This window comes from Polyodon spathula, chromosome 3 (genome assembly GCF_017654505.1).
Source record: "Polyodon spathula isolate WHYD16114869_AA chromosome 3, ASM1765450v1, whole genome shotgun sequence".
Lineage (NCBI taxonomy): Eukaryota > Metazoa > Chordata > Actinopteri > Acipenseriformes > Polyodontidae > Polyodon > Polyodon spathula.
The window spans coordinates 66,750,221-66,880,056 of NC_054536.1; the positions used below are offsets into that span (position 1 = coordinate 66,750,221).

General features: G+C 37.8%; 4 protein-coding genes, 1 long non-coding RNA gene and 1 other non-coding gene across 8 annotated transcripts; 4 read left to right on the forward strand and 2 right to left on the reverse strand.

The window, feature by feature from the left end:
- The first annotated feature begins 7,756 nt into the window (after positions 1-7,756).
- On the forward strand, positions 7,757-33,507 carry LOC121313333 (potassium voltage-gated channel subfamily G member 2-like). Its single transcript, XM_041245743.1, has 3 exons — positions 7,757-8,087; positions 10,900-11,751; positions 31,950-33,507. Exons 2-3 carry the CDS (start codon positions 10,990-10,992, stop codon positions 32,760-32,762), a joined length of 1,575 nt encoding a protein of 524 aa, XP_041101677.1. The 5' UTR covers positions 7,757-8,087; positions 10,900-10,989; the 3' UTR covers positions 32,763-33,507.
- Positions 29,552-29,678, reverse strand: LOC121313725. Its single transcript, XR_005950035.1, has one exon. It is a non-coding gene; the product is annotated as a U6atac minor spliceosomal RNA (small nuclear RNA).
- Positions 33,508-41,286: 7,779 nt separating the features above from the next.
- Positions 41,287-45,184, forward strand: LOC121313336. The gene is made up of 2 exons (XR_005949973.1): positions 41,287-41,417; positions 44,857-45,184. It is a non-coding gene; the product is annotated as an uncharacterized LOC121313336 (long non-coding RNA).
- Positions 45,185-45,633: 449 nt separating this feature from the next.
- On the reverse strand, positions 45,634-96,998 carry LOC121313334 (solute carrier family 66 member 2). 3 transcript variants are annotated; one of them, XM_041245744.1, is made up of 6 exons: positions 96,587-96,998; positions 95,813-96,356; positions 79,480-79,613; positions 76,046-76,096; positions 57,494-57,710; positions 45,634-46,856 (listed from the first exon to the last, which is right to left on the reverse strand). In XM_041245744.1, exons 2-6 carry the CDS (start codon positions 96,013-96,015, stop codon positions 46,649-46,651), a joined length of 813 nt encoding a protein of 270 aa, XP_041101678.1. In that variant the 5' UTR covers positions 96,016-96,356; positions 96,587-96,998; the 3' UTR covers positions 45,634-46,648. The 3 variants fall into 3 exon arrangements, with proteins under 3 accessions (XP_041101678.1, XP_041101679.1, XP_041101680.1); XM_041245745.1 differs by lacking the exon at positions 96,587-96,998 and adding an exon at positions 96,476-96,567; XM_041245746.1 differs by lacking the exon at positions 76,046-76,096 and having other exon boundaries at positions 96,587-96,996.
- Positions 96,999-104,616: 7,618 nt separating this feature from the next.
- LOC121309234 (putative ribosome-binding factor A, mitochondrial) lies at positions 104,617-108,202 on the forward strand. Its single transcript, XM_041242138.1, has 3 exons — positions 104,617-104,945; positions 106,620-106,762; positions 107,342-108,202. The coding sequence occupies exons 1-3, from the start codon at positions 104,718-104,720 to the stop codon at positions 107,478-107,480; spliced, it is 510 nt and encodes a 169-aa protein (XP_041098072.1). The 5' UTR covers positions 104,617-104,717; the 3' UTR covers positions 107,481-108,202.
- Positions 108,203-111,164: 2,962 nt separating this feature from the next.
- On the forward strand, positions 111,165-122,623 carry LOC121313337 (nuclear transport factor 2-like). Its single transcript, XM_041245747.1, has 5 exons — positions 111,165-111,288; positions 113,551-113,674; positions 114,597-114,668; positions 114,974-115,072; positions 122,234-122,623. Exons 2-5 carry the CDS (start codon positions 113,576-113,578, stop codon positions 122,345-122,347), a joined length of 384 nt encoding a protein of 127 aa, XP_041101681.1. The 5' UTR covers positions 111,165-111,288; positions 113,551-113,575; the 3' UTR covers positions 122,348-122,623.
- Positions 122,624-129,836: the final 7,213 nt, after the last annotated feature.

The window sequence follows — 129,836 nt, forward strand, 5'->3', positions numbered from 1 at the left end:
GCGGCAAGCCAGGAATGAGAACAAACATTTTATGGTTTTCATTTTAAGTGCCTAATATGGTGTACATGTTTCTAACAGCTTAATGCGGGATTTCACACAATTCATTGTCTTCGGACATTTACAGTAAATTGAATTTAAATTCACATTTCTTTTCTTGACCTTGGCTTAAACATCTCTTTATTCAGCATTATCTCTTGAAAGAACATGACCAGTTGAAAACCAGCAAACTATTGTTTCTTATCAGGATAGGCCAGTGCAGATAAGTTTTGTAATTTCCAACAGGGAATTTACATATTTATGCCATGTGTGGGTGTTCAAAGCTTGTTTATTTTTCATCTTTCAATGGACAGCTTAAAGCAATGACGTCTCAATAATGGCTGTGCCAAGCTTTGAATTCAGAACTCTCTACAGCAATCCTTAAAACTAAAATAAATTACTTCATTTTAATATATTATCATAAATAAATTGTTAATTACATGTGGGATAAAAAAAACTAATTGGCTCTTTGTTGATTGCTCAAAAATAATCTATTTGTAAGTTCCTCCTCTGTGTTGACGTCTTTCCTGACTCATTACCCACACAGAAACATCATGTTTTGTCTCTATCAACTCTGATTGGTGCAGTCTTCATTCGAAACCTAAGGGTACTTCATTTTGCTGATGTGTCTCAATACCTAGGAAGCACACAAAGTAGGGCTGCTGCCTGTCCTGATATTTCCTACATATGACCTGGGATTACCGAAGGCCTTCCAGCTGCACAAACAGTCCTGGGTTTTAAATCTAACAATTAAGCAAACAAAGACACAATATTGTATTGCTGCAATAAACACACAACATCAATTAATTGATAGCTAATAAAGTGTACCTCTCTGAGCATGTCCTTCTCGCTGATTGGTTAGTTCTGCATTACCCACTTCATCACCAAAATTTTAATTTAGCAGCAGGTATCACATAAAACCAAGAATCAATTTGAGGTAGACATAAAAAGGATTTAATATGCTCAATATTCAATAAAGGTACAAGTCTGAAGAGTAGTGGAAACAATTGATGTGATTAAATGAACAGATGGAAGTTACAAAGGGTTTAGTTGGTTTAAAATGTAATTCTAGAGTAAGTATGTGCATTGAACAAATCGCAAATCAATATTCATTTTAAATCGAGGCTTTTTCATACACATCAAGGCTGCATACTAAATGTGTATCTACTACTTTCCATAACTGCTTTTACCAATGTTTACAAAAAGCTAACAATGAAGTACATTTCATCTGACTACTATGCTTGTCTCAAATTATTTTTTATGAACTACTTGAGGCTTTTTACTATCTGGTAGTTGATTGTGTCGGATATATTGTGTTTTATGTCAGAGCTGCCAATAGGCCCTTGTCCTCAATAGTGTTGTCCTCAGTCTCGCTTACCAAGGAATTAAGTAGTTGATCCGCGGAGATCACTTTAACTCTTGTGCATCGAACTCGTGAATGCAAGTGTTGTGACCTCGCAAGGTTTGTTGGTTGTCTTCTCTTTCAGGGAACCGGGGATACACCCGTAACCTAATGTTCTCTTTCAATTTGAAGATGACCAGCAACCAATACTTTTGATTAAGTGTATCAAAGCCGCCGCGAGGGACCGTGAGCAGAGGCTCCCAGATGAGTGACTTCTTGCTACTGCCAAACTAATGTTTGTGATGCAAGCGTGCAACCTCAAGGATCCTTGTGCCTAATGAAGGGCCAAGACCTGGAGAGGGTTGCTCATGGATGTAACTGTGATCCCTTGAAAGGGAGGAGGACCCATGCAGAACTGTAGCGCATAACCTGTGTGTATGGTAGCAAGCACCCAAGAGTTTGAGGTGCAAGTGTACCAGTATTGTAGCTGGTGTTGTGAGAAGGGGTGGGTCTGAGGCTGCAAGCCTCCAGGGGCCCTGCTGGGGCTGCTGAGGCTGGGGTGGAGCCTGCTTTGGAGGCTGTCTAGGGCGGCGTTAGAACTGCCTACTGGAGCGCTGTTGCACTGGGGCCCCACGTCCGGCATTTCCCCGTCCTTGCAGGCGGTCCTGGTTATTAGCTGACACGGAAGCCTGAAGCATCACTGATGCTTCAGGTTGCCACACACCACAGTGGGGTCGGAACAATCCATGTCACAGTTTGTATCATGAGCGGATGCCAGTGTCTCATCCTCTCCTGCACCAGAGCACAGGAAAGGAAAATTGAGGCCACCTGTTGGGATGCCTCCCATTCTAGGTGGGATCATTGCAGGATCTGCTGGCCTGAATATATAGCCAGAGGAGATAGGCACCTCCAGCAAGGCAGATTTGTCCCTATCAGGGACCCTTGCCTGGGACAGCCAAAGCTGTCAGCGCACCACTATAAGGCCTGTCAGGCTTCAGCCCAAGACAAAACAGTGGTGCAGTTCAGGTGTTGCCTTCCACGGAACCTGGAGGAACTTGGAGGCTTGCTCCATGAGCCCCCGAACTGAGCTTGAGGGAGGGGTAATACCAGTCTCTGAGGTAAGCTGGGGCCCGTATCCTGGGTCAGTTCTTAGACCTCTGTCTCTTTCTGTGGGAAGGAGTCACCATCCCATCCTGTTGCATCCTGTTCCTCCTAACTCATCACCACGTCTTGCTCTGAGACGTCTGGGGTTGCTCATGGATGTAACCGTGATCCCTTGAAAGGGAGGAGGACCCATGCAGAACTGTAGCGCATAACCTGTGTGTATGGTAGCAAGCACCCAAGAGTTTGAGGTGCAAGTGTACCAGTATTGTAGCTGGTGGGTGACCACCAGTGAGGGCAGGGTCAGTCCCAGGCCAGGTGCCAGAGGTGGAGCTGGAGCATGCGAAAGAGTCTGCTGCCTGACCAGGTACTCCAAAACCTGAACCAACTGGTTCTTTAGTTTGGAGATATACTTTGCCTGCCTCTAATGTCTTGCCTGTTTATTGCAGAGGGCTCAACTGAGCTAGCTGAGGAAGCCAGACCAGTGAACTCCGCGATCCTCCTGTGCAGGGTCCGTGGCTGGGATGCTGCTCAGATTTTGCAAAACTTCTCGTCCCCTAAGGCAGAGGAGGCGTGCTGCATACCGAGACACCTTAAACAGAGGAGGTGTTTGTCCTGTGGGGGAAGCATCCCTCTGCAGGACGTGCAATGGTGGAATTTTGACATCTTGACATGCCGAGATGTCTAAACACTGGTGCACGGAGCATCTGAGCACTAAGGGCACCTCCACACCAATGCAATGAGGCCCTGAGGTACCAAAGGAACCAAAGCATGGAGCATCCAAGCACTGAGGGTGCCAAAGCACAGAGGCTCTGGGGCACCGAGGGCACCAATGAAGGGAGCGTCTAAGCACTGAGGGCATTGAATCACCTAGGCAGCGGGCTCTGGGGCACTGAAGCATGATGCTCTGAGGCTCCAAGGGCACCGAAGCAGTGAACGTCTGAGCACCCAGGTCGCCGAAGCACGAGGCACTGAGGCACAGAGCTTTTAAGCACCAAGGGCAATGAAGCACCAAGGATCTGGGGTACCGAGACACTGAGGGCGCCGAAACACCGAGGGCATCGAGCACCAAGGTCGCAAGCACCAAGGGTACTGGGCTGGGTGTCTAGTCTAGACCGCATGCAGTCACACAACAGGGGCCGAGCGTAGCTTACACAGGAGTGGAGCACAGCCTACAGATAGTAAGAAGTAAGAAAAAGAAAGAGAGAGACTTTCTTTTTTAATTAAAACCCAACACATCAAGGTGCGTGGGTCATTCTATACATCAAGTCTACTGGACAGTGGGGCTAGTAGAACCAGGCCCAGTGGAGGAAGCACACGTTTGTTTTTTTTTTAAACTGTGAGGCAGTGGAAGAAAACACACTCTCTCACATACACACACACACACACACACACACACACACAGCATAAGCTGAAGGGGTAGGGTTTATTTATTTGTTTATTTATTTATTTATTTATGGGCCGCGCACACCGAGTGGATGGGCCGAGTCAATCCAGCGGCATAAACTCAACAGCAGGCACAGAAGAGCCGGGTCCCGGTTGAGGAATCACACATCTCTCCTTTCTCGTTTTGTATTTTTAATTTTTTTTTTAGCTGCAAATAATAGAGGAAAAAGACAACACAAAACAGCAATGCTATAGGGTTAAGAAAACAGACTACAGTCACAAGGCGATGTAGGCTGTTGAAAAGAAAAAGATATATACGTTTCTAGTTCAGTCTTCAGAAGCCGAGTTTCTGATTCCAGGGAAGTGGCGAGCCGACTTCCAACATTAAAATTTCAGGGGTACTCCAAAAAACTCGTAGTGAAAGTTCTTTAACACAGAGTCAATCACAGCAACTGGAGAGGTTAGTATACCTACCTTACCTACCTGATTGTAAGAAGCAAAAGAGAAAGTGATCTCCACGGAGTGACTACTTATTCCCTCGGCAGGCGGGACCGAGGACGTCACTCCCAGGAGGGGACTATCGGCAGCTCTGACATAAAATGCTCTTTAAATACCTGACATGTGGCAGGCATATCTGAAAAGTATTGGTTGTTGGTAGTCGTCTTCGAACTGAAAGGGACCCTGCATTTAGAAAGCGATAAAATTGTGGATGAGCCAGCGAAAATCTTAATTTCACCACCAACAAAGAATGAAATAAAACAAGGCAACATATTAAATTGTTTCTGCAGGAGCCACTCTCCACAGCAAAGCAGAAACACTGACAGCTTAAAACGCAGTGGCTTTGATAAGCATACACATAGACAGAACTAACACCGTGAATGGGCATGTTTATAGCAAAGAATGAGGGCAGAGAAGCCGGCTTTGGTGTGATAGCGAATGTTTCTTCATTCGTTATCTTGTAACACTATAGAATTGTTGAAGCATGTTGAAACATTTGTTACCATTTCATGTAATTTGTGTCCAAAACAGTAAATAACTGCAGAACTTAGAAAATAGCTAGCTTTTAGGTAGGCTATAAAGCAAAACGCACTTTGTATACAGCTGTTTCATATTCTGTATCAATACATTCTTTATCAATGTAAATGTTATACATGGTCGTTTTCTTTTTGTTTGTTTACAAAACAAACATTTAATTTATTTTGAAGTAAATTAAAATATGTAACTTAAACTCACTACCCAACATTCAGATAACAAGCTTATTATTATTATTAATAGTAGTAGTGGTGGTAGTGGTATTGTTGTTGTAGTTGTTACAAACTTTAAGTAACCAGTAGACTATAAATATATAATGTGCTTCAATATCAATTTTCGCTCACTGAATAGTACCACAGTTGCATTAAAACATCTGTTCCCGTTTATTTAATATATAATTTTTCACAACAGTCTAGGGCTGACAAACTACTTTTACTATTTAAGACAAAATACCAAACAGCAGGCTTCATTCTTAAAACGTATTTAAATGTCTTTGGATGCACAGAATTAGAAGACAGTAGGACTCCCTTTGAAAACACTCGTATTCGCGTTCTATTCGGCAAAGTCGTTATAAATAATAAAAAATAGTCTGCACTGTAAAGTTTTATCATGTTACACTAATTAAAGCCAGCATAACAAATATCCAGAGGAACTCTGTATAACGTGCTGTCGCTTTGCACTTTCTGTAGACTCTTGTTTTCTTCGTTTTTGTTTGGCAAGTAATTATTGTATCCATTTTAAATATCGAAAACGTTTTCAACCAGCCTCTATTGCTATTACTAAAATGCCGCCGCGGTAAAATAAATAAATAAATAAATAAATAAAACAAAACCAGTCAAAGCATGAATATAGTGATTACTATTTATGTTTTCCGCAGCATATATATCTAAAAAATGCAGAAACATTGTGTTCCACTCAGAGGTGTAGACGGGACTTTGTTTCGGGGGTGCTTGGAGATTTAACGATATACTGTGACCCCCACGTAGTTTAATAATTCATTTCGGGGGTGACTGACCCCTCTAGCTACGCCACTGGCTTCACTGATAAGACAAGCTGAAAACAGCAAAGATCATGATCAGCACAGAACGCTCTCCGGGCACAATCGCCGGACGTCGTCTTCACGTCTTCAGTATATCAGCGTGGAAACCCACTCAGTCAAAATTGCGCCTGCGTACAGGTGGAAACTATGGACGTTAAATTCTGTGTGTGTGTGTGTGTATAGAGCCCCTATATGGTGCAGGTTTTTAAGGTGTCTTTACATCATCAAGGGCTAAATATTTGGAATACCAGAGTTAATAAGCCCATAATTGATGATAAGTGAGAGCTCGGTTGGAAGGAAAACGAGAAATCCCCAGTAGCTCCCAAGGACCAGGGTTGGAGACCCCTGCCCTAAACTCTTACAAGTACCCCCAGGGGTACGCATAACCCTGGTTGAAAAACATTGAGGTAGACATGGCTATCTTTTGTTGTTGTAAAAGCAGCCACTGAACTAGCATTTTGTAATTATGTATAACAAAATGCACCAATTAGCCCATTATGTCTTACGTTGATATATTTTTTGTTTGTTTTTTTGTACAGTAGTCGTGCATAAAAGCCTCCAGGGCCGTTGCCTCCCATTAACTGTACTCTTCCCCCTTAACAAGTCTGTCAGATCTGCTGTCCTACCCATCCTGACTGAAACTCACAGGTACAGGGTTATTTGTAGCAGGGAGCCCCTATTTATGAACTAATGCTTAATTTAAAGGCTGTCTTTGTATGCCTGTTTTATTAATGAAATACGTGTTCATATTTGTTCAACTTTTCTAATTGGTTGTTGGCAGACAGGTTTTCTTACATTAAACACTGCATAGCCTACTAGGCGATTGTGAATCTCTTTTTGACAACGCTGAAGCATTCCTCTCCCGTTTGGAATCAGTGAAAGCATAAAAGCATATTTTGCTGCCTGTTCGTAAAGTTGGATGGCCTACTTTCCTACCGTCAATAAAGCTTTAGTTAATTAATAGCTTTTTTTTTATTTAATTTTTTTTTTATTTTTTTTTTTAATGCATGAATGCTTAGGTGTCCCTAATTGTAAGAAGCAATTGAAAAACCCAATTTCTCTTACCAGCATGTTTATGACGACTGCATTCTTAACAGTCGTTGGTATTGTTTAGAGAAAGGTGTGAGAAGAAAACAGAAACTTAAAGACTTTATATTAAAAGGAGAACGGTAGGTTACTATTTGCATCACTGAAAAAAAAAGCGTGCACTAGTATTGCAGTTTACTGTCACCCATTGTCACTTTACGCATCAGAGAAATAAGTGGAAACGCAGGTGTTATTGAAATAATTGGCAAACTCACGTCATAAAGCATGTTTTGGATACTCTCATGCGCTGTCAGTTTGCCAGTGGGCGCGTTAAGTGAGCCGCTCGGTGAAAGAACCCACTTAACGGTGTGCTCCGTCTACTCCCCCCGAGCAGCTCAAAGCGCTGCAGAGTAGATATAATCGGTGATCTGCGTGAGCTGAACAGTCCTCTCTCTGAGCCGCTCAGTTACTTCACGTACCCAGTATTTTCCTTCGTGTCTCCATCTAAGCTTATGGTTTGCCTTGTATTGAGCCGCAACGCAAGCCTGGAAAACCGTGTCTCTGAAGTGCTGCAACTTCTAATCTAGAAGGGTTATGATTGTACACGCTGGGAGCTACTGCTGAAGCTGAGATTGAACACAACAACTTCAAGCGACTTGGCGAAGGTTCTGCTTTTAAAGGATAATATGCAGACTTGGCGTGCACCTCCTTCGCACAACTTAATCCGTTCGTAAAAAAAAAAAAAAAAAAAAAAAAAAAAGAAAAAAAAGACACACGCGCAAAAAAGCTTCTTTCTGAACCATGACAATCAAAACTGCTTTACCAGTTTATTTTTTCTTCCACTAGTGCATTAAAAGAAACAACTTTCAACCTGCAGACTACTTCTATGAAACTTTCGTTTAAAAGGCTGAAAAGGGACCTGACGTCACACGACAAAGCAACTTACACCTCCCCTAGAATAAATAAACAAACAAATAACTGCTTGGACATCTCCAAATGCCCACATTTTGCAGATATCCGGGATGGGTCGTTTCTTGATGAATGCATTGCCTTCTTGTATTAAAGAGGTCTTATTGAACAAGTAATGCGGGTTTATTCAGAATGAACGGCGGTATCTAAGGAAAGGTAAGAAGCATTACGAGTGACTCATTCCAATGATTTTGTAATAATACAAAATGCGTACATTTTACTGTGCATCATTGGGTACAGTGAATTTACATTTGAAAGTATAAAGTGTTTTATAAGATTTCCACTAACTTTATTGTTGTGTAAACCGAGGATGTTACAAAAAAAAAAGTCCTTATAACGTTAACATTCCGTTATACTTAAGATATAGGCAATATTCAGTATATTCATAACTGCTGGTGAACTAAAGCAAGTTCACCCTAGCTTTATAACAGAATTTTCCATTTCAGTTTTTTTTTTTTTTTTTTTTTTTTTTTTTTTTTTTTTGAAAAACAGTGGCAGAAAAGGACAGGAACAGCGAGATACTACAATGTGCACATGTTCTCAATTAGGCCTATGATAATGTTTCCTTAGTTACGTTGCGAGAGTCTCTCTTATAGAATACAGTAGTTCGGGTAAAACCAGCCTTGTTTTAGAACTGCGTCGACTTGTTCCAGATTGTGTCGACCAGTTTATGAATTACCATTTGGTTCAGGGGAGATTTTTTTGTTTGTTTGCTTGTAGAAAAATGTGTTTCAGTAATATGTTCTAGGTAAAGAAAGAAAGAAAGAAAGTCACATATTCCAAGGATTGATTTAAATCCAAAATAGGTTAATATGTGGAATACCCTCTTATATGTGCAATATGCGTTCAATGTTCAATAAATTGTTATTTTTTGCACATTTTTATAGGTACATCTATTGTGTTTGTGGGTTGTTGTGTAACAACCGTGAGATGTGCACTATTTAGATCTGAGTGAGGGCTTCGAGTGTATTCTACTCCTTAAGTAGAGGAGCTTTGTAATCCTAATAAGGGCAACGTGTGGCTTCAAAAGAATTGACCAGTGGAATAAGTGGTAAAGAGCCAATATATTTACTTATTTGTATCTGTAGTTCCCTCACCATACACAACATTTTCTATAGATTGTGATCGATTATAGTGTTTTTCCGTTTATTTAGAACTAAATGAGGGATACATTGCTTTCACCATATGTATATACAGTATGCCTTATATGTATAATTTACAGCAAATAGTTAAATAAATTGATACCTGGCTGTTCCAAGTAACAGTATTTCAGTTTTTAAAACTTTCGTTATTGTTATTTTTAACCCAGCACAAAGACATTTCTCCCAACTGTAACATTGCTTTGCACAGTAATAGTAAACATAAACAGTTATTCTTTAATTTGCGAATTTATAAAAAAAAAAAAAAAAACTGTATCTTAAATGCTGTCACAATATTTACTTCAGTTGCCTTGTCACTTTTTATATCATTTAAATTTAAGTTAGTGACATAAAATAACATTATGGTATAACAGTAGAGCATTATTTGCTTGGCATAACTGCTTAGTAACTAGGCACTACATAACTGTACTTATTTCAAATCCATTAAAGAAAATACCCTTATATAAAAGTTTACCTAACAGGTTATCCAAGTGAGGTATGGTAAAGCATATTAAAAACAATAAATCATAGTAAATTTAAATGTTTATAGGTGGGGTAGTTGTACATGAAATTCTACTGTTTTGACAGCCACACTTCTAATGTGTGAATGAGAAATATGTTGTTTTTTTAAAATTCCACACAGAGATTTCATGCATTCCTAAAACACATTCAGTTGCATTTTGTTTGGACTAATTGTCAAAACACCACTGATGTTTGGTTGATTTGCACATCAGTCGTAATACCACTTTGAAGATATACGAGAGCCATTTAGTGTATGGAGTACACTATAACCCTTGTATAAACCAGTCTAATGGTAAGCACTAACATACATATACCAACTGCAATTATATTTACAGGACTATTATCTAACTAATTCACTCTTATCAATACATTATCCTTGACAGCTGAATGGAATTAACAGAAGCATTTCGATGTATCTGGTAAAAAGTCTGACATATTGGCAGTATTGTGACACAAAATACTATTGCTTTACAATGAGTAAACATTACATTTTAAGATTTTTAATACAAATGCTCAACTCCTGCACTTTTTGTATCAGGTGTCTAGGTATATCAGAAAAATGCTAGAACGCAATATTTGAAGTGTTGTCTCAAGGCTAAACCAGCCATTTCAGCCAAGAGCATAGCCCTAGTCCAATTATAACAGCCTTACTCCCCCCACATACTGTATAATACAAGTCTGCTTCAGTTCTAAATAGGTCAGTGCTTTGAATGTTTTTCTGCACCGTGTCAAAAAATGTGTTTTTTTAGTTGATCGAGAATTTGAACAGCTTGGTACAGAACAATTTGAAAGAATACATGGCCACACTTAATTACATTTGCATGGAAACTACTGACACATGACCAATGACACTAGGAAGTATTTCATTTTAGTGAACATAGCTTGATGTAAGCTAATAGGGGGTGTGTATATATATATATATATCCTGAAATTTTCTGTGGGAATACAAATGCTTATTGATCTTATTTAGATGCAATGTACATTTAATACTCGCAAAAGGTACATAAGAACATAAGAACATAAGAATATAAGAAAGTTTACAAACGAGAGGAGGCCATTCAGCCCATCTTGCTCGTTTGGTTGTTAGTAGCTTATTGATCCCAGAATCTCATCAAGCAGCTTCTTGAAGGATCCCAGGGTGTCAGCTTCAACAACCCAGGGTGTCAGCTTCAACAACAAGGAGTTTATTTTAAAGTTGTATGTTTCCAAATGTTTAACTTTTTTTGGTTATACCCAATGACCTGCTTCTAATTTGTTGTGCAAAACATAATATCTTCCCCTTACATGCATTTTCTGTTATATTGCAGATAACAGAATTACTTTTGAATGGGTGACTTCTCTAAAGTCTTGGGCTAAACAATTTCCTGAAGATGTTCTGGTAAAAAACGGTTGCACAAATGTATCAGGAAATGGCACTGTTATCCGGCAGCATGGAGCGGCAGTTTTCAGCCTACTCGTTTAACCCCCTTGAGAACATGCATGAGATCCGCACAAAGAAAGGGGTCTTTTACAAAAAAGCCAAGCTTCTCAGTCAAGGGGAAGACCTCTACTGCATATCCCACTTGGAAGACAACAGAACAGGACATGTGATCATCAATGTGGGGGGAATCAAGTATAGGATTCCCTGGACCACATTGGAGGAGTTTCCTTTAACCAGGCTGGGGAAATTAAAAACCTGCAACAACTACGATGAGATAATGAACATCTGCGATGACTACGACATGAGCTGCAACGAGTTCTTCTTTGACCGTAATCCATGTGCCTTCAGGACCATCATGACCTTCTTAGCAGCCGGGAAGCTCAGGCTCCTTCGGGAGATGTGTGCCCTCTCCTTCCAAGAGGAGCTCCTCTACTGGGGCATTGAGGAGAAGAACCTGGAGTGGTGCTGCCTGCGGAAACTGCGCCAGAGAGAGGAGGAGTATGCTGAGGCCAAGAGGGAGGAGGAGGAGGTCTTTCCGGTCATTGAAGAACCACAGAGTGCCTTCCAGGAAGATGTCCAGATGGGCGGCTACATGAAGAAACTCAGGGACATGGTGGAGAACCCCCATTCAGGCCTCCCGGGGAAGATCTTTGCTTGTCTCTCTGTCACCTTTGTGACCATCACTGCTGTGACCCTGTGCATCAGCACAATGCCAGACCTCAGAGAAGAAGAAGAAAGGGTAGGCAATTATTATTAAGTATTATTTTTAGAATCACTTTCACACTCTTGTTTTACATGGATATCACCATGAGAGGTATTTAGTGAGGATCTGTACACATCTCTTTACATATTTGTCAATTTGTAAATTGTAGATCTGCTTATCTATTGTGATATGGTACATTCCTTAACACACTTTCTTGAGGGTTTTCTGGTGGCATTGTTTTTGGAAGTGCCTGACTTGTATGATGATTTTTTTCATTAACTCTAACCCTTTAATGTTTTGCAACCAGTATATATTTCCGCAAGTGCTTTATGAATTTGGCTCATGGTGTCTCAATATCTTAATGTGCAGGTTAATTATACAACAGGACCAGGATTTTGGTTGCCCAGAGATGGTTGACTTGTTGGCTTGGCAATAGAGAATTAAGCATAAAAGGCCAATTTAGGTCTTTACTGTACTGCAAAGACTGTTTTTGCTATTTCAATCATAAAACTATAATTTCAGAATTTCAAGGCAGAGTTCCTCTCTCTTCAACAGAAGATTGCAATCCATGTGTAATTAACTACTATATCATTTTCCTACTCTCCCATGCCTTCTTGATCCATCTAAACTGCTATTAGAACAGCTACCAACATATATGCTGTTTGCAGTTGGAAGTGATTGTATTGCCTTATTCGGGACTTGTGTTAATGTGGGTTGGCAATAATGCAATCTACAATGAATGATGATACCAGATAAAGGTTACAATAATTAAAAAAAATAATTATGTATAAGACAGATGTCGTTGATTAATCAGTCAAATTCATAAAATGCTATAAATGCATTTAGTAGGAACAAATAACAAGCAGGGTTACCAGGGCCATTATTACAGTACACGATAGACACGGTACAAACAGTATACATACATAACATAGATTTGGAAAAATATATAAGGTATTCCACATGCTGTAAAGCAGTCATTTTGAAATTCTTTACCATGATACTAACACTATATTTGCTTACCCTAATGAATTGAGGTCTTTCCACTTATCATTAAACTATGCATTTCCATTTCCTATCCATACTGCTCTGTACATACTGATGATACACTTCACAGTCATCAACCTTTTCTTTCATTTACTGCAGTGGCAAGGAATGTATGTTACTGACATACCTGTTAGTTGTGTCAAATTGTCAGTTCAGTGTAGTAATATACTGTATTGAGAACTAGGGGTGTGCAGATACTTGGGAATCTGATGAATTCCCTTTATTATGTTTTTTTTTTTTTTTTTTTTTTTTTTTTTTCTTGGCAGGGTTTAATTGAAACCAAAACAAGCCTTTTGAAAGGTGTTAATTAAAAAAAAAAACAGAACAGCTGCCTTTCTCTGGTTTGCCATTAATTACACAATTACCAATCAATGACTAGGACCTTCCTCACTGAGTAATTTAAAAGCTGTTTGGAAGCATTTTCCTTTCACCAATATGTTATGAAATTAGGAAATGCCACTCATTAGTTACGTACACTTGACCTTTCCTTATACCTTCCTTAAAAGTTTTATCACTCCAACTGAATTACCTAGCACTGTGTACTGGGAGATTTATTTGTTTGTTGAGCTTAAGCAGAGGTTAAAGACTTCAATCCCACAATTCACTGCAGAGATTACACGTCGGAAGCGAACAAAATCAGCATCAGGAATAGATTGGAAAAGTTATTATGACAAAAAAGCAAGGCAATTTATGTTCAACACGCAAGCTTTTGAGTATTCATTTGGTAAGCAGTCCAGCCAGGTGTATTGTAGGTGATTGAATACCAGTGCTGGCTTTCAATACATAGAAAAATAAATCTACATCTGGAACCAACTCCCCCGTAATGTTGTTGAATTATATATTTTGCCCCTCCACTTTTTTTCATTCATTATATATGTATTATACCTTGTTGTGTTTGGCATTGGTTTGTCTTTAAAATCTTTAAAATAAAATAATGGAAAGATATTCAGAGGATGGGCCACATTTATAAACAATTACAATAAATTCTCACTACACAAACATATTAGTTTGACCCAATGACTGCACCATGGCTAACTTTAGCTAACAGTAAGAAAAAAAAAACATTGTTAAGTGAATGTGAACTTGACAGGGGGTCAGGAGAGATGACTGCGCCAAATATTAATACTTAAATTTAGGCATACATGTGTCTATATTCCCCCTCAACTCAACACGACATGACCATCGTGACAGTAAAAATAGACACAATGAATTGTTCTTCCCTTTGTATAAGTTAGTGATCAGCAGAAGTGTCAGCCGCACGAAGAGCACAGCGTGTGATTTTCACTAACTCTACTGTGCAGAATAATTTTTTTTTTCTATGGGTAAATATCAGAACTTTCTTCCAATGCATCGGACTGTCCCGACCATATAGGGACTGTTGGCAGATATGTGTTATTGTTTGTGTTTGTTTAGCACTTCCCTTTAATAAGCTGCATTTTGTAATTATAGGTGCTGTACATCATTGTGTAGATATGCCACTGGAACTGGCTCTGCCATTTGGTGCTTCTTGTGTTTGTAATTAAGAAATGCTCAGTTAGTAAATATTCTATATTTTATGCTGAAACACCTGTCCAATTGTGTGGGTTTATTATTACAAAAAACGTAACTTGAAAAAGATTGAACAGTAAAAATGAGATTTACTAGAGCTTCTTAGCAAAAATAATGTCTGTCTCGCTACTAGAGCTTCTTAGCAAAAATAATGTCTGGACATTGTTGTTCCCCCCCCCCCCCCCCCCCCCCCCCCCCCCCCCCCCCCCCCCCCCCCCCCCCCCCCCCCCCCCCCCCCCTGTTTTTCTTACTTAAAAAAAAAAAAAAGTTGTATTAAGAACTTCATGTCTTCAATTTGTATTATAGGACCTTGTTCACTTTAACGTTTGTGTTATTTAATAACCAAAAGTACCCTTCTAAAAGTATACTGCATTATCCTGAAATAAAACCATATTCAATTATAGTAAAACCAAGTAAATCATTGTGAAAGCATGGTAGAACACAGGCATAGTAAATAGTATATCATTACGATAAAGAATCATTTAAAAAAAGAATATAGAAAAGCTAACGATAGTTAAACCTATAAAGTTAAATAAATGCATTATATAAGCTGTGATAATTTACCATATACACTTTTATAAGTACACATTTTATGACTGTCCTAATGTATTTAATAAACCAAAACAGCCTTTGTGAGCTTTGTGAATAAGGTTTGTATTCTGATAATGCAGACAAAAAAAAAACACTCAAGACACTAAGAGTCCATGCAGATTTGTCCATGAAACAGAGTCCCAGAGGACTGAAGCTGACAACCGCTGTCTTAATCAAATGATCCCAATTTAAACTGTTATCATTAATTTTGTTTTGAAAATAAATTGAATTTATAGCTGCTGCATTTGCTTTATGTGTCAACCTGTACAGAAAACTAACAAGCAGCTTTAAATAGCTACACAGATTGGTTTCTAATTTGAAATGCATGCAGTTTGGCTCCCAAAACAATATTAGATTCACCTGAGGTGTATTTGAGTCCTTGGTGTGCTGTTGGACAGTATTACTATAATCCTCAGATCTCTCTTTTTACATTGTAGCCATTTTATGTCTACATTGATTTATTAAAAATGATACACAAACTAGACAGAAACAATGCTGACTGTGAACTAATGTTTGAGCGGATAGAATAGAAGAAACAGGTCATTCCATATGAAATCAATTAAAAAAAAAAAACTAAAAAAAGTGTTTACATTGTGAATTGCAGGCCTGATTGAGGTGTTGGTGTCATTGTAAAGCTCTCAAATAGTACTATCTTTTCATTATATATTGATGTGAAATACAAGAGAAAAAAAGTTGTGTGAATATGTGACTTTTGACCTCACCCAGGTAACGTAACCTTGGATTTTTGACCATTTATGATAGATTGTAGTCTAGACCCTTATCTACATTTCCTGTAAGTTTCATTTTGTTGAATGCAGAGTGTCAGGTGAATCGTTGAAGCGATTATATACATTAAATGCACTGAAATGTGAGATAATAAAGAAAGTTCCTTATTATAAATACTTAGGCACATAGATTGATGAGCATCTTACATTTAATCATCATATTGTCAAACTGATTGCAAAGGTAAGATCTAAATTAGGCTTCCTTTTTAGAAATAGGAAGATCTTTTCTCAGTCTAGCAGTTCAAAATTGGTGACCACTACTATTCTCCCAGTCATTGATTATGGGGATTACATTTACCGGCTTACTTCTACTCAGTCTTTACACAAACTAGACATTTTACAACTCGTGCTGCAGATTTGTATTGGAATGCCCCACCTTGACTCACCATTGCGACATGCATGTAAAATTAAGCTGGCTTTCACTTACAGACCGAAGGCTTTATCATTGGTACTGTTTTGTGTTTAAGTTTCTTAAAGGATTGGTGCCTTGTTATTTAACTGCTCTGGTTAATAGGTATGATACCAACTATAATTTGCATTCCTGTCATTCTGCCAACCTGGTTGGCACATTTCTGGTAAAATGTCCTTTGCCTATCGGCTCCCAAAACCTTTTAACTTTTTTAACCATGATATAAGGAGTACATTTGGTAGTCTCCCTTTTAAATGCTTTAAAAGTGATCTCTGTAAATTGTTTAGGGGCTCTGGTAGATGTTTTGATCCTGATTAAGGATCCGCACATGTCAAGGTGAATGTCCTTTGCTTATGACTCCTAAAATGATTACGACAGTACCACACATTATATTGTGTTGTTTTATTGCATATGTTTGCTGACAGGACCCCTTGTAAATGAGATGGGTTAAATTCCTGTATAAAATAAATAAATAAATTCAACTAAAACATTTATTTGCAATCGAGTATACTCTCCTCTCCTATTAAACTGAAGCTGCAGTGAACTGGGGCAGCTGTAACAGGTATAAATATATTAATGAATTAACCAAGGTGCTCTATTTATGCAATTGGCTAAAACAAACAAATATAGGTGATTTAAATATAAATCAAAACTGAATTGTGCACGTTAATTTTTGTCCCCACCAGTGGTACTTCTGTCAGCGCATGTTTGTTATTTTAAGTGATGCTTCTCCAGGAGCTGTAATTACCACTGTTCAAATCCAATGAATCATTGAGCCTGGAAAAGAAAACGTATTATTAGAAGTGGTGGAAATGTCAATATTTCATTTTCAGGTCTCTGTCCTTATATTTGTGCGTGCAACACAATTTACCATTCACCTATGCTTAAGTTGCCCTTCTCCTTCATAGCCACTCTGTCAAGGCTTTTGATGCTTTGGCCACCTCCTTGTCTCTCAGGGTGTATGTCCTTCCTGTTGCAGTTGTTCACTCCACTGATGTCAGCACATCCCCCACATCTACAATAAATTGATCTGGACGGCGTGGGAAACAGAATGATCGTGCTGGTCATTCAGGTGCAGGAAGTAAATTTCAGCTTCCCGTTTCTTCTGATCAGCAGACACCACCAGTGACTGTCATACTGAACAGCAACATATCCATTCATTTGGTCAAATGATGGGACATCCTCTTCGACTGTGATTGATTTGTCTCTTTGATTTATTGACTGGGAGAACTTGCGTACAAGGACTTTTGCTTTGGAAACTGGTTGGAAGAAGTGGAGGTGCCGTGTGCCAGGCACAGTTCTTACCTTGAGGAATCGTTGCTCCAGAAAATCTTGCTCGGCTTGCCATTGTGCTATCGTGAAGTATTCTACTTCAAGAGCAGGAATGTTGTCTTTTGCAAACCTGTACAAGTCTAGATCTGGTATGGATGCTGCAAACTGGCTTTTGTTGCAATATCCTTCTCTTTAGTGGAGATTCTTGCATTGCCTCCAAGGCCTTGTTTATTTTTGAAATCTCATGTTTTTCAGCTTCAAAAATATTGTTGCTTGCAGGTTGTTTGTCTTGAACAGCATGAGGGCTGGATTCTCTGGAACCAGACTCCTTGGGGTCACTTTGTGTTGAAGATGATGTTTGGTTTTGGTCTGGAGGACAATGGGCTAGCAACTTCATACAAGGGCAACATTCCATCTGGCCATACACAAAGTTCAGCTTCTGGTGGTCCTTGATCTGATTCTCAACAATGCTTTGCAAATGGGTCACAGCATGCTTTGATGTCTTTAACGCCAAGAAAGTAATTGGAAGTACTTGCTATTTATGCAACAAATTGTCTGCAATATCAAATAAACTGTAAAACAGCAAGAATTTTAGCTCTACACATTTAATGTCAAGAATGTTAAACTGATAAGTATAATATATACATGTTTTTTGGAAGAGTGCCAGGTTTAAGGGCACACCTTAGTTGAGTTGTAGTTGGGTTTTCTTTCAGTATTGATTTGTATTTAATTCACCTGTGCTACACTTTAGTCACATCTATTAACAGGCCAAATTGGTTCATTAGTTAACATGACTCTGTTACAGCTGCACCAGTTCACTGCAGCTTCAATTTAACAGGTGAGATACTTGATTACAACTAAATATTTATGTTTAATTGCTTAGAAGATTCACTTGACACTGCATTCAAGTCTGTGCTGTGCCTCAACCAATGGCAGGCACAAAATGAAACTTGCAGGAAATGCAGATAAGGGTCTAGGCTACAATCTGTCAAACACTGACAAAACACCAAGGTTATGCGATTTGACCAGGGTGAGGTCAAAGGTCTCAGAATCACCCAGGTTTTTTATCTTACACTTCACAGAACTTTCCATAGAATGAGAAGATAGTGCTATTCGGGAGCTTTAAATGACAGCAAAACTACCTGTCTGTCAATTATGGAGGAAGTTATGACCATGGAAAGGTTGGGTGGTGGGTCCAAAATGGGTCAACTTTGATAAGCTGTACCTCATAAACAGGATGTCACTCATTTTTTATTCAATTTTTATCCACATGAAAGGAGGTCGAGGTTTTTGGAGATGGATTTCATATGGAATGACTTCAACATAATTCAAGCCCAATTTGTTTAGCAAATTTAAGATACATTTAATCTAACAGATTTGTAAGGCATTATTACATTGTATCATAAATATTATTATTATTATTATTATACATTTTATTAATAAATATTATTATTTATTTAATAGAACATTTAACATGACTTCTTGTAGTTCAATTTGTTTTTCTGCATCATTTACTGATCATTGACCAATTGTTTTTTTCAAGCACTACTCATGCAATAACTTAAAAGTAGTACAGTAATATTTAGATTTTTTTTTTTTACTGAACATTAGTTCAGTACCATTACTATTTCTCACCATGTTAATATAGTGGATTTTTAAATATATATATATTATTACTCTCATACATTTTTTTTCACTTTAAAAATTATCTGAGGGAATATCGGTCTGCTCCTATCCAAGCCTACAGTTCTTTCTTTGCTAGACAGCTTCAATTTCTGGTTGTAACGCCACTTAACAAATGATGAGCCATCCTGCATTCCTATATTCCAAGAACCTTTATCAGTGGATGAATCTGCAACTTTGACACATGTCCCTAAACTTTGAATTGAGGAATACATAAATACAACAGAATACAGACGCTCTACAGTAGTTTCACCTGATCTGTATTCTGCAGTTAACTTCATATTAATTACCATATTCTCATTTGTTTCTAGTTCATGCAATGAAATGCTTTAATTTGAAGCCATTAAAAAGAGATTTACAACAAGGATTTGAAGCATGCATCAGTTTTCCTCCCAAGAAAGCCTGCAGATTTACAGCACTTAAAAAAAAAAAAAAGATTTACAGCACTTTAAGTATATTAAATTCACTATGCTGTTGTCATATTGATTCTCAGTACTTTAAGGTTGCAAGTTAGATCATTGTCAGCAGATTAGATTACTGTAAGTTTCTGGATCGTGATACAAAACAATACAGCTTGATCACTTATAGTTTTATTGTGTGCAAGCATCACAAGACGTTACACAGCAAGCCAAGCTCTTCTAGTCCAACTTTAAAATCTTTAAAAGGTCCTGTGATCCTGACTCTGTCTAGGCAAAAAACATTATAACCCAGGTGCGCAGCAGGACTGTCTCCAGGAGGTGAGTGACTTGGAAGAATCCCTTGGTGCACATTCCCCTTTATAATTACAATTTCTCACACCTGCGATTCTATCCAAAGGTTTTTGTACCATCTGTAGGTGATACACATTAACCCCTTCCTCACAGAATATGAATACTGTTGTCCTTAGCCTAGTCAATCTGCTAACCTTTTTACAGTGTAGATCTGATCAGGCTCCATTATACAATATATGCAATGCAATCTCAAGTATCCAATAATTTTAAAACTACAACAGCTTGGTAGCTTTGATAAGGGCTATATAAAATTAAAGATTTTGAGCAGTTTATTGCTACTCCATGCTACTCCAGTTTTATAAGGGCTTCATTAAAAATTAAAGAGAAATTATATGGCTACTCAATAACTCCGACTACATGCTTTGACACAGGGTCCTTCTAGTTGTTGCACAACTGTATTCTTCAATTTTACGGTGATGTTCAATCAATGAACATTCCATTTTGCTTCAAGTTTGCAAACCATTTAATCTGACGGGACATAGTCCTAACGCTTGGATAATACTGCAAGAAATACTGTCCAGCCTTTTACAACATTGCAACAAGCAGAGTGGTTATATGTGACAGAATGGAGATACATTGTCAGGAGAGTCAGCATGAATCTACCCCTGACCAGTTCCCAGGCAGGGTTACAGGCTTCTCTCAGAGCCTTTGATTTAAAAGGATGTCATTTTAATGGTGGTGGAAAAATATGATGAGTTCCACCAAAAACAAAGGACATTGTTTAATATTTAATAAATAGTGTCTGTATAGAGAATTGACTCATTTCTATTAAAAAGCAAGTGCAGAGGTACCTCAAATATTACCTTTTTAAAATACCAATGCATAACAAGTGGTTGGACATTTACTCTTTAGGGTTCTTTCCTGTGTACTCAGTCTGTTATTTTAAAAGTACCATTCTGTGTCTGGGTCTGCTATTTTAAAGGGCGCAAACGAGCCTCTGTTACAATAAAGTTATTTAAAACTGGATAGGAACAGGTCGACATGTGGGACATGTTGCCCGTATCCTCCTTTGTAAAATCTTTTGAAAACTAATCATTTAATATATTTGCTATTTTTTTCTCTTCATCTATGATTTTGCCATTTGTAGCCTTTTTTCTCTGAATATATTTTTTTAATTGATCTATTAAACCATTTTGGCAATTTTGTTTTAGATTTAGATTTGTCTACTTTTGGGATGTAATTGTTTTGCGCCTCTAGTACTACATTTTAAAAAAAAAACAGCCATCCTTTTTCCGTGGATGTTTTCTCTATTTTACTCCAATCTACTTCTGTTAGTCTCTGTTTCATTCCTTCATAGTTTTCCTTCCTAAAATTGTAAACCTTTAGTCATTACTTTTGGGGTTTTAAAAAAACACTTAAAATGAGACTATGTTGTGGTCTGAGTTTTCCAATGGTTCTCTGACCACTGTTTTAGTTATTCTGTCTTCGTTATTTGAAAAGACTAAATTAAGGCATGCCTCCCCTCTAGCCGGTGCCTTGACAAATTGCATAAGGAAGCAGTTATTTGTCATTTCGACCATTTCAATTTCATCTGTTGTGCTCCCCACAAGGTTTTCCCATTGTATATGAGGGAAGTTGAAATCCCCCATTAATATAGCTTCTCCTTTGCTACACGCATTTCTAATGTCATTGGGCGGTCTATAGCATGCCCCTATTATTATGCCCTTTGAATATTTTTACATTATTCTGACCCATATTGATTCTGCATTGTTTTTTTCTTCCAGATTTAACACCTGGGCTTCAACACTATATTTGATGTATAACGCTACTCTGCCTATTTTGTCCTGCCTGTCTTTCCTATACAGTGTATACCCACTAATATTATATTCGTCTCCATCACTCTCGGATAACCAAGTTTCTGTAACACCTATCACATCATAGTTAATTGTTAGTGCAGTAGTTTCAAGTTCTAACATTTTGTTTCTGAGACTTCTAGCATTTAGATAAATACATTTAATGGCTGCCTAACCTGAGTTGTTGCACTTGTTTTTATGTGATCTCTCTTATGTGTTTTTGCTGATTTCTCCCACCTTCATTTCTAGTTTAAATGCTTCTGAACCTCCACGAAGGTCCTTTCTCCGAGTAGATTGGTTCCCTTTTTATTTAAGTGAAGCCTGTCCCGCCTATATAGATAGTACTTGTTGTAGAATGTGGTCCAATGTTCAAGATAGGTGAAGCCTTCCTGTGTGCACCATGTTTTTAGCCATGCGTTTTGATTAACTATTTCCAGCTGTCTTTATGCTCCTTTGCAAGGTGCCAGCAGTATTCCAGAAAATACCACAGTTTTGGTCTTGTCTTTTAATTTCCTTCTTAGCTCTCTGAATTTGTTTCGCAGGATTTTGGCCTATCTCTTCCAATATTCTTTGTACTGATGTGGACGACTACCACTGGGTCGTGTTCTGTTCGTTCTAGGAGCCTGTCCACGTTCTCAGTGATGTGTGTGACAAAGGCACCTGGAAGGCAGTACACTGTTGTAGTAAAGGGGTCCAGACAGCCAACTGAACTTGCTGTGTTTCTCAATATGGAGTCCCTAGCAATCATGACCTCCTTCTTTTTGCTCTCTAGCCACCACTGTTAATAGGGTCCTGGATGTTGTTCCTTTTGTTCTCTTGATGTCACTGGGCCGATTCCTACCAAGTTTGGAGTTTGTTGGTCAAGTGGCTTTCAAATAAACACAGTTTGCTGTTAAGGGCGCATTTCTGTAAAATTTGTGGCAGCCATTTTGATAGTAAAATTTTTCGCAGCAGCTTCTGCTTTGCAAACTTGAAGTGGGTTTGGTTGCTGATGACATATGTAAAGTTTCTGATCAATTGGGTCATCGGCTCCCAAGAAAAAGATTTTGAAAAGTTTTTCCAAGAAATGCTTCAGGCCGCCATCTTGGTTGAGGCAGAAGTGAATTTCTTTTGCATCTAAACTGTAATCAACATAGGATGATATCTACCAAGTTTCATGTTGATTGGTTACACGTGTGCAAACAGGAGCAGTTTGAAGTTGATGGAAGAAGAAGAAGAAGAAGAAGAAGAAGAAGAAGAAGAAGAAGAAGAAGAAGAAGAAGAAGAAGAAGAAGAAGAAGAAGAAGAAATCCTAACAATAACAAAACATCCTTAGACAAGTATCAGTTACAAAGAAATACTCCGAAGCGTTTAAAATTCTTGTTTACTGGTCAAATAACAACAATGTTTTAATCAGCCTGTTTTAATGAGTGTGTACTGATCTGTACTGTACAGTTGGGGGGTGGGACAAAGTCGGTGTTGCATTGTTTTGATTTAGGTTGCTAAAATCTAGTTTTCAGCAATTTTATTCCATAACCTAAATACGTAAATTTACTGCAATTTAAGTAGACCCCTAATCATTATTCATGAATATCTCAAAATGTCGCCAGAAAATACATTTTAAGATTACATATATAGCAAGCTTTGTTGGGGAGTATACCATACCAAATTGTCAGGACTTGCAGCCCAAAGACTTGTACATGTATGTGGTACTGATAGCTCTAATTTTGTATTTACTGCCATGGTGGGGGATGTATGTTAACATATATTGTAAATTACAGACAACAACTGGTCTGCCTCAATACATACAAAACAACATGTAATAAATGAGAAGCACAGCCAGATAGGCGAATAGCATCGCTTGGGTACTTCTATTACATTAACTATGTTTTATAGTCTCCCTAAAAGCTTTCAGAAAGTGTGAGTTTTGTGAGCTGTATGCACTGAAACATTGCACCTCATTCATCACCTCAAGAGTATGATAGTTTACACGGAAATTTATTTTCACTATCGGTAAGGCTCACATCACCAGCTTTGTAAATCATACTTAAAACATTCACACACCACAGACACCTCATAACATTCCCTTCAACAGCAAAACAAATTCATTATATTAAGAAACTGACTGAACCTGACACAAAGGAGGGGTAAAGCTGTTTAAATGGTGTCTGATACTGGGTGCACTGACCAATGTGTCCATCACATCAGAAAACTAGACTTGACAGATCAAGCCTGTAGTTATGTGCAACAAATTGTGACAAGCAGTAGGCGTGCTGAAGTGACCTCTGACAGAAACGTTAAGTACCGGATAAGACACACATGGTGTTAACGGCTACACACTGTTCTGTCATGGAAGTGTTGATTGGCAGACCATAATAAACAAAAAGTATGTTGGGTTGCTGTTATTTATCGGTCATTTCAACTCTGTCTCAAATATCTGTGTACACCCTACAGTATACTGTCCTGTAAGACAAAGTGTCTTATAAAAAATATAAGACTATATCTCCCAATACAGTTTTCAATGCATTAACCCAAAGCAGAAAACATTATCTTCAGGTTTAAAATAAAAAAAACTACTGCAGGTACCCATCGGCCCAATTCTAGAAACAGGACTGACTTGTAAGTGGTCAATTAGGTAATAATAGGTTATCCAGCTGTATAACGGCATTGTGCTAGCTAAGCTACCAGTAGCACTTTTCATACTAATATGGAAATAATCACTTGTAATTATATCTTCAAATATGTATGAGCCCATTTGCTATTTTAGGAAATTAATTATAGAAAGGGCTTGTAAATATTGCAGACTGCCAGAAGTAAATTAAAATATGAATTAATTAGTGACAGGAGGCAAAGCCTTGGCAAATGCAGGAAAGAATGGATTTTGTAAAACCTTTTGATAAGATGTTTAAATAAAGTTCAATATGAAAATGGTGCAAAATCATTCATTTAGTTTAGAAACTCAGATGACAGATGATATGCTTCCAACTATTTATTAATTTAGTACTATTTACTCAGTTAAAAAGCATCAAAGTCTTGCCTGGCTCCAAGGATCATCCTCTTTGCAGGCTAAGGCTTGACAGGGATGCTGGTGTCCCAACACCACTTCCCTCTACCCCCCACCTAACTCAGCCCAGTTCACATACCTGTTGCCAATTGCTACTTCTCTCTGCCTCCTTGGATAGAGCCTTTACTGTACGCCACAATTCCTGTCCACTGAGCCCAGTGTCTCTGAGAAGCTGGGTCCTGATGTACACAACGAATACCCAAAAAACCACCTCTATAGGATAAACCTGGACTCTCCATACCTGTGGTTCCACCTCAGTGGCTAACTCAGCATACTGCAGTTTCTTTCGTATGCCTGATCCACGGAATCATAACATGGCACCATTAGCACCACCAGGTGAACAAGGCATGCTGAGATTGAACACAGGACAAGGTCAGGTCAAAGGGTAGTCATAGTAATCTCAGGTTGGGAAATAAGATGCTGACCAACATCTGCCTGCATTCTCCAATCTCTAGCAGCCTCCAGTTGTCCCGGATGACTCTTAGTTCTAATAACCATTACTGTTGGTTACACTCCCGGGTGGAAGAATGTTGTTCTCTGTGTGCCAGCTATTGCTGATATTGGCATTGAGCTGTAGATACTTTTATGCCGTTCTTCCAGTGCTAATGCCAGGCATCGCAGTACCTGGCATGACGCCAAGTGAAGCTGCCCGGCTCAATCCTGTAAGACTGTGATTTAGGGTAGCCAGTGATGAACACAAAGGACATGCAGTGTTCTCTCCTACCCACACGTTCAGGTTCTGCAGTGATGGAAGAACATCATATGTGGCCCTGATTGGAAGCTGATCCTCCTCTTGTCCACTGTTCACAGGTCTCACCAACCAATCTTATGCTGTTCCATATTTGTTTAGTCTAGGATACCACCTTGACACACCTCATCCTCTCCTCCTGCTTTTGCACTTCAGTAACTACCAGCTTCCTCCTTTCAGCTGGAGCTGCTTTGTGCCATCTCAGGAGAGCCGAAATGAGACCAAGGCCTCCTCTTCTCTGTTGTACTTGCACCATGATATCATTGATGTGGAGGGCAGCCTTTGCATCTTCCACTACATCTTTTGCTGCCCACTTTCTCCAAGTGCTACCTCCCTTACACACTCGTCATGCTATTCCATCAGGGTCATTTCCAGTTTCCAACCTCAGCATGCTTGAATTCCTTAGTTAGAGCTGAAACTAGTAGCTGCAGTTTTCTGTTACCGTAGAGTGCTACCCTGCTAAGGCATCATGGAACTCCCACCCATTTCCTTATGTATGAACTAATCAAGGCTTCCAGTCTCTACTGTTGACAATGAAACCTCATACACGGTAAGCAGTCACATCAACTTTGGAAGAAGACCAAACTGAAAGCACCAGACTCAAGCTTGCCGGGTAGTGCACTATATCGATCAAACACAGTGCTTTGGCTTTCTCAACCCAACCACAGCCAATCCAAACCCAACCGAGACCGAGATCTTTTATTTCTTTCATACCCGACCCGACCTGACCCCACCCCAATATCGTCATAAATAATATCAAACATGCTACTGAAATAAAAAAAAGCATATTTGAGTCAAAACGCAAATTAAAAAGAAAACAAATATTCTCAATGAAGCATCCAGTTAGATGAACATTTTACTTGGTAGTCTCAGATACAGACATACAGCATCGTGCTTGGATAAACTTGGCTAAAAACAGCAAAGTTAACACTGAACATCAAATTATATGTCGATGACTTGACACTATATCACACCAGACTTTAAACTCAATGCCAGAGTTTTAACAACAGTTTCCACTGGAGGACGCCAAAACTGGTGAAAACAATGTCATTTATGTTTCTCAAACCACGGAATTACCATGCACAACTGACTTGGCCCTGCTGCAGGGTGAGTACACGCGTTTTCAGTGTGCCGCTGCAAAGATGAATTTCCCGTCTTTTTGCTGTCATATTTAAGTAAAAGTTTGCAAGATTTGCACTGTACATATCCACTTGAACTTTTACTATCGTGGAAAACAACAACTTTGAAATGTTTCCAAACAGAATATTTACCCTTTCCACTGCTAAACATTCTCCAGTAAACAGCTTTCTTTTTATATCAACATCCAACATACTTAATAATGCAGAATCACTTTTTAGCTGTATTTTTTACAGCATAAACACGAGAACGCTTTGCTCACGTGGGATCCATGTTAAGTCGTAACTAATTTGCAAGAGAAAGAAAAAAACACCTGCTGAAATGTAATAATGCATTTATTTATAAAACACTGAGCTGGCCCGACCCGATGGAGCCCAAGTGCTTGACATAAAATATACACCGGCCCGATATAGTCGAGTCCCGTCGGGTTTGGGTTGAGTAGCCAGGCATAAAACCATCAGAAAGTTCTTGTTATTGCATTGGTTGTATTTAATGGCTTCTACCACAGAAGAGTATTGCATGTTCATAAAACAATTCTGATTCAGGTGGTAGCATTCTTGTAATCCGTTGTAATATATTGCAAAATATAAGGTTGTGTACTGGGTAAAAGTTGGTATGCACTACAAGATGAGAGAGGGGCTAATTCCTAAAGCACAGTTGTTCTGTTTCAAGTCTTACAGAAACAGGATAGAGGGTATTACAATGCTAGGGGCTATATTCATAAAAGACGGCGGTAATTTCCGGCCATTAAGAAAAATTACCGGGCAGTATTTAACAAGTGATTTATAAAACTACTGCCTGGTTATTTTATCGGCCAGTAATGGGTTTAGATGTGATTTACTGTCACGGGTTGCTACTGAGAGATTGTATCTAACTTAAGCTGTCAATTGCATACACTGTCTGGGGTGCGTTCAATAGGCAGAGCACTCTCTCGTGGCGCCCCGTAACATGCGTTACCAGTTATTGAACGGGTCTGTGAGGAGCAAGCAGTTTCACAATAACAGGCAAGAAACTGCTTTGTATTAAAAGAGTTGCTTTAATCAAGCAATTTTTGTATAATTAAAAAAAAAATACTACTAATGTATTTTTGTAATAAAGTTACTGACACCTATTTTGGTTTAACATCTTGAGGCACAGGTCAGATTTGTCAAGTAATAAATAGTCTGTGTTTCATTTTCTATTTGTCACTTTAAAAAAAAAAAAATACTACAATCTGTTTTAAAAAGCTAAAATGACAACAAAAATATTAATTATCGCACGTGTGTTGGTCATACAGCTCCATATTTGATAAAATTAGGGATGCACTGAATCCAAGTTTTTGTGATTCGGCCGAATACCGAATCCATCTCAAAAGATTCGGCCGAATACCAAACCGAATACCGAATCAAAAAAAACTTCAAGAAAACTGAAGGAAACTGTTCAAAACAGACTGGCAGCTACTAAACAAGGGACGCGCACAAACTATAGTTTCGAGCCTTCTAGTTAATAGTATTTTTATTACTGAATGGAAATATATCCTTGAATCCGGTTTCAGTTTAAAACTTACACAATTTACCGCTTGCCCCCTCCTCCCACAAAAGAAACGACAAAATATATAACCATTTACCTTTACAAGAAAGGAGAGCTGCATCTTTGCCTAACCCTCTATTTTATTTAATGACATTTCAACCGGTGTCACCTGATCTGAAAGCTATGAGGAAAAAATTACCGTGAGTGACCTGGCTACGAAATAGTTTTAAAAAATATCTTTAATAAAACACAGCTGTTCCCAAATGGTTCAACTTGTATTGGCACATTACAATGACGTAATTTAATTTACTAAAGCATATTGTATACGGGGATGTTCGCATTCAGTGTCTGAATGACGTGTTTAGTGTGTGCGCCACCAGTAATTTAGGGTGTTGAGAGCTGCGACAGAGTTCATCAAAAGTGTTCTTATTATTAAATACAACAGATTTCAATACTGGATTTGTGTCTTTTAGTTAAAGAACTTCACATACTGGGGGGGGGGGGGTTAAAATTAAATTATTCAGCCGAATCTGAACCATGCTTAAAAAGTAGGTATTCGGGCCGAATCCGAAACCGAATCCTGGATTCTGTGCCCCCCTAGAAAATAATACATTTGCAGCCACCGCACTGATAATGCAGGTTAGCCGTTTCGAACCTCCAGCAAGTCAGCTGTGGCGTGCAGGTTGTTCAAGAGATAGTGCCTCGTAACGATGTAGAGCACTCTGCTTATTAACGCACCCCAGGTTACACTGCCCCATCAAGGCTACGGGACTGGAGACAGGTTGTCTGAAATATTAAGATGTTAAGTTAAAAGACATATTTATAGTGCTTGCTTTATTTTAAATGCATAAATCATTCCACTGAAATAACATTAGTGCATTCTCTGCGCACATTACATTAGCCTGTGTAAAAATATAAATCTGCAAATTAGGCATATACAGCTAAGGCAAAACGTTTTGCATCATTCTATAGGATTAACACATTTTGCTTTATAAAGTCAATGAAACCTGTTGAATAATGCTACGTTAATTGGACATTTAGAAATATATTGCAAAAGTCTACTATGCTGGCTTCCGGTAGACTTTTGCAATATCATTTTGTAATTTCTTTGGCTACATGATGTTAAATAAAAAATCCAATAGGTTTGTATGTTTTTTTATTATTATTATTTTGAATTATGTCTCAATCTTAAAATTCTAGTTGATGCAAAATTCTTGGCCATACGTACAACACAGTAATAAAATCCAGTAACCTAGCGCACTTTCTTTTTACTTTGGCCTATAGGCTACCGGTAACACAAAACAAATCATGCTAGCCTACTGAGTACACAAAACAGATCATGTTGCCGCATTAACACATTATGATACTATACAATACCTTACATATACTGAACACACTATAGAAATAAATTATTTTTAAATGCACATAGAAAACTGTAGAGCATACGGGTTGTTACAAGTAACCCTTAGCCAACCTATTATTATTAGTTGAAGTCCTATTTAGTACAAAACTTGGTTAGAGATGTTACAAAGTAAGTGGCAAAGCCTTAACCTTATCTGTGCTGAAGGCCACTAAGACCTCTTGCATCCTTGTCAAGGGGAGTGCTAACCTTCTCTCGTTTCATAGTAGTCATAGTAATAGTCGTCGTAGTAATAGTCGTCGTAGTAACAGTCGTCGTAGTAATAGTCGTCGTATTATTGTTGTTGTTGTTTTCTTTTGGCATGTGTCAAACTTTCTTTTCTTTGCAAAAGCAATTAAATACTTCAACTTCAGAATATTGTCATCCAGATCTTGCATTTCGAACCAGTGGAGTCCAGCAATATTTCTGAAAGCTTCTTGCCCTTTTCCAACCAATCGATCGCAGTTTGTTTAAACTCTGTAGAGTATGTTTATATGCCCTCTTTTAAGCGTGTTCTTAATTTTAGTGATTTAGTAGGCTACTTGTATCTGTTGTTGGGTTCATTTTCATCCAGTCGTTTGTTTTTCAATGGGTCTCTTTGGATAATGCAAATGCAGTAGATCAGCTGTTCAGAAATATATGGTTCTCTGGCTGAAAAAAGGTGGGAGAAGATAGCTGATTGGGTTAATGTGATTGTGGAACCTACGCTGACTCTCTGGGTGCATTCATAGTGCTGCAGGAAGAGGGCAGCTGCCCTACAATATCTGCCTGTAAGTCACGGCATTGACACGGAGAGGTGGGAAAGGTGATGGGCTTTCCCCCTCTCTGAGTGGCTGAGGGGCGGGCTTGGGGGGGTTGCTGCACCAATAAAATGACGCTCTGGGGTTCCCTCAGTCTGTACCCTCTCAGCCGAAACGAGCCAGCCAGCTGGTGGAAGCTGTGCTGCCGGACCAAGCATGGCCGGAGAAGAATTAGTTAAATAAATAAATAAATAATCAAAGAAAAAAGAAAGTAAAGATTATTTTTGCAGTGGGGAAACACTTGGGCAGACCCTGATTATTGTTTAGGATAGTGAGGGAACGCATGAGCATTGGACAGAGACCCTGGCTGTACGAGTAGCGGCGGTCGGGGTGAACGCTGTAGAGTGCAGCACCTTTGTTTTGTAGTTTTATTACTGCGTTTTATTTTCCTTTTTTCTTTCGACTTTTGTTCTTTGTGAAATCACCTGCATTGGACTGTGTACCTGGATTGATATAACCGTGGTCTTGTTTACCGTTGCCGGTACTCAAGCCACGAACAACAGCGCCCTCTGCGGGTTTAAATAAATCAGTGTGCCTGAGCGGCGTTACAAATAAAGTTCTGTCTCCGTATCAGTGAATTGCCCACCACCCTTCCACAGGTTGGTACTATAAAAAGATGGTAAGAGACAGCTGATAGGGTTAATGCAGTTGGTACTGTAATAAGGGAGTTCATATACTGCCAGAAGCACTGGCAAGATGAACGTCAGATTATAAACAGAAATGCAGGGTCTTCTCACTCTTCTGGATCATGTTCCAAGATATCTCACTCTTCTTGATGTATAGTCCATACAAGCACATCGAAGCCTGGCATTTTCTTAGGGCAACGAATAGACTACAAATATGACTCGTGTTTTCCAACCAGTTCAGTAAGTAGCCGTTCAGACGACTTAACAATGCAATTAAATGTTACAAATAATGTATGTTATTGACGTTTATGCATCACCCGATGAAATATCATATTAAACACTTTTAATGGCACGATAAAGGAGACGGTACGTTTTATGAATATGGGCCTTATTTCAGAAGCTACCGACCACCTTTAGATCATCAGAGCCTTGACCACCCTTCTCCCACTCATCGCCAGTCTTCATCATGGTAACCCCACCTCTATCCAGTGATGACACAACAGTATTAAATGTGACCTAGGTCCTAATCTTCCCACTCCCATCTTTCTAAAATGCTGATGATTCCTAAAGAACTGGAGTTTTCCCAATTTGGAGTAAAGGATGCATGTATTGTATGTTGGATGCACATATTGATTAATTAACTATATTGACTGGGTGGTTATTGTATTTCATATATTTGACATATGGTTTCAGAATGTTCTTGGTCTCCCGTGTGCATTGATTTGGTGGAATTTTGATTCAGAACAAGAACAAACAACAAAAAAAGATGTGAACCTAGCTTTATGATGAGGAAGACATTTGGCAGCTTGTGGGTGTAGTGCAAGATGAAGCTATGAAGAAAAACACACCAGTTATTAAAACCCTTGTTACAGTTTGAAATCATTCCTCATTCTCAATGACTGATGATCTTGCCTTTTTCATAGTTTATAAATAATTCATTTTGTTATTATAACAATGTTATTAAATTAGAATGAGTCACAAACACACATACCACACAAGAGCTCCTGTTGATATATTTGTTACTATAGATAGGGTGAATGCTAACGGTAATTTTTTTTTTTTGTTTGTTTGTTTTAGGGAGAATGCTCCCAGAAGTGTTACAACATCTTCATTCTGGAGACGGTTTGTGTGGCTTGGTTTTCTCTGGAGTTCATGCTGCGTTTTATCCAGTCACAGAGTAAATGCATTTTCCTGAGGACCCCTCTCAACATTATTGATGTCATGGCCATCCTCCCATACTACGTTACCCTGATTGTGGACTCCTTCTCTGTAGGGAAGAAGCCTGGTGGATCTGGGAACAGCTACCTGGAGAAGGTGGGCCTGGTCCTTCGCGTGCTACGGGCCCTCAGGATCCTCTATGTGATGAGACTAGCTCGTCACTCTCTGGGCCTCCAGACTCTAGGCCTCACAGTGCGCCGGTGCACCCGGGAATTTGGGCTTCTTGTCCTCTTCCTGTGTGTTGCCATGGCGCTCTTCTCTCCCTTGGTTTTCCTGGCTGAGAGTGAGATGGGGGCAAAGCAGGAATTCACTAGCATCCCCGGCAGCTACTGGTGGGCCGTCATCTCCATGACAACTGTTGGTTATGGTGACATGGTCCCCCGCAGCATCCCTGGGCAAGTGGTGGCACTTAGCAGCATCCTAAGCGGCATTCTGCTTATGGCCTTCCCTGTGACCTCTATCTTTCATACATTCTCCCGGTCCTACCTGGAGCTTAAAGAGCAGCAGCACAGAGCTGCCAGGCAGAAGCCTGAGGACCATTTCAAATCCCAGAACAGTGACGACTCCCAGGAAACAGACAGCTCCTTTCCAGTGGGGATTATAGAGTCTTCACTTCCCAGGAAATCCATGTCAGCAGCTGTGCATAAGGACAAGGCCCAACCAAAGACCTAACGAGACAAAGGTGGCAATCGTTTGAATTATATTCTTGAACAGTAAAATGTTCCTTAAGATATACCTTTCAGAACATAATGGAGCACTTTACTGGAGAATACTTTGCTTGGATATTTTTTTTTTTATAGCTGCAGTAAGGGAAGATGAAAAACAGAAAAGCATTTATCATGTGGTTAAAATCTGTTTTATACCCGTCTGCACAGTTTTATTTATATATCAATTTGGAAGATAAATATAATCTGCTATTTTGGACTTGATACATAATTTTACAGAGGAACACATTTATTCTATTGCATGCTAGGGGCATTTCCTAGCAATATCAAGTTTAATATCTCTGTTTACATAGGATTGGCTAAACAGCTTTGTAGAAAGCTAGTGTTGGGCAAACAAATCATACTTTTAAAGGATTCTTTCCCCCTTGTAGGTTAAATTCTCTATTGGAATTTCTACTGCAATCTACAGAGTTGTTGACTCTGTCACTTCTTTTGGTACTTGAGACTTGACTTGAACGAACTGACTTGAGACTTTATGAAAATGACTTGACAACAATAAAAATTCAAACGCTAACCGGTATTACGGCTCGTGTTTCACCCTCACTCTGCACGTCCTTTCGCTTCTCTCTCTCTCCCTCTGGTGCTGTGTGTGTTTGTGTCTGCCTGGTCCTGGTCAGCGCTGCCAGATTTATTTTTGCAACGCCCCGCCAAATATTGGAAGTAACCGATTTTTTTTTTTTTAACCTGTACTTACATTTATAATATATATATATATATATATATATATATATATATATATATATATATATATATATATATAATATATACAATGTTTTGCATACACAAGTGCAACATATTTATTTACATTTTTTTAAATAACAAAGGTAAGTAATGTTATAAACGATGTGTTTATTTATATATGGACGTTGCTTGTTTTTTTCTCAGAAGTTACAGTACAAGCATTGCTGTTTCTTATCTGATAAGATAAGACGCAGGATATCCATGATTTCTTTTTTTATTATTATTCAGAAGGTAGTGTAAAATGAAATTGTCATGAACTGTTGGCGTGTAGTCTATAAAAAATAAATATTATAATAAATTTGAATTATGTTTGTACTGATACAGGTCTAAATTTGTTAGTATGCATTGTGATGATTCAAGTCCTGCACTGATGACGACCTCCTAATCAAAAGTAATAGAAAAAATCGGTTTAACATGCACGGTAAAAATAGCCAAAAAATGAACAAACCACAAAAGACAATATTTACCCGCTAGATGGTTTCAAAACAAGCCACATTTGAAACTCTTGTCTTGACTTTGGACTTTGGACTTGACAAAAATGATTTGGTTTTATAATATTTCATACATTGAATATAGCAGTATCTGCATCCTTGGTTCACATTTTCAAAAGTCTCAAGCATCAATATTGAAGAGACAGAAAGTTGCTTCTTCTGCCAAGCTACTCTAGCAAGCTGACTCCTCTTGGCAAAGGTGTCACTGCTTTTATGTGCAGTGATTATCTGGGTATATTAAAAATGGTGAGTACATAATAGAAATGTCACTTTCTGTTAAAAATTGTGTGGAGCAGTCTAGGAATAATTGTGTGGAGGAATCTGAGAGTCACTACACGTGGCCTGGAGTCAAGGGAGGGGAGGTATATAACATTGTGCCTTGGGAGGCAGCCTTTCCCCATCATGTTTAATAATCAAAAGTGCGCTCTTTTAAATGTCTTTAGTGGCATTTTAGCCTTCTTTACTGCACCAAGATAACTTGCAAAGCAGTTCCACCATGGTCGTGACTCAATCAAAATGCTAAACTTGCTTCCTGGGGGGGAAGTCAAAAACCAACTTAGAATGTTATCAAGCAGAAGTCCCCTGTAGATGTTTCTGTTTGTGGGGGAATCTGTGACAACACTCTGTCCCTTTACCTTCTTGTTTGCTGTAGCTTGTGAACTTATATTGAGAGCCAAGAAATTAAAGATTATAAACATTTAAAGGGTGTTTAAAAAATGTGCTGTGGTAATGAAGGGATCTGTAATTTGTAAACAAAATCATGTATTGCTAAATGCCTGTATGTAATGTTTTTAGGTTCAGCTTATTTTTAATTTAAAAAAAAAAAAAATCAAATTTATTTCATCACAAATATGTTATGATTGTCAGCTGACCATACAATGTTTACACAGCACTGTATGTAGTCACACCCTGAGAGGTATTATTTCAAAAGCTTTAGCTGCCAGCAACTAAGAGTGACGTTTTTTTTTGTTGTAGATTTTTTTTTGTATTTTGTTGGAAAAGCCACACTACAGCATAATTGATTGTTAATTATATTGCTTTCAAGGGCATCAGAGCACTGAAACTTGGCTGGTAGATCTTATGCTAACACTGGTGCAACTTCCATTATGGCACATAGAGTGCTCATTGTCCATAACTTATACAAAGCTGCATTACCTAACATAAAAAGAAGCTGTTCGTTATGTCTGACACAGACAAAATTCTGACCTTGAATACCTTTTGTACACTGAGTCAATATTATGTCAATAAGAGCATTTACCTACTAGACATTTACCATTTTCTATGGTTGAAAAATTAACAGTTTAATTACCACATTGTTTAAGCCTCTGAACATAGCAATGATACTGATCACACACTTGGAGAAGTGTCTTTAGAGTTGGCACATAGCAGAGTTCTATGATTCTCTAATAATCACTGCCACCTATGGGGCTATATCAATGATGCAGATCATTTTCATATCCATTTTACTTCATGTTTATAAACCATTCCATTGGAAAGGCCATTCACCTTACATAATGCTCAAAGGGAATGTTTTTTTGTTCACAAAAACTCCCATTTCTAGTACTGTATATAATAAATTAATTACTTACTGAAAGACAGTCTGGGTCAAGAGTTGACAGTCTGGGTTGACATGTTCATGCCAAGGTAATACATTGAATTGGGTAAAAAGCACCTTTTACACTATACTTGTTTGTAAGCTGTCAATATTGGGCATTACAATGCATAGCAATAACCAGGGCATAAATATCCAGATGCAGTTTTAAAATGAAACTTGAATGATAAAATTGACACCACAGAGAAGTTAGAGTAAATAATGGGTTAAATATAAAAAAGGTCAACAAATTATCAATTACTGTAAATATTTTTATCACTTTTCCCTGAACTAATACTCTGACTAGACATAAAACAACTGAACATGCTCCTGTGCTACCAGTTCTAAAATACATTTTTAAAATCCAGTCATAGGAATAAAGCAAGTTCTTTATACAGCTTTATAGTTAAGTGCACAGCCTGAGGTAGTTGCTTGTCTATAACTGCCTTGAGAGGAACCAGTAAAGGCACTCCGTGTGGAGTGCATGATTTGCCCTATAATCTGGAGGTCGCTGGCTCGGGTCCAGGCTATTCCACAGCCAGGAGTTCCCAAGGGGCAGAGCACAATCAGCTGAGTGCTGCCCCGGGTGGTGAGGGCTTAGGTAGGCCAAGGTGCACCAGCGACCCATGTAGACTTGCTGGGCACCTGCGAGCTGCATGGTCCTCCGACGCTGTAGCTCTGAAGGTAGCAGCATGGCGGGCCTGAAGATTGAAAAGAAGCTGACAGCACATCTTTCAGAGGACATGTGTGCTCGACTTCGTCTCTCCTGACTCAGCGCAGGGGTTGCAGCGGTGAGCTGAACACGAGCTTACTTTATTGGATTTTAACAAGTAGTTTAAGGCTGTACAATTTGAGCAATACTTCTATAAAGCATCTTTAAATTGCCTGAAAGGGCTGTTTTCAGATATTCATCTCCAAGCTAATGTCACTATGAGACAGTGTTTTTCTTTTTAATGAGAGGGGATACAGTCTGGTACTAATAAAAAAAATAAAAATCTGTCCAATACTGTTTCATTAATATTTCCTGACAGAAAGATATGAACAGTCTTGTTAGAAAATGTTTAAGTAGGTATAATTGTTTTTTTTTTTTTTTTTTTGCATTTCTTTATATTGGAAGTTGCTTATTTTTATTTAAATCTTATGGAATTGTGTATACGTTCTTGTTTACCTAATAACTTGCTGTATGCCCTTTTAGAGCTCAAATAATGCCTCCAATCTAATCTCATGTTTTTTTTGTTTTGTTTGTTTTTTAATAGCATTTCATATTATCTGGTTTTCTGTACTTAATAAAAAAGGGCATGATAGGGCCTGAATAATATCCTGTGGTAAGTTTATTGTTTTCTAGCTCAATAAATACTTGTTCCTTTTTAGCCCTGTGGCGGAGTGTCCCGACCCTTTATGTTTATTAAGGTTTTATGTTGTTGTAGTGTGTTAATGTTGGTGTTTATGTATAAAATACACAGGCTATTAATATGGGTTACAAGCACAAGTGTTTAAAATGTATATTTGTATTTAGGCACAAGGACTGTACAGCACTTCACATGGAGGTAAAATATGTGAGCACGGGGAATTGCACTTTTATTAATTCACGTGCAGTTGTACCGAGACTCCAATTGAATGATTGATTAGCAATCGAGTCTCGGTACAGCTGCATAAAAGCACCATGTTTTCACTCACTCGGGGTTGTGTGTTCGTGAGTGGAGAATGGGAGAGAGAAAGAGATACTATATTAACAATTGTTATTTCGTGCTAGAAGCTCCAGCACAATACTTGTTGGGTTCGTCCATGTCCGTTTTGTTTGTCTCTTTGTTTGGCCAATGCGCCCTTTGTTTTGTGTGCTTTGGTTAAATCTTTTTGTTTGTGATTTATTATTGTTTACAATAAAACTGGACGCCGCAGCGTCACAGATTCACCGGCATTCATCAATGTTTGGATTCTGGTCTGACGTCACCCTTGTTTCTGGTCTGATGTCACCCCTGCAAAGCCATCCTGATCACAAGCACTTATTAGTTGAATCACAACTACAGGCTACCTGGTAAACACATAAGTGCTTTAAAGCTATCCGAAAAATGAACAAGATTTTTTTTTTTTTTGTTGTTCTGTGAGAAATATAATGTAGATTTATATAAACAGAGTGTACTGAGACGTCACGTAACCTTCCGTCTGAAGTGATTAAACTTGACACTTATTTGTTTTTCAAACACACAAACGCTGAAAAACTTGGGGAAAAGTTGTATGTCTCAATCTCCTGGACAGGAGTCGCAGAATGAAAAGAATAAGGTAAAAAAAACAGTCGCCCCTCAACGAACCTACGTGGGCCACCGAAGAAGCCACCATGACATTTGAGAACCAAATACAGCAAGAAGATGGTAGTAAAGATAATGGTAAACACTACACTGCTATTATAGACAGTGGTTCACATAACAGATATGCAGGTAACCATGTACACTATGGGCTTCCATATTGTTTTTAAGACGCTAATGCCGTGTCATCTGTACATTTTTAACAGGAAAGTATTTTTCTTGTAGGCAGCGAGTGCATATTATCTGCCTGTGACCCATACCTGCCTAACCTCCCAATTTTCTATTGAGTCTCAGGGTCTGGGATCTGTCAACAATCTTTGGATAACTGAGCTTATTATCGCTATAATAACTAAATGCCAGTCCCCATATTTCACTTAAGGCCGGAGGGTTCCAATTCAATAAAAAGTCCAACCTGCTAACGTTATCATTGGCTGCTTCAAAGTTTTACTAAAAAAATGGACAGCTATAAGTGTAATCAGTCCAGTTCATAACATCAATCTTTTTTTTTTTTTTTAATGGACACTTGAAATGACAGATGTTTGAGAGACCACAGATGTTTGAGGGTCATTACATTTAAACGTGAGTTTTAAAACATATATTTACTTAAGCATTTTACTTAAAATAATATTTTTCCTCTCTATAAATACCCTTGTGCCGTCAAGCTAACATGTTCAACAACATGAAAAAAGTGATGAGCAACTACTGGATAGACTACATTTCTGCACCTAATTTTACTATGATGTTCAGCTATTGTATATTTAAGATCTCATTTAGTTTCACCTATATAAGATTTACCGCAGGGATATTAAATCATATAAATTACACCTTGAGTTGTACAAGAAATTACTCCCTTAATGGAAATGACTTTCCAGTAAGTGGGTGCTTAAAAGAATGACATTTGCGGTGTTACTGCATTGTGCACAAGTGTCACATTTATAATTGCCATTGCGAATGGGAGCTAAAAGAGATTGAGCTAGCATGGAGGATGGAGGTAATTCACCTCTCACAAGAGTGTCCCTTAGGTTACAGCAAATGAACCTGAGACAGAAGGATCCCATTTCAAAATATACCAATATCTTTTTATAATTCCTTTTATTTTCACTGCACAAAAATGACAGAACTATATTTAGATGCATTCATTTTACAGCGCTGGAGTGAGTCTGTATCTGCTCTATTTTTTGAAGAGCAGCATGAAGACATTTATCTTAATATCCTCTCACTTCAGATCTAGCCCATATAGCCCAAAATCTGATTCTTGTTTGTAAATACATTTAATTCTACAAAACTGACTATAAGGTAAAGTATACTTTATTGGAAGTGGGTGGAAACTGTCTGCTGTTAGCAGGTTTTCTATATAAATTGGTATAAAGATGGACCTTTTTTTAACAATCCATAAATAAAGTCATATTGCATGGTAAATTGAAGATGTTCATTACAAGAATTCAAAGAATCATGAAATAAAGAAAGTTCGTGAGAATTTCCTCAAGATAAAAATATCGTCAAAATATATTTTCCAACGAACAATATTTGATAAGTGGACATTTACTGAAGCATTGAAAATAGTAATTTCCTCTAAATAGCCTACATATAAATTATCATAATTGTAGCACCCAGTATTTCATTTGAAGAAAGCAATCTGACTGAAATGTAAAACTCAGTTAATACACATGAAGCTTAAAGTAAATGATCACCATCTTGATTGCTAAGGAAACGTTCAATACCACCCTGATGAGAAATATTGGTATAGAGATTACAATGTAAAAAGTTACAAGAGTAATGTGTTGAAAGAGCACCTAGATGATTGATTGTATGAATCAAATCACCAGGATCTTTAACAGAAAATGTTAAAGATTTTTTTAATCAAGAAGTTGCGACCACTGTGTATCAAAGTTATGGTTTCGGTGCGGTCATAAATATAAACAGTTTGCACAGATACTTGCTTTCAAGATGGATTTTGTTATAAAACAACAAGAAAAAACATACAAAGAGATAACCAGAACATAAGTTCTTAAGACTCCCTCTTTATCAGCATTTGAAATAAAACGTTTTACTCTGTGTTTCATTACAAGTGAAGAGTTGCAGCTAACAATAATGATGCATAACATACAGTACTTGCATTTTGCACCAAAATTACAATAAAAATTATATAAACATTGTAGTCGCATTAAAAGTTGCAGCAACGCTAAAAAGTTGTGATTTGCGTTAAAAGTTGTGGTTTCCCCAACAAATTCTCGGCCCGCAATTTTCTTACAGCGTATATATATTACAGCCATATATATATATATATATATATATATATATATATATATATATATATATATATATATAGTGAAGGATTGGTTAGGAAAGGAGCAAAATGTGAAAGGTGAACGTAAACCAACTGGGTGGTAAACAAAGAAATTGAATAATATAATGTGCTTGAGATTAAAACTAAAAATGGGTTCATTGATAAACTGGTACATGGTAACTGTTAAATAGATTTAATTAAGCCTGGTTGGAATAAATACTTTTGTTTGGCAGAGACCATACCTGGGGGGCATTAGGACCCAGTAGTGGTTACTGGAGTTAGGACCAACTCCAGGTTAAATCAATTGACTAATTAGGGGATTAATTAAACCCTGTTCACATTTGCAGTTTAGGCCAGCCCAGGGCTGCCTTATCTCATGTGTGAACGCTGGAAAAATGAAAAGGCGGCCCTGGGTCGGGTGAAATTTAGACCAGCTTTTTGATGCGGCCTAAAGTACCAATGCCACCTCAGGGCCGGTCTATCTGACTGTGTGAACCCAATGCAGGCCCTGGACCGGCCTTAATGTGTCAGTGCGGTGACGTAGCTCAAACCACTCCCCTACTAGGTCAAGTGTAGCAGATTAAAACAATGTCGGTTTTAAGGGGTAGCAGCTGGGAACGATGCAGAAATGAACCCTTAGCAGTCCATTTATTCAGCACTTGTCAGGCGCGTCAGGTCCAATTTATTTTCACACTCGCTGTTTTAAATATTTGGGGTTTTTTTTCCCCCAAAGTAAAGCAGGTTTAAAATGTACTGAATCGCGAAAACAAAAGTCCTGCATCTCCAGCCAAGCCCCACCCCTTGTTCGCTGTATTTTTCACATACCTCTTTATAGACGTAGATACTCTCCCGATCACTCGTTTTTATCACCAAACTCCTCAATAATGCGATCCAAGTCATTATTTTATTACTATAACATCTCCAAAAAACTCTGCAAATGTCAGTGATATTCTTTGAGCGCTGGATGCAGAAGCAGCTACCTCCTTTATGTCCGTGTTATCTCTGGTGAAAACTTGCAAGTTTGTCTGAGAACTCTCGGAAATACTGAGCAACAGGCCAGAAATAAACCCACCACGGATCTTGGATTTTATGGGACCCATGGCGATCTCCAGCCCGGAAAATAGCAATGGGGAAAGCACTGAGTACATCGACGCTTTTGACGATGATGATGCTGGGTCAGTTATGAATGGTAAAAATTTCTTCATCGTACAGCTTTCATTAAAACGATAAAACTTGCGCTCTCTCACGCTCTGTGTGTGTGTGTGTGTATATATATATATATATATATATATATATATATATATATATATATATATACACATACACATACACACACATATTTCAGATTGTAGCTAAGATTGTAAATCTCAATATTGATAAATAATGCTTACAACGTTGAACATTGTCACAATTAATATAATAATCTGTATTGTGACTAATGTAATGAACACGTCCTTGTTTGCTGCATTTACGCATGATCTAACACGATCGCTTCTTTCTACAGTAACCGACTGCACTGTCAACACACGCCTTTATCGTATCTTATGCAATAAGTACACAGTACTTATGTTTAAAAGGATGTGGGTGATGGTAGGAGTTTGGTTGGAGAGCAAGAGATCGGATTGTTATTGTTGCGAGAACTGGGAAACAAACTATTGGAAAAGGTATTGGACTACGACTTGGATTGCGATTTGGTTTTGGTGACAAGGTACCAGGCCTAGCCTGACTTGTTATTAGTTAGGGAAATATTTGTTTAGATAGGGCCCAAGATTGGGTTAGGTTTTGTTTTTATTTTCTTTCTGTTGTAAGTAATAAACACAGTAAAAACCATTACATTTTCCTGTGTCCGATGTCCGTAAAGTAACCGTAGATTGGGGCACGTTTCAAGAAGGCATTTCCGTGTGACCAAGGGCAATCCGCATATAATATATATATATATATAATATATATATATATAATATATAATATATATATATAATATATATATATTTGAAACTGTAAACAACAATGACATTTGTAGGATAAAACTGTAACTGAGTCACCTGTAAATGATAATTTTTTTTTTGGAATCAGTATCATTGATAGTTGTTTTTTAATGCATGAATTGTGGAGCTGAAATAAATAGAAATAAGCTTTTTTTTTCCAGAATTGCAAGGGAAAACTTGTAACCATAGCACCCAAACGTTCTGTAACCTCATTTCCAGTAGCAGAAGGGTTCACGCTGACCTTTGGAACAACACAACCTATTTAGGTCCCCCCCCCCCCCTCGCAATGATTTAGCATTACAAGCATTACAGGTCTACCTGATTTTCAGGTTTCTTACACGTTTTACTGCAGAATCTATGGCAGTGTGTTTGAAATTGTGGATAAGAAACAGCAGTGGATTGTTTTCTTTGTGAACACCACCACCATTACTGACACAGGAATGTGACACTGCATTTTATTTATGGAACTCTTAACAGCATCCAATATTTGGTTTAAGCCACATAATGTAAATACTTCACTTTGGGAGACGTACCATAGATATTTCAAACACAAACATTAACATAATGAACACTCACCAGTCAAAAGTTGTAACATTCACTTTTATTAGAACTTCATTTACCTTCCCATAAATAGTTCTCTTTTTTATGCAGAGCTTAAATAACTTTGGCATAAAAGAAATCAAACAATGATATTTGCTATTGTATAAAAACTCTCCATTTGTTAATTTAGATTGCACCTTATTAGGGCTCTGTTTTAATTTGACAGAAAAGCAGAAGAAACATTTAACTGACTGGACCAATAAAATGCAAGAGTAACAACTAGAAGTGGATATCTTTCATGAATGTTCTTTGGAGTCAACTGGTTTATATGAGCAGTCTGTCAATATAAACATCAGGCCTGCTTTTATATGTATTCACCCAAGGTTTTGGATATTTCATCTATTTCATGACCTTTCTTTCAGCCCCTTATGTTGTGGCTTTTACACTGAAAGGCATGCTCTCTATACAACAGGTGAATTCACAAAAGGGAGATGGCTTTATCCCATGGTCATGTCTATTTACACTAGTGTGGAGTGTAAATTATTAGGAAATATATATTATTTACACTACTGTTTACACCACAGATGTTAACACACCCCTAATATTAAAAAAAAAAAAAAAAAAAAAAAAAAAAAACATTTTACTAACCTTGACAACCTTTCATTAAGTTATTACAGGGAAATCAAGAAACTCTAACCCTAACATAATCATTGTTGTGAATTATCACTGGCAAATTCTAATTAATGACATATTGATTTGCAGTGGTGTAACAAAAGTCACAAAATGTCATAACTTAACAGAAACCTTTCAAACAGACATTGCAACAGACTTTTAAGCTTGACCCTTCATTTGCTTAAATAGTACAGCAAAAAACAAAGCAATCCCCGCCCACATAAAATAAAGCCCATTAAAATAAAACATAATCATCATCATCATCATAATAATAATAATAAATAATAATAATAATAATAACCACCTGTAAAATAAACTAAGGTATCCAACAATTTCTTACAGCAACATATGTTCACGTAATTTGCTTGGTATTCTGCTAGACACTTTTTTTCACTTTGGTGGTCCAGGAGGACCTTTGTAAGTAGTGGAACCCAACAGATCCAGATCTGAGCATCTTGTACAATGGCAGCTAATCACCGTCGGCTTTGTATAACAAGACAGTCCATTGACAAATAACCAGTTCCTGTGAGAGGGGCCATGAATAAAACATTCAACTGTACAGGATGTGCCTTTTCCCTGTAAGGTCACTTAGGCAGGCAGGGAAGTAGAAAGACCTTATTAAACAACAGAACATGTTTTAAAAAACTGTTTCTTTCACATCTTTCTTAAGTACCTGGACTGGGGATCTTTAGTGCCAACACATTATTGTGAATCATAAAGGACCTGGGTACACTTTATACATAGAAACTAGTATGCTTGGGGAACAAAAGCTAGTTCATGTTTAAGTATCTACTGCAGTACACATAAGGGTGGACCAAAACTTATACACCAAAATGACTCATACAGCAATCATTATGCTATTTGAGGAACGTTCATTTATGGCTCCTAAACAATTCAAAATGTAAATTTCTGCCCATAGTGCCCCTGGCCTACACCCAATTTCAAGTGCGCTGCTGGCTGTTTCCATTTTGTGACCAGTCCATGAGGATTTCTCATAAATTCTGTTGTTGAAAAACATAAAATAATAAATCACTGTGGAGTTATGGATGCCCCAAATGGTAGTGATACTAAAAGAAACATAACATTATTTTACATTGTCTTTCTTTCTGAACTTAATACACTGAGAAAGACTACATACTAACAAACTAACAGAGAGCAAAGGGATCCGAGCTGTAGGTCTACCTCCCAACCAGAAGGGGCATTTGATAAGGTCAGGGTTGCGCTTTCCTTGAGATGGCAAAATCAAGGCTGGGGTGGAAGTCGGTCATCTCAAGGACGGGCCGTAGCTGCAATAACACTGAACAAGTCCACTGTAATCAGTTGAGTGCGCAGCACCACTAGTTTTTTTGTTTCAAGGGGGGCAGTTACATTGACATTGATCTGAAGCTGTGTGTTAATTCAATGGAGCACGGGTTGATTTGTGTATTGCAGAGGAATAGGAATGGGACGCTGCCACAATGGAGCCAGCAGAGGATCCACAGCACTTTCCCCTGCACAGCACAACAACACACCTCACTGCATCGTACAGGCAGACCCTGTGGAGTGAAACATGGACTGCAGCAGCACAGCTGTGATCGCGGAACAGGAGCAGAGCTGCACAGCACTGCCCAGCAGCAGGATTATTTATTATTGTTAATTTGGGACTCAGCCTTGCTTTGCTGCCGAGTTACTATTGCTGATAACTGGCAGCGTTTGTTATTAGTTAACAAACTTTTTGTTGCTCTGATTTAAATAAACAACCAGGTTACTTACAAAACCACTACTGTTTGAAATGCATTTGGTTATTTTGCACCACAACGCCATCCTTGTCACACAGAGGCAATGTATAGGTTACCTGTTGAAACACAGATGTGTACCGTCTTATCCTATATATTTCCTCATCAATGGACCCTATTTAAACAGATTTTAAATCATCAATGCAAACACACTTCATTGTGTTATGACTAAAAATGCACAAATCAGCCAAAGATGGTTCCAGATATCACCTCTGCGAAGTTACTGTACCGCATCCCTCCAAGCTGTCTTTATGGTACATAATCAGAGTAAAAAAATTACAATCAGAAATAAGCAGAAACTTTTAGGGACCTTAAACATTGATGATTTCTACAGTTACCTAGTTGTCTTCAAAAATATCAGATGTACTTCCCATGGTGTTCACTATATGGCATCAAACATAAATCACGAAATTGTATATCTATATATCAAGACATAAATTAAATCAATAATGAAAAGAAAATGCCAATCACATTAAATGTTTGTAAGTGTCAGAAGAGTAAACTTTGTACCAAGACCACCAGTGAAAGATGCAGATATAAATGATACAACAGCCTGACACGGTCTGGGACCTTTAAACCAAACACAGCGATGACCTTTGCACAATAAGAAGGTAAATAAATACTTCATGAAAATAGTATGATGTAACATGACATGTGGCGTACTGAAACGAGAAGGCAAACCAGCGTACATAAATATAATCTTGAGGATATTACATTTACATACACACCAATTACAATTACCGTATTGCTTTCAATTTAAGACGCAATTTGTAAACAATTTATTTCTTCTCAAAACTGGCCTGCATCTTAAATCTGAGTAGAATGACTTGACTGCCCGAGTAAAGACGAACAAAAATGTTACTGCCTTATCTGGAATCATCCATGACGTACACAGGCAGACATTTTCAAAAGAAGCAGGAGTCGTCATCACTGCTATCCTGTTTCTTTTAAACTAAGTTGTGAATTTTGCAGGAACACATGGGAATAGAGAGGCAGGAAGAAAGTATGACGTTAATGAATCTTGTGCCAGGAAATGGAGACAATTTAAAAGCTTTCAGACGGCAGAAAAGTCCATAAGCCCTTTCAAAATTGTCAATATCAGTTCTGTTGTACATTCGTAAAAGATTCGCAAAAAAAAAAATATTGTAATTAATAACATAATCTGTTTAAAATGGAACCATCCTTTTCATCAAAAAGGCAAAGGCAATCTTCATCGTCTTGAGCCAGTTGCAGGGGAAAAAAAAGTGTCTTTAATATATTTATATATAAAAATATAAATTACAGCTGCAGAAACATTTGTCCATTATTGTAGTAACACAAATCCATAAATGCAAGCAACCCAGGTTTGGTTTTCAAACTGGTGGAATCAGTTACTGGCCATGTGTATAAAGCCCCAGGTAGCTGCAGGAGTGTGTGGGTAGACACATTTGATGTTTACAACTTTGTGCTCAGAGTGCCTTGGCACTGGTGGTGTGGACAGTGTGGGAAACTGGCTTCTGGGGATAGCGGCTGTAGTAGTAGACCTGGAAAAGAATGGCAACGTCCACAAAGACCTGGAGCAGTCCACAGATGGAGAACTGGACCGGGGCCTGGTTCAACACGAAGTAGACTGTCTTAAAGGTGTCCCCGCTGGTCCACATGCACACCATCTTGATGCTGCCAATGAAAAAGCAAAGAACAGATTAACACCACTGTCACGGATATGTACACATAAGCATGTGTATGGGTAAATGGGAGGAAATGTTATGGGGTAAACTAGACAAGAAACCTTATGGAGAAGAATCTCTTTTCCAGTTTCATAAAGTAGCAAATAATATTATTAAAACAGATCTTTACTCAAAACCTACTGATATGCATCAGTACCTCATCTGCACATCCTATCCATACAAAAAGAACCATTCCTAAAAGCCTGGGTATAAGGACAAGAAAAAAATGTGTTCTGATGAAAATGACTGAAAGACAGAGAAAATAATTAAATAAATCTTAATAAAAGAGGACATGAAGAACAAATTATTAGAGAAAGAATTTTAAAGTAGACAAACTCAATAGAAATTAACTACTTGAGAAAAATTGAGAAAATAAGGTTAAGAGAGTACAATTAACAAACAGTTTAAAAAGACAGTTTGGGAGCAATTATATGTATTTCATAATTCAGAAGACATGAAAAAAATATTTCCAAAAGCATCAGTAGTGGCTTTTAAAAGGGATGCACATTGAATTGACATTTTGGTCACTGTACCATTTTGTAATGAGAACGGTGGAGACAAAATGCTGGCCAAAGATTGTTGAAGACTTGGATAACCACATACGGACAAACAGTTTTAATTTAAATTTCAAAGTAAAAAAATACAGTACCTTTTAACTGGGTTAAAACTGTTCACATACATTATAGTACAACCCCTTTTTTTGCACTGGGAGATAAACAGACTTAAGGCTGCCAGAGTGGTGAGATTCAATTCAAATCTCTTCTAAAAGAACTTCACATATAATTATTTAATTAGGTGAACAATGGGAAAATAAATAGCCAATACTTGAAACAAAAACCAAAATCAACCACATGAAAAACATAAAAAAGGAAGACAATTAAATTATGACTGCTTATATTACAAACAGAAAATGTTTTGAGGTGATCTCACTGTATTGGCTTTTAACCAACCACCACCTGATTTAACACATTTAAACGCCATGTATCTAGTCTAGATTACAATACTGCAGATTATTATAACTAATCTGAAGATTTACGTACTGTAACCTATTTCCAAACAAGCTGGAGCTGGACAGGGTACACATAGTTACATATAGTTTACGGCATCATAATAACAAAGGATGGCAGACAGTGCAAGCAATGGCTGGCTATTCTCCAAGGAATTTGCAAGGCCATTTCTCAAAAACAGACACTTGGCTCAGATCTTAACATCTTCTTGATCTACAAAAAGCCATAAAAGGCACTGTGGGAAGCTTACTGAGATATGTCAGGAGTGAGAAAGCTCTTCTGTCAAAGACGATTGCCCTCATGGTGGATAAAACATGGTGCTGCAAAATATTTTTTAAATAAGGAGGCATCTGTCTTGCAAAAACTTTATACTAAAGTAAAAGTTTAATCAAATAGAAAATGTGCTTTCTAACACAACGACTAAGGCAGCCCATGCAGAATAAAATAAAATGAATTATAATGAACAATAAAAACATGATTACAAAAAAATTTATCTAGCCTTTAAAATTGGCTTTCAATGCTTTCAAGGTCAATTTACAGGAAACCTTGAGATTTCATGAAAGCAACATTGTTAACCACCTTGTATTGAAAGTAATTGCGAGGCTATTTGGCACATCAGCACAACCTGGACGAAATTCAATAGGTTTATTGTATGCTACATAAAGCTATTCTGGAGTATTACATACACATGGAAAGACAGGCAGACCCCATATACCACAGATACTGAAAATAACCTGCGCTAAAGAGTTCTCACCAAGTTTTGTCAAAACTAGGTAAGGGATTACTTAGATACAAGAAGTGTAAAAGACAGGACAGACTTACAGCCAGCAAACCTCCTTTTAACCACTAAGTTTTGAGACTTTAGTTAACGTTTACTAAAGACTGCCCTTATTAAGTTTCATCACAAGTGAATACGCAGTTCCCTAGCTATATCTACAAAAATGTGATGAACCATAAGACATACCAAAAGACACTATAGGGCCGAGTTTCAGGCTCTGTGATTTTGGTTTATGTTTTAAATAATGGCAGGAACATGCGTGTATATGGAAATCTGTGTCTTAACTTGTTTTAAACATTGTACACAAGTTAGAACTAAGAGGATAAACGGTTCTCTAGATTCCTATACCCGGGTGTACTCATGCTAGGATAGCTAGGATATATTCCGATATATATATATATATTCTTATACTCTATATATATATATATATAGCTCATGATATATATATATATATATATATATATACTAAGATATTGCAACATTTTTTAAAAGCTAGGATGAGAAAAGAAAAACATCAGCTGCTGAAGCAAACAAAACAGAAACCCAAGAACTTATACAGGGTACTGGTTACTATGGCTACCTCAGAGAAGCCTGTTCTCTGTGTTTTTATCTAGCAAGGCTTTGATGGATTGTCAACATGGCATGCCTTTCTTTACTGGCACAGACAGTAAACAAAGCGGGTGTCTTAAGACATTCTCAGAAGATAAAAATAATAGTTGCCAGTAAGAATCATCATTAAACCAAAAAGAAGGGTATTACATGCCAGAGTTTTAAATGTCACAAAGCTTATGAACAAAAACATATCAGCAAGAACAATTCATTTACTCAAGCTATTCATCATTATAATTCCTGTTCAGACTACATTCTTCCAAGGCAATTTCCTAATTGTTGACGGTTCACATTAATGCATGTTAAGACTGTTAGAATGCTCTATTCATATCTCCAAACAGATTTTTTATAATAGTCTGTTCACCGCTTCACTACCTGGTACCACTAATACAGGTAATTTTCCTATTTACTTATTACATAAAGATGTTGTTTTTGCAGGCTTTTAAAAGAAGGTAAAGCGAGGCACTTACAATAGTTGTCGGTTTTCTAATACGTCCTAGTTACTTTCAGGTTGTGGGTCAATTATGCAGAAAAGCAGCTGACCACCAACTGCTTACATCCCTCCCATGACACCAATTACTTGACACGTAAAAGGGGGATTGGCTACCCTTGTAAAAGACATTCCATTAGCTTAAGTATCAGACAGTGAGCTTCCTTTGGTTCACCAGCATAAAGCAAACAGTTTTTAATACTAGATTTGCACCCCCTTGAACCAGGGGCCAGGGGGTATGACTCAAAATTAGATGGGTTGACTAGGTTGAAATACAAGTCAAAAATAGAAATGGTATAAGACTAACGAAAGGTAGCTACAATATGTAAATGTCAACTAGGCCAATTTGTTGTCTTTCAAGGGGTAATACCCACTGCTTTGAAACACAGGAAGACACCTTTGTGTCACCTTTATTTTTTGGCATGCACATAAGCCCATGACAAATACTGTCCAGTTGTTAGTCCAAAGTGTTTGAGGTGTTAAACTTGTATAAATAGATAATAAAAAGAAGTGCTGGTTTTCTAATTCGGTTTTTACAGACTATAAGACACCAAGCGTGACTGTCTGACAATCACAAGTACGAGGTTGAACTTTGGATAAGACTTAACTTGCTTATCCAGCATACTCATCAAGTTTGTCTGTTATAAATTTCATTTTCTTCAAAAAAAGAGAATTTCATAAATATTACTTGTGGTTTACATTCGCAATGAAGAGCTCACAGGCACAGTTTTGAAAGAAGTAGGTGGAACAGAAAACATTTTAAAATAAAATAATGGTATCTGGTACCACCATGTGAGACCTACATAGCGAACTGTAGTACACATCAGGTAAGATTTATGGAACATTTCCATTAGCAATAACCTTTACTGTCAGTGCTCTTTTTTCTGGACAGAAGAAACATTTAAATTAATTGCTCCCCAACTCCATAGTATATCAGGGTTAACAGCTACAGATGAAACCATTTATACAGAGCAATCACTATTACATCTCAAAGCTTAATCTTCAGACACACATCAAAATAACTAACAGAAGCCTACTAAACAATACACTTGCTAGTACAGTTTCAACCTTTAATTCACACAACCATATGTAAATAAACATATTTTCAAACAGCTGCACATTAGCGTCATGCGGTATGATAAAGTAGAAGAATCTGGAGCCAAAACAAACAGTTTTAATGGAGAAAGAGATTGATGAAACCACAGAGGAAAACAGCTAGCAACTGATCAATGTATGTAACATATTTCAACAAAATAGTGCTAAAACTGTAGGTAAGTGAATCTCTGTACTCAGGGTACCTCAATGTTATAGAACAGAAGGTGGCTATAAGTCAAGTTGGACCAAACAATATGCTGTGATTCAAATTCCAGATAAATGTAATTTTGGAAAAGTTAAGCAGTATTTGTACTAGCCTCCCACATTTACTACCAACAGCATACACACCAAAACATTTTGAATGTTTACTAAAGTGTACTAAAGCCTGGGCCTTGCTAGGACAACAAGAAACTTTGATGGTATTGTGTATACTCTCGGTAACACATGCAGGGGACCCAAAAAATAATTACAGCAGAATGATATAATTCCAAAGCGCTGGTGGTTAAATACCCAGCTGCCAATAATCAAACCAATGGGACAGTTATAATCCTGGCATTCAAAAATATCAGGGCTAAGCCAGGAATATACCGAGCGGCCAAATCTTGGAGATGCACAAGCATAGTCCAACATTTTAAAAGCAACTCAGAAAGAATTTGAAAGTATTGAGAACTTTACAGGCCTTGTTACTCAATATTTTGCATTCTTGTCAGTGCTATTTTCATGTTCATGTACACGCTGTTTGGAGAGATCTGACAGCTTGACAAATTGAACTTTAGTCTTATCCCAACCGTTTAAGCCATCTGGGAAGACTCTGATAACATTAACTTCCACTAATGAAACTAAGCTGCAATATTATTTCATGAATGAAAAACTGAATGCAAGAAAACATTTTGGGGTAGATGTAAGTATAGGCTCAGTGAAAGTAATTGCAGATACAAAATTAAAATTGCATATGCACTTAATCACTTAATTAGTGAGACAGTTAACTGGACACTGGCTATGGAGTGATTTCAGCTGTTGAATTGCAAGCTTGAATAAAAGCAATAAAGAAAATCACAGAAAAAAACAATATGCCATGTCTGTCAAGACATGCGCCTTTGTGAAATCAGCAGGCTGGACTAGGGCAGCGTACTGTGGTTCACCATTTTGGGTGCTCACAGCCAGCAATTTCAAACCTGGCGAGAAAGTGTAACCAGACACACTCTGTCAAGAACAGGCCACGAAATGGGAGACCAAGAGTCACAACACCTGCCAAAGATCGACAGATCATTTTGCGGCACCTCACAACTACAGTGACAATCAGTATAATAAAGTCACTGACCTGCTGACTAGAAACCGAGTGTCAGGTTTCGAACAAGCTAGTGTAATCATCTTTATTCCATAGTATTTGATTCACTAATTCAAAGAAAAGTACAGTCATATAAATCATTTAAACTGAATGTCCAGGAATAATAATAATAATAATAATAATAATAATAATAATAATAATAATAATATACCTTATTCAGTATTCTCAAAAGGTTTGTCAAAAATAAGTTTTACTTGAGTGTTTTTGGAGGAATTAAAACATTGAAATATCGTCTAACTTTGAACAAAAAACGATACTAATAAAAATACAAACCATAACCTATAATGCTTGTGCATAGGATTAAATAGATTGTCGACAAAAGGTGAGCGAGGTCGTTGCCAACATTGTAAACCTTTTTGGCGTCTTGGAAGACTTTTTGTACGCTGATAACATAATAATAGGTCCGTCGACTAGCGTTTAATAATGGGTTTTTAAAAATTCTTGAATTACTTATATGTATATATATATATATATATATATATATATATATATATATATCTATAAATCCTTTAAACTGCACACTGTGATTGACCTGAAGAAGTACAGAGGCTGATCTTTTCTTTCTTTCCAAAATGAATTAATGAAGGCGTTTTTCATTTCCACTGTAATTTGTTTCTTTGCTTTCACCATATTTTCATAAATATTGCCATTTGCTCCTTTTTGGCAGAGCAAAGAGAATTTTAAAAGGGGGGTGCCCTTCATTATCACTGCAATGAATACATGAATAGCTGATTATGTGCTATGGAGCAAAACCAGACACTAGCACAGAAAGAATGGAGCAGGGCAACATAGCTGAAAGTTGGGCTGCAAAATATTGGTATAATCAATAAGACTATTCATATTTTTACAAATATTTATGCAATTATGAGGAATCTCCATATGCAAGTGCACTGGTTTTTACTAACCATGTCTGATAATGGTGAACTTTCCCATTCCGTAATGTTTTCATTATTATGTCACTGTGTGAAATCATAACCTGAACCCCTCAAACATGATTTACATAGCTTGCTTTCTGCAGGAAGACGAAATTTTTTTACAAAAAAATTCTTATATCATAAAATAAGTTTTAAAAAAATGTATTTCTAAAAACATAACTAAAAACGCATGGGTGCAGTTCCTTCTAATTATACGATGCTAGAACAGCTGTCAAAAAATGTCTAAATCCTTCAGAAGCCTATAGAACTAAAAGTCCTAAAAAATTTTAAAAAACAAACAGGTCTTTCTGTCACAAGATACTGGTCTAAATACCTCACCACCACCCCTTTACAATGGCAAGTCAGGCACTCATTATCCCAGAACAGGTGCTATGCATGTAGATGTAATAGCACTTGTCAGGACTCATGGAGCCATCATGCCCCAGCCAACCTGGTCCTTTAGGAATTACTTAGCTCTTGACTGACACAGCTCAGGACCTCTCCATGGAACCACTGTCACTGGCTTCTAGGCCTGTTAAATTGTTTGCTGGTTCTGTATTACAGCCTGCCAACTCCAGGGGGAAACTAAAACAGACTTTTTCAATTAATTCCCCTTCAAACATGATTTGAACCGAAAGAATAACATTCAACTCACTAGGGGTTTTCTGTTCATGTTGGAAGCACAATGGAGAGACAGGACCGAAGGAAGGGTGTTAAATGCTCTATGATCCTTCTTTTAATGTCACCTTTTCCAACCCAATTATTTAATTACATCCCCATTACTAAAATGCTGATCATTACAACCCTGATACATAGCAAATCTAATTAATTGTGTATTTTAATTAAAGCAAGCTGTTTCTATGGTTGATTGTTCTTTGCATTAACTAAAGAGTAGCAATGACATGTGGCACAACCACAGAAAATGGTTCATATTCTATTTATAGGGATAACCTTGTCCTTTGATGTGGGTGGCTCCACAGTAAGTGTTACAACAGCCCCCCCGGTGACCAATCAAGATACCCTTAGGATATGGAGGCCAATGGGTGATCCCTGGCCAAGGTTGACTCACCCTGGATGCAAATCTAAATTGAGCGCTCCAGGTGGAAGAAATCTGACTCGGTTAGCAAAGAAAGAAACAGGACCAGAGTCTGACCTCCACAAGCAGGCTAAGCCTGTCCAAACTCAGTATGTAGCTCGTCCCCAAAGATGGAGACACTGATGTGCCTCTTGTGCCACTGAACGGCATGGGAAAGAACAAATGATAGCCTGGCTATCAAACTAAAATGGTCAAATGTTAGGCAGCATGACTTTGTGGAGAAACAGAGCAGAAATACAAAATTGTTATCAAAACCATCCAAAGTGATGTTGTTTCGTAAAAAAGTGGACCGCTAACAATTATACACTTATCTACCTACAGTGCAAATACAGAACAAAAAATAGGTCCTAATTGGACAACGAATTCTCTCTCTCTCTCTCTCTCTCATATATATATATATATATATATATATATATATATATATATATATATATATATATATATATATACACACACACACACACACACAAATGTAAGTGTGACCAGAAACATATAGTTTTTGCTTGGATCTCCACGTTTTAACAACATTATTATTACCTTGTTGTTCTTCATTTTGCAGATTAAGTTTCACACTATACATTTACAAGTTCAAACGTGTTGTTCCTTTTTTCACATTTCACATTCTATTTCAATGTGTTTGGAATCACTCAAAGCCCTTCTGGATTCTGTGGTTCCCACAGTGAGTTTGATATCTGTTTTCCAAAAATACATGGCATTTTGCTTGTTTAAGTGCCAGAACTGAACAGCTTTCTCAATGTGACTTTCTACCTGTAACGCCACACTACACACATTATATATGCCAAAAAAAATTTTTTTTGGACGTACACTAAAGGTTTTTCATTTTTGTATCCTCCTTTCAAACACATACAGTACATCTATATATCATATAGTGCTATCTGTGTGTGTGTGTGTATATATACATATATACACACACACACATATACAAAAACACACACACACAGATAGACAGATAGATAGACAGATAGATAGGAGGTCGGCATGGGTACCTGAAGACCTGGGTTGACTTTTAAATTGCTCGACCTGGGTCTCTTTTACTACCCTGGTATCGATTATTAATTTGAGAATTTATAGAAAATGTAGAAAACATGACAATGCAGTTGTAAGCGCTGGTCACTGGCTGGCGTAATAAAGACAATGTTAAAACAAGCTTTGCATTAGCGGCGAATGCACCTCAGTAATAATAACTGCGGCGGCTATTCTTCTTAGGAACTAAATCGGAAACAAAATCACATAATATCCTGTTGGGTTTAAATCAGTGATAACTGTGATTCATTAATAAATTCCTGTGTGGCTTCCAGAATGATTCATCTACAGTTATTGTGCAAATATAGTTTCTTACCGAAAAGATGAAATAAGAGCCTTTATTTCGAAGTAAATAAACAAATAACTAAAGTACTGTGAGCGATGTACCCCAGAAAAAAAACAAAACCGTAAACATTTTTTTTTTATTTTAATGAAGTTATTAAGAAAAAGCATACGCACTTAAAAATGCATAAGGTGCAAAGTACAAAATTAAATCAGTATGAGAAAAACCTTACTCACACTTACGAAACATGTACCTATTTTGTTTCGGGTTAAATAATAGGGATCCTGGGTGGCGCATCGCATGCAGTGCAGGATGCGCCCTATATCGCATGGAGTGCAGGAATGCACCCTATAGCCTGGAGATTGCCAGTTCAAGTCCAGGCTATTCCACTGCCAACCGTGGACGGAAGTTCCCAGGGACGACGCACAATTGGCTGAGCGCCGCCCGAGTGGGGAGGGCTTAGGTCGCCCAGGGTGTCCTCGGCTCACAGCAGTGAGCCAGGTTGAAAAAAATAATCGGGCTTTCCAAATTGGGGAGAAAATGAGTCAAAAATAAATTGCCAATTCCAGATTTATAAAAATAAATAAATAGAATTCCACACAATGCTTTGCGTGGATGCCAAGTTAATGTAAGACTGAAATATTTATGTTTATTTATCAGTTCAGATTTGGAGGACTGCACTTTTAAGTTTCTTTTTGGGCTATTGTGTTTGCCATAGAGTGACCGGTGGACAATAAAGATGTCAAATCAAATGCGACAAAAACAGATACATCGGAAAAGCGAGAGAAAGAGAAGCAGAACTAATGTACTTTTGTTCTGTGTAAACTACAGATCAGATTGAGAAAATAAATTAAAATCTCCATTATTGTAACCCTTGCATCGGCCTGAATCAATACAAGCACAACATTACATTAGCAACAACAACAACAATGGAATATGGCCAATAGATGTCACAAAGAATCCTGCAGCATGAAGTACGCAGCAGTGGGTACCTGGTTCCTGATTTTCTACCCGTGCCGACCTCTAATATATCTCGATATATCTATCTACATACACACATACACTGTGCAAGGAGCAGGCTATTAAAATGACATGACTTACTCTTAAAATCTACTGTGGTAGTTAAAAATGATCATAGCCTGAATTAACAGCCATGGTTATAACTCATTTTACTTTGAAAACATATCACAACGAGTATTGCAATGAAAATGTATTAATTTCAGGTGGTTATAATTACACGCACAGCTCTGTGCAGAATTTAATTTGTCAATCCTTAAGTGGCACATGCACAGCAGACAATACGTAACTTGTTTTAATTAGCGCTATTTATACTGTTGTGGAAATTAATTTCAGTTACAGAACAGTTTCAGTTACTGATAAAAGTGCTAAACGAACACTACAATTAGAACTGCCAACTTGATATGCAAGACCTGTGTCTGTTTTGTCTCTGCTGTTTCAAAGTTTTACTTTGCAGCAAATAAACTCGACAAGTAACGCTAAAACAGAATGGTCAATCAGGGTCCACGGAGGCTCACCAAGTCAAAGCTCAAGCCAGGAAGCCGATATGGACTGAGGACCCGCAGGGAGCTCTGCATTGGCCTTCGCGCTCATGCAGGGTAATGGAGGAATATCAGGGACCTCTACTTGGTCAGGCACCAGATGAGTCCAGGTGGAGACTTCTCAGACTAGATATACCGGGGAGGCTAGAGTTCCGCAGTTTGCAACATCCCTTGCTTGGACGAGATGGGTAAAGAGAGGACTGGCACAACAGAAGAATGGAAGTTGTCTACTGATCTTATAAGGCAGTATTCAATTTAGGCATCTTTTAGAATACATCACATCTGACTTGTGAATTATGTTTCTATTAATAACTGTTCTGCAGCAGACTAGCAATATTGTTCTACAGATGCTGTGGTCCCTTACCTCATGCCCTCAGTGGACTTGTTTTGGTAGTTGCGGTAGAGTTGTGGCATGCCCAGCATGGCTTCGGTGAACACAGCAAGGAAGCCCAGTGTTTCCACAAAGATACCGGAGTCCAGGAAGAGGTAGGTAATGTAAGCTGCTAAAGCAGTGAATGATAGGACACACTGCAGATAATCCATAAACCTGCTCCACAGCCAGAAGTATTTCAATTCAAAATCTGAAACCAAAGACAAATAATGGTGTTGGTCAGTTAGTCCACTACATGTCATAGTGGGTGAGACAGAGTGATTGAATAAGTTTGCTGTAATGTCTTTTTGTAATGGGGGAATAATAAACAGTACTACAGTATGGACAGCCACTGTTAAAATTATTGAAAAACAAACTGCCAACTAGAGAGGAACTAGGAACTGAATGAAATAAATATGGCACCACTATAACAATATAAAACTGTGTCTATGGCAGCACCACAAACATTGACATACTCACAACCTAAATATGTTTAAATGATTCTGTTTTAATAGTTTTCTATTGAACAACACAAGGGATTAAACATCTGTGGCCTCAGATTCACTTCCATCTATCCTGCCTAATGGAGCTTTTGGAATTCTGGTTGGCAGAAGAAAGTTAGTGTTCATAAATTATAAACCAGCACACAATGCCTATTATATTTTTACAGTGCTATATAATAGCTGCCTTTGGAACACTGCATTAGTCCCTTGCGTGAGTGTTATTAGTATGAGAGGATTATGGATGGCAAGTCTCAAAAGGGAAAGTATATGGTGCCCCACTGGCAAACAAAGGTCAAAGTCATTCCTTGTACAAAGATAGCTGTGCTGAATTTGAGAACCAGTTCTTGGTGCGAATTAAATCAGACAGAAAAATATAAGAAACTTGACATCTGCTGGAGCAGAAATCCTATATTTAGCTGTCCAAGACCAAAGGGGTTTTATACCTGTGTTTGTGATGTCAGTGCACAACAGTCACTTTGCAGTTCATTTCACACAGAGCTCCCTTTTTATTGCACTGCAGCTAGGCACGTCTTTAAAATCATGCAAATGTAAAAAACAACAAGAAAATTAGAAAGTTTTGCCTCTTGATAATCCAAAAATATGAAACTCTTTGATTATCCCAAATAAATAAACGTCTTGAAACATTTGCGGACCAAAATGTGTGTATGCAAAGAAGTTCTGAGTGTTTTAAACACCAGAAAGTTTGTTGAATAGTCACACACAACTTCACTGAAAGGAATTGAAAGGCACATTTTAGAAACATAAAATACATCCCCTGCCGTTAAAAATATTTGTTCTTTGTATCATGAAAAAAGTAAGTCTGTGGTGGGCATCTGCAGCAAAGAAACCCCACACAGAGTTTCACAAGAATGTGAATGATACCGCCTTCAATAGTCACAGTATGTTGAATAACATCAATAATTGTCCATGCAAAGTTCTAAATTAATATGCATAAGTGTGTCACGTCTTACTGTATAATTTGTTCAAAGAAATACATGTACCCATGGAATGTTTGAATATGCAATAATAATTTCTTCAGTTTCATTTTGTCTTTCTTTATTCGTCTTCTTTACTAGATCATAACCTAAAGCAAGTTTAAAAAAATAAAGCTTATTTGAATTGGCCTTTATTTAAATGTCTGCAGAGGGAAAAAAATCAAGCCTTTTAATGTAGTACATCTGCCTTGTTCAGATAACAGTTTGCCTAAGGGCCGAAGTTACAGTGAATGGCAAAGTATTTCTCCCTTCTGCCATAATCTTCAAGTATCAGAAACACAGATGGCCATTGCAGTAAAAAAAAAAAAAAAAAACAGAAGGAAACCTAGCTGTGTTGAGGCTCTATCATCCCTTTGTTGTTAGGGCCTTTTTAGCAAACACAGTGCATCTGGCACATTTCAGTCAAACTTTAAAACAGTAACAAATACAATACAACCAAAAACATGTGCAAGCATTAAAAAAATGGTTTAATCAAAATAAACACATTCTTATGATTATCCTAATACCAATGCCTAAAATATTTGAATCGGAAATCCATCAAACGATATACTGCACATGCACTAGCCTAAAAAGAACAGAATAGAAAAGTCTTATTTACACATACCAATGTTTTTGACAGTTACCAGACATTTAAAAATCCTTTATTTATGAGCAATTTATATATCTGTAGTTTTCAATTACGCCAAGAACTACTGCATAAAAATATTTGAATTTTAAATTATAAATCGAATGTTAAATAAGAAAATATTTCAACAACGTTTGAAAAGAAATTGTTATAAAAATTATTTTCTTTCATTGTCTGCTTAATTAAAAATTATAAGGCTGCTAAGTGAAAGGAATTAATTTTATTTATTTAATTTTTCATATATACACAGTTATGGAGAATAAATAGGTATCACTTTATGAATGGACACGGGTCTTTAGTGACCAGTCACTGTGACCGTCAGCAGTGCCATGCTCACTGACAAATATATAAAAAGAAGTTAATAAGTAAACACAGTGATGTCTGCTACATTGTTTACTAAAAATACAGCCCTGCTGGACTGCAGGTGACAACAATACTTTACTTCCTGGGCCAAATATTTTTTACGTCATTACAGCGTTTCTCATAGCTGACACGAAAGAAAACAACGGCTCAAAGAAAAATAAAATAAAATAAATAAATAAAAACAAACCTAAACAAAACGGTCCAACTAAACTAAAATCCAAAGTGTGGAATCTTTTTTTTTTTTTTTTCCCCCTAAATGAAAAGGGAAATGAGTTTGATGAGTCAAATGCGCGATTTGCAAAAACATTCCGTACAGAAGTTAAGTATATTACTAGAAATATAACCAACCTTTCCGTGCACTTGAAGACGTCAAAATATAAATGTAGACTGCACTGCACGACAACCTCTAGCTACATCAAATTCTTTTACTGTCTTTTTCCAACAAAAACTTGGGTCAAATTTCTGCAGGGCTAAAAGCAATTACATTATCCATTGCCAAGATAATTTGCAAAGACCTCAGGCCCTACAGTGTTGTCAAAATGGTGGCTTTAGTTTAGACTGACTTGCTAGAAACTTTGGAGCCGAGATATATCATACCCAGTCGTCAGTACTTCATGACAAATGTATCCCAGAGTCAAACAGGATGTCCTAGAATCGGTAGCAAAGGCAGAGGGGATAACAACAGACGGCTGGACATCTTGTTCAACGGAAGGAAGGGTACGTTACAATTACCTCTCATCACTGAGAACTCCAGACTGGGAACTGGACAATCACGTTCTATAGACAAGAACACTACAGGTAGCCCATACGTTAAAAACATTGGCGCTGTTCTGAGAAAAGCCTGCACTGAATGAAAAACTTTCATATTAAAAAAAACACTGTGCTGATAACCGACAATGCAAGTAACATGAGTAAAGCCGGAGAAAAGGCCAGCATTACTGCTCACGTTAAGTGCTTTGCGCACTCTATTAACTGCTTCCCAAAAAGGGACTGACAATTGTGACAGCTGCACGGCTCTTCGGTAGGATGAGGATTGTGTCCTTTTTTTAAAAAAAAAAAATCGTAGTCCTACCACTTCTAGCACTGCGTGAAAAGCAGAAATTGTTGTGCATTCCAGAACATAAACTGAAACAAGATGTAACTACGAGATGGAATAGCTCATACGACTTGCTCGAGATAATTTCTTCAGCAACAAACTGCCGTCTACATGACTCTTATGTCGAAAGAGCTTCAGAAAGGGGCAAGTGAAGTGAGCACTGAATGAGTCCGACAACCAGCGCTGAAGAAATAGTCAAGGTAATGGGTCCCATAAAAAGAGCAACATCTGACATCAAAAACGCAACGTCTGACAACCTGATGAAGCAGTACACTGACGTACGAGACGTAGTCAACATTGTATTACATCCATGATTCTAAGCCTTGCCTTTCCTGTGAGGTGAAGAAAAATTCATTTAGAAAAATGTCCATTGACACAGTAAACTTCTGGGAAAACAAGGCAAGCTACAATATTGAATTTACTTATTCAATATTTAAATGCTGTAGATAATGGGGAAAAAATATATACTATAAAAGATAGCTATTTCAAATTAAGCTTATCACTATTAATATCATATCTGTACGTAAAAAAACGTTAAAAGTATAATGTTACCAATACAGTAGTTTTTCTGTTTGTTTTTCTCGTGAACTATTGTGGAGCTACCTTTAGTGAATAAAAGTTTGAGCACCCTTCTATATATTACCTTTTTTTCACCTTCATATGTTGTTCCTTGTTTGTTTAAACTGTTGCCTTTTTATTCAATAAATCAGGAAAAGTCGTTGTCGAGCTGTGCTCCAGGATTTAAAGTAGGCTTCAGTTTTTTCCATTTTTATTCTGAAATTTCTTAGCACATCCCCTAGTTTAATTTTCTATCAAATTAATTCAGTCGTTATATAGAGGTGTATGTGTATGTGTTTGTTTGTATGTATATGTGTGTGTGGCTGCTTGTTCAGGGGTAGAGGGCTGGCAAGTGTATGCTTGCCTTGGACCCAGTGATTATTCCGGACCTGTCTGTAATGGAACCAACAAACAACTAATGCCTGTATTAGCACTATGTCTGTCTGATAATTGTAATGATCAAGCAGGCATATTGTAAAAACGAAGGGCTCTTATCATGGCTACACTGCAAAAGAGGCTGTTTGCTATTGCAACATATGAGAATATTGTTATGCTAGTGAGAGGTAAGAAAGAAAAAAAAAGCATTAGGTAATTATTTCCCCTTAAGTCACAGATGAAATTAATTTGGTCACCTCAGTGTGCCTTACTCATAACAGGCCCAAGGCCAAAGAATCACACTGAAGATTTGGTGACATGCTGGGGAAATAGTGCTGGGTAAAATAATTGTCTCTACCTGGAGATGATGAAAAAAATGGATCACATAAGCTCACTCGACTCACCTTTTCTCTAAATGTATCACCCATGTATTTTTGGAGGCAGTTTGGATCAAGTGATTGGGAGAGCCTTGGTTCAAATTACATATAGGCTTATCTGTAAAACTGCAGGCACTTTCCAGAATACATATTGTATTTGTTATAATACCTTGAGGCTGGATGTTTAAACACATTCCAGGTGCAATCTTCCATTTCAGTAATACTGTACAAAAAAAAGTTAATAGACGACAAGGGCTTTAACAAACATGTAATTTAAAATTAAAAACAGGTACTGCTAAAACTGTCACTGGTTTGTAAAATAAAAATTATCCAAGCTGTAGCACCGGTTAAACAACAGAATTCCTGAAAATAATAGATCTCTTACCATTAACTTGCACGCTGATTTCCAAAAGTGCTTCCAAAAGTAACACAAAAATAACATTTTTTTCAGCCAGCAAGCAATGGTTTGTACAGCTTGATATTTCTTTATATATATGCTGTTGAAGTATGTCGCAATTGGAAACCAACGCTTCATAAAGAAGTGACATCTTCACCATCTGCTGTAATGCTGTAGTCAGCCAGTATTATTTAACCTTTCTGTTGTTTTCACCGTATTCCCGGTTAATTTTTCCAATATTTAGTTACACTTCAGACTTCTGAAATGTAACTGGTGCCACAGTATTTATATTGGGACTGCCGTACTCAAAATGCAAATCCCTCTTATGCTGTCTAATGACTAAAACTGGCGCAGGCTGTACCTTGGTATGTCGCCTGTACAGGGAGCCAAAGTTTAGCATAATGTCAAAAGAAATCTTTTAAATTGAATGTACCCATATTACTTTGAATTAACGCCCCAGAGTTTATTTAAAATTGCCAAAAACATCTGCAGCTCTTATTCAAGGGTGGCGGTAATTAGAAGTACTACGGTTTTCGAAAGGAGCAATTTTTCTATTGCAGTATTTGAGGAAGGCGTTGTGACAGGGAGCCCTGTCGCTGGTTTGAGGAGTATGGGCATGCCTTTGGGAAAGCAGCTGCGATGCGCAGCAGGAGATGCGTTGCCAGGTGACTATTTGAGCAGTGGGCTTGCCCTGCGCTAGGGTAGTAGGTTCCTGGAACGGTACGTTTCGTGTAGTAGGACTAGTGCTCGCCATTTTGTGTGACAAACCTTTATTTTTTAGCTTTGTTTTGTTTTGTTTATTAACTATGACACTAGGGCTACCATTACTTGTACCCTAGTGTCAGCACTGTGTTGTGTTTAATTCTGCACGCCTGGGCGGCGTGTCAACACCAATGCTCTGTGTCTGTCTCCGTATTATCCAGTGACTACCCACACATTTAACATCACCCTGTTACAGGTGTATATTGAAGTTTATTTCTGCAGATACAACTTGATGAGGATGACAAAGGATTCCTACAACTTTAAACTGAAAGCCGTTGAGCTTGCGGATCAGATCAGTGTTTGACTAGGTGAGGACACATACCAGTGTAGCGTGGAGAGGGAAATAATAACAAGAGAGAAAGTCAATTCAACAGATAAGTTTATTTTCCCTTTCTTTTGTTACAGCAGTTTCTAAGAGTTGCAAGGCTGAACTCTAATATACGGTGCATTTCTTCCTCACAGTCTCCTGGTCCCAGACAGGGCCTCGTGATCAGTTGATCCTGTGACTATCCCCTAACAGCAACACTACAGCGAGAGCTACACTAGCTTATGCTTGACATTCCAAAACGCCACACCCCCAACTCTCTGAACTTCCTGTCTGGATCAGGATTCTGCAGCGCCTCATTATCCAAAATACCGTGCATACAACCAAAACCGAAATTTAGTAGTTGCCAATTTTTTTTTATATTTTCGAATATTTTACTTTAAAATGTAATGAATAAACCAAGAATTACAAGAAGTGTAACAAATCAAAACTGCACTAACACCGTAGTTCAGGGAGAAGGAACAGAGAGATCAGAATGGCGAGTTTTGAATTTATTTGAGTACTTTTGCTTTTTTTTCACTACTTTAATTAATCACCCGTCCTGTTCAGATTAATTTAATATCTCATGTACACTTCGGTTTCCCAAAAGTTCAATATTTATATAAATCTCAGTAATGTTTATTGCGATAAATTCCAATATGTCTGCCGTTTTTCTTTTTAAATTCTAGGTGTATGGATATCTGCTAGTGATTTGCTGATTTTTGAAAAAAGTGTGGACCCAGGGTGATATGCTGTAATATCAACACCCCCATGTGACCTGTTTTGACCAATCAGGACAGAGTATTTAAAATACCCATTTTATAAATTATATGTACTGCAGACTCAGCCATAGTAGAAAATTCAATGCTCCTCAGGAAGACTATTGTTACCACCAGGATAGCCCCCTATCAGTAACAACAATTTTCTACTATAGCTCTCCTCTCCGGTCCATATCTACTATAAATATATAAAAAGACACTTCTCTTAGGATTACATTTCGACATGCATTAGTGCTTCATCTGGTAAGAACAGCTTGAAAAGTCTGTCTCAGCATGCAGTTTAAGTTTGTCATACCATACGTCATAAAGGGGTGACATCATCACCATCTAATGTAGCAAAAGTGATTGGCACCTGTTGTAGATATCTTAAGCCCACCTTCTGCGATACAAACAAGGTTCCTTATTGGTTCAGACACTTCATGTTGGCAGGCTTTTCTGGTTGAGATTATGGGCCCTTGCCTTGAGAAAGGCATATTTTAATTAGCCAGTTTTATTTCAAAAAAGATAATGGGAGCAGTAACACAAAAGATTATCTAAACTAAATCAAACATATTGTTCTACTGTTATAATGACATTGAAGACAAAAGCTCTACCTCAGAATAGCTGGATTCATGATAAATACTGAAAAACTGACATTTGTGAAATGCTTAGTTGTCAGCTTGCAAAACATAACAGGGCAGGCTATATCTGTGCTGTGTAACCTGACAACTAAGCATCACCCAGGCCAACACCTTTGACATAGCCTGTCAATCTGCCTGTCAAATGTACAACCTGACATTTCTAAATAAGCTCTGAGCAAGCTCTAAAACAAATCAATGTTCACATCAATCAGCGTGTATAGGAACACAATGAAAAGCAATCAGTTCAAATCACAGATTACACAACAATAAAACCAAACGCACTTGAAGCAGTGGGCAGGTCTAAAGGTTTGTTGGTTTTCAACTTCCATTAAATGTGTTACTAAGAGCATATCATTAAGCAATAGCCATACTGTTCCAATCTGTGCACTTCAAGTTACAAACAAGACACAAATTACAAAATCATTCTCAAGACATTTTTTGCTGTGAACACACACACAGAAATACATTCTCAATCTTTTATGAAACCCCAATAAAACTTTGAGGACTGTTTCAAGGAATGTTTTGTGGGCTGTGTTTTATTTATTTATTTATTTTAAACACAGTTTAACCTAAGTGAATGTTTATAAACATTTTTTAAAACAGTCCTTAAAAGTTCTTAAAGTTTTGCAAATAGGACCCACAATCTCAACATACTTTTTCTCCACATATGGATGACTTTTTATGTTACATAACCATATTCCATCATCTTTTTTTAAAAAATGAATATCATTCTCCACAGGTATTTGTTCACTATCCAACCAATCATCCCAAGTTTTAGAGCGCTTTAAGTCCAGTCTCTCAAACACTGAATATTAGCTTTTGGACCACAAGGTCACAGATTAAATGTTAGGGATAACCTTGACCTGAACAGTACACAGCTTCACAATATGATTGACTGCAACACTAGGCAATCTGCATTCCTGCTCTAAAAGGTTGAGACAAACCTCTAGCACAACTGACAGCTAGACTAAACAGTCCCAAAATTAAATTAAAACAGAACACAGCTTTGGGTAGCTTTAAAGCAATAGTGACTGTTTTGAAGTGGTTCTTTTGAAAAACAAAACAATTTAAACTGATGTATTTTGATTATGTCCTTGTGGGTGTTGAGCTGCATAAACATATTAAAAAATAAATAAATAAATAAATCATCCACAAAAAACAGCCTTGAAACACGTGTACAAAACCTATAAGCTTGTGTATGTGGCAAGAACTGTATTTATAACAGGGATTTCCATCAAAAACCTCAATTCACCTCCCAAAGCAGAAGCCCTGTCCCCAAGAAATAGCTCAGTCTTAGGACCCAATTCAGCTCCCATGGCTATTTCATAAGCACCAACCCACAACATTATTTGCCTCATGGCCCAGCAACACTGTAACACTTAGATTGCCATTCCTTACCTAGAAGCGTCACGTGCATGCCCAGAGCTCAGTGTAGGTCCTGGTTTAAACATTTTAACTGAGCACAACTGATTGCAAACATGCAGAAGAGAGTGGGAAGGCAGGCTGCAAAAATAATCAGCTACTGACACCTGGAGAACAACAAGCTGTACTACATGCAGAAATGCATGAAACCAGCCAATTTAAAGTAGTACATGCTGGCATTTTTCTTATTATAAACACAGGGAAATCAATTTCTTCTAGTCAGTTATATAAAATGATAGGAAGAAGTGTATCCATGTTATACCTATTCTTTAAACAGAGAGGCAATATGTATTAAGGCTGATCAGGTCTGACTCACTGAATCATGTGATTGAGTTCACCTTCTCACCAACAGTGATGGGAGCGAGGTAGTTAACCTGCGCGGGAGCGAGGTAACAAATATCGACCGTGATACAATGCCTTCCAACGTTTGACAATTATTTTCTAAAATAGAAAATAGCAAGAAAGTAAAGAGTTGCCTATGCGACAAGTGTCTGGGATACACCGGCATCACAACTAATATGCGTGACTATTTAATAAGATGGGACCCTACAACACTCCAAACAAAATCTGACAGTGATAAAAAAAAATAAACACGTACTACGAGTTGCTGCTTTCATATAAAAAAAAAGAGAAAAAAAATGATCCTAACAGTGACGGAGCAAAGCAGATCATAAGTATGATTGTGGATGTAGCGACGCAAGATGTACTGCGAGGCTTGCATATATCGTTGAGGGAGCTGCGTTTCAAAAACTGGTTAAAAATCTTGCACCAGGCTACTAAATGCCTTTGTAAATTAGTTATAGTGTTCTCTGGATTGGTTGTTAAACCGACTGGATTTAAAACAACTTTTTTGTTTTGTTTTGTTTCTTAAAATCAGCAGGTTTTGCTTTAACCCTCAACTTGCCCAGATCAACACGGATAAAAGGTAAGAAAATTATTAAATCTTTCTTTTGTTGCTATCCTTTACTAGCAATGTTGCACATTAGTTCACAGCTCCACATGCATTACTGCTGTATTTTTTTTTTTACCCTTACATAACGTTGATGAATCAGTGCATTGGCTTTTCTGAAAAATGATGTATTGATGGTGAAAAATTAGGCATTGCCCCAGCCTTAACATGTATGAAGCCTTAACCGTTTGTTGGTGTAATTGCTTTATTAAAGAATGTATTTTCTGTCCAGCATTAACCACTTCAAAAGTTTTCAAGAACAACATCTGGTTTAATTTTAATTTTAACCTTTAAAATGATAGGTCTGTTGGTACTGTATTACTCAAAACTCGGGAACAAATAATGGTGAACAAGGATAACAGGGTGTCTATAATTTGTTTTTATATTACAATATAATACCTTGTTTTTAGTGAGGCCTTGAGGGTGACAGGAAACAAAATAATAACAATGTATGAAAATGGAAATCAAGGTAAACGAAACTGAAATGTGTCTAAATATATATATATATATATATATATATATATATATATATATATATATATATATATATATATATATATATATATATATACACACACACAACCTCAGCTCAGAGGAAATGTTTAAACGCAGCAAAGCCTTATCTGTCATCTATATTTATAAATGTATATTTAAAGTAGGTTCAATGGACAACGTAAGGAAGGCTTAGGCTACTTCTATTCTAATCAAAACTAAAAAAAAATATTAAATGCTAAAATAAACAATACATTCAATATAAGTCTTTGTCAATGTCTTCATAAAGCAGATTAATCAGATGTTTGACTTATATGTGGTTAAAAGTTACACATGTCTGGTATTTACAATTACATTTTAATTGGCACAGGGCCTATATTGTGGCTCTTATTTAGGCTTTTTTCTGCCAAATGTGAGCAACAGACATGGTTATATGAATGCAAATTCAAAGCACCAGCTCCAGTTGTGATAAGGGTTAGGGTTAGGGTTAAGGTTAGGGCTCAATGTTCTTTCAATATGAAAAAAACATTAATTATAATTAATAACATAAAAAAGCTTGTTTTTTCTGGGTATTCTATACTTCTGACTTAAATAGTTGAAGACCATGACTTAAACAAGCCTTAGTTAAATCTGGTTAAATTCTACTGTATTTTAGTTAGTCAAGTCTCAAGACTAACATGCTTTATGAATATGAGCCAAATTAATTATAGGTTTGAAGCACAGCTAAACAATTTACACAAGCCTACAACCAGCTGTATGAAAGCAGCTCACAGATGGCTCAATTGTTCTGGAATGCCCTGCAGTGATGCCTCACACACTGTGATTGGCATAATCAGTAAACTCTTTCCTTTAAATAATTTATCTTAATTACAGTAATATTATGGCACTTTTAGTAGGTCATAATAATAAAATGAGTGTGTTTTTTACAAGTTCTTGGGGAGAAAGCTTTGCCAGGTGCCAGATTCCTACAGCTTTGGGGATCAACAAACTATTCTGCTAGTCTGATAACACCAACTAGTTGTGAAACATGAGGGAGTCAGGCTAAGATCCTTGCCAACTGCTTAGAGAATGCAACTGAACAACTTTTGGGCACCCTCTTGTGGCCATTTAAAGTAAAATAAAATCAAAATCAAAAGTACTGTATCAACTTTTCTTTTTTATTATTCTATTCTATTCTATTAAAACTAGCTCAACAATAATAAACATTATGCTAATTTTCACTTCTTAACTAATGCTTTGTATAAATACACAATATTGAAACCAACAATGCAGCAATGACTACAAGTGCATATTACCCACTGTACCATCAATCAGAATGCAATGGCAGAAGCTGCAGTAGTAATAAAAACAAATGCATATACAGGGCAAATTAGAAATATATTCAATCAATACAATATCGGTTGTATGTCAAGAGAAAAAGTTTAGAATTGTTAGGGTAAAAAGTCATCTAAATAAAACTTATTTATTTAAAATTAAGGGGTATCCTGGAAAAACCTGAAGTCCACAATTTAAATTTTCTTTAGATAACCTATCCTTGCTTATCATTAAAAATAAATAAACAAATAAACATTTTGAAAACTGAAGTGTTCATGGCTTATCAAGTTTTTTCACCACATTGTTATTCTTATTATTATTTGTTTTATGATAGTATGAAGCAAAACAAGAGTTATCAAGTTTTCCTGTTTATGTGTCGTGTTCATTTGTTCACAGGGAAATGCAAACATGCCCAAACTGGGAAGCAAAACCAACTGTCAACCCAGCCCACAGATGAGTTATTGCAACTGAATTCAAAGTGTGATTATCTATGACATGACAACAGTAGTTCACATAAAGTTACAAACTACACATTGTAGACGAAAGTCACATATTTTCTGTAGACATCATGCAAGTTGGATTTCTGGCCATTCCACAAGTTTAAAATCTGTATATTTTCTAACCGGAGACATCAAGGTGAATATGTTTAAAAAAGCCCTTTTACTACGAACTGTGATTCCCATTGGACAGCATCTCTAACCCTTCACTCTTCCTAATCCAGTCAATAATACCACACACAAGAAAACAACACTTCAGCCAGAAAGACAAACAGCACAAGATCATTTGCATTTTAAACAGCTGGAAGATGTTTTTCATCAATAAAATTCATTAATCAATCAAGTCAAATATCACAGCTATATATCATTTTTTGGTATGATTGCTATTTAACCTCTGATATTTCCCTGTAGTACAAAACATTCATAGTCTTCATGTTCAGACAACATTTTTTTTTTTTTCTGCAGTGAGAGATTTAAAACCTGCCTCTGGTCCACTGTAGTGGACACTCATGAGGTAACTTCCATCATCAACACAAAAATCTGGAGAGATTGAGTTCTGCCAGCCCACAACTGAGGTTTGGGGGAGTCGCAATTGAAATTGACTTGATATCGAAATGCTTTGAAGTCATTGCCAGTGCCAATAGCTATGTTTCCATGAAACTTTTTTTTAAACCTAAAAAAACAAGGCATTCAGGGACGTCACAGACAGGAGAATCACCACCAATCAGGGGCTCAGCTTGATTGCAACATTGTTGGCACAAACCAAGGGACAAGATTCTGCAACTATCAGGGGATCAAGAGCAAGAAGCAATGTCTGCTTGGGACGCAGGGATATGTAGCGGGCTGCTGCTGCTGGAGTAAGAAGAATAGAGAGACAGAGAAGAGTAGAAGACAAAGCCAATGACAGCCAAAGAGAAGCAGGACTATTTAAGAACCAAAGACTGCACTTAGTGGCTGAGCACACAACCAAAACAGTTTTTTTTGGTCTTTCTTTTCTTATTTATTATTTGCTCAGCAGCACTTACCTGCCCAGTGTACAGTCTCTGTTTAATAAACCATGTGCCTCCTTCAATTTCCCACAAGCACTACAATACGTTCGATAGGGGTGGCTAAAAATGTATCCAGTACATTAAATGATGTGCACAAATGCAATGGAAATACTTTCCAAGCAAATTTTATAGCACATACTTTCTTCATATGGTTGTATTTACTTGGTCAATGCAGCACATCTCTACCCAGACGGGGCACTTCATTAAAACGTATCATATGTCAAACAGCTATGGCCAAAATTTTTGCATCACCTAGAATTAAGATTGATAAAGAATTAAAAAAAGAAGCTACATTAACATCATTTTATTTCACATCATTTAACCAGATAAACTACAAAATGATATCAGAGATCTACCGGATAATAGCAGTACAGTATTACAAAATGTCACATTTTTCAATTTGTCTTTTTTTAAGTACATAGAAAACTACAAAGCGGTATGTATTTCAATATGTTAACGTAAGCTTATTCAGCAGGTTTCACTGGACTTTATGATGCAACATTGGTTAATTCTGCAGGGTGCTAGAAAACCTCTGGCCACAGATGTAATTGGCCCCCATAATTATTAAAAAAAATAAAATTCTTGAATCACTTATGGTTTTTTGGGGTTTTTTTGCAATATGAGGAGCGCTAGACAGAGCAGTTACATTAATTCAACTTAAATAACACACATATCATATGCAGGGATCGGCACAGACAGCTTACATAATACTGACCTCACTAGGACATGATCATAGATCACGTCCATTATTACTACTGTACTTGCATTTAATTATAATATAAAATAAACATACCTGATAATGCTGTGATAGCATTACTGACGCATTGTCTGATTTAAAACACACCATTTTCTGTACTGAATCATTATTTTGTTCATTTTCCAAACAACTGAATATGGATCCACTAAGATTTTCTGCATTACAGCATCCAGATAGTTCTGTTAGTTTAGCTAACCTGCTTCAACATTTACAAAATGATGGTAAACGACTCGTGTCACTTTGGTCAGTGCTTTCATCACACATTCTGTATACAAATGGTAGATCTACCGCAGATTTCAGGGTTTCACTGAGAAGGTAGTTGGGGGGGGGGGGGGGGGGGGGGTCACCACTCCCCCACTTCTCTTGGGCAGGAAGAGCACCGCTTCTATACTTCACATGTAGAATATTGAACTGTTAAGCTCCTGTTAATATAGGGAACCTGTATTAACACAGTGCTGAGGTGTCAGCATTTTACAATTAGATGTAATAATTGGCACAGTTCTTATTTTTTGACCCATACATAAGAAATAAAATGAGCTAAACATTTATTTAAAAGACTAAACTCAATTGCAACGCAAATAAAGGGTACCTGTGGCCTTACACAATCTTTTTTTGCAAACGGATGCACTTCTTTTCAAAAGCTCTGTCTCATTCGCTCTTAAGCGGCTGCAATAGGACAGTGAGACTAGCTGATTCTGGACCAAACCATTCAATATACGAGAAAGGGGAGTGAGGGAGTGTTATGCATAAGATTAATGATAATGCCGTTTTAATCACGTGTGTATTAGTGTATGAAACTGGTTGTGAAAATATGTACAGTAATTGTGTATTTATTTATCTTTTATGTAAAACAGCTGTAAGTCTAGTTGCTTTACAATAATATTTTAATATCTGATTGTCTGAAAAATCCTTTGTGTGGAAAGGGAGTTGGGTGAGTAAACAGAGTGTCTGATGTCAAAATATTTAAAACTTTATAGTGAAGACTAATGCCCAGCCTACAGTTTGTTATTTTGGTTACACCTTTAGTTTTCGGCCCTTGAACTGGTTATTTTGTTCCTGTGTTGTTGTGTTTGTGACTTGTTTTGTTAAACCTTTTTATTTAGCTCTATGAGCAGTGTTTTTGTTTGTACAACCTTTTTATTTTGTGTTTATTAAAAGTTGGCAACAGCGCTTAAACTGCAATTTTCTTGCCTCGCAGTCTCCTTCCCTGCCGATACCACCTGGGCCCGCAATTATACCCTGTCACAGAGGGGCACAGTACAGCTTAAATAAATATGAAAAGTTGTACAATGGTAATTCTTTTTAATACCCTGCTAAAGCAAGTGGCACTGGGGTTTCCATTTCAACCATAGGTCAAGTACTGCATGGTGAAGGTCTCAATGGTCGAAGGCCAAGGAAAAAGCCACTCTTAAGAAAACGTCACAAGGACACTTAAAGTTTGCAAAACAACATCTGAATGATGGATATGAGTTCTGGTCAAAGGTTTTGTGGAGTGATGAAAAAAAAAAAAAAAAAAAAAAAAAAAAAAAAATCGAGGTATCTGGTCACACTAATAGTCGTTGCGTTTGGAGAAAGTCTGGTGAGACGTACAAAGAAAAGAACATCACACCTACTGTCAAGCATGGAGGTGGTAATATCCTTCTATGGGGATGTTTTTCCTCTAATGGCACAGGAAATTTAGTTGCAATACATGGTAAAATAGCATACCAAAAGATATTGGCCAATCAACTGAAACCCTAATCTACAAAACTTGGTTTAAAAGCGCAACTGGACATTCCAACATGACAACGAACCAAAGCACACATCAAAATCTACTTCAGAATGGTTGAACAATCAAATCAAGCTTCTGGAATGGCCTATCAAAGTCCTGATCTAAATCCAATAGAGAATCTTTGGTATGACTTGAAGACTGTGCACAACAGAAGTCCTCAGAATTTGAATGAACTGAACAATTTTGTATTGAAGAATGGTCCAAAATCACTAAAGAATCATTCCAAAAGCTCATTGACTAGGTTATTATTGCTAAAGGTGCCTTAACTAGCTATGAAATGAAAAACTTCTGCTACAAAAGATTTGTCCTATAATTTGTTTTCGAAAAATTTCTAGAAATTATAAATTTCCATTGGGGTATGTAAACTTCTGACTACAGCTGTAAACATTAGTGCTGGGACGATCACAAGATTTTCATGTTCAGATATTTTCTCAATATAAATATTTGTTCATTTTCAAAAAGTAATAAAAGCCATTATATTGCTCATAATGCATGCAGAGACAGCATAGCAGCTGGGGTAGGTGGGCATGGTCCCTGTGTGCGTGCCTTTATTTTACAGCAAGATGTTACAATTAATGTTGTGCATTTGAGGAGGTTTTTGGAATCAGGTATCTGTCATTGGAATTTCAAAAAACATGTCCGTGTGTCAGTGTGTGTGTGTGTGTGTAGAACTACGTATGTAATTCTACGTAGGCATAAAAAACATTAGAAAGACCACAATCACAGAGCAAAAAAATAGAGATCACAATGCGTGCGCACACAATCTGGTTTGTTTACTTTTTGCTGTCTAAAAATTTTAAATAGAGGCTCAAGAGCTGCTGTGTTCATCCTGTGTTTTTTTTTTTAATTTAGAGTGACCAATTATTATTTATTTATTTTACCGCAATTCGGAATGTCCAATTATGTTTTTTCTCCTCACCGCAGCCGAGCCTCCACAAAGCACAAGCGTTCTGAGGGCATGTTTGTGCAAAATTTTCGCAAGTGTGCTAGATATAAACACAGCTAGTAATGGAATTATGGCACACAACGTACAGGTGCATCCATATAATGTTGTGACACTACAGATTTTACTTTCCTTAAACACCTTGAATGGGCTTAATTTAAAAAATAAAATAAAAAATTGTAAAAATAAAAATTTCTGTTTTATCATATCATTTTATAATGGCTCATAAGAGTATGCTTAATATGGTTTTGTTATGAGACCTAAACTCTTCATAGTAGAATAAAAACAATTAAAAAAATACATTTTTAAAAGATGAATCTTACCCGTAGTATATGTAGCACAATTGAAAATGGGACCAGTGATAATGCTGCTAGTTCTTACACGAACCACTCACTCTTACCACTCCATTAATGAACACCTATATAGAGAACAGTTTACTGCAGCATTCTACAATTCTTGGTTGCGCAGTTCAAACAAGCAAATACAAAACTCTAAATGCTAAACAGAATCATTTGTTAGTTTTTAGATTAGGAATATGAAAAAAAAAAAAAAAAATCTTTGAAATAATTTACAAAGATTTTTTTTCACCAAATCAAGAAGTGGTGCACACAGACAAAAATAAAATTAATAATTCAAGCTACAGCAAACCCAATGAAATGTAAAATAATCCCATGGCCACACACAGACATGCTTTTAATGTCAAAGGGAATAATTACAGGTCTGATAGTTTAACAAAAAAAAAAAAAAAAAAAAAGTTGAATCACTGGATGCAAGTTTTCTCTTACTCGGATGCTTTGCACTGCTAATACATTTGCACGATAATGCATTTAATGTTCTTACTTTAGCGATTACGAGGATCTCCTGGTTATAAGTAAGTGGCCACAAGTAAATGCCTTCATTGAGGGCAGCAGGTGGACATGTTAATTTACAGGAGGCGTGGGTGAAAGCCGGACCAAAACAAAACTAAAACAATGTGAAACTCCTTCAAATATAAATCAAACTCTCTAGAGTGTGTTTGTGAGAGCATATGATTTTACAAACTGCCAATAGTGACTTATTTTCAAAGAAAATTGACACAATAAACCACTTGAAGAATCACAATACATATTTTTCTAACATAAAGGTGTAGGCTACCTGAAACATAGGCCACAATGTGGTTTACAAATAAACTGAAACCCTTTTTTTAGCTTGTATGCAAAGAACAAAAAACACAAACTAATAAAATGAAAATAATATCTACTTGCTTGTCTGACCTTAAAATGATAAAATAAATAGCTATAGCAAAGTGCTGTTTAAAAAAAAAAAGAAAAAAAAAGAAAATATATGGAAACAAATTATTCTACGAGCGTGAAATACCAGTGCTTGTATTTCTATAAAACTGGATGCGTTCGTGCAGAGCTCTGCTCTGGACACAGACCGAGTTGATTTTAATGTTGAAAACGGCAAGTAAGAGACTAAACATTACATCAGAGAAAAGGTGAAACAAAGATAAGCAAAACAAAAAAAAATTTTAATGTTAAATGGGAGGAGCAAATGAAGAATGACAGACGAAGGGGTTCATGTGTGTGATGGGGAGGGGGTTTCAAAACAGTACATACCCAGAAAGAACTTCTTAGGAACTTTGACTTCTTCATCCTTACTGTCTGTTGCTACAGACAAAATGCAAAAAAAGAAGGGAGAAGAAAAAAAATACTTGGTTTTCTTTGTGAACCAAAAAAATTATTTAACCCCATGCCAAAACAAATTGAGACACCCACCACACTTGGAAGAATCCTGAAAAGAAGAGCAAAAAATCCCCCAAAAAACCACACAGGTCAATGGGTGAATATAGTGTGGTGACCTTCTAGGCACTTCCAGGGCTGTTTTACATTACAATACAGAAGAGCCAATAGAGTAGAGTACAGGGCAGTGAATACAGTAGTCTCTGCACATAGGAACACCCTTGTGCTGAAACAAATTTTTCACATTGAAAATGCTCCAGCAAAAAGGAACAGAAACATTGCTTAAAAGAACACCTTCTTGGCATCAACCAAAGTCATCATTATCAAACTTAAATTAAAATGGTTTATTCAGTCTTTTCAAAAGTGACTTTTTATCGCAAGAATGTCTTGATTGGTTTATTCCATCTTTCCAGAACCGCCATCATATCATTGCCACAGGTGCACAGCTGTTTCTCTTGCTGCAAAAAGTTGAAAATTGTTTGAGCTCTTGAAAAGAACCTGTTAAATAATGTTGTGCATGTCTTGAATATTGCTCCTGTGCAGGTATTCATAATTAATCTAGAGCTGCTGCTGCATTTAACATGTGTAGGGGTGCTGTGTTAACTTATTTTGACAGTGAGTTTATTATTGTTAGTTTGTCTGTTACTTTATTATTATAGTTTATTAACATACACTTGCCTATTGCTTTTCTCTTATTCAGTTAATTTCACATGTTGATGCACGTGTGTCATGTAATACATATTTATTTATTTATTTATTTATTTATTGATTGATTGATTCATGTTGTGTCTGGTAGTCAACTCAGTGTTGGAGGACATTTTGATTGCTTCCTGAGGGGTGTTCTCTTAGCCAAAGACTACTTTAATTAAGTTTGAAAATGATCCATGGTTTTATGTGTAGTATTGAATTATGCACATATCTCAAGCATATATAACTTGGTCCCAATGAATTATTCAAGCCATGGGCCTTGTAGAGTTAACAATGTTCCACAATTCTCCAACTGAGCTATAAACTTAAGCAAGCCCAAGAGCTCAACTCAACTGTCATTTTCTGGTGTTTGTGCTGAAAACTGTGCCATTTTTCTGTTTTAGTAGCATTAGTAATTCCAACCAGTTTAAGCAGAAATGTACCATACAGTGAAGAGTTACAGGTACATGGTCATTGTATACAACATACTGATATATTTTACACACCTGTACTTTCATCCAGTTACAGTTGATTCTATTTATCATAGATGCCATCCTTGATTCACTAAGGCTTCGGTAAAACACATTGGGGCCTAACCACTTACAGACATAAACAGACAAAGAGATCTACATGCACTGCAAGAGGTTTAATTTTACTATAGAACATAGGTTAGATTAATTGAACAAACCCCATTATGTTGAAATAAGTACTGTGCAAGTATAATGCAGACGTGTTGGTACGCTGTAGCTACATAAGTTGGTACATAAAGTACTTAGACTGTACTTAACATGTACAGAAGTTGGGTGTTACACTTCAAGTGGAAAATTGAGGCAACCCCCTGAGGAAGCACTGTCCATATCTCTTGAACTGCTGGGGCTCAAGACTTGGTCCTTTGTTTGTGTTTGTTCTTTTCATGTAGAAGAGTAGAATCAAAGTAACGGGTATATGAAGGATACAGATCACTTCCACTCCACTTCCACTGTCTTAAGGTGAGCAGCTCCAATTTGTAGCAAGCTTCTGTGTAAATACATCTCAATCACATTGCTATTAACCCATTTCTAATGACTGAGATGATGCTTAGATGTCACAGTTGGCCACAACAGTAAACAGCGGAAAATGTTTATAAATTAAAAAAAAAAAAAAAAAGAAGCAGCCGAGGGCTGTTTGCTAACACTTCCTGGTTATTGTTTTTATTTTTACCAAAGTTTTAAACATCACCACACAACCTTTTTCCTACAACACAAACTGAATTGGAGGCAAAAATGCAATCACAAAACACAAGTTAAAGTTGTCAATACAGACTGCAGAGTTTTTACATCCCTGCAGATTAATGAAAGTTAACACATGCAAGTGAAGAACATCAAGACATTCATAAAATAGTGTAAATCACTGTTAAATGTAAAGTAGAGAATAAACAACCCAGTTCTTAGGAAGGTATGTTTCCTTCAAAATAACAATACTGCGCTTCAGAGAAATCATGTGCAATCATTGGTACTATTAGGAACACTAAAAGAAATATAATAAATTAAATGAGAAACGTTTCAACTAGAAGTCTCTCTCAGTGTCTTGGTAGCATTGAATACAAGTACCATGACCTACAGTGCCATAACATTAGGGGTTTTCAGACTTCAAACCAAGTTTCTATCAGTAATTCAGTAGAAGTTTAAATGAAATATTACCATTTTACATTACTTAGTGGACATTGTGCTATAGTTTATGGATAGCATGAAGATGGTTTTATATAGAGAAATCAGTCAACCTACAGCAGTGGCAAGTGCTAGAACAAACAGGGCATGCAAGATACCTTCCCTCCCTCCTAAAACTATTACAGTGATATGAGATTTGCACTTTTTAAAATGTTCCTCCTCTGTAAATACTCAGGATATACCTTACCAATTAAAAACTGCATTTGAACCAAACACGCCAAACATTTTTACCTTTTTTGTGCCAGAAACTGTGGCATTAACAACCTTTAGTTTTCATACTGCATGTTTGATAGAAACAAGCTGATTTGCATGTATTGTAGCTTAACACATGTATTTCTAATGGTTTACTGGGATATAACAAAAAGTACAAACTTTTAGGAGCAAAGGCATGGTTTTAAAACTAGAAAGAAGCAACTAGTGGGCATTACAATAGCAGCTGTTCTTGTTAGCTTTATACTTCAATTAATATTTTACTCATCTGAAAAGTATTTGTTTTGAAATGATTCTGTTCTAGTTTCTGTTGAGCTACTGCAAGTTCAGTTATTAGTGCAGTAGACCTGTTTAACAGGGCAATTCATTGTTAATTTAGTCTGCAGGGGCAGCTTGCTTGGCACTGCCTGTGGAATTGACTAGTCTCTAAGTTCTGAACATGATTGTGTACACTGCGACATTAAAAAATGCAAAGACAAATGTAATTTTGACCTGGCATGACTGCATTTGCATCACTGTTTACTACACGTGGTCTTGAAACTGTATTTAGGCTGTGTGCACAACAAGCTATCACAACTGCTACAGTATATCGGCAAGGCAAGATGTGTTTAAAAAAAAAAAAAAAAAAAAACACATTATCAGTTTACCTTGATAATCTTTTCCAGTAGAATAACAGTTATGATGTTAATAAAAGTAGCTGTCACTGACCTGCAAAGGCTCTGCGCTTCATATTGAGTTCATTGGCCACCCTGATGTCTGTACAGAGGCGTAGCATGATTAGCATAGTCATAATCATGATTATGCTTTGCCATAAGAGTGCCGTCTCGAAATGTCGCCCAAACCTGAATGAAAGACAAAAATACATCAAATAATAATGATTCATATTTATGTATTTATTTATTTAATTTAAAATTGTATTCACTGGAAAAAGCCATGAGTTGCAAACAGCTCGTTCACAGAGGTACCACAGGAAGGAGGCAGGTGCAAGGTACAACTACATAGAAGCATACAGTAAACACAGCTTTACAATCCATGTCTTACTGTATTCACTTCACATCACAAGTGATCAAACAAGTGTCTAAAATGTGATACTGTGCATCTGGGGTCTGTGGGTAGTTTATTCCAGTAGGGGGCAGCAAAAGCTGATCTTCCAATAGCACTTCACTAATGGTATTTTAAAATATTTCTTCAGGAATAAAACACAATTAAACTATTGGAACAGATACTTAGATAAACAGGCAGTTTATTGCTCCCTCTAAAGGATGTGGTTCCAGTAGAAGTTCGTTCTATGACAACACATTTAACCTGGTGTACAGAGTGTAATGGTGGTTTAATGGCCCACATTGAAGAATAAAGCTATAAAAACCTGTTAAAAATATCTATTTTCTTAAACATCACTTTACTTGCGGTCATGTAGGCCTATATCATAAACGAAATCATACAATAATCCAAGTTTTGCTCTAATTTTACAACATTCAGCTTTAATGTGTTTTTCAAATTTAAGAGATGTATCAACATGAACACTATCAACTCTCTCCAAGGGTATACTACTGCAAGTGACAACATTAAAGTGTGAACTGATATTTTGCACCTTTTTCTCTGAATCAAAAAACAAGGTATTCGTCTTTTTTTCATTGAAAATCAAACCACTTTTATCAAACTAATCCTGAAGTTGAATAAAATCACTCTGTAGGGTTGTAACTAAATTACCAGTGTTATCAGATATATAATAAAGCAGTGTCGTCTGCACACATAGCTACAGCTTTTTTTTTTTTTTTTTTTTTTTTTTTTTGCAAACACTAGGTATTTCACTAATAAAAATAGATAATAAAGGAGGTCCAGGAATTGACCCTCATGGGACACCTAGAGATATTGGCAAAATTTACAATGGTTTGCGAGCGTTCTGATACATTTAGTGAAATCAGTATAAACACCCGCCCCTATAATATTCTTTGTCTGTTGTCAATTACATAGCATGTCAGTCTCAGTTGTTGTCTAATGGGTAATCTAAAGCCAGACTGACTATTAGTTAATAAGTCATTTGTAATCAAATAATTTGATTCAGAATTTTTTTATTTTTTTTTCAATGATCTCTGACAAACCTGGCAAGACATATATTGTCCTGTAACTGCCAAAAGTAGAAACATCGGCACTCTAAGAGAGGAGTCATCAGGTTTGTTTCCACTGGTGAGGCATTACACCAGACTTCAGAGTCACTGGCCTTATCAAGGGGTAGGCAGCCAATTTAAAAGGTTTTGGATCAATCCCATCTGCAGTATCTTTTTTTGTTAACATCTAATATCAATAAGTGCTTATTTATGTAGGAGGTATTCCCATTAATTTAATTACAATGAAACAATTGTACAAGTGTTACACCATTTTAAGAGTTGCTTGCTACAAGTACAAGAGGCCACAAGAAGTACAGGAACAGTCACAAACCTTCTTGAAGAAGTGAAGGCAAAGTTTCCAACCACAAAAATTATTATGACACATGACTATCTCATAATGCTGATACTGGTGACACTGATGCTACAGCTGCAACTGGTAAGACTAGTGCTGCCGCTGCTGGGACTAGTAAGACTGATGAAGTCACTGCTGATGATGACACTGCTGCTGGGACTGGTAAGACGGGTGAGGACACTGGTAAGACTGGTGAGGACACTGCTGCTAGGACTGGTAAGACTGGTGAGGACACTGCTGCTGGAACTTGTAAGACTGATGAGGACACTGCTGCTGGGACTGGTAAGACTGATGAGGTCACTGCTGATGGGACTGGTAAGACTGATGAGGTCACTGCTGATGGGACTGGTAAGACTGGTGAGGACACTGCTGATGGGACTGGCAAGACTGGTGAGGACACTGCTGCTGGGACTGGTAAGACTGGTGAGGACACTGCTTCTAGGACTGGTAAGACTGGCGAGGACACTGCTTCTAGGACTGGTAAGACTGATGAGGACACTGCTGCTGTTACTGGTAAGACTGGTGATGACACTGCTGCTGGGGCTGGCAAGACGGGTGAGGACACTGCTTCTAGGACTGGTAAGACTGATGAGGACACTGCTGCTGGGACTGGTAAGACGGGTGAGGACACTGGTAAGACTGGTGATGACACTGCTGCTGGGACTGGTAAGACTGATGAGGACACTGCTGCTGTTACTGGTAAGACTGGTGAGGACACTGCTGCTGGGACTGGTAAGACTGATGAGGACACTGCTGCTGTTACTGGTAAGACTGGTGAGGACACTGCTGCTGGGACTGGTAAGACGGGTGAGGACACTGCTTCTAGGACTGGTAAGACTGATGAGGACACTGCTGCTGGGACTGGTAAGACGGGTGAGGACACTGGTAAGACTGGTGATGACACTGCTGCTGGGACTGGTAAGACTGGTGAGGACACTGCTAATGGGACTGGTAAGACTGATGAGGACACTGCTGATGGGACTGGCAAGACTGATGAGGACACTGCTGATGGGACTGGTAAGACTAGTGAAGACACTGCTGCTGGGACTAGTAAGACTGATGAAGTCACTGCTGATGACACTGCTGGGACTGGAAAGACTGATGATGACACTGCTGCTGGGACTGTAAGACTGGTGAGGACACTGCTGATGGGACTGATAAGACTGGTGCTGACACTGCTGCTGACATTGGTGAGGACACTGCTGCTGGGACTGGTGAGGACACTGCTGCTGGGACTGGTAAGACGGGTGAGGACACTGGTAAGACTGGTGATGACACTGCTGCTGGGACTGGTAAGACTGGAGAGGACATTGCTAATGGGACTGGTAAGACTGATGAGGACACTGCTGATGGGACTGGCAAGACTGATGAAGACACTGCTGCCGGGACTCGTAAGACTAGTGCTGCCGCTGCTGGGACTGGAAAGACTGATGATGACACTGCTGCTGGGACTGTAAGACTGGTGAGGACACTGCTGCTGGGACTGGTAAGACTGGTGAGGACACTGCTGATGGGACTGATAAGACTGGTGCTGACACTGCTGCTGACATTGGTGAGGACACTGCTGCTGGGACTGGTAAGACTGGTGAGGACACTGCTGCTGGGACTGGTAAGACTGGTGAGGACACTGCTGCTGGGACTGTAAGACTGGTGAGGACACTGCTGATGGGACTGATAAGACTGGTGAGGACACTGCTGCTGACATTGGTGAGGACACTGCTGCTGGGACTGGTGAGGACACTGCTGCTGGGACTGGTAAGACTGGTGAGGACACTGCTGATGGGACTGATAAGACTGGTGCTGACACTGCTGATGGGACTGGTAAGATTGCTGATACTAGTGCTTAGACTGATCGGACTGCTGAGACTGTATGATGCCACAAGTTTTACTTCAAGGCTTTACTTTAAATAGAGTTTGCCAATCCTCCTATGACCTGATCTATCGAAATGCTGTAACTCTTCCTCTTGGGACACCTCCTTGTCCCTGTGGACATAGCGGGGCAAGGCCATTCAGTCTATTTTAACATATACTGCTGCGACACCATATCGAAAGGATGCACTGTTAAACTCTTTCTACGTCATGAACAGGGATCATAGGAATCCGTTTGCTGTGGAATAACCTGGAAAAACATGAATTTTCAAAGCTGTCTGAGATTTTTTTGTTTTTACACTTGCGGCGGGGCAAAAAAAACATGCAAGGCTTTTTTTTGTTTGTTTGACAAACCAAACAATACACCTATCATATATAATCATCAACACAGGCAATGTTGCTTTAAATTTACATAAATATACTTGTTCAATAAAACAGTTTCTGGTGTACAGAGATTAAGGTTGAAAGAGGCGCACTGTCAGTGTCACATTCACGCTGAAAGGTAGCTGCTGTTTACTTCAGTAACCAGCGCGTTGTTACGATTGAACAAGCTGTTTAAAAGAAGCTGAAAATGATAAAAAAAAATTTAAAAAATTAAATCACCCTTAAACATCGGGTTAATGTGTTTGGCAATAGCCATTCAGGTGACAAAGACTAACTACACTTTTGTTTCTCAATTGTCTGTATACAATTTTATTAGCATGATCTCCAGTGCAGATAACTTTAGGCCTTGTGTACAAGGAAATGCCCAAGACATTTTCAAGGTCAATGTATACTAAACAATAGGGAGGCAGTACAGTGACACACAATCAGCCCTAAAGTTATAGCAACTGTGTGACAGATATTTTTTGCATACCTTTAAAGAGTATTTTTTATTGGCACAGGATTTGACATATACCAACAGTATGCAGGCTTCAGCTTTTAAAAAAGGGAACCAGGGAGACCAGTAGAGAGGAAATCAACACAATATAAAAGACTGCCGTGCTGGTCCAAATACAAGATATACGAATAAGGTTATTTTGGGGATACCTTTTTAACAGAATCAGCACATAAAATATACATCTCAATCACACATACTGGCCTGTGAGACTACAAAAGTCTCTTCTTCAGTTGAGAAGCGGAAATTCGAGAAAGAAAATTCTTTACACAGAAAATAAAAAATCAACGCCTATAACACAATATTTAACCATTCTTTTAAAAATAAACAACAACACAGGTTATACTTCAAACAAGCGCTTAGGTTTAAAAAAGGGTAAGCCTTTATGACTTATTCTCCAGTATACAAAAATAGTCAATATATTAAAGATCAAAGGATATACTTACTTCCTTATAGAAGTAAGAGGGGCAGTCAATAACACTGATATATAGTGTACTGTAAACAGAGGCTTTTGGGTTGGGTGGGACATTTGGGTTGCTTTAACTTGTCAAACAAGTTAATCTATTGCTAGAACCCTTTATGTAAAAACTTTTTTTTTGTCCTATTTAAAAAGGGGATTACTACAAAGCGGTACATAAATATCTATAGTCTGCCCTAAATTACATTCCATATAAATTTATGCTCACACGGCGTGAAAAATGTAGATTCTGGAAAATTAGTCTCCAGAAGAAAAAAAAAAAAAATCACGCTGCTCCAATTAAGTTTCTTTATTGACCCTCTGAGAGAATTAGGAAACCCAAGCTATACTGCTCGTGTGATTAAGCATACTGACACAATCTCTACAGCTGTGCAAAACTAACCAATACTGAGACGAAGGCCATTCTTCTGCACTTTTAACACTACTCTTATTTATATATGAAAGTTAGAAATTAAAAATACAGAGCTGCCAGGCAGATAACAGAAATTGTATTCCATTGGTGCACAGTAATTAAAATCAGAGTTTATTCAGTTAAATATAAAAAAGTTCACAACTATACATTCAGACTTGCCTATACTGAAAGTCATTTAGTTAGTCAACAAGTATTTTAGGTGATAAACTATAGTCCTGGATATTGTTAAGGTCTGAATACAGAATTTTGCTCATGTAGAGGTTAAACACACAATACTATACCGATGTTTCAACTGACTTTACAGTGCTGTTAATATTAGAAATATTACTGCATCAAACAAGGGGTTGCTCTGCAAAAGACAACACGTTCTTAGTGGAGGACAGGTTTTAGTGCGTTGAAATAGTTGCAAGAATGAATGAATGAATAAATAAATAAATAAATAAATATTTCCCATCAATTCATGAAGTTCTCACCTAAAGACCACTGTGGTCAAAAGGAATTAGTAAACATGGATTGTGCCATATTTTAGAATGACATCACAACCCATTGTCTGACATCCAGTGTGATGTGTACCCTTCCGTGGCATCCAACGTGTACGGTGTAGCATACAGTATTGAGTGCCTTCTGAGGTTAACTAGCTGCTATAGAAGATATAGACGCAGTACCTCTCTAGAGCATTACATATGCATTCACTACAGTATCATGAAGACACCAGTGACAGAAGCAGTGGCATTCGCCATTTATTAAATAATAATGCACTTTTAAAGAAACACAAACAAACAGCACGATGGCCAAAATAAACAAACACAGAACACAAGCTATACACAAGTAGTAGGCTGGTATAAACCAGAATACATAGCAATTGTAATTTAGATTTAAGACTCATGTCTCTCTTGTTCTGCCTGTACACACTCTCTCCTCTGGCAAATTCGTATAGTTACAAGCCCGGCGATTAACTAGCTATCAATTATCTTATTAATCATTTGGCCATAGTTTGAACAAATTTAATAAATCTGTGTGACTGTCAGCTAATTCAACAATCAATAGATGATCAGTCACGCATTCTCACAAGAGTACTCAAATACAAAATACAAACAATAACAATAATGGCGGACAGCTTTTCATCTGCCCTGCATTTTAAACAATAGCAATAAGGGCATTTCGCATGGTCACATACAACACAATAAACACACAGTAATAATACACAATATTATTATTATTTATTGTTAATAATAAGTAACAACAACTCACATTATATATAAGAACATAAGAACATAAGAAAGTTTACAAACGAGAGGAGGCCATTCGGCCCATCTTGCTCGTTTGGTTGTTAGTAGCTTATTGATCCCAAAATCTCATCAAGCAGCTTCTTGAAGGATCCCAGGGTGTCAGCTTCAACAACATTACTGGGGAGTTGATTCCAGACCCTCACAATTCTCTGTGTAAAAAAGTGCCTCCTATTTTCTGTTCTGAATGCCCCTTTTTCTAAACTCCATTTGTGACCCCTGGTCCTTGTTTCTTTTTTCAGGCTGAAAAAGTCCCTTGCGTCCACACTGTCAATACCTTTTAGAATTTTGAATGCTTGAATTAGGTCGCCACGTAGTCTTCTTTGTTCAAGACTGAACAGATTCAATTCTTTTAGCCTGTCTGCATATGACATGCCTTTTAAGCCCGGAATAATTCTGGTCGCTCTTCTTTGCACTCTTTCTAGAGCAGCAATATCTTTTTTATAGCGAGGTGACCAGAACTGCACACAATATTCAAGATGAGGTCTTACAAGTGCATTGTACAGTTTTAACATTACTTCCCTTGATTTAAATTCAACACTTTTCACAATGTATCCGAGTATCTTGTTAGCCTTTTTTATAGCTTCCCCACATTGCCTAGATGAAGACATTTCTGAGTCAACAAAAACTCCTAGGTCTTTTTCATAGATTCCTTCTCCAATTTCAATATCTCCCATATGATATTTATAATGTACATTTTTATTTCCTGCGTGCAGTACCTTACACTTTTCTCTATTAAATGTCATTTGCCATGTGTCTGCCCAGTTCTGAATCTTGTCTAGATCATTTTGAATGACCTTTGCTGCTGCAACAGTGTTTGCCACTCCTCCTACTTTTGTGTCGTCTGCAAATTTAACAAGTTTGCTTACTATACCAGAATCTAAATCATTAATGTAGATTAGGAATAGCAGAGGACCTAATACTGATCCCTGTGGTACACCGCTGGTTACCACACTCCATTCTGAGGTTTTTCCTCTAATCAGTACTTTCTGTTTTCTACATGTTAACCACTCCCTAATCCATGTACATGTGTTTCCTTGAATCCCAACTGCGTTCAGTTTGAGAATTAATCTTTTGTGCGGGACTTTGTCAAAAGCTTTCTGGAAATCTAAATAAACCATGTCATATGCTTTGCAATTATCCATTATCGATGTTGCATCCTCAAAAAAATCAAGCAAGTTAGTTAGACACGATCTCCCTTTCCTAAAACCATGTTGACTGTCTCCCAGGACTCTGTTACCATATAGGTAATTTTCCATTTTGGATCTTATTATAGTTTCCATAAGTTTGCATATAATAGAAGTCAGGCTTACTGGTCTGTAGTTACCTGGTTCAGTTTTGTTTCCCTTTTTGTGGATCGGTATTACGTTTGCAATTTTCCAGTCTGTCGGTACCACCCCTGTGTCAAGAGACTGCTGCATGATCTTGGTTAGCGGTTTGTAAATTACTTCTTTCATTTCTTTGAGTACTACTGGGAGGATCTCATCCGGCCCAGGGGATTTGTTTATTTTAAGAGCTCCTAGTCCCTTTAACACTTCTGCCTCAGTTATGCTAAAGTTATTTAAAACTGGATAGGAACTGGATGACATGTGGGGCATGTTGTCAGTATCTTCCTTTGTAAAAACTTGTGAAAAGTAATCATTTAACATATTTGCTATTTTTTTTTCTTCCTCTACGATTTTGCCATTTGTATCTCTTAAACATTTAATCTCCTCTTTGAATGTTCTCTTGCTGTTGTAATATTGGAAAAACATTTTGGAATTGGTTTTAGCTCCCTTAGCAATGTTCATTTCTATTTCTCTCTTGGCCTTTCTATATATATACCCACACACACACACAGGGGCAGGGTTCCTTGTCATACATGATATAGACGTTGTTGATGACGACCACTCTCTATATGGTCGAGGCTGTCATGGTGTTACAACACAGATCCGTGCAAAATCAGTCAAATGCCACGGAGCCAAATACAGTCCATCCCTTATTTTAACCATGGTGGGTCTCCGCAATGGGGACAGCGGGCACAAAGTACTGAACATACTAGCCATCTCGTCTATTTTGTCTACCTTGTCTGGAATGGCTGCAATGACTTTATGCCACTCTACCTACAAGATATTATGTCAACCTGCCATAAAAACTACCACTACCCCTTTAAAAATGTGAATCAATTCAAGACAACCCTCCAGCTATAACTTTAGGGAGGCAGTGTATTTAAAAACCTCACGCTCGCTTTGCCTGCCCATTTACAACTTTTTATGATCCAAAATTTAAGATGCAGATAAAATCTCTCACCCTCAATTTGAAGAAAAAATAAAACATCAAATAAAGATGCATTTAAAAAGATACAACTTGAATTACGCATATAAGAAAACAATGCATTACAGTTATGTGCTGCTTGTCATTTCCAGTCATAATTACTCACCCCTGTTTTTCACCCTTTTTGTGTGAAGTGTGGCAAAGACATGGAACTCCAGGTTTGTCTGCGGCTGGAGCAAGGCAACAACAGTCAGGGGTTTGAAAATTCATCAAGGGAAAATGAAACACTTGAAGGAGAAGGGACAAGGGCCTCGCATTGATCAGTACTTCTTACGAAGTCAGTCGACTGAAATCCAGCGACAGGAAGCAAACCAGAGTTTGCAGGATATCAGCACCCCTGTCATAGATGTGAGGAGGACCTGCGTGGATACATGATGAACCTAATGATCCTTGCGAACACGGTCAGACGAACCAGTGTAAATGTTAAATGGTCAAGAGACTGTGAGAAAACTGCGGGGGACACAGTAAACACGGATCTGTGTTGTACTTTGGAAAGGTTAAATGGAACAGTTGAAAAGAAGCTGGATAAACTTGGGGACATCATCTATGCATATGGAAGTGAGAGGTTTGGAAGAGAAAAAAGGAAGGAAAAAGTACAAACTATTCCTGGAAAGTCTAGATGGCAGCAGGAGATTAAACGCTTAGTTAGAGAAAGGAGGCAGTTGAGGAAGCAATGGAGAAAAGCAGAACAAAGTCAGAAGGAGGGACTCAATCTGTTACAAAGGGTCATAAAAAAAGATAAGCTTGCAACATTGCACAGAGCTGAGCGGCTACGGAAACGCTACAAAAAGAAAGAGCGTGCGAGAACCAAATTTTATAAAGATCTATTCAAATTTGTAAAAAAGATATTCACCAGTGAGAAAAATGGCACACTAAAATCATCTAAGTTTGAGCTGGAGAGATATTTGGAGGAAACACATACAGATTCAAAAAGGTAGGCACCTATGTCAATTCCTTCAGATATCCCAACTATCAACCCACCCGAATACCAAATGGAGGACTGTGCACCTAAGTGGAAAGAAGTAGAGCAAGCTGTGAAAAAAGCAACGTCATAATCATCTCCAGGGCCTAACGGAGTTCCATATAGAGTGTACAAGAGTGCTTCTGGAGTTCTACGAATCCTGTGGAAATTGATGAACGTGGCATGGGAAAAACAGGTTGCACCAAGAGCATGGCGCCGAGCAGGTGGAGTCTTTATACCAAAAGAAAAGGATTCTACAAGCATCGGTCAGTTTCGTCCTATTTCCCTATTAAACGTAGAAGGCAAGATTTTCTTCAGCATTATTGCTCAGAGATTGTCAACCTACCTATTATAGAACGGCTTCACTGATACTTCAGTATAAAAAGCAGGCATTCCAGGTTTCCCAGGATGCTTAGAATACATCAGCGTAATCTGGCAACAAATTCAATCAGCAAAAAAGGAGAGGAAGGAGCTCCAAGTGACATTCCTAGATTTGGCTAATGCATATGGTTCAGTGCCACATGAACTTCTTTAGGCAGCATTTGATTTTTTCAGCATACCGATGACAATAACAAATTTCGTGAAAGCCTACTTTGGAGATTTACAATTTAGTTTTTCAACTTTAGAATTCAGCACTACATGGCAATGCCTAGAAGTTGGAATAATGGCAGGATGTACCATTTCTCCCCTGGCTTTTACTATGGTAATGGAAGTAATTATTAGGGCATCAAAATGGGTAGTGGGAGGAGAGCGCCTGGCTTCTAGAATGCGACTACCACCAATTCGAGCATAAATGGATGACATGACAACAATGACTACAACAGTGGCCTGCACTAATCAGTTATTGGGCAAATTAACCAATAACACTGAATGGGCACAAATGCAATTCAAGCCCATTAAATCAAGGAGCATCTCTATAATTAAAGGTAAAGTAGTAGACAAAAGGTTCTACACTAATGGTGAGGCAATACCAACAGTGTCCGAGAAGCCAGTGAAAAGTCTAGGGAGATGGTACGATGGGGATCTAAAGGACACAGTTCGTGTGGGAGAAGTTAGACTACAATCAGTGGAAGGGTTGAAGAGCACAGACAGCAGCACTTTACCAGGCAAACTGAAACTCTGGTGCTTTCAGTTTGATCTACTGCCAAAACTGCTGTGGCCACTGACTGTGTACGAGGTTTCCTTGACAACAGTTGAGAAGTGGAAGCTTTAAGCAGTTCAAATGTCAGGAAATGGTTGGGAGTTCCATGCTGCCTCAGTAGAGTGGGAATTTATGGTAAAGGAATACTGCAGCTACCAATCTCTGCTCTAACCGAGGAGTTTAAGTGAACCAAAGTCCGACTGGAAATGACATTAGTAGACTCACACGACAAATGCGTAAGGGAGGCAGCAACTGTGCTGAAAACTGGAAGAAAATGGACGGCAATGAAAGCTGTGGAAGATGCTAAGGCTGCCCTTCGAATCAGAGAAATTATGGGGCAAGTTCAGTATGGAAAAGGAGGTTTTGGTCTCAGTTCAGCTCCTCCTACATGGCACAAGACAACTCCAGCTCAATGGAGGAAGCTGGTAGTCAATGAGGTGCAAAAGCAGGAGGAGAGGATCAGGTGTGTAAAGGCCATTTCCCAGGCCAAGCAGGGAGAACGGATGAGATGGGAGAGTGTGGAACAACGCAGGATCGGCTGGCAAGAACAATGGATAATGGAACAGAGCAGGATCAGTTTCCTCATCAGATCAACATATGATGTTCTCCCATCACCACAGAACCTAAACCTCTGGGTGGTGAGGATACCTCATGTCCTTTGTGTTCATCATCTGCAACATTAAGAAACATTTTGACACGATGTAAGGTGGGACTTAGCCAAGAACGGTTTACTTGGTGCCATGACCAGGTGCTGCGATGTTTGGCCTTAGCATTGGAAGACAAGTGTAACGTGACCAAAAAGTTGCCACCAGTTCCATCAAAGCATTACACACAAAAGACAATATTTCTCTGTCCAGGAGAGCAAGCACCAAGAAAAGGTGTTAAAACCCAGCCTCGCTCTGGACAACTGGAAGCTGCTTCAGACTGGAAGATGCTGGCAGATGTTGGTCAACGGCTTATTTTTTCAACTGAGATTGCCACCACTAACCTTCGACCAGACATTGTCTTGTGGTCTGGATCAGCACATCTTGTTCATCTGGTAGAGTTAACAGTGCCATGGGAAGATGCTTTGGATGAGGCGTATGAGAGGAAGAAACTTCGGTATGCTGAACTAGCTGCTGAAGCGGAACAGCGAGGATGGAGAGTCCGAGTTTACCCAGTGGAGGTGGGTTGTCGAGGATTTGTGGCACACTATACAACCCGGTTTCTCAGAGACATCGGGTTCAGTGGCCAAGAGTTGCGTCGCACTGTGAAGAACTTATCTGAAGCAGCTGAAAGGAGCAGCAACTGGCTGTGGTTGAGACGGAAAGATTCTGGATGGGGATCTCAAGCACAATAGAAAGAAATCAACGCTAATGTACAGGTAAGTAAGCTGAGCTGAGTTGAGTGGGGGATGGAGGGGGGTGATGCTGGGACGCCAGAATCACTGTTGAGCCCTCTTGAGGTGTTGTGGGCTAGTCAACGAAACACCGAGGATGGAAGGTGCCCACTTGAAGACCCCAGAGACGTACCCTATTTAGCTCAATCCAGACAGTTGTCATGCTGATGCGCTGGGGAGACTGCACTGGGTTGATCCCCGGAGCCAGCATCGCAGCTGTTGTGTGTGTTGATGCACTGGGGAGGCAAAATGAGCTGATCCCTGGAGCCAGTATTACACTTCAGCAATCAATACCTGACAGAAGGATATCTACGTCATCAAATGGAAAACAACGCAAATGGATGGAGAGGCAGATGGATCACATTAGTTTACTGCAAAGCTACGTCTCAGTTGGTGCTTATCTTGGCAAGAGCCGAGTTCAAATCAGCATGAAGTTCAACATCTACTCTCATGTAATGGAAATCAATAATCTTGCTTAGTACGTTGAAAAATATGGGGGTCTGATCAGCATTTCTGATCTGTCGAAGCTGGTGCTGTTTGTTATAATTAAATCAACACTAAATATTAAAGTTTATGTTCAAATTCCTCAGGAAGCTAATGATGCTTCTTTGAAAATGTAGATAATTCGAGATCGGGCAGTGACGTTTTTGTTCATCTTTCCTCGGCAGTCAGTCACGTTCCTGTTTGCGTACTCGGGCAGTCACGTCCAGGTTTTGGGTCTGGTTGTAACTTACCCTCTAATTTTAGCACTGAGAGAGTAAAATGTATTTTCAGTGGGTAAAATGTCATAATACCTTGAAGTCATGAATAATCCCGATAAATAATGTACAATCTTTAATGGTAATGGGGTATGCATTAAAAAAAGAGGCTTCCATTTTAACTGCAATGCTACTTTGAACTACTGTACAACCACGCATGTGTTCTACAAGGTTGTTTGTCGGCTCAGTGCATTTTCTTTTTTAAGAGGTATCTGACTCCGCAAATGAATTATGTTATTTACATTTTAACATGAAATTCTTAAACAATGAACATGTTAAAACTTCAATATAAGCCATACAGATACATAAAATAAGGAAATGCATTAGTAAGTTATAAAGCAGTTTGTTTAATATTATAGGCACCTTTTTTTCAGCAGTTGCCTCCAAAGATGGTTCAAGTTGGATTTGTAGCTCGACTGGGGTGTTGACGCTTCAACCTGTGTATACGTTTACAAAAAACCACCCACTTTTTCCTGAAAACCCAAAGTAAGTTGTGATGTCACAATCACATCTGATGTTCCCCATTGTAACTACACTATTTGCAATCATAACTTTTTTTTAAATTGTGTTTTATGTGCTTAATTACTTGAGAACAAATTCTCATTTGCATAGCGCCTTGTTACCAAAGTGTGCCGTTAAGAAAGTGCATCAGGGTTGCCAGAAATTATAATATGTTTGAGCCCAAAGTCATACACCAACCATAATGGAATGTATGACATATTCACAGATATTGATGCATGTTGCTGTTACAATGTTTAGCAACAGTGACATAAACACGAATGGTTGTGTATCATATAGCTTAGAATTTTGCTTAAAAATATTGTTTAGACTTTCAAACAATTCAAAACATATCCAAATATAATACCTGCATAATAAAAATATAAGCCCAATTGGGCATGAACCCGCCCAATCTGGCAACCTGTGTAGCTTCAAATTTTTCTTATTCTTATTATGATTGGCTGCAAAGACAACAGGGCTAGACAGAGATTGGATAATGTTCATTGAGTTGTTTTTTCTTGTGCATATTTTCCTACTAACTGATGACATTGTATTCTGGGAGATGTAGTTGTTAGTGGAAGTTTTTGGGGGAGGCAGACAAGCTGTGCAGCAAAATTTTTATGTATTAAATTTAAACTGAGTGTATATTTCCGACTTAATGCATAAAAACGGCAGGTACGAAGCTTATCAAGACTGCTGGTCACATCTTTTGTTTTAATACACATCACTATACTCTAATTTAGACTCTGGGCATTTTTTTTAAGAAATGTTTGGTTTAAAAAGTGTGTCTTAAATATGTGAAGGAATACGGTACATCAGAAGGAAAGGGATCGTGCGAGGCTATAAAAAAAAGAAGGTATGTCAGGAGAGGTATGGGAGTCTAAGGTGGCTGTGCCTGGTCATTTTGGAAATTAGATAGACGGGTATCTGCAAGGGTGGGATTTAAAACCTGCTTCCTGACCTTGATCTGCAGCTGATAGAAATGAACAAGTGATTTCAAATAGCTTTCAAATCAGTCCCAATATGGCAAATGCAAAAGTGGAATTCCTGGAAAAGTCTGAGCTATACATCTAAAAAACATTTATACCAAGGCATACATACAGTAGTGACAGTCCTGTATTTTTTATTACATCTTTGCTTGGTTGTTTGCTTAATTTCCCAGATGTTGAGTTAAATGTGTTTTTTTAGATTTATAAAAACTTCAAAACTAACAGAGAAGAGTAACTTGTAATTTTTGGATTTTCAGTCAAACCTGTTCCACAGTCTACTGACACAGGGCATGTTAAATGCAGGTACCACCAATTCTGTAGCATTCCAATAGCCTTGGCGTTTTAATTATTGATAGGTGCCTTTTATCCATATTTCCAAAGAGGTACTTAATCCTAACCACCATGCGTACTGGTACAAAGACAATCAATCCTATGAGAAGCGTAGTCCACTTGCTCAACATACACCAGTGGTTGAAACATTTACTGCTGCATCAGACACAATAGAATGGTTTACAGAGTATTACAGAATACCCCTTATAAACGTTTACCACAGTATTTCTGCACAGTGATTTTGCAATGTTCCCCTGGTTATACTATGCAATTACTATAGTCTACCATTTTGCCATGTTTTTGATATGCTTTACAATACCTCTCTGGTCTTTACAGTGCTAACCTACACTGTATGCTTTGCCAAGTTTTCATATTGTTTTATTGCACTTTGCTGTGCTTTTACTATAATAAACTTTTGGAAGGGTCCCTGCAGTTTTTACAAGAAACACACTGCTTTACCTTTGTCGGTTTTGAAGCAACATATTTTTATTCACAAATGTATTTTTATTCACAAATCAGCTGGGCATATATATATATATATATATTATATATTTCTCTGCTTTTACTCAGTACATAAACCTATAGTAACAGAACTATGCAAACACTGTATACGTATTAACTGTATATAAAGTAAGGTGGGGGGGTAGTCAAATATTACTTATTTTTTGTTAGAAAAAACAAGCTGAAATATGACCCTATTGGGTTAATCAGCGGATAATTAAAACCGCCACTTACCCTGACCTTAACTGAAAGCCCATGTTTACCCTGACCTTAACTGAAATTACCCTGACCTTAACTGAAACTGGAATTTACCCTGACCTTAACTGAAACCCTGTTACCCTGACCTTAACTGCAAACCCTGTTACCCTGACCTTAACTGAAACAATGTTACCCTGACCTTTGAAACCCTGGGACCCTGACTTTGGGACAAACCCTGTTACCCTGACCTTACACTGAAACGCTGGAATTGACTTTGGGACTTACCCTGACCTTAACTGAAAGCCCATGTGGTCACAATACCAACAATGAACCCTAAGGTGATGGGGCACATTCCATCTTCCAGCTTCAGGTCCTACTAGCTACCTACAATAGTTACTATATACAGAGAAACCTGAGTTAACTGGTCCCCAAAGGTGATATACGTGGCTGCTGAAGGTAGATGGCTGCTTAGCTAAGGTGTGTCTGAGTTTTCTGGGTTTACTGGCTGGTAACAGAAGGTGGAAATTTCAAAACTACATGAAGCCTTAAACTTATTTGCTGCAACAAAATAATGGTAATAGTATCAACTCACCAAAACAATATCCTTAAAATGTTTGCCACCAGCAAGACGAGACACACGTAACTTGAGAATCCCTCAGCGTTCTGCGTTCTTCTGATGTCCCTGTACTGAGGAATGTATGGCACTACACCTCCAAACATCATGGCACCCGCAGCAACCCACAAAACCAGCTGATTCAATACAAAAATGATCTGATCCATGTCTTCATCCTCCATTTTGAATGTCAAAATTTAAAAATAAAACTTACTGGCAAGTTAATTAAAAAAATAACAAATAAATAACAATACAAAAAATGTTTGGCTTTAGTTGGTCATTGTGTTACTGATGCACCTTAGCTCCTTGGTAGTATATTTTACGAGTTGATATGAATGAACGGAGAAGGATGAATGTATGAATAAATGAATGAATGAATGAATGCGTCCCCTTCCTGGTTGTGATTTCAGATTTGTAAGCTCCAGCCTCTCTGCACGGCACTGTGTATTAACGTTGCTGGAGTGACGTGATGTCACAAATAACCACACCACATCACATCACTGCCACGCAAGCACAAGTGGATCTGAAAAAAGAAAGAAAAAAAAAAAAAACAGACGATGAGAAAACGTGACAAATAAAATAGTATAAATGAATATGCAAAAGTTAGCGTTAGACAGAGGGCTCTCAAAACGGACAACGTACAATTTAGCGAGTTCCATACAGTGTGTTGCCCAAGATATATATATAATTCTGGTGGGTTGTGTAGACATTGCGGTATAATAAATACAGCAAGTTAAATCATCCATCACATACCACGGACGCAGAAGCAGACTGACGAGTCTTCCGGGAGCAAACAAAGCTGGTGTGTATGTTTTTTTTCTAGTGCATACATGAGTTAGTAGACGAGCCCTTTACTGTATTTAAGTTTCGGAGCATCAAGCGTGCCTCTGTATTTGTGAACAGCTAGTTACAGCTAAATGCCCACTGGAGTGTCAGAACAGCATCCATTTCCTGCTACGGCGGCATCATGATACAACAATTCCGACGGGGTGTTTCCTTTTCGCTACGTCACATTCAGGATTTCGACATCTGGTGTGATTCCTCAGGGTCCTAAAGCTTAGTCAACCGAGTAGTTTGTTTTTAACATAGGTACCTTATTATCGAGAATAGATGCACAAAGACTGCTTGTGCAAAAACGCCTTTTGCCTTAAATAAATAAATAAATAAATAACATTGGAAATTATGATTACGTATAAAGACAACGACTTGTCATTTTATACACTGCAATACATCTTATATTTTATGTTCAGCTGACCGAAATCATCCAAAGTATTTTTTTTTTTTTTAAATAGCTTTTTTTTTTTTTTTTTGCTGTACCTAAATCTTTGGTCTACTTTTTATATCAGGTTCAGCCCTATCAACTGTTCCTCAGTTTAACTGAAGGCTTCTGTTTAACTGAGCTGTTTGTTCACTATTCGTGAATCATAGGGATAGTTCAGCATGACCATAAATTTAGTTGTTTGAAAATTCGATCAATGGGTGATGGCTTCCAGGTACAGTTTGTAGAAGGCCATACGTGTATATAACGCATGGCATGTTTTCATTTTCATCCTTTGATTAGTCATCAGGAAGAGGTCTTATTCAGAGCTGTAGGGTTATCCTTGATGCGAGGCGGAGCGGCAGGCATCCTTGGGCGATGCTGTGCGGCAGGCATCCTTGGGCGAAGCGGTGCGGCAGGCATCCTTGGGCGGAGCAGAGTGGCAGGCATCCTTGGAGATGCGGAGCGGCTGGCAACCCCGGGCGATGCGGAACGGCAGGCATCCTTGGGCGATGCCTAGCGGTAGGCATCATTGGGCGAAGCAAGGCAGGCATCCTTGGGCGAAGACGTGAAGGGAGTCTGGAAAAGCTGGAGTGGGTTTTGGCCCTCTTCTCGGCCACTGCGGCCGGGTGGCAATTCCCCGTGCTCGCATATTATTACATTTTACCTGCACGTGAAGTGCTGTGCAATCCTCGTGCCTAAATACAAATATACATTTTAAACAACTTGTGTTCCGCAGACCCATTTATATCCTGTGTACCAATGACTATACACCAACATTAACACACAACACGCAACATTTAACATTGAAATACACACAGGGGCGGGCAACATTGCCACAGCTTCCCAGCTGTATTGGACCTATATCAGTGATTTACCCCACAAGTTCTACTGTCTTCTGCGGTGTGGTCATTTGTGTTGAAATGTCTGGCAGCAGGAGATGTCAAGCATATGATCGACTGGATATTGATCATCCATAGGGCTCTGGTGTTTGATTGATCATCCGTAGGGCTCAGGTGTTTGCAGTTTCAGCTGGCCTATTATATATTATTTACTAACAGTTAACAGAAAATAAATAATAAATAACATGTTTATTAGCTGTTTGTTAACAGTTAATAAACAAATAAAGTGTGATATATAATATATATATATATATATATATATATATATATATATATATATATATATATATATATATATATATATATAACCAGTGTTGTGTTGTTAGTTATTATTATTATTATTTATTATTTATTATTATTATTATTATTATTATTATTATTATTATTTTAAATGATGATGCGCTTATATCCGAGCTTTGGTTTAATTATTTGTTTTCTACTTCAACCCTTCCACTCCAATACACACTGTCAGTTTTTTTAGAAGGCCATTGGGACCAAATATTGTGCACTAAAAACAAAAACAACCACCTACAAAGGTTACTTTACTGTACTTGTATAAGAGGGTTGGGTGAATGCATGCATGTGACAAAAATACAATGATTCTTGGTTGTAAATCTCCCTCCCGACCTGTGAGGGCACTAAGCAGTGAGAACAGAGTTCCTTGGACGGGCTACTCTGACAGTTCTTTCCCAGGGTTCAAGGGAAGTCGGCCAGCCTGGAAGAGGGCGAGACTCTGTTGCAATAACGCATTGACCAGGAAGGGAAAAGACGTGGCAGCCGCAGATTGGAGAGGCGGTTGTACTCGTTTACCAATGGGTCATGTATGACAGCATAAAAGGGGACAGAGAATTGTAATCTGCTCCATCGCATTTAGTTTTGTATTTAAACTGAGAAGGACCGTGAGAGACCCGTTAAACAGAGAAAACAATATCATGAGTGTTTTTTGTTTGTTTGTCTGTGTGTAATTGTCTTGTCTGTAACTCTACACTACACAGCCAACACTAAAGCCGGAACAGCACCACTACTATCACAAATATAACCTGTATCACCCACCATGAGCAGTACTGCACTCACCCAGGACTGGTGAGCGTGTATGTATAACTGGGGCGGATACGTGTGGATTATTGTTATTGTTTGGGTCTGCAAACCTGTTATTGGTTATTATTATTGTTATTGGTCACCAGACCTGGCTACAAAAATAAACACCACTTTTCCAAACTGGATTAAACCTCTCTGTCTGTTTCATTACCACACTGCATCACCCCTGCACCTGCATCCACTCAGCCACTTTGTCACAATGCACTATAATGTATATTTGAGTTTTGTGTCACTCTTTAATACAATCAGTGTTTCACTACACACACTTAAGTTCTACGTTATTTTTTTAAGTAAAAAATCAATTTATATTTTCTACAGCAACAAAACATACATCGAACAAAATAAGTTGACATCAAATTTGAGGATTCTGGAGTAATAATTATCATTACAGGAAGAAGAAGAAGAAGAAGAAGTCATTTGTTTTTTTTATCAATTATCATATACAACACTTATTCTTCATTGTGTCATGAGAGGTTAGAATGAGGTGATCCTTACAGTAGAAAATTCAGAAGCTCTACCCTATTACTACTAAACGTCTAATTCAGACACTAGGGCCACAGAATACAAAACACATTGAAAAAAGACAATATACAGGGTTTTGTAAAGTGATAAGCAAGCTAAAACGGGTTTGGTGAACTACTCACAGCCTCTGTTAATCTGAAAAGTACTCAAATGCCCTTTAACCTTTGTATTGCAGTGATCTGTGCATTTGTGTTTATGTATCGTTTTGTGTTTGCATATTGTGTGTTTATTCCCTTCCCACTGTATTCCGCCATTGCCTGTTTACCTTTTGTGTGTGTTTTCCCGTACCATGTAACCCTCTGTTAGTTTGTCTGCCCTGGGATGTTCCCATTGGTTGTTACCTGTGCACCCTCATTGGTTATTGTTTGTTTTTCTGTGCCTATTGGTCCTGGTGTCAGTTAATGGGACGTGTCCTAAGCCTGGGACTCTTTTGCATAAGGGGGCGGGCTCTCTCAACTATGCGTGGCAAATCCCCACACTAAGTTGATAACGCCTTAGGGGTGTGATTCCATGGACCCTCAAGAGCTTATGTCCTATATTCACTTTATGTTAATAATGGATAATTTCTGAATACAGGATACAAGTGAATACAATTATAGATATAAAAAATATATAGAGAGAGGTGTGTTTTAATATATAACACCAACTCTGTTTTCCAACCAGGGTTTAAAATATACTTCCCTTTTAACATTAAAAACATCCTCTGCAGTAAGTTGGCTTTGTTTCATCTATAGATTGGATTTAACAATTAACACAGTTATATGGTCCGTGTTAAAATTTAATAATATTATATATATATATATATAATATATATATATATATATATATATCTATAATATATATATATATATATATATATATATGAGTCCCCAAAAAACAGTGGTAATAATTTAAAAATAGTTGTTTACATCAAATTGGTGAATGCAACAATAAATATAATTGTGCTGTATCCATATGTTACACAAATGACTATTAAAACCCTTTGTTAGCAAGCATTGCTACTGCAGGGTTAATTTCCACAAAGCTTCAAGGAAATGCCTCTTAATATTTTATCTTGTTTAGTAAGATTAGGCTCTTGGGAAGTGGCCCCATGCAATTGGTTACTGTTTTAAATACAATATTGTTTCTACTTAAACATTCTTGAATGAAGTGCTGAATCAAAAATCATATCAAACCTATTTGGCAATGTTGCCCCGCCCCTGTGTGTTTTTCTGTGTTGTATGTTGTGTGTAGTGTGTTAATGTTGGTGTATAGTCATTGGTACACAGGATATAATATGGGTTACGAGCATGAGTGTTTAAAATGTATATTTGTATTTAGGCACGAGGATTGCACAGCACCTCAGGTGCATTAAATATAAAAATATGTGATCATGGGGAATTGCACTTTATTATTTCACGTACAGTTGTACCGAGACTCCAATTGAATGATTGATTAGCAATCGAGTCTCGGTACAGCTGCATAAAAGCAGCATGTTTTCACTCACATGGGTTGTGTGTTCGGTGAGTGGAGAACGGGATTGGAGACGGAGGTAATAGCAATTAATAGTTATAATAATACCAGCTCACCGTGTTTGTCTCTGTAGTCCGTTTTGTTTGTCTCTTTGTTTTGGCTACAAGTGCAGTGTCCTGTGTTTTGTTTGTCTTGCAACCTTTTATTTTCTGTTTGCTTAATCATTAAATGCTGAGCGCAAACTCCACGTCTCTCTGTCTGTGGTGGAGTTGTGCCCCGGCTGTATGGTGTATGGGCACACGTTGGCCATCTGCCCCATGCAATATGAAGAGGAGGTACCAGAGCCCAGACGGGCGGACCGCGAAAGTCCAGTGCCCAGACAGGGGGACCGCAGGAATCCAAAGCCCAGGAGACAGCTGTTCCCATATCCGCCAGAAGAGGAAGGATGCCTGCTGGTTTCACCTCCACAGTCTGAGTGTGAAGAGCCTGAACGTCCTGCACCTGAGTGGGAGGAGCCCAAATGTCCACAGCCCAAGAGGGAGGAGTCGGTGCGTCCACAGCCCTCAAAGAGGGTGTCAGAGCATCCACAGCCCAAGTGTCCACCAGCAGAGGAAGAATGCCTGCTGTCCCCATCTCCACCAGCAGAAGAAGAATGCCTGCTGTCCCCATCTCCATCTGCAGAGGACGAATGCCTGCTGTCCCCATCTCCACCAGAAGAGGGAGAATGCCTGCTGGTTCCACCTCCACCAGCAGAGGGTGAATGCCTGCTGGTATCACTTCCCCCACCGTCACCACCCGGAGGAGAGGAGCAGGAGCTGCTTCTGCCGCCATCACCTACCCCTGCAAGTGAGGGAGAGCTGCACCAGTCCCCTGTAACAGGGGCAGACTACACGTCGCTCCTACCTCCGTCGTCAGGAAACTACATGCTGCTCCCACCTCCACCGCTTCCACTGCCAGGAGCAGAGCAGCAGGAGCTGTTTCTTTATAGTTATATCCTTATAGTTCTAACGAAGTGTGGGGAAGTAAAGAGGAAGTATGGCAGAAGGATGAAGGGACAAAAGGGAGAGGGCAAATGAATCAGGAAATGAGCGGGGGAGGTGTAGTTTAAGGGACATAATTGAAGGGAATAAGTTAAATAAGACTAACTATTGGCCATTGCCCATGGGACCCAGAAAGCCGTGATTATATTAAGTGTACAGGACAGTACTATATTGTTTCAAGTTTGGGGGGGGGGTCGGTCACCTCGTAAAAGCATGCCAAGCGGCATGCAGGGCGAGTCATACAGCCAGAGCTCGTCAGTTTGAATCTTGGTTGTGCGATGCAGCGGGTCTTCGCTGGAGATTCTGTGTGCGGGCGGAGTTTTGCTGGGCTGGTATTCGTTCTCCAGTTACTGGGTGTAAAAAGACGCCGATTGGCTTGTGGGATAGGATGACGCCCACTGAGCCGCGGGCCCCTGAGCTGTGTGGTGAATCGCCGCGGTGAAGGACAAATAATAATAATATAATAATAATAATAATAATAATAATAATAATAATAATAATAATAATAATAATTGTGCATTCATAAGAGAAAATCATTGGTAAAGTAACTGAGATTCTAAATTAAATAAATGAATAAATAAAGGTGTATTTGTACTCCCGTCCGGTAGGTGGCGTTAATAAGTCTTGATGGTGGACTTAATGCGCTGATAAAGTAGAACAACAAGATTCAATCATCAGTCAATTGCTTTCGTCTGCAACCACTGCTAGACGTGACAAGAGGCTGAGAAAAAAAGTTTTTTCATGTGTGTAGCTGTCAATTCAGACAAGGATATGGCAAAGGTCTGGTTTAGTGTTCGTAAATATCAGGTGGTCAGAAATGCGCTAACAGCCCTGTGGCAGGGACGTAGAGTTAGTTGCCGATTGCTTTTTCGTTTACAGACATTTCAGTGTACAAGGAGAAGATGAACCAATTTGAGATTTGCCGATTCATTTTTCATTGAAATGGTTGCTGCCGATTGCTATTTGATTTACAGTAATGTGCAAGGATCAGACCTGTTTAAGTAGTTTAAACCAGCTCAAGAAAGTTTCAGCCACCCCAGGAAAGTAATCACACACACACGTTTTGTGATGTGGCTAAATCTACTTGAAGCTGATTTTCTCTATGAATAGTGTGATTGCTCACTTACCCGAGGTGGTTAAATTAATTAAACCGCGGGTCTGATATGTTTTCTCCATCTGAAACCTCTGAAAAAACAAAAGCAAATCGATTAGTCTCTCCTTACAATATCTGTAAATTAAAAAGCAATTGGAAAATCTAAAATTGATTTGTCTTTCCTTGTACAGAGAAGTGGCTGTAAATGAAAAAGCAACCGGTCGACAGTAGGCAACTAGCTTTACGTTTCTCGCAGCACAGTGGCTAAGAAGCTGATCGCCGAACACCCAAGGGAATATGATTCGGGTTCTGAGGAACTGCGTCAAAACTGAAAATACTTTTAATAAACTTCAATTTAACCACGTCTACAATAGCAACATTTACACATCATGCATTCAGTGTGGAAACAAAAATGTATTAAACAAGTTTGCCTCAAAAACAAAGTCCTGTAATTTTATAACGATGCATGTCGATGACCTTGTTTATTATCTGCACCAACTAATGTGTGTCATTTGTAAGGACCGGTACTGTACCGTTGTCCAAGATTATTGCTAGGTTATGTTAAACCTGTGGACACAGTGTGTTGAGAATGCTGTCTCGATTGATGATGTTTATGTATGCATTATCCTGATGATGAAAATGCCAAACATTTAAAAGCCTGAAGTCCTTTATTTTCAAACCTGTTGCACATAATGAACTTGTTTTCAAATTTAGCTATTTTCCATTTAGTTACAAGTGTTCTAGAAATGCAGGTATTTAAGATCAGTTTTCCATACAACATCAGAAGTATAGTAACTGTGGCCAAAAAAATGAAACATTATTGGCTGAGCTTACTAAAAATAGAATCCAGTAACAAGTATCATGTTCTTTTATAATAACGTATATATTTTTAAACATGTTTACAGATACATTTTGGTATGAAAGTCCAACCCTTGGATCTAAAGTGGTTAGTTGATTTAAAAGTAACTTGTTTGCTGTTATGTTTTAAAAGTACATCATATTTAGTAGATACACTTACGTGCATTTCTCGCTCTCTCTCTCTCTCTCTCTCTCTCTCTCTCTCTCTCTCTCTCTCTCTCTCTCTCTCTCTCTCTCTCTCTCTCTCTCTCTCTGCCATACAATAAGAGGCGGCGAAGAGAATTTTTTTTTTTTTTTTTTTTTTTTTTTTCGAGAGTGACGCAGTTTTACTTTTAAAAATTACACACATTTATGGGAATGGTCTCGCAAAATTTGATCATACTTTCTTGGACATTTGTTACAATAAATTATTGAACATACTCTCCATACACTGTAGATCAAACCACAGGATTAGAATGGTCTGGGTCTTATTTGCATTACTTACTGGAATATGTATGTCACAAATTGTTAGGCTAATGCCTTCACCGGTCTTGTAATTTTATAGTTTTGCATGTGTCTAAACGTGTACTGAACAAACGTGTACCAAACGAGCAAGATGGGCCGAATGGCCTCCTCTCGTTTGTAAACTTTCTTATGTTCTTATGTTCTTATGGTATCTTAGATGTGCAAACCGTCCGGTTTGGAGATCACTTTGAAGCGCACATCATCACCACAGAAAGGCTGCAGAGAAGACAGTATCTGTATGAGATCACTGAACACCATTCTGTACAAGGCAATCACAGACCTGATGAACACTTATGAAGTTAGTCCAGAGCTTTATGACCTCCCCGTTGAAATTTCAAAGGCAAGTCAAATATACAGTATATGTTTGATGTGTTTCATATTTGGGGTTAGGTGTGATTGCTTATGAAAGATGCTGGATTTGAAACACTGGAAATAGAAAGTTGTCCTTTATTTAGGTTCAGAGCAGGGATAGGACAAGGTAATGTTGTCTTCCTCTCAGAGGGTAAGGCTGGTGCTGCGAGTGAAGGGCTGTAGTCCATCACTGCTAAGATTAAATACCCAGAACATTGTCTCAATTTCTCCGGTCAGAGACTCTGGTGAAAGGATTTCCTGAAGGAACATTAGAGGCAGCGATCTTGAGAAATGGTACTAATAATATTCAGCAAAGCGGCCATATATATATGCCATATATATATATATATATATATATATATATATATATATATATATATATATATATATATATATGGTGTCTAATGACACTTATCCCTTTACCTGCCCACACGCTTATGCCAACATTTTTACATTAATTCATGGTTCTTGATATGCATGTGTTTCAGTATAAGGTATTGAATCCAGACTCTGCACTTTTCTTGATTTAGAAGAGGCAGTTTTAAGGATGAAAAAAAAAAACTTTTCTTGAAGTTAATATGCTCAGCTCAGTGGGAGCAACCATGATCCAGATGTTCCGTGGCAAAGGGCAAAATTTGTTATTTTATTTCTATATTGCATTACATGTGTGCTGTCTTTTTTGCACAGGTTGCATTACTGTGACTTTCACTAATACTGCTTGGGATATTTATTCTCTTTCACTATCAAAGTTTTTCTGCTGTTGGATTTCTCCTCCTGCTGTGAGTACTGGAAGATAAGTGGAAAGTCTGAGAAAGATGATTTAATTTGTCAAGTTCTTGAAAAGAGTGCCCCTCACATAAGGTAAGTACTAGGTTTTGTTCTTACAAGCAAGGCAAATTTCAATAAGGCAGGGTGACACTGATTGTGAGGCACTCAAGCAAAGACAACTGCTAATTGCTGTATTGTGTTGTACATTCAGATATATTTGTAAGTTAAGTAAATGTACTTCAATGGTTCTGAAGTAAATAAATACATTTTGGTTAGGAAACTTACGTTGCTTTTGTACTTTTCATTGCAAAAACTGTTTAATTTCTCCCTTTTAATAGATATCTTCTGATCACTCACCAAGTCCTTGGTAGTGTTCCCGCTGTAACATTTACTAAAGACAAACACTATGCAGTGGTATCTCTGTGCAAGTATGTACAGCATCAGCTGTATTTGTTACTGCATTTATGAATCTGAAAGCTAATGTTTTAAAATTAAGAAGACAGTCAGCTGTCAATGACCAAAACAAGTCAATGTCAATTTTGTGGATCTCATCGGGTGCAACAGTGTACAAAGCAAAGAACATCTTTTACTCTTTCTTTTGCTGATACGTTTGCAACGTGGGACCTTTGTCATGACACTTTCTGGTAAAATCGCTCAATGTTCCCTTTATCCTCAGTGTGATCCAACATTTTTCTCTATCCTTCTCTGTGAACTGCGATATTATTTAATATTACATGCCTATGCGTGGCGATATGTTTTACATGTAAAATGACGTGTGCATAATTCCCTGGGGTTTACTACGGCATGACAAGAGGGACTTGGTCTTTCTTTGTTTTAAATCCTGATTTTTTATTTATTAATTTTTTTAAATGTATTGTCATTTATATCCTTGGAGAATCCTGACTTGGATTTTTTTCATTTATTTTATAGTTTGCTGTAGGTAGTTGTACTGGAAGTATTCAGCTGTACGGTTTATAATTGTTGTAACCGTTTCTTTTTTAAGGTTGAAAAATTGCTGGAGGCTGCTGATTTTGGGCCACAAGAGAACACAGGAGATTCTGTGCCAATCGTGAATGATAGGAGGTAAACAGACTGGCAGTTGTACTAACTTGGGTAGTAGTATTGTGACATGAACTGATGTCTACTTGGGGTTTAGTTGTAAGTTGGGCCAGAATCGAACCCGAGTCTGCAGAAATAAAGGCATGAAAACCTATTGCACAACCTTTAATACATTTACAAAATACATATATTTGTGCAATTGTTACCCCTGGCATGATGTTATAGCTGCGTTTCAGGTGTTTGTCTGTAACAGTTTTAGTTTTATCATTGGAACTGATTCAATTTCTTGAGGGTTTTAGAGTCTTCATGGTGACATATACATGTGCTGGCTAATATAGGTTATATATTGGAAATTCCACATGTTGGAACATACTGTAGGTTAACATACGAACACCTGCAATACTGATGTGGTAAAGGCCATACTTGGGAAGCACTTATTTAATGTTAAAGAAACTATGCTTAGGCATTTGATATGTGATGTTGTTTGACATTATGTGGTTGTAGGTGACTTTTGCACAGTACAGACACTCAGTAGTGTGGTGTTTATATAGTTGGCGGGATATGTTTTTAGTTGTTTAAAAGCCTTTAACTTTCCTCCCGTAGAGAAACTTCAACCTCATCAAACCTGTTTGGAATCGACCATGAAGCACTGAACAGACAAATCATGGAGCACAAGAAGAGATTCACAGAAAAGCTCACAGAGCCTGTAGACGCCAGCTTAACAGAGCAGCAACAGGAGTAGATGAGGAAAAAGAACATAAAGAAAAAGAAAGCAAAGTACAAGTTTGATGATGATATCACCCCTGAGACATACCTGCTGGAGAAATACAATCAAGACAAATATAGTGAAGAGAGGGATGAGCTAGAAGAATCAGAGGTTAAAGAAATGATGGCACAGGAAGACCGACAAAACACATAGTGCTTGATCTGTACAATGCATGGACATTTTCAAGCTGTTTTCTTCATTAAACAATGTATGTAGCTAGAGCCGTATATCCTTACTGGTATTCACCGGTTCTGTGTAATGGTTACAAAAAAATACAATGTTTTTCTTTTTTCTAAAGATTTGCTATCACTTCACAACAAAATATTTTCCTATATCTTACCTGCTTTGCACTTCCATCACTATATCGTTTTGAAATGAACATGTCATAACAAACGTGTTTCCATTTTAAAACAGGACATTGGTACTACACTGAATAAAAGAAAGTTTGCTCGGTTTGCTTGTCTAGCCTGCCAGGAGATATGTTACCCTTGCAATCCATAATTCAGTTAATCTCAGTAGTGTCTTTAGGGCCAGTCAGTAGAGGAATCAGCTGCTTGGTTACTGACAGGAAGCCCTTAAGGCAAGGGTGTCAAACTTACAAACTTGTCAAACAGTGTCTTTTGGCTTTCATTCCACCCGAGCTCTCAGTTACTTAATTGGTCTTATTATTTGATTAACTGGACACATTTAATACTTCTCTTCAGGCCTCAAAGTGTTTCATAGGTAGTGTACTTTGAATCAAGTGCATTTTTAAAACCATCACCTGTAAAAATGTTAAATATTAAATAAAAAATATTTAAATGTCAAATTCAACAAATAATTAGATCAGTTATATTAATTGAGAGCTTAAGTTGGCATGAAAACCAGAAGACCCTTCTGCCCTCGAGGACTGGAGTTTGACAAGACTGCCTTAAAGGTAGTTCACTACTGACCAAGAAATTTCACCTGGCGATTTCTTTAACTTAGTATAGTTCCAGGTAGCATGTTTTAAAATACTGTTTTCTAAAACTGTATCTTTCAAAACTACACATTTTAGACCTACACTGTGAATTAATGTGCATGGTGTGAAAAATGAATGGAATTATTTTTAGGGAAATCGACTGTGTGTAGAGTGTTGCAGGTAAACAAGTTACACATTACACAGAAAGAATGTCAACACTTTTTGAATTTTGATTCGAGCTAAGCCATCACTGATAAGGACATTTCTAAATAAATATTTCACAAAAGTCACTGTGTTTATTATTGCGTGCATTTATATTTCTCATCAGTTTAAAGGTAATCGAATTGGGTCCTAAATCTTAGTTTAAACAAGATACAGAATTAAATTGAGAAAATAATTATGTACAATAATGTAATATGGTGAATAATGATAATTGTATGAAAAATTATTGGGAAGAAATGCACCAAAAGGTTCAGTTTTGAAAGGTTGCATTTTGTTAAGCTGCTGGTAATTGTAAATTGTAAATAAAAAGTTGACATTACTTCTCAATATCAATTGTGTCTACAGGCCAGAATCGACTTGCTGTTAAACACACAGTTTACTGGTGTCTTAAGCCCCAAGCTTTATCAATTTGATTTATTTTGGACTACATGGATATCAATGGTTTTTAATTGTGCAAGCACTGCCAGAATATCAGCCAACATACAGTCGCTGATAAACGTTTTGGAACCGTACACTTATACTATAATTCAAGGTAATAGCTTAAGTACAAGCATTTAGGAAACTTTAGCCAATTTTCAACACATCAGAAAACAAAATACACAATTTCTAGTAATTTAACAAATATATAAAATAGTTATTTTAATAGACAATTCTCCATTGTGTTACATCTTGTTGGTGAAATCTGGAACCATTATGTCTTGTATATTTCCTCCTGGCTACATCATTTTTCAGTTCAGTCCAAAACATTTCTATTGGATTGAAATCTGGTGATTGTGAAGGCCATTCCACAACTTATGTTTTTGTTTTCTTCAAGAGCTCTAGAATTAATTTAGCCCTCTGCATTGGTTTGTTGTGTTGGAAGGTCAATTGTCAGCCTATGAAAGAATGCTATCATTGTACATTGTAGAATGTTTTGATACGGCTGCATTCCTTAGGTCTTCACATGTATGTCTCCAGTTTGTAAACTGCTAAAACACACCCATATTATGATTGAACCACCTCCATGTTTAACTGTAGGTAAAGGGTTTTCTTCATTGAAGGCTTTCCCCTTGTTCTCCAAACACACTATGGTGTATATTTGAAGAAAAGTTATATTTTAATTTCATCAGACCAGAGAATTTTGTTGAAGAATGTTTCAGATTCCTGTTCATATTTCTTGTCTTATTTAGATAGTTTGTTTTATGAATTTTCTTTAAACGTGGGTTGTAGCTGGGTCTATGTGCATACAACTGTATTGTATTTTGTGTCTTTGTACATTTCTTTCATGCACTATTATGCCTGATGCGTCTAAATCTTTCTTTAAGTTCATGGCTTTTAATCTTGGACCATTTTTTTTTCTTTGTTTGTTTTTTTTTTTTTTTAGTTTTGGTACATGCTATCTGCTATAACCGTATTTTTTTTTTTCTTTCTAGCGTTTCAGTTGAATTTTTTCTGCGATACTTCTTGTTTATTGCTCTGACTGTGGATTTTGGTATTCCATATTTCTTTGATACTGCTTTTTAATCATTTTCTTTGTTGTAGTTTGCTACGAGTGCTTTTCTCAAACTTGAATCCAACTCCTTTGTCTTGACCATCATTTGATTTGTTGCCGAAATGTTTTTCTTCAAAATATGTTGATAATAATTACCACTTTTCCAGCTATTTACGTTATAATAAAGCTTAATTGCTGTGTAATGGTTTTCAATCAGTTAATATATTTTTAAATAAGTTCAATTAATTTATGTACGTCACGTGCTTTTATTAACGTGTTTTCTTGAATGATCTTATATGGACTATATCATGCTTGAAAACCAGCGAACTCTGCCCAGGCATTGCATGGTTTTCTAACAGGGCAGTAATATTAATTCCAAATCCAAATTACTCGTCACTAGCTCGGTAATTTTCACCATGGCTTAAAAGTATTTCTTTCACGATGACAGAGGGATCTAATTATTTAAAAACAACACTACATATTAGAGATCTGCGAACCGGATACAATTACCAAAGATCCTGCCCCGCCCCCCCATTGACACACGGAGATGTTTTTCTAAATAATTTGTGAGCCGGAATCGGACTCAAAATAACCGGTGATTGTTATGTGGGGTGGCTATGCTCAAACTGCATGTTCAGGACTTCTGTTATCTGTTAAATTTAAATCTGTTTGTTAACACAAACAACAATAGTAAATAAATCGCGCACATGTAAGCTTCGAACCCAAAGTGAGCTTTTATATATAATATATATATATATATATATATATATATATATATATATATATATATATATATTGTGTGTGTGTGTTTTCAATCAGCGGCAAACCATGTTTATATAAATAGAAAACAAATTGTACAACAACTTCTTCAAGTTCACTCTTCAAAAACCATGTGCTGGTCATGTGGATAAAGAAAGTACACATTTTGTTAAAAAAAAAAAAAAAATGCCGGAACTACAAGAAAAAAAGGATGTTGCTTAAAGTACTCTGTGCAGAGAACTGGCATGTGTTATTTTGAATCACATCAGCTCCCATTGGTTGATACGACTCTAGTAAAACTGAGTCAGTCACTTTTTTCGCGGTCGACCGGCTTGAGCGACACATCAATCAACAGGGAGTAGACGGGTTAAGGGTTACTTTTAAATAAGAAGGTACGTATAGAGTAACCTAAAAAGTAAACTGCGATTATGTCATAATAAAGAGAAACTCCGTATTTTTTTTTTTTTATATAAGAACTATTGGGTGTGACTACATAGCCATTATTTTGTAACTAGCAGGGATACTTTTACGCTCGCGCTTTCATTAGCATATTTCTTTGTCTGCTGTGGTGTTGCAAGCAGATTTGTTTAATTGGAATTTAAAGTTATAATATTCAGATATCCGGTGCTCAGAGAAAGGCAATTGTGCAAAAGATAAATTGAAGTAATAGTAATAATTTCAGCTGTAAAGAAACTGAAAACCGGATGACACACGTGTAATGGCTTTTCTACGTCAGTGTGCACACGTTGCCAGCAGTGTATTCTGCCTACTTAATTGTAAAATAAAGAAAAGAGGCACATGTGAGCAGGAAGTACTTAGCAGTTGGCTTCAACGTGATTTATCCGTATTTGGTCAATGTCTTATAATTAGAGTAAAATGATTTTCTAAAATAGTTTAACCATTACTAATCGCAGTACAGAAATATGTAAAGCACGCAAGCATGTATTTCTCTGTGATTTTTTTTTTTTGGAGAAAATCAAAAAGGTCAGTTCTTATTGGCCCCTTAATTTGGGGTGTTAAATATGACTGACTTCAAAATTCGAAATTAATCATTCAAGATTGGTTGGATACGACACTACTCGCTTAATAATCTAAATATGCTATGCGTTTATAAATGCTTTACTAAATAAAGTGAGAGGTCTTAAATTCTTATTACACTGCTGTATAAAGTGTGATCGTGCAAAATAACCCATTTGTCACATTTCATAAGAATGTTTTAATGATAGGATGTCAATACTTTTTTTTTTTTTACAAACTATAATTTAGAATAATAAAATCGTTGTAAATAAGAGGACATCTAATTGTTGTTATTTATTTATTTTATTTTTTTATTCGGGCATTAAATACATCACTGATATTTTGGCTGTTGCTTGCATATAAGAGTCTAATAGAAAACACCAAAGTCCTGTTATATATCGGAAGGAATATGAAATGATTAAAGCTCCTTTCACTCCTTTCCGCAAGCGGAACCCGGTGTCATGCGGGTCAGTTACGCGATTTCACACTGCTTTTGATAAAGCAGGGTTGACCAGGGTGACAGAGGCAAGTAAACGCGTATCAATGCCCCAGAAGCAACTTCTTAGAGACGCTTCCTTACAAACTTCTTTGGATTAAACCGTTGGCACAAATGTTGATTAGAGCAAACATTTCTATATCCTTGCAGCAATCTGGCTCATGGGTATGTAGTTTCACACTACGCGGGATTGTGACCCGGGTAGCCAGAACCTGAGTCCGGACCTGAGTAGAAGAGCCAGTGCTTAAGCAAGCACTTCCAACCAGACTGCCAAGTCATGTATAATGTGAAATGTGTTATAATGCAAACTACACCATGATCAAGGGAATTAGACTTAAAATCAATGGAGTAATGTTGCAGTCTGTTAAATGCAATAATGCATTCGTAAGAAAATAATTAAACTCAAATACGATGTCAAAGTGGCACAGCATCTCATGGTTATACCAGAGGATATACATTTTAAAGGAACCTTGACATCTCGTTTTAAATTCCCAATTCTAAATAAAGCTAAGGAAACTAATTTCAATATTCTGCACAGAACTTACCCAACCAATCTAAAGAGAAGCCAATACTTTTTGAATATTTCCCCACAATGCATTGTTCTGCTGTGGATTTGAGGAATCTGTTAAACACTTGTTTTACCAATGTGATGTAACCTGTCACTTTTGGAAAGATCTTTCAAGTTATCTGTCCAGCAAGCTTTCCACTCAGCTGACAATTCATATCCATGAAGTGATTTTCCACTTCTGCTTCTTTTAAAAATCATTTGATTCATTGTTTTGCATTACAGTCTATCCACAAATGTAAACATAAAAACAAAAATACTTTGAGAAGTGGAATATCATGACAGTTTCATACACCTGTAAAGCCTAGAACATTTGGAACTGTTAAACTGTATTTTTTAAAATACATTTTGTAATACCCTGGTGATGTATATTAATATAAATAAATCCTAAAAAAAAAAGAGGCACTGCTACTTTTTTGGTTTAAAATGATAGCAGTTGTTAAGGTTCTGGAAAAACTATTAAGGAAAACTGCCAATCAGATGTGCACCGGGTGTGTTTTTGAACAAATAATATACAATTTGGGGGATAATAAATGTTGTGGTGAGTCAGGTTGATGAGAAATGTATTGTTTTCAGATCTAGATCCCAAACCCTACTTAAAATGGCAGAGAAACCAATTTGGGAACAAATAGGAGCTGGCTTCGTACAGCACTACTACCAACAGTTTGATAGCAACAGAGTGCTTTTGGCAGATCTCTACGTAAGTATGAGAATTATATTATTTTTTGCTGTTAATCCAAAAAGTAAAAACGTCAACGGTATATTTTAACTTGAATAGATGTCCCACATGTGGTCATTTGACTTGGATGCACACAGCTGTTTACAAACTTGGCCCACGATAATGGTACGGTATAAATAAGGGGGGGGGGGTTAAAATTCACATTACGATATACTGGCACATTTTATAACATAGCTGCATTCTGGATTAAATACATCAGATATTACAACCGCCCCTAGGGACTGAACTGTTCCACATGTCCAGAATGTTATTTTTATTGCAACATCTTCCCACATGTTTGCTGTGATTGGGTGGTTCACTATGTTCACCTTCCAGGATTATGCAAAGTAAAGTAAAATTGTTATGTACACTGTATATAACAGCTGTCAATTATACAGATTTGATATAAAGGATAACAAATTATGAAATATCGGTTTATGTTTTGTGTAATTTTGGAGGGACAAATAATGGCACCGGCAATTGCTTCAAGGCAAGCCCAGCCCTGTTAGTACAACAATTGAAAAAGTTTTTAAGAGTAAATATAAATAATGCTTCATGTTTGTAGAACACAGTGCCAGTTGTCCGCAGTGGTGTTCTCTCTTGCAAAATTTAGCATATTGTACTCTTGGCTGGAGACATATTTCAATAGCTGTGTCTGGTAAGGGGAACCCTTGTGGATCAAACAAGTTTGTTTTACCTATAGTTTGGACCACAATTAGTGAATCTCGCTTAAACCTTTGGTTAAGCAGCCCTTAAAAACTACTGGTATCAACAGGAGTTAACTAGTCTATAAAGAATGTATAATGCTTATATGTTACACACATACTGGTTTTGTATTTGCACCAGTAAATAAGTTGCAGTTTTATTATTGATGGTATTTTTATTTATTTATTTATTTTTATAGACGGAGGCATCCTGTTTAACATGGGAAGGACTGGGGTTTCAAGGCAAGAATGCCATTATGGAAAAATTGACTGTAAGTGGTAAAAAAGTGATTTTTTTTCTTTTTCTTCCATGCATTTAATTTTACAATATGACATGAGATTTGATTGAATAATACACTTTTGGTAATTGTTTTTTTGTGTTGTTGAAGTGACACCTGTGTGCTGTTGTCTTTTTTATTTTTAGTTTATTTATGTATTTGAATTAACGGCACAACAATGTATGCATGTTTAGTGTACAGTGCAAAAATACAGGTTTAGAGATAAATGATTAAAAATATGTACGATTCATGTGTTATTTTTACTTATATTTATTTTTATTTATTTATTTTTTCTCCAGAACCTGCCATTCCAAAAAATCCAACACAGTATCACAGCACAAGATCACCAGCCAACCCCAGACAGTTGTGTTATTAGCATGGTGGTGGGGCAGCTTAAGGTGAGTGAAGCCTGTGCTTACACAAAATCATCTTTTATTGTAGTACAGCTTTGCCCTAGAATAGAACCAACTGCAAACTTGTGCCAAACCAGGTATATTCCCTGGTACTGTAAAATGCTTAAAAAAAAAAAAAAAAAAACCCTCAATAAATCCACCTGGCCTATCCTGACAAGCAACAGATTGATTAAATTGACCTCTCTTTCTTGTAGTGCAAGTAGCTTCTAATTATTAGTGGTTCTAGATTCTTTTGTGCCAGTCTGCCTTTACCAGGCTTTGAGCTCCTGGAGAATCCTAAGTGCTGAGACTAAACAGACTTCCTCAGTCCGTTCACATTTTGTGGCTATGTGACCTTCTAACTCTTCCAGCCCCACGTGTGTGTGTGTGTGTGTGTGTGTGTGTGTGTATGTGTTTTATATATATATATATATATATATATATATATATATATATATATATATATATACACACATACACACACACACACACAGAGTACTGTGTAAAAGTTTTAGGCAGGTGTGAAAAAATGCTGTAAAGTAAGAATGCTTTCAAAAATAGGCATGTTAATAGATTATATTTATCAATTAACTAAATGCACAATGAGTGAACAGAAGAAAAATCTAAATCAAATCCATGTTTGGTGTGACCACCCTTTGCCTTCAAAACAGCATCAGTTCTTCTAGGTACACTTGCACAAAGTCAGGGATTTTGTAGGCATATAGTCAGGTATATGATTAAACAATTATACCAAACAGGTGCTAATGATCATCAATTCAATATGTAGGTTGAAACACAATCATTAACTGAAACAGAAACAGCTGTGTAGGAGGAATAAAACTGGGTGAGGAACGGCCAAACTCAGCTAACAAGGTGAGGTTGCTGAAGACAGTTTACTGTCAAAAGTCATACACCAATGCAAGACTGAGCACAGCAACAAGACACAAGGTAGTTATACTGCATCAGCAAGGTGTCTCCCAGTGCTGTCCAAGCTCTTTTGAAGAAGCACAAAGAAACGGGCAACGTTGAGGACCGTAGACGCAGTGGTCGGCCAAGGAAACTTACTGCAGCAGATGAAAGATACATCATGCTTACTTCCCTTTGCAATCAGAAGATGTCCAGCAGTGCCGTCAGCTCAGAATTGGAAGAAAACAGTGGGACCCTGGTACACCCATCTACTGTCCGGAGAAGTCTGGTCAGAAGTGGACTTCATGGAAGAGTTGTGGCCAAAAAGCCATACCTCCGACGTGGAAACAATGCCAAGCGACTCAACTGTGCATGAAAACACAGGAACTGGGGTGCAGAAAAATGGCAGCAGGTGCTCTGGACTGATGAGTCAAAATTTGAAATATTTGGCTGCAGCAGAAGGCAGTTTGTTCGCCGAAGGGCTGGAGAGCGGTACACGAATGAGTGTCTGCAGGCAACAGTGAAGCATGGTGGAGGTTCCTTGCAAGTTTGGGGCTGCATTTCTGCAAATGGAGTTGGGGATTTGGCCAGAATTAATGGTCTCCTCAATGCTGAGAAGTACAGGCAGATACTTATCCATCATGCAATACCATCAGGGAGGCATCTGATTGGCCCCAAATTTATTCTGCAGCATGACAGCAACTCCAAACATACAGCAAAAGTCATTAAGAACTATCTTCAGCGTAAAGAAGAACAAGGAGTCCTGGAAGTGATGGTATGGCCCCCACAGAGCCCTGATCAACATCATCGAGTCTGTCTGGGATTACATGAAGAGAGAGAAGCAACTGAGGCTGCCTAAATCCACAGAAGAACTGGTTAATTCTCCAAGATGTTTGGGCCAACCTACCTGCCGAGTTACTTCAAAAAGTGTGTAAAAGTGTACCTAGAAGAATTGATGCAGTTTTTAATGCAAAGGGTGGTCACACCAAATATTGATTTGATGTAGATTTTCTTCTGTTCACTCACTTTGCATTTTGTTAATTGATAAATATAAACTATTAACATGTCTATTTTTGAAAGCATTCTTACTTTATAGCATTTTTTCACACCTGCCTAAAACTTTTGCACAGTACTTTATATGTGTGTGTGTGTGTATGTGTGTGTATATATATATATATATATACACACACACACACACACTACCGGTCAAAAGTTTTAGAACACCTCCATTTTTCCAGTTTTTATTGAAATTTCCACAGTTTAATGTCTCACTGTACTCTGAAATTAAAGCATAGAACAGATAAACAATTGGAGATTTTTAAAAAAAAGAAATCATGGAATCGTTTTGTTTAACAAAGTTTAATCTAAATTTTTGACTCAACAAAGTAGCCACCTTTTGCAGATATAACAGCAGAACACACTCGTGGCATTCTTTCTACAATGGAAATCAAATATTCTTTGGAAAGTTCTTCCCAACACTGTTGCAGAAGTTCCCACACACTTGAGGGTTGCTTTGCTTTCACCCTTCTGTCCAGTTCATTCCAAACTAGCTCAATGGGGTTTAAGCCTGGAGACTGTGCTGGCCATTCCATGATTTGAAGCCTACCGTCTTGTTCTTTTCTTCTAAGGTAGTTCTGACATAGCCTGGAGGTATGTTTTGGGTCATTATCTTGCTGTAGGATGAACCCCTGACCAACTAGGCGTATACCAGAGGGTATTGCATACCGCTGCAAAATGCTGTGTAGCCGTTTTGGTTCAGGGTGCCACTCACTTTGTTCAAGTCGCTGACTCTGGATCCAGCAAAAGAGCCCCAGATTATCACGCTTCCTCCTCCATGTTTGACAGTTGGTGTCACACACCGAGGAACCATCCTTTCGCCTACTTGACGGCATACAAAAACCCTGCGTGATGAACCGAAGATTTCAAATTTTGATTCATCGGTCCATAAGACCTTCTTCCAGTCTTCAGTAGTCCACTGGCAGTGCTTCATGGCCCAGGCAAGCCTCTTTTTCTTATTTTGCCATCTTAGCAATGGCTTTCTTACTGTCACTCGACCTGTCAAACCTGCAGCTCGAAGTCTTCTCTTCACAGTTGATACTGAGACTTGCTTACAGTGGCTTGCGAAAGTATTGACCCCCCTTGGCATTTTTCCTATTTTCTTGCCTTACAACCTGGAATTAAAATGGATATTTGGGGGGTTTGTATCATGTGATTTACACAACATGCCTACCACTTTGAAGATGCAAAATGTTTTTTATTGTGAAACAAACAAGAAATAAGACAAAAAAACAGAAAACTTGAGCATGCATAAGTATTCACCCCCCCCAAAGTCAATACTTTGTAGAGCCACCTTTTGCAGCAATTACAGCAGCAAATCTCTTGGGGTATGTATCTATAAGCTTGGCACATCTAGCCACTGGGATGTTTGCCCATTCTTCAAGGCAAAACTGCTCCAGCTCCTTCAAGTTGGATGGGTTCCGCTGGTGTACAGCAATCTTTAAGTCATACCACAGATTCTCAGTTGGATTGAGGTCTGGGCTTTGACTAGGCCATTCCAAGACATTTAAATGTTTCCCCTTAAACCACTCGAGTGTTACTTTAGCAGTATGCTTAGGGTCATTGTCCTGCTGGAAGGTGAACCTCCATCCCAGTCTCAAATCTCTGGAAGACTGAAACAGGTTTCCCTCAAGAATTTCCCTGTATTTAGCGCCAGCCATCATTCCTTCAATTCTGACCAGTTTCCCAGTCCCTGCTGATGAAAAACATCCCCACAGCATGATGCTGCCACCACCATGCTTCACTGTGGGGATGGTGTTCTCAGGGTGATGAGTGGTGTTGGGTTTGTGCCAGACATAGAGTTTTCCTTGATGGCCAAAAAGCTCAATTTTAGTCTCATCTGACCAGAGCACCTTCTTCCATATGTTTGGGGAGTCTCCCACATGCCTTTTGGCGAACACCAAACGTGTTTGCTTATTTTTTTCTTAAGCAATGTTTTTTTTCTGGCCACTCTTCCATAAAGCCCAGCTCTGTGGAGTGTATGGCTTAAAGTGGTCCTATGGACAGATACTCCAATCTCCGCTGTGGAGCTTTGCAGCTCCTTCAGGGTTATCTTTGGTCTCTTTGTTGCCTCTCTGATTAATGCCCTCCTTGCCTGATCTGTGAGTTTTGGTGGGCACCCCTCTCTTGCCAGGTTTGTTGTGGTGCCATATTCTTTCCATTTTTTAATAATGGCTTTAATGGTGCTCCATGGGATGTTCAAAGTTTTGGATATTTTTTTATAGCCCAACCCTGATCTGTACTTCTCCACAACTTTGTCCCTGACCTGTTTGGAGAGCTCCTTGGTCTTCATGGTGCCGCTTGCTTAGTGGTGTTGCAGACTCTGGGGCCTTTCAGAACAGGTGTGTATATACTGAGATCATGTGACAGATCATGTGACACTTAGATTGCACACAGGTGGACTTTATTTGACTAATTATGTGACTTCTGAAGGTAATTGGTTGCACCATATCTTATTTAGAGGCTTAATAGCAAAGGGGGTGAATACATATGCACGCACCACTTTTCCGTTATTTATTTTTTAGAATTTTTTGAAACAAGTTATTTTTTTCATTTCACTTCACCAATTTGGACTATTTTGTGTATGTCCATTACATGAAATCCAATTAAAAATCAATTTTAATTCCAGGTTGTAAGGCAACATAATAGGAAAAATGCCAAGGGGGGTCAATACTTTCACAAGCCACTGTACTTCGGCCAGTGTTAAGCTGTGCTTGAAGCTGTTGTCCTGTGAGCCGCCTATCATGCAATCTGTTGACTGTCAGAAACTTGTCTTCTGATTCTGTTGTGGCTGACCTCTTCCTGTCAGAGTTTCCTCCAGTTTCCAAGTGCCTTTTGATGGTGTAGGAAACTATACTCACTGACACCTTGGCTTTCTTTACAATTTCTCTAAAGGAAAGACCTACACTTTTAATAGTTATAATGGTCTGTCTGTCTTCCTTGTTAATTGCCTTTTTCTCGCCATTATGATAGCAATATAGTACTTTCTGCAGTACAATACTGTCCAAATAATGCTTAAGAGGGTGTAGTAACACAGTCTGTTCCAACACTGCTTTTATACTGACAGAGGGTTTGTAAGTTAGCAACAAAAGTTGGGACACCTGTAGGAATTGTTAGGATCAACTTCCAAGGCTTAATTTACTTCCATTGCTGCAGAACAGCTGTAAGTTGTTAACCCGTTACTTGTTCCCTGAAAAAGGCCTTTTTGTATAACTCTGAAATGTACATTATTTTTCAGTTTTTGGTAACCTAAACTTTTTTTTTTAACCTCTGGCAGTTTACCGCATACCTTTGTACCATTTCAGGTTATTCACTGGGCTACTTGAACTGCTTAAATTTCAATAAAAACTGGAAAAATGGGGGTGTTCTAAAACTTTTGACTGGTAGTGTGTGTGTGTGTGTGTGTGTGTATGTATGTATGTATGTATATGTGTGTGTGTGTGTATGTATATATATATATATATATATATATATATATATATATATATATATATATATATATATATATATATATATATATATATATATATGATATTGAAGAAGGAATCTATGAAAAAAAGACCTAGGAGTTTATAATGACTCAAAAATGTCTTCATCTAGACAATGTTGAAAAGCTATAAAAAAGGCCAACAAGATGCTCGGATATATTGTGAAAAGTGTTGAATTTAAATGTATAATGCATTAGTAAGACCTCATCTTGAATATTATGTTAATTTCTGGTCACCTCGCTACAAAAAGGATATTGCTGCTCTAGAAAGAGTGCAAAGAAGAGCGACCAGAATTATTCCGGGTTTAAAAGGCATGTCATATGCAGACAGGATAAAAGAATGGAATCTTGAACAAAGAAGATTACGCGGCGACCTGATTCAAGCATTCAAAATTCTAAAAGGTATTGACAATGTCGACCCAAGGACTTTTTCGACCTGAAAAAAGAAACAAGGACCATGGAATTAGACAAAGGGGCATTCAGAACAGAAAATAGGAGGCACTTTTTTTACACAGAGAATTGTGAGGGTCTGGAACCAACTCCCCAGTAATGTTGTTGAAGCTGCCACCCTGGGATCCTTCAAGAAGCTGCTTGATGAGATTTTGGGATTAATAAGCTACTAACAACCAAATGAGCAAGATTGGTCGAATGGCCTCCTCTCGTTTGTAAACTTTCTTATGTTCTTATATGTATACTGTTACCGTTAAAGTGCAGTATAAGTCGTGAAACGAAAGCCACAGCTCCAGCACCTTCATTTATAAAAAAAAACAACATTTTTTAAATTTCATGTTTACTTTGATATGTTCTATAAGTTCTACAAAAACATGCTTGATGGTAAGTTTATATGAATAATGTACGTTTGTAACTTTTCAGGCTATGATGCGTGGCATTTTATTTATTTTAAGTAATGCTAATTTTTCTAATAATGTTACTTCACATATTAACAATACAGATTGCGTGGTAATTTGGATTTTGTTTTATCCTTTTGAAGCATATAAAAAGAAGCACATTTTTAACTTTATATGTTTGTTTTTATTTATTGTACTTCATTTTTATAATGTAATTTGGAAATAGTTTGATTATGGGAAGGCCCTTGCAAAGTTCAGAATTGAAAAGGAAAAAAGGATGTTCTGCAGAAAAGTGACTTGTGTAATGGAGTGATACCTTGTTTCTACCTGTTTTTTTTTTTTTTATGAGGTGATTTCAAAAGATCTATCAAAAGAATCTTTCTTACTGATTGAAGACTGAATTTTTTTTTTGATCTTCAGAAACACAAAGTAAACTCTGTTGGCATTTACTGTCTAAGAATAATGTGGTTGTGTTAAATTATAAATCATATCCCTCACTAAAGAAAATGTTTCCCTAAAATATTGGTGGGGGGCCAAATTGACCCTGAATTGGCAAGTGCTAGAGAAAACACTGCATTTCAAAAACAATGTTTGTTAACTAGCAATAAGTGATTTATCAGGTCGGTCCATCTGGTAAAATGACAAGTTGTAAGTGAAGTAATTTCTGAATTTGTTTTTCTACAAAGTCAAGTTCAGTTTTGCTTCTGAAAGTGGTCCAAAATGGTTGAGAATGCATCTGAGAGCATGTACAACCCCAGCGTTTCGGGTGGGGGAGATTGGTCAGAGAGATCATTGGCACGTTCACCCATGCACAAGTGTTCAGTGCTGCTGAGGATTCTAAGCATGTTTTCTTTCTTTTTTTTTTCCTAGGTGGACGACGATCCCGTGATGGGATTTCACCAACTATTTCTTTTGAAAAATATTGACAACAAATGGATATGCAGTAATGATATGTTTAGATTGGCCTTGCATAACTTTGGCTAAACTAGTGGTTCCCAGCTCGAGTCCTCCTAACAGTACAGATTTAAAACCGTGTTAGCACTTAGACTATTTTGTAGAGTGTGGTAATTATTCTTTGTCAGTCATAGTTCAATACACATGGGTATTTTTAGAGCTAGGTTTAAACAAAAACTTGGGACAGCTTGAATATTAAAGATCAAAATTCCTATTGATCTAAAATGACATTTGTGTTTTTGGTACATTTGGCAGGGGTGGTGGTGGTAAACAAAATAAAGTCATTTGGAATAAATGTTGGCACTATACCTTGTTTTTGTAATTTACTATAAAGGTTCACTCAAAGATATGTGGTAGGCATCAGCATTATAAATGGAAACGTTCACTGTATATACCTGTTCTTTTTTCCCTACTCACATGCAGTGCATAACTTTGCAGTACCTACTTAGATGGCACTATGTAACACAATTTTTGTTCCTGGGTAGTAAGTGTTATTTCCTAATTGCTTATGCCTCAAAAGTATAGAACATGGCTATTATTTCCCACAAACTTTGCTTTTGTGACCAGGACAGTGACATTTTGAAATATCACTATTTCCAATGAGAAAACGGGCAACATATGAATCCAAATTAACATGTATTTATACTAAAGTAATACAAAAATGACTACAAAAGTTAGAAGTGAGTAGTTTTGAGATTTACGATTATACTGTAAATTTACAGTATAATATTACTTTTGTAGTCATTTTTGTATTACTTTAGTATAAATACATGTTAATTTGGATTCATACTCAGGAACAAAAAAAAAAAAAAAATTGTTACACGGTCCTAACACTTAATACATACATACATACAAACATATAAAAACGAGCATCATGCTGTGAAGTGGTACACCAAATAATAATCAATTACTACCAATGCACTGACAGCAGTTGAATACGTCATTATGTATTTTAGCTGTCTTTTGTATTTGAAGTAACTTAAAAAAAATGATGGTGAGTAAGTAGATTCAAGAAAATGAGTCCTTTTCTTCAATCAGTTGCCAGGTTTATTGAGATATGCAGGGAGTCTGGTCCCAGGTACAGGACAAACAGAACGCTCATCATTACAATGTTTGCATGACATTAAATACCCTTCTGTATAGATGGTCCACCTCCCCTTTCTCTGACACTTAACCAATTGCAAAGGTAATTTAATTTATTGTGTGTGTGTGTGTGTGTGTGTTTCTGTGTGTGTGGTCTAGTGTGACCACCTCTGAACTCAGTGCATTCTTCACACTCCTGGAGACAAAAGGTCCATACATCTGCCTTTTGTTATCTTCTTGCGACCCCCTTTGATGCCAGTGGGATTATCTATTTTGATCTCTCTGAAGTCTAGAGCCTGTTCCCTTCTAGTCCACAGCATTGTTATCTCGTTAGCTTGCAGTCATTGTTGGGCAGTTTGTAGACGCATCGTCTCTATCAGTGGTTAGCAGTACATGCAATTTGAACCAAACAGTCTGCTATCTGCAATATTAGTCTCTTTTCAGAAAAGAACACCAGTATAGCTCTGCTAGTCCACATGCGTAGCAAACTGCTAATCAATTCTCGATCCATGTTTTCCAACAGTATTCTTCAAACATCAAGCTAAACTATGCAATTTGACATCTGCCTCATGGTAGAGCATCTAATGGGGTAAAGTTGCACAAAATTAGGCCGCCTGTTTTTCAGTGTTTCTTTATTCTCTATTTTGGTGTTTATATTTAGACTTTTTCTTTTAGTAGATTGAAGAAAATCTGATTTTACTTATTATAACAAAATCACACAACAATCCTATGTTTTCAACTCACTTTCAAGATTTTATTTAATGCAGACTTGGACAAATCTATTAGTTTTTACAGGGATAGTCTGAGCACAACTGCTTTTCAGTTGCAGCTGATATAATTTAACAATCAAATCAGACACCCCTTCTGCTGCCTCTGAGAGTAACGGGATCTGGGAAAGTACGTTTTATTGGGTCCACTGCATGCTTTGTTGTTGAGAGTATTAAAATCAAAATCATTTTCAAATTAAAATGTCAAAAGACGTCCTTTAATATTAAAGTAATTGACTGTTGTTGGGAAGGTCTTTATGTTGCTTGCACCATAGGTTATGTAAGTGTAAAAAGTTGTCAAATGCTGGTGCAGCAATAATTCAATTTGTTTTACCAATATTATAAAAACCAAATATTTAGCAATGAATTTCTGTCTGTAAACCTGTAAAACTGCATTGCCAAAGAATTCAATGTCTGTTCACCTCTGTGTTTTCGCATTTTCCAACTGCAGTTAGCAGGCGTCTAAGATTGTTATTGTATCCCAGGTCACAGGCTATCCGTTTGAACACAAAGCTACAGCTGCTGTAAAACACAAACTCATTCTTGCTTGGGTTCGTTATTCAAACTAACCCTCCTTCAATTAAAGCTTGACTTTAATGGAGAGTCCTTACTTTTATACCCCAGGGGTGGGGTTTCAAAGGTAACTTTATTGTCCAATAGTGTTACAAGTTTCCAAATGATAATTTAGATGTTCACTGCAACTCTTAATATTCATGATACTGAATAGTTTATCAAAATATTCAAGAAGTTTCTTAAAAATCTATTATTTGTCAAAACATGGTCCCATGTTTTAGAGTAGTGGAGCTGATGTAAGGATAGGTACAGTGCAAAGAATTATGGCTGCAAAATTCAAATTGTGTAGTGGCCAGGCAATTATTTTGCACTGCGGCATATGTAAGCTTAAGAGTAATGCAAATTACTCAACACGGACAAATAATGAGCTGCAATCATGATTGTGAGAGTTGCAATGAGTGCTGCCTTTAGCAGCCAAACTTACAGCCCAGACGTGGGCTGAGTTAGGAGTACAGAGAGCAGTAGGCACTGTAGGAGATTTGTGGAGCACAAAAATCAAACAAAAAAGTGTCAGCGAAGGACAGCAACGTCATTTTGGCACACAGAAAAAAGTAAGTTTTCTGAGGAGGAGCTGAGAGTCCTTATGACTGTGGTCACTCAGCATGAAATTGAATTTGAAAAAGCCTCAAACAGCACCAGTTATGCTGCGAAAGAGGCCATATGGTCGTCTATAGTGGAGAAAGTCAATGCTGTCTGTGATACCAGGAGGACAGTCAACTAGGTGATGAAAAGGTGAAATTCAGCTATTATTAGGTCTAGGATGACTTACCACCGCAACCTTCGGCATCCCAAACAAAGTGACCCTGGGTTTGAATTTGCAGGGTCTTCATCCTGCCCTTCTCTGAAGGTTTTCCTGCCTGTCCTCAACCAGAGCCAAGCATCGCCGCATCAAGAAGTGTACCACAGCAGCCATCCTGAGGCCAATGATAGGTCTCTGAAGGTGTGTGGTTTTACAGCTGTTAATTACTCACTTCTACAATGGTTTTTGGAGAGTCAGCAATTGCCCGTGCAAGGCAAAATCCTTACATCTTATTAGAATGTTTACACCACTTAGTATTTGAGATTCCATTCCATGCTCTTTTCTTCATTTGAATACATTTCAATATCATTGAAATGGATTATTGATGGCAACATTCTAATTTGATAGCAGGTGCAGAAAACCAGGTGAAAACCATTCTTTACATATGCCTCAATATGCAGCTGCAAATCACTTTGCACGTATCCTTACATCAGCTCCAGTGGTGCCATTTTTCAACACTACCTCTTCCAGTGTTCTAGAAATGTTCTCAAACTCAGCATGTTTTTTTTAATATTTGAAGAGTTACCTTTTTGTGGTGCAGGCAAAATCCAGAATTTCTGGGACCAATTTAACATTCAAATGTTATATTGGTCTGGATAGATGAATAAAGCAAGGACGCATGAACTAATGAAGAAATAATGTTGAATAAATTATATTTTTTATGGTACTCCATTTGGTTCATGATCAAAATTACACAATTGTAAATTAACATGTTTGTTTTATGATTTCAGAAATTGTAAATTGCTTCTTGAAATAACAGATATGGTAAATGACAACACAAGCTACACTGTAATTAAACTCTAGACTTCCGGAAAAGATTATAAACATAATTTTAGTGTTTATTTTAATTGTTTTAGACTATACTTTACAAAAATAAGTATTGTAACAACCCTAACAACAGTTCCGTACAGTAGGTGTTCAGGGTCGTCAAGAAATTGGAGAATCGCCCCCAATCAGGGGCTTGGCTTGCCATGCAAGTATCCTCAGTGCGACGTTGGCAGAATCAATAGGACAAGATGTTGCAACTTCAGGGGATGGAAAGTGGGAAGCCTTGTCTGATTAGTATTGGTTGCTGGTGTACTGGGGGCGTTTACCACTTGTCTGTGCTTTTCTGCTTGTGTGTGTTCTGTGCCTCCCCTGTGATGGTCCTGTCTCTGTGTGTTCCCATTGGCCCGAAGTGTGCAGCCGAGGACCAACGGTTTATGTGTGTCGCTCTGCCCCTGATTTACATATAGGGGCAGAGCTAAGGCTATAAGAATGGGCTGGGCCTGGCATTGTGTTCTCTGTGTTGCCATGGTTGTAAAGTGTGGGTGCAGAGCGAGCGTCCTAATAAAAGATTTAAAAAGGAACATCTGTTTTTCTGCCGCAAAATGCTACGTTTTAATAGAATATTCTATATATATATATATATATATATATATATATATAGTATACTGTGATATATACTGATAACTATATATTATATATATATTTATATAATCAAATTATATATATTAATATAAATAATAACACGTTTTATATGTAGCGATAAATCCGCTTTTGCAAATATATTCAAATATATACATTTTACATATTAATATTGTACAGTATTACATCTACATGTAGCCTACTCCAATAAAAAGTTTTTTTATACAATATGTATTATTATTGCAAATCTACACTTTCTATAAATCTATTAAATGTGTGACAAATACTACCAGTTTAAAGAGTGTGAAAATTACTATTAAATACTAGTAACTTTCTTGTTTAATATAACCAGTTTTTACGGTATAGCCCACGTCCACATTTTTTTTAGATTGTTGCGTGAACTAAGGCGGTGACGCGCAAACTTTTTATATGCTGCCCCCTTTTTTTAGAATACTGTAGCATTTCATCGGAGGCAAGAAATGGAGAAGACACGCTGCTTTCAGTTTAATTATTTTTATTCATTTGGACTCTATCTCCACATCCACTCAGAGACCACTGACTGCTCTGTCTGCTTTGTTGCATGTCAGGAACCACACAACTGAACGGTGCTGCAGCCCTTCTTATAAGCTTAGCCTGCCACCTTCTGCAAAAGGGTACCAGGCTTAGGACACATCCCATTGTCCGACACCCGGACCAATGGGCACAGACAGACAACAATAACCAATGAGGGTGCACAGGTAACAACCAATGGGAACAGATCAGGACAGATAAACTAACAGCAGGTTACATGGGACGGGAATACACACACGCAAATGTTAAACAAGCAATGGCAGAATACAGCGGGAAGGGAATAACACACACAGCATGCAAACACAAAATGGTACATAAACACAAATGCACAGATCACTACATTACCCCCACCTTAGTCTCTTTTTATCCCCAAAAAGTCTGCAGGACACAATTCCCAAGAGTCCAGCTCCACAGTTGGTGCAACGCCAGCCCCGCCTGCGTTGCTGTGATCCTGCCCAGATTTTTCATGTTGCCACTGTCAGTCCACAACACTGGTGATGGCATACAGTCAAGGTGCTTCGAAACAGCATGGTCGATTGCCCGTCTGGGCTGGACGGCAGAGGACACAAAGTCCCGAGCCGGTGACTGGCGGTGTCTTTGGGACTGTGCCTCACCTTGGGGAAAGTCTCTTGCTGGTCCCAAACTCGTGGCAGAGGGATGTGCTGTTGGCAAAACAGGGGCAGGGTTGAAGGAGGTATCGCTGCAGCCTCCGGCACGTGATAGACCCTTTTGATTCCAGATGCAAAGTTGCACCTGGTAGACCATCTCACCCACTCGCTGCATCACAATACACGTTCCGACCCAAGAAGCATCTAGTTTGGGAGACAGTCCCTTCTTTCGGCGGGGGTTGTAAACCCGCACCAACTCCCCAGGCTGAAAGTCGTAGTTCCGACACTGTCAGATCCCCGAGGATTGGAGCTGGTCTCTGGCAAAGGCATGAGCGCTATCCTTGGTGGCTGCCCATAGGGGATGGCAGTGGCGTCAGCAGCTCCCGCCCTATCATTAACAGGGCAGGAGTGCAGCGGGTGGACTTCTGCATGGCAGTGTGACAGGCTGGCAGTATCAGCAGCAAGTGGAGATTCCAATCCCGCTGATGCTCACTGGTGACGATGGCCAGTTGGGTGCCAATGGTGCAATTAAAACGCTCAACCAGGCCATCGCTTTGGGGGTGGAGGGGGGTGGTGTTGGTCTGGCTGATCCCCAGCTGCTTGCTTTCAAAGTTCCACCCTTAGTATTTTGTATATTATTAAATCTACAAAAAAATCATTTTTAAAAATGGTGCTCCATTTTAGGTAAAAAAAGATTAAACCTAAATCTGTGCACTACATAGACATTGCATGTTCTATTTAAATTAAGTTGACATATTCCCACAAAAATAAAGTACATGGAAAACATAATTTTCACTGAAGGGTTTAAAAATTGTTATTATTATTCTTGTTACTAAAAATAGTTTAATTTAACCTATTAAGTGCCATTGTCCTCATTTATCTCTTTAACTATATTGTTACAATAAGTTACTCTAATTGTGTTAATTTCTAAGTTTAGTTTAACTGTAATGTATCAAATTACATAAATTCAGCTTCTATTCTGATTTTTTCAAAGAAAATATATTTTGTACTTAAGATTAAAGGCATACAGTCAAAATGTTGTACAAACGCTAATGTAAATGAAAGATAACAGATTAACAAATGGTAATTAAGTAATAATACACAAAACAACAATAGTGCCTTAAAGTATGAACCCGTAATGAGGCCAAGGCGAAGCTAAGGTTCTATATTGACAAAATGCACCAAAAATGTAGCAATTGTTTTATTATTAAGTCTATTATTGCAATTGTTTCTCAATGGGCATATGGACAATGGATTAATCCTTGCATGTCTAGATTTGTATACTTACCTCCAGTGGTTTGACCATGCAACAGAATTTGCATGTTGCCAAAACAACAGTAATAGATCCATCTGTTCAAAGCATGGTGTAGTTCAAGCTTTTGTATTGTTGTTCCTTAGTTGGTTCTGGATGAGTATTCCTAGATAGAATTTAAGACCTGTAAATATGAATGTCAAATTGCTTTCTGAACATGTAAAGCACAAAAACTGAGTCTTATTGGTTAACATAAAAAATATTAAAGGTCGATCTGGTATATTGATCGGACCAATAATATGGGGCAGGAGTCGATGGGCCAAATGGTCTCTTCTCATTCCAGCATTTAATCAGTACTTTCTAAAACTGTATATATTTTTAGGATCTTATTTGGACAACTATGCATGGACTGTTATTCCTTGCAGAATTTATGGCCCAATAATACCTTCATATTGACCTA

Bases quoted from the DNA above. Each gene is read 5' to 3' on its own strand.
- LOC121313333 (XM_041245743.1), top strand. From the start codon at position 10,990: ATGTATCAGGAAATGGCACTGTTATCCGGCAGCATGGAGCGGCAGTTT. The intron at 11,752-31,949 runs GTAGGCAATTAT...TGTTTGTTTTAG, and splicing joins TCAGAGAAGAAGAAGAAAGG to GGAGAATGCTCCCAGAAGTG.
- LOC121313334 (XM_041245744.1), bottom strand. From the start codon at position 96,015: ATGGAGGATGAAGACATGGATCAGATCATTTTTGTATTGAATCAGCTG. The intron at 76,097-79,479 runs GTCAGTGACAGC...TTTTGTCTGTAG, and splicing joins GAAGCGCAGAGCCTTTGCAG to CAACAGACAGTAAGGATGAA. The intron at 57,711-76,045 runs GTATGTACTGTT...CTTTGGTTTCAG, and splicing joins TCCTAAGAAGTTCTTTCTGG to ATTTTGAATTGAAATACTTC.
- LOC121309234 (XM_041242138.1), top strand. From the start codon at position 104,718: ATGTGCAAACCGTCCGGTTTGGAGATCACTTTGAAGCGCACATCATCA. The intron at 104,946-106,619 runs GTTAGGTGTGAT...AGTTTGCTGTAG, and splicing joins TGATGTGTTTCATATTTGGG to GTAGTTGTACTGGAAGTATT. The intron at 106,763-107,341 runs GTAAACAGACTG...TTCCTCCCGTAG, and splicing joins CCAATCGTGAATGATAGGAG to AGAAACTTCAACCTCATCAA.
- LOC121313337 (XM_041245747.1), top strand. From the start codon at position 113,576: ATGGCAGAGAAACCAATTTGGGAACAAATAGGAGCTGGCTTCGTACAG. The intron at 113,675-114,596 runs GTAAGTATGAGA...TTATTTTTATAG, and splicing joins TGCTTTTGGCAGATCTCTAC to ACGGAGGCATCCTGTTTAAC. The intron at 114,669-114,973 runs GTAAGTGGTAAA...TTTTTTCTCCAG, and splicing joins CCATTATGGAAAAATTGACT to AACCTGCCATTCCAAAAAAT.